The sequence below is a fragment of the Cornus florida genome, unplaced genomic scaffold (genome assembly GCF_030987335.1).
Source record: "Cornus florida cultivar Cherokee Brave unplaced genomic scaffold, ASM3098733v1 CherokeeBrave_3.0.0_Hap2_Chr02, whole genome shotgun sequence".
Lineage (NCBI taxonomy): Eukaryota > Viridiplantae > Streptophyta > Magnoliopsida > Cornales > Cornaceae > Cornus > Cornus florida.
Genome location: NW_026775572.1, coordinates 5,863,191 through 6,007,369, shown reverse-complemented (window position 1 = coordinate 6,007,369; position 144,179 = coordinate 5,863,191). Strand labels below are relative to the sequence as shown.

General features: G+C 35.0%; 6 protein-coding genes and 1 non-coding gene across 16 annotated transcripts; 2 read left to right on the top strand and 5 right to left on the bottom strand.

The window, feature by feature from the left end:
• Nucleotides 1-33,875: 33,875 nt before the first annotated feature.
• Nucleotides 33,876-72,263, bottom strand: LOC132293301 (uncharacterized). 5 transcript variants are annotated; one of them, XM_059790729.1, is made up of 16 exons: nt 71,897-72,250; nt 70,803-71,120; nt 69,491-69,617; nt 69,339-69,376; nt 68,348-68,441; nt 65,247-66,319; nt 58,147-58,278; nt 56,949-57,021; nt 56,663-56,702; nt 56,330-56,402; nt 48,150-48,215; nt 46,619-46,696; nt 46,336-46,508; nt 43,726-43,772; nt 34,396-34,651; nt 33,876-34,299 (listed from the first exon to the last, which is right to left on the bottom strand). In XM_059790729.1, exons 2-16 carry the CDS (start codon nt 71,114-71,116, stop codon nt 34,043-34,045), a joined length of 2,841 nt encoding a protein of 946 aa, XP_059646712.1. In that variant the 5' UTR covers nt 71,117-71,120; nt 71,897-72,250; the 3' UTR covers nt 33,876-34,042. The 5 variants fall into 5 exon arrangements, with proteins under 5 accessions (XP_059646712.1, XP_059646713.1, XP_059646714.1 ...); XM_059790730.1 differs by lacking the exon at nt 71,897-72,250 and adding an exon at nt 71,741-71,859; XM_059790731.1 differs by lacking the exon at nt 48,150-48,215.
• Nucleotides 72,264-73,145: 882 nt separating this feature from the next.
• Nucleotides 73,146-88,344, bottom strand: LOC132293302 (GDSL esterase/lipase At5g03610). Of its 3 annotated transcripts, none has more exons than XM_059790735.1 (5): nt 88,155-88,330; nt 77,729-77,959; nt 76,693-76,967; nt 73,705-74,011; nt 73,146-73,548 (listed from the first exon to the last, which is right to left on the bottom strand). In XM_059790735.1, the coding sequence occupies exons 1-5, from the start codon at nt 88,213-88,215 to the stop codon at nt 73,337-73,339; spliced, it is 1,086 nt and encodes a 361-aa protein (XP_059646718.1). In that variant the 5' UTR covers nt 88,216-88,330; the 3' UTR covers nt 73,146-73,336. The 3 variants fall into 3 exon arrangements, with proteins under 3 accessions (XP_059646718.1, XP_059646717.1, XP_059646719.1); XM_059790734.1 differs by lacking the exon at nt 88,155-88,330 and adding an exon at nt 78,073-78,318; XM_059790736.1 differs by lacking the exons at nt 73,146-73,548; nt 73,705-74,011; nt 76,693-76,967; nt 77,729-77,959 and adding exons at nt 83,511-83,909; nt 84,045-84,351; nt 86,396-86,667; nt 87,806-88,036 and having other exon boundaries at nt 88,155-88,344.
• A 5,106-nt stretch (nt 88,345-93,450) lies between these two features.
• Nucleotides 93,451-99,391, bottom strand: LOC132293300 (uridine nucleosidase 1). Its single transcript, XM_059790728.1, has 9 exons — nt 99,042-99,391; nt 98,177-98,292; nt 97,991-98,050; nt 95,575-95,757; nt 95,332-95,436; nt 94,394-94,490; nt 94,181-94,288; nt 93,937-94,072; nt 93,451-93,852 (listed from the first exon to the last, which is right to left on the bottom strand). The coding sequence occupies exons 1-9, from the start codon at nt 99,115-99,117 to the stop codon at nt 93,744-93,746; spliced, it is 990 nt and encodes a 329-aa protein (XP_059646711.1). The 5' UTR covers nt 99,118-99,391; the 3' UTR covers nt 93,451-93,743.
• Nucleotides 99,392-101,809: 2,418 nt separating this feature from the next.
• LOC132293298 (transcription initiation factor TFIID subunit 12) lies at nt 101,810-114,755 on the bottom strand. Of its 4 annotated transcripts, none has more exons than XM_059790724.1 (9): nt 114,109-114,749; nt 113,713-113,877; nt 108,694-109,200; nt 108,184-108,258; nt 103,822-103,900; nt 103,678-103,742; nt 103,483-103,518; nt 103,115-103,303; nt 101,810-102,459 (listed from the first exon to the last, which is right to left on the bottom strand). In XM_059790724.1, exons 1-8 carry the CDS (start codon nt 114,625-114,627, stop codon nt 103,160-103,162), a joined length of 1,590 nt encoding a protein of 529 aa, XP_059646707.1. In that variant the 5' UTR covers nt 114,628-114,749; the 3' UTR covers nt 101,810-102,459; nt 103,115-103,159. The 4 variants fall into 4 exon arrangements, with proteins under 4 accessions (XP_059646707.1, XP_059646710.1, XP_059646708.1 ...); XM_059790725.1 differs by lacking the exon at nt 101,810-102,459 and adding an exon at nt 102,491-102,977 and having other exon boundaries at nt 114,109-114,750; XM_059790727.1 differs by lacking the exon at nt 113,713-113,877 and having other exon boundaries at nt 114,109-114,751.
• Nucleotides 114,756-118,213: 3,458 nt separating this feature from the next.
• Nucleotides 118,214-122,341, bottom strand: LOC132295595 (subtilisin-like serine-protease S). The gene is made up of 10 exons (XM_059793903.1): nt 122,009-122,341; nt 121,800-121,897; nt 121,503-121,661; nt 121,256-121,367; nt 120,161-120,704; nt 119,985-120,079; nt 119,642-119,881; nt 119,442-119,556; nt 119,125-119,323; nt 118,214-118,752 (listed from the first exon to the last, which is right to left on the bottom strand). Exons 1-10 carry the CDS (start codon nt 122,125-122,127, stop codon nt 118,214-118,216), a joined length of 2,220 nt encoding a protein of 739 aa, XP_059649886.1. The 5' UTR covers nt 122,128-122,341.
• Nucleotides 122,342-132,765: 10,424 nt separating this feature from the next.
• Nucleotides 132,766-132,835, top strand: LOC132298095 (small nucleolar RNA R66). The gene has a single exon (XR_009479520.1). It is a non-coding gene; the product is annotated as a small nucleolar RNA R66 (small nucleolar RNA).
• A 3,288-nt stretch (nt 132,836-136,123) lies between these two features.
• On the top strand, nt 136,124-137,317 carry LOC132293297 (zinc finger A20 and AN1 domain-containing stress-associated protein 4). Its single transcript, XM_059790723.1, has one exon. It carries the CDS (start codon nt 136,396-136,398, stop codon nt 136,876-136,878), a length of 483 nt encoding a protein of 160 aa, XP_059646706.1. The 5' UTR covers nt 136,124-136,395; the 3' UTR covers nt 136,879-137,317.
• The last annotated feature ends 6,862 nt before the right edge of the window (nt 137,318-144,179 follow it).

Genomic DNA, 144,179 nt, shown 5'->3' with positions numbered 1-144,179 from the left:
TGCAATAATGGGTTTGCAACGGCAGGGTAGGTTGATTCTGATCGACGATGATGGGGTTCTGGGTTTGCGATTGGGTTTGGAATTCTTGTATGGGTCTTGCGCTTGGTTCTGTTGATGGTGTTATATGCATGGGCTGATGGTTTGCGATTGGGTTTGGATTTGCAATTGGTTTTCATGGTTTTGTTAGTCTGTGTCTCGTATCTGTCGAGAAGAGAGAGAGAGAGACAGAAGAATTGTAGATGAGAGAGACACATATATTAGTTTAATTAAGGGTATAATAGTCATTTAGGTTATATGATATTTTGAAATAAATGTGATTAAAAAATTAGAAGGCAAAGTTGTCTTTTTCAATATTTTTAACCGAAGCCGTAACGGAAAAGTGAAAATGGAATTAAGTAATAGTTATTTTCGAATTTGAAAGATGAGACTGATGTTTGGCTAAACCTGAGGGAGTGTCAGTAAAATTAACCCTTGATTATATTGTTATTAAAAAATAAAATATTTTTAGGACAAATCAGTTCAGCATCCCCAATTGCCTTCGTCTTTATTCTCATCCTCGACTCTAAACTTGCCCTCTTTCTCTTTCTCTCTCTCTCTCTACAACTGCAAATTACAAAATCTACAAGAATCAGAAGTTTAAAACCAATATATTTCAGTTTATCTAAGAATCAAAAGTTCAAAACCTATTACCTATATCAAAACCCATATCGGCATATCATTTCAGATTGTTCAAAAAATCAAAACCCATATCTTTCAGTTTCCATCGCCCGCTGTTCCAGTTCGGGTTCGCCGTTTGCAAGCTTCAGTCACTATCTCTCAACTCTCGAGCTTGCCCCTCTCTCTCTGCAGCTGCTAACTTGTACGTACGGGTTTTGTTTTAATTTTTGGAAGTGATGGCAGCGGTAGAGGCGAAGGGACGGCGGCGGCGGTTGATCAACTTTGTAACGACTCAAATCGGGGGTCCGGATCGCTAACCGAGTCCTTACCCAAACCCGAGGACACATTAGGGGTAAAATGGTCATTTTACAATATGAAAGGATGGTCAACCCTAAAACTAGTCAAATAAAGTTTAAAACAATCATTCTAGTCATCCCGTAACATTCGAAGGGGTTCTACGGTCATCGATCATGAATTTCCAAAAGTACCCTTGCTCGGTTCAAGGAAAATGCCGACAGTGTTCCACTAAAGCAACCATATCTCTCAATATGAATGTAATTTGAAGATGAAATTGGTCTCATTAGAAAGCTAACTCAAAATCCTTGAAAATGGACTCAAGAATGACCTAATTTGGGTTCGGAACGAAGAAGTTATGACCGTCCGAAATTAAGTGATCAAAGTTGATAAACTGACAAGGCAAATTGTGCACACTGGGGGACTTGAACTGGTTCAGTGGGGCTGAACTGGTTCAAGATGGGCAGTATGCCCACTTGAGAACCATTTGCACCCCCTTGAACCGGTTCAATGGGGCTGAACCGGTTCAAGATGTCTAGAACCCTGAAAATGCCCCAGGAAGCCTATAATTATGAACTTGTGTACATAGGCACTACTTTGGTTCCTTTGTGACCTTACTCAAAGCCCAAATCTGTCCCAAATCTTTCATTTGACAGTATATAAAACATAATTAAACTCTCGTGTATTCATATAATCTGAGTACGAGTCCATTATATCGTTTAAAGATCGAGTTATACAAATCTCATTTTATACAATTTTCAAAGAATTAAATACAAAAATGAGGTCTCAATGGCCAAAATTACATAGCTTTAGTATAAATAAAATGAAATCTTAACTACATTGATATCCATGGATGCATATCATTCACCCGCTCATCTCCGAATTTCTGAAAAATGTTAATAATAATAAGGTGAGCTTGACAGCTCAATAGAAAAAAGCCTAAAGTACATTCCTAAAAATTTCGTGAGCCGCAACCAAAGAAAGGGAATCAAAGAAAAGGGATCATGGGAATATAAGTCATATGATCATACATGAATTTCACAAATTCATAAACCATTCCATCACACATGAAAATGCAAATGCCCCCTTCTTCCTTTCCAACCCAATTTCACCAAAACCTTCATAACTTTCACCTTAACTTACAACACAAATCATCACCTCATTTCCTAACCTTCTCTCCCACATCAAACCTTCATCCTCTCAACTTACCCCATGCCAATAATATGCATGTTATGCTACCATTCATCAACATACAAGTCATGATTTACATCATAATTATATTAAAACATCTAAACATAAAAATTGATCACATAAATCATATTCTCATATTTTCTCATAGAAAAATAGCATGCTTGGCACATATACAAGAAACCATCATATTCTCAACCCACAATAATTAAATCAACACTATCTCATGCCTAATATCATAACCAAAATTTACAAACTAAGCATGTTTCACAACATCAAAATTTTCATGTAAGAAAACACATAAAAACTCACTAAAACTATAGGACTTGTAATTTAGACTTCCTTTACCTTAAGATAGCAACCCAAGCTCCAAACTTGAATCCTACCAAAAGCTTGCAATACTGATACCAAAATGTAGCCCTTGCAATGATCTATAATTTGCTAACAATGGCATGAACCCAACCTTCCTCTAGTTTGAGGAAAACAAGAAAGATGAGAGAAGAACATAGAGAGAGAAAGAAAATGGAGAGAGAAAGAGCATATGGGCGTGTGGTCCGAAAATGAAGGAAATGAAAGAATGGGCTAAAATGAAGCCACCCTCTTGGCTTCTAGAATTCTCTAAGTCAATGGTCCATGAAATCCAAATGACAAAAATGCCCCTTAAACTTCTTTATAACCTCAACAATGCCATAAAATATCACCCTCCATTTAATGCCACTAATACAATATACATACATATATACACACTGAGATACCCCTCGGATCCGAGACACGGGTTGATCAGGCCCAAGCCCAAACCCGAGGGAATATCTAACAATTAATATTTTATAATGAACACGGAATACAAAATGAATTAAAAAATGAAATTAAAGCTGAAAGGAACTAAAAAATAGAATCCGCAAGATATTATAATTATTAAAATCCATCAAACCCAAACTCCAAACTCTACCAGTTTACAACTCGGGAATCCATCTCTAGTGGACCACTATTAAACATCCAAATGGAAGATAAAACAATTGTAATAAACATCCAGAAATAAAACTATGGAGAGAGCCCTACATCGTCGGAAGAGGGAATAGAGACCTCTGCTCAGCACGAACACGTCCAAGCCTGGAACTGTCGTGTACCTGAAAAATAGAAGTCGGTCAGGCCCACGCGCAAGTTCTATCCTACTACAATCCAAGCAGAGACTCGATACGCATGTACATTCTAACCAACTCAACAATAGCTAATAGTCCATATGTATATATATATAATCACACTAAAGGACTCTCACTGGACTGCAGGCCGGTTGCAACCTGAATAGAGGCAACATGCAAAACGCACACAAAGTGGGCATGTGTACCTAAGCCTAACAGGGTACACCTCCAACCATCATAGCCAGCTATGCATCCCAAAGCATATACGCTCCCTAACCAACGACTCTGAGACTCAGGCTCATATCGTGGCATCATAAAAATATACTTAAATTCCCATTCCAAACCAAAGTGTCACTCAATTATTTATTGATCTGACACAGAAGACAGGTAGGACTTAACTTTTGTAGTTAATCCATCCCTTATTCCAGAGTAGGTAGGACTTAGCATTTTTAAGCTAATCCCCCTGGTATGTCACCGTCCCATACCGGTGTATACAAAAACATCTATTCAGAATTGATAATATATATATATGTAAAATATAACTATTCCAGAAAGTCCACAATTGATAATAATACATCAAGTATAAGCATCATTGATTCCATAATAAGCATGTTAAAATTCTATAACTTAACAGGCTTATAACTACTACTTTCTAAGATCCAATAATTGATAATTTATCACATACATGCAAACATCAATTATCCCCACAAAACATGCTAGAGCAGAGTATATATATAGAAACATACTGATTTAAGTCTACTCTAACAACCTCTCATAATTGACAACACATCTAATGTATGCAACTGTCAATCTATCTACAGCAAGCAAAATTAAATATTTGTAACCTTGCATGCTTATATAGAATTGCTGAACCTTAATATTTGTATTCAATTCTCAAGAATTGCCATATAAAGACTTAGCAATTTAACATCTTTTACATCCGAAAACTGTAATCTAGTTTAGTTAAACTTTACCCATTATTCAAGAATGAACCTCAACTTGTTTAATTTGTTTTAGTTTGTTCCCTGAAGTTTTTATAAGCTTTTAGAACATCACTAAACACTCCATTACAGCCTCCAACAGAATCTGAAATTACCAAAATCCAAGTCTCGTAGCCCAAACGGTTGCCCAAAACTCAGAAAAATGGAAAAACTGGAAACCCACAAAGGAGCCGGCTCCACCTAAAGTGGAGCCGCCTCCACTACCAAGTAGAGCCGGCTCTACTACAAAGTAGAGCCTGCTCTACTTTTTAATTGAGCCTGCTCTACTTGAAATAGAGCAGGCTCCTTCCCCTGTGCGTCGTTTTTCCAATTCCGGCGGTGTCCGGCTGTGTTGATCCTCCAAACCAAATTTCTGGTTGATTAAAATTAAGTCCTTGGGTGTTCAAAAGTTAATTAACTTCCTTGATTAATAATCACATTCAGTGGGAACAAGAATTAAACAAACTAGTTTTAAAACGATTAACCCGCACATAAAAGAAAACCTGGTGTTTTGCCTTCTTCTCCAACTCTGGCGGTTCTCCGATGGCCTATCCTCCACTCCTAGGGTGTCTAGGTATTTAAACCAAGTTCCAGCATGTTCAAGAGGCAACCTAATTCGTTATACAACTACCCACATCAAACTAATCAAGTATTGTATACCAAGAACTGCAACCGATTACTTTAGCGTTCAAATTTACTTACTGCTTCAGACAATCCAAGCTTACAAACAAATTAATTTTAATGTTATTACAAGGTGTTTCAGATTAATCTAACCCCTTATACATCGACAGACAAGAACTACATCAAGACATGTGGAAGAAACAGTATACAACAAATAATTCAAAACATACAAACACGTTCAGTTTTTTTTTTTTTGTTTTGAAGCATCCAAACATATATTAAATTTTGATTTTAAACTTGATTAAATCCTGGAATTGCATTAGGAATGTAAAGAACATGAGCCTAAGAGATAGAGATAGGATTAGAACTTGCCTTACACCGACGTCTTCTTAAAATCCTCTGGCGAACACTCTGTTTGCTCTCACTTTACCTCCACAGAATAACTTACATTTTGTTTTATTTTGTTTTAAACCCTAACCCACCATATTATGCATATTTATAAGCTTTGACATTAAACCCTAATCCATGCATCACTATAGGTCTAGCTACAATTATAGTCGGCCCAACCAATTAATTCAAGTAATTAAAATAACACAAATATACAATAAAATTAAAACTATTTAATTAACCCAATTATACTTAAACCATTAAGGCCAATTAAATAATTAAAACACCAACAAGTAATTCCATTTAAATAACTAAAAATAAATATCATTTAAATAAATTAAATCACCACAAAAGAAAACAATTAAGCACCTAATAAAAAAATAATGACACATAATCAAATAAAATGCGCTTAAATAATAAATTAAATACCAGGACTAATTACAAAGTCAATTAAAACATAAATAAAACAATTAATGAACAAAAAACAATTAAACAAAATACCGAGACTATCCTTTTAAAAATTAGGGGTATTACATTCTTCCTCCCCTAACAAAAGGAATTCCGTCCTCGGAATTCGCTCTACCGTCTTCCAAAATTTCAGGAAACTGCGAGCGAATGACATCCTCCCATTCCCAAGTAGACTCAGCCTCATTGTGATGACTCCACTGAACACGAACCAAAGGAATAACCTTATTACGAAGAATCTGATCTCGTCGGTCGACAATACGATACGGTGGCTCTAAATAAGTTGTATCCGGCTGCAACTCAATCTCCCCAACATCGATATGCTGATACTGATCCTCATCTAGCAGAAATTTCCGCAACATGGAAACATGAAACACGTTGTGGACGCGATCCAAAGTATCCGGAAGTGCCAACCGATAAGCAACAGCTCCAATGAGATCCGTAATCATGAATGGACCGACAAATCGCGGTGACAACTTCCCTTTCTTCCCAAAGCGCATAACACATTTCATAGGTGACACTTTGAGTAGAACCTGATCTCCAACTCGAAACTCCAAAGCACGAGTACGCCGATCAGCATAACTCTTCTGTCTACTCTGAGCAGTACGCATGCGATCCTTAATAAGAGCAATCTTTTCAGAGGTATCCTTGATGAACTCAGGACCCAAAAATCGATTCTCTCCAACCTCCATCCAACAAACAGGTGATCGACACAGTTGACAGTACAATGTCTCAAATGGTGCCATACCAATAGTCTTCTGGAAACTATTATTATAAGCAAACTCCACAAGTGGCAAATATTCCTCCCAGTGGCCCTTGAAATCCAGAACACACGACCGAAGCATATCTTCCATAATCTGATTCACCCTCTCAGTCTGTCCGTCAGTCTGAGGATGATAAGCAGTACTAAGGTGTAACTCCGTACCTAAAGCCTGCTGAAAACTCTTCCAAAATCCAGATACAAAGCTCGAATCCCTGTCCGATATAATAGACAATGGAATGCCATGTAGCTTCACAATCTCTGAAATGTAAAGCCTCGCCAACTGCTCCGAAGTGTAGTCAGTGCAAATAGGCAAGAAATGAGCTGACTTGGTCAACCTATCCACAATGACCCATATGGAATTATGCCCCTTGAAAGAATTTGGCAATCCTTCCACAAAATCCATAGAAATGCTCTCCTATTTCCACTCCGGTATCGGAAGTGGCTGTAAAGCTCCCGGCGGCCTCTGATGATCAATCTTAACCATCTGACAAGTACTACACTGAGAAACAAAAAGAGCAATGTCCCTCTTCATACTTGCCCACCAAAACTGCCGCTTCATATCTTGATACATCTTATCGCCTCCTGGATGAACAGAGAACTCAGAATGGTGAGTCTCAGTCATCACATCCTTCCTCAAATTATCAGCAGAAGGTACCACTAACCGTTCTTTGTACCTTAAACCTCCATCAGCCCCAACATAGTAGAATGGAACCTCTCCGGAAGCTATCTCTGCGACCTTGTCGACACACTGCTGATCGGTGAGTTGTGCTTGTAAAACCTTGCGAATAATGGAAGGTGTAACCACCATGCAAGCCATAAAAGCATCCGATAACTCATCCATACTCTTCAAAGCATTCCACTCAGTAGTGAATAGAGCAGAAAGACTACCAACAGGTCGGCGACTGAGTGCATCCGCCACCACATTCGCTTTCCCTGAATGGTATTGTATAGAAAAATGATAGTCTTTTACAAACTCCAACCACCTGCGCTGTCTCATATTCAGCTCCCGTTGAGTGAACAAGTACTGCAGACTCTTGTGATCACTAAATAATCTAAAGGACTCACCCAACAGATAATGTCTCCAAATACGCAAGGCAAAGACCACTGCTGCCAACTCCAAATCATGTGTTGGATAATTAAGCTCATGAGGCTTAAGTTTCCGAGATCCATAAGAAATCGGTCGCTCCTCCTGCATCAATACACATCCAAGACCCTGCAACGAAGCATCCGTGTAAACAAGATACTCTATCCCGCTCTGCGGAGTAGCCAGAACCGGTGCAGAAGTCAGCTTCCTTTTCAGCTCATCAAAAGCTCGTTGACAATGTTCATCCTACACGAACTGTACACCCTTCTTGGTCAGATGAGTTAGTGGCCCTGCTATCTTGGAGAACCCCTGGATGAATCTCCTGTAATATCCTGCCAGACCGAGAAAACTCCGAATCTTAGTAGGTGATGTAGGCTGTCCCCACTCAACCACCGCTGAAACCTTGGCCGGATCCACTGCTATCCCCTTTTCTGACATTACGTGACCTAGAAATTTCACCTCCCGCTGCCAAAATTCACACTTCTCGAACTTGGCATATAACTGGTGCTCACGAAGCGTCTGCAAGACTATGCGAAGATGTCTAGCATGATCGTCCTCCGACCGAGAATAGATCAAGATGTCATTAATAAAGACAATAACAAACTGATCCAAATAAGCCCGGAAGACTCTATTCATTAAGTCCATGAACACTGCAGGTGCATTAGTCGTCCCAAACGGCATAACACGAAACTCATAAGAACCATATCTCGTGAGAAATGCTGTCTTAGGAATATCCTGCTCCCTAACCCTCAGCTGATGATACCCAGAACGCAGATCAATCTTGGAGAAGTATGTGACTCCCCTTAACTGATCAAATAAGTCATCAATCCTGGGCAAAGGATACTTGTTACGAATCGTAACCTTGTTCAACTCCCTGTAATCTATACACAGACGAAGCGAACCATCCTTTTTCTTCACAAATAGAACCGGTGCTCCCCAAGGTGATATACTCCTATGAATAAAATCCTGGCTGAGTAACTGCTGAATCTGATCCCTCAGCTCTCTCATCTCTACCGGTGCCATCCTATAGGGTGCCCTAACAATAGGCGCAGTGCCTGGAGTTAAGTCTATCACAAAATCGATCTCGCGACTAGGTGGTAACCCTGGAATCTCCTGAAATACATCCGGGAAATCCTGTACAATCGGTATGTTATCCAATGACACAGTAATCCCCTCCTTATTTTCCTCCTCCACATGGAACAAATAGGTGCTACCGCCCCCTTTAGAACGTGGCATAGCTACTACATACATATCCTGACCAGGTATGGTAAAAATAATAGATCTATCAAAACAATCAACTTGGGCATGGTAGTGAGATAACTAATCCATCCAAGTATGACATCATAAGTGTGCATGTCCAGGACCAATAGATTGGCTAGAAATCTGAGTCTGCCAATATCTAGTGTCACAGGCCCATCACTCTCATGTAAAATAGCTGTATCACCCAATGGTGTAGAAATACCCTGAGGTCTAGTGCATACCCTCGTCCTCATCCCAGATAAAGCAACAAAAGTCCTAACTACAAATGAGTGTGTAGCACCCGTATCAAATAAAACATGTCCATGTAAACCATGAATAGGAAACTTACCCTCAATAGTCTGAGGGGCCTGAACATCCTGTGGCTTGGGGTTATACACCCTGCCATAGTGCAACTGCTGTGGTGCCTATCCCTGAGTCTACGGCGGTGCCGGTAAAGCCAGATGTGTCTGTCCCTGAATCCGTGGAACTTGTGGAGCTGGTAGAGGCACTGACGCCTTCTGTCCCTGCCGCACATACTGTCCCTGTCCCTGTCCTGCTTTAGGACACTGCCTGGTGGTATGACCATACTCTCCACAAGTGTAACAACTACCCTGGAAAGTACCAAATGGCATCTTCTGTCGATTAGCCTGTGGCTGACCCTATCCTGCCTGTGGTCCCCCATTCTGTTGCCTCTGAATAGGTGCCCTATTCCGATGAGCATCTGAACCACCCTTGTGCTTCTTCCAAGGCTGTTGTCCCTGGAACTTGCCTTTGTCATTCTGCCGGTGACCATTGGCGTTCCCCTTTTCAGCTGACTGATTAGTAGAGTCTTTATCACCTCGCTTCTCACCACGAGCCTGTCTGATGTCCACAATCAACTGATACTATTGTAGAGCGGCGTCTACCACCTGAGCATAGGTAGTATAGGCTGGACTACCTGTAATAGCTCTCTTGATAGACCACATCAGTCCCTTGACGAAACTGTTACGCTTCTTCTCCTCTGTATCCACCTCCTCCGGTGCAAAGAGAGACAAGCGTGTGAACTGCTGCTCATACTCCGTCACTGTCATGTTTCCCTGCTGCAGACTTAGAAACTCGGTCTTCATAGCTGCCCTGACTGCATAGGGAAAATATTTCTCATCAAAGCGAGCACTGAACTCATCATAAGACAATGTCATCCTCTTCTCTGAGGTGGTAACTGACTTCTACCACTATAGTGCATCCCCCACTAACTTGAAAGTAGCAAGCATCTGCTTCTGAACCTCCGTGCACTGAACCAAACGAAGATGACGCTCAATGTCCTGTTTCCACTGGTGAGCTGCTCTCGCATTGGTTGAGCCTGAGAATACAGGTGGACTCCCCTTTGTGAAAGAGCTCCTAGCCTTTCCCTAAGAATCCGTTTGAACAACCGGTGCTGGTAGCGGTGCCGGCTGTACCTGAGGCTGATTCCGAAGTGTAGCTGTTACCCCAGCTTCTATAGCCCGAGCAACGAGGTCATTGAGGTGAGGAGGAATCTTTGGATCTCTGACCTGGTCCAGAGTCTGTTGAACATTCTCCTGTTCCTCCTGAAACTGATCCATGTCATCTTGAAACCCAAGCCTTTGCTGCTCTTCCTCCATTTGCTGACGCCGTAGGAGATATTGTCGCCTACGTGCCGCTCTCCTTTCCTTCCTAGTTCCTTGCATGTTCTGTCCATTTCTAGCGTTAACCATCTGTTAACACGAAAAGACAGACATCAGTACCATTTCTATACGAACCATAAGGAATACAATGAATCATAACTTAAGCTCTACTCAAGAGAAAACGCTACGCGGAAGTCTTATACCATAGAATCCTAGAGACACTTGAACCTGGAGTGCTCTGATACCAACTGAGATACCCCCCGGATCCGAGACATGGGTTGATCAGGCCTAGGCCTAAACCCGAGGGAATATCTAACAATTAATATTTTATAATGAACACGGAATACAAAATGAATTAAGAAATGAAATTAAAGCTGAAAGGAACTAAAAAATAGAATCCGCAAGATATTATAATTATTAAAATCCATCAAACCCAAACTCCAAAACTCTACCAGTTTACAACTCGGGAATCCATCTCTAGTGGACCCCTATTAAACATCCAAATGGAAGATAAAACAACTATAATAAACATCCAGAAATAAAACTATGGAGAGAGCCCTACATCGTCGGAAGAGGGAATAGAGACCTCTGCTCAGCACGAACACGTCCAAGCCTGGAACTGTCGTGTACCTGAAAAATAGAAGTGGGTCAGGCCCACGTGCAAGTTCTATCCTACTACAATCCAAGCAGAGACTCGATACGCATGTACATTCTAACCAACTCAACAACAGCTAATAGTCCGTATGTATATATATATAATCACACTAAAGGACTCTCACTGGACTACAGGCCGGTCTCAACCTGAATAGAGGCAATATGCAAAACGCACACAAAGTGGGCATGTGTACCTAAGCCTAACAGGGTACACCTCCAACCATCATAACCAGCTATGCATCCCAATACATATACGCTCCCTAACCAACGACTCTGAGACTCAGGCTCATATCGTGGCATCATAAAAATATACTTAAATTCCAATTCCAAACCAAAGTGTCACTCAATTATTTATTGATCTGACATAGAAGACAGGTAGGACTTAACTTTTGTAGTTAATCCATCCCTTATTCCAGAGTAGGTAGGACTTAGCATTTTTAAGCTAATCCCCCTGGTATATCACTGTCCCATACCGGTGCATACAAAAACATCCATCCAGAATTGATAATATATATATATGTAAAATATAACTATTCCAGAAAGTCCACAATTGATAATAATACATCAAGTATAAGCATCATTGATTCCATAATAAGCATGTTAAAATTCTATAGCTTAACTGGCTTATAACTACTACTTTCCAAGATCCAATAATTGATAATTTATCACATACATGCAAACATCAATTATCCCCACAAAACATGCTAGAGCAGAGTATATATATAGAAACATACTGATTTAAGTCTACTCTAACAACCTCTCATAATTGACAACACATCTAATGTATGCAACTGTCAATCTATCCACAGCAAGCAAAATTAAATATTTGTAACCTTGCATGCTTATATAGAATTGCTGAACCATAATATCTGTATTCAATTCTCAAGAATTGCCATATAAAGACTTAGCAATTTAACATCTTTTACATCCGAAAACTGTAATCTAGTTTAGTTAAACTTTACCCATTATTCAAGAATGAACCTCAACTTGTTTAATTTGTTTTAGTTTGTTCCCTGAAGTTTTTATAAGCTTTTAGAACATCACTAAACACTCCATTACAGCCTCCAACAGAATCTGAAATTACCAAAATCCAAGTCTCGTAGCCCAAACGGTTGCCCAAAACTCAGAAAAAATGGAAAAACTGGAAATCCACAAAGGAGCCGGCTCCACCTAAAGTGGAGCCGCCTCCACTACCAAGTAGAGCCGGCTCTACTTGAAATAGAGCAGGCTCCTTCCCCTGTGCGTCGTTTTTCCAATTCCGGCGGTGTCCGGCTGTGTTGATCCTCCAACCCAAATTTCTGGTTGATTAAAATTAAGTCCTTGGGTGTTCAAAAGTTAATTAACTTCCTTGATTAATAATCACATTCAGTGGGAACAAGAATTAAACAAACTAGTTTTAAAACGATTAACCCGCACATAAAAGAAAACCTGGTGTTTTGCCTTCTTCTCCAACTCTGGCGGTTCTCCGATGGCCTATCCTCCACTCCTAGGGTGTCTAGGTATTTAAACCAAGTTCCAGCATGTTCAAGAGGCAACCTAATTCGTTATACAACTACCCACATCAAACTAATCAAGTATTGTATACCAAGAACTGCAACCGATTACTTTAGCGTTCAAATTTACTTACTGCTTCAGACAATCCAAGCTTACAAACAAATTAATTTTAATGTTATTACAAGGTGTTTCAGATTAATCTAACCCCTTATACATCGACAGACAAGAACTATATCAAGACATGTGGAAGAAACAGTATACAACAAATAATTCAAAACATACAAACACGTTCAGTTTTTTTTTTTTTGTTTTGAAGCATCCAAACATGTATTAAATTTTGATTTTAAACTTGATTAAGTCTTGGAATTGCATTAGGAATGTAAAGAATACGAGCCTAAGAGATAGAGATAGGATTAGAACTTGCCTTACACCGACGTCTTCTTAAAATCCTCCGGCGAACACTCTGTTTGCTCTCACTTTGCCTCCACAGAATAACTTACATTTTGTTTTATTTTGTTTTAAACCCTAACCCACCATATTATGCATATTTATAAGCTTTGACATTAAACCCTAATCCATGCATCACTATAGGTCTAGCTACAATTATAGTCGGCCCAACCAATTAATTTAAGTAATTAAAATAACACAAATATACAATAAAATTAAAACTATTTAATTAACCCAATTATACTTAAATCATTAAGGCCAATTAAATAATTAAAACACTAACAAGTAATTCCATTTAAATAACTAAAAATAAATATCATTTAAATAAATTAAATCACCACAAAAGAAAACAATTAAGCACCTAATAAAAAAATAATGACACATAATCAAATAAAATGCACTTAAATAATAAATTAAATACCAAGACTAATTACAAAGTCAATTAAAACATAAATAAAACAATTAATGAACTGATAACAATTAAACAAAATACCGAGACTATCATTTTGAAAATTAGGGGTATTACACACACACACACACACGCATGTGAAATGCAGATGACGCCCCACACTTAAGATGAGAAAATCGGGAGAAGTTCCCAAGTCTGGAAATCGTCCCGACTTTCTCAAAATTCTAAAAATGATACTATCACTACTAATTGACTTAAAATGATTAAAATAAATTTCCAAAACCCTCGGCTCAAGAAATTAACTAAAACGGCCCTCGAGACCTGCCCTCGAGACCTGCGTGGCTCGTAAAACGAGGTGAGGATTAAAATAATCTAGGAAAATCAAATAAATTTCGTAAAATAGGAAAAATCGGTAACATTACAAACTTTCTGGCTTAATTCTGTTTGAGATTGGAAACTTAAAACTCTTGTGAATGCTAGATCTGTCAACTTGGCCGACGGCGGTAGTAGAGGGGACGGCGGCAGAGAGAGAGAAAGAAGAGAGAGGAGAGAGAAAGGAGGAAAAAAAATAAATAAATAGTTTTTTTTTTTTTTTTTGGGTTGGGTTTGGGTTGAGCCCGAGCCCAACCCGAACATGTATGGGTTTTGACAAAATTCAACCCGAACATGAGCTCGATTTGTGAATTTAAAGCCCAAATTTCAAAATCTCTGGGTTAGGTTAGCCTGTCCAAGTTGCAGCCCTACTCTATACTTTTTCTTTCGCTCCACTCAAGAATCTTAAAATAAAGACCCATTTTAGATAAGAATTTGCCCATTCTATTTGTCATATCTCCTTTTTGCTCTATATGTTTGCCATTTGGGTCTCTTCTTCTATTGATCTATTTCTCATTTCAAACATGACTCATTTTAGATAAGACCCATTTGATGAAGCTTGATGCTTACTTGATGATATTATCATGCTTTGTTTGTTTTTTTGTTTTTTTTTTTGGCTGATAGCTCTTGTTGTATATATGACCTGATAAATAATGTATTCTATCATAAATATGTTGAATCTGTTTTTACTAGAAGCACATTCGTGCAATACTTAAGTGCATTGAAGTTTTACTTTGTTTAAGTGAAAGTTTTACATTATTTAGTAAAGATTTTACGTTATTCCAATTACCGTTTTACTTTGTTTAAGTGCAAGTTTTACATTATTCAATAAAGATTTTACATTATTCAATAAAAAACTTACATTAGTACACTGAACGTTTTACACAAGCGTAGTGAATCTTTTTTTACAACTCAGTTTTCTTCTTCTTGTTGTGCTCCTTCGCAAGAGTAGGTAATGCCAACAAAGGTCTGAGATATGAGGGTTCGAAGTTGATCTTGCATAGACTTAGTGAATCATTTTTCTTCTTCTTGTTATGCTCTTTCGAAAAGTGAAGGTTAGAAATGGGCCTTGTCTGAAATGGGTCTCTCAGCATAGAAGTGTGCCTTAGCTATGCAAATGGTGAGAAAGATGAGTAAATTTCATATTGGTAATGGTTAGAGAGATGAGATGAAAAATGAAACAAGGGTAATTTAGTAAATTTCATAAAGTACTTAAGAGTAATTTGGTCTGTATGAAAGTAAAAATTGACAGATTTGTAATTACTTTTTCATAAAGTATTTTTTGATGGAATTAAATTTTAAGTGTTTACATTATAGTAAATAAGAATTTTTTTTTAGGGTAAATTGCAGTGACACCTCCTTAGGTTTGCTTAAAAGATGGTAGATACAACTTAGGTCATTTTTAGACAGTGACACTCCATAAGTTTGCTAAACTAAATAAAGACACCCCAAACATAATGAAAGTACATGTTTGCCCTTTGTTGACTAAATTAACTTTATAATTTTCTATGAATTGACCAAAATGACCATTAACTCTTTGTTTAGATCACTTCACAACTCACACACCCAAACAATACCACTACGACCACTACCACCATCAGCACCAGGAGCTCAACCACTCCCAAATTAAGCCTTATCCCCTTTCTTACACACACTATAAATTTTGATGGAATTAAATTTTTAGTGTTTACATTATAGTGAATAAGAATTTTTTTTTAGGGTAAATTGCAGTGACACCTCCTTGGGTTTGCTTAAAAGACATGTAAATACAACTTAGGTCATTTTTGGACAAGAGACCCTCTAGATTTGCTAAACTGAACAAAGACACCCTAAACGTGATAAAAGTATATGTTTACCCTTTGTTGACTAAATTAACTTTATAATTTTCAATGAATTCACCAAAAATGACCAGCAACTCTGTGTTTAGATCACTCCACAGCTCACGCACCCATCACGCCTGTAACCAATTTCCCCCACCACCACCACCGTCCATAACCACTCCCAAATGAACCCATTTTGTTTGAAAAAAAGAAAAAAGAAAAAGGAAAATTACATATAAATGGAGTTAAAATTCCATATTTACTTAGAGGCTGAGTCAAAATTCCATATTTCTCTAAAATGGATTGCTGAGGTGGCACATGGTTTTTTACTGTTTAGAAATTGTGATGCCTAAAATACCCTTCCGCGAAGGTACTACTTTTTCTTCGAAAGTACTACTTTTTTGAACTGAAGGTACTACTTTTTGGCGTCCAGGTACCATGTTTTTTAAACACTCGCGAAGGTACTACTTTTTCTCCGAAGGTACTACTTTTTTGAACTGAAGGTACTACTTTTTTATTAGGGAAGGGCATTTTAGGCACCACAATTTTTTAAACAGTAAAAAACTATGTGCCACCTCAGCAATCCATTTTAGAGAAATATGGAACTTTGACTCAGTCTCTAAGTAAATATGAAACTTTGACTCCATTTATATGTAATTTTCCCAAAAGAAAAAGCTATGTTCTGTTCCACACGTCCGCTCATTGTTCTTTGATATATATATATATATATATATATATATATATATATATATATTTGAAAAGCTTTTCTTCAAACCCATTAGAACAAAACAGTGAGAGTGTCAAAAAAAAAAATCAAAAATCAAAAATCGAAAAACAAACCCAGTTCCATGCTTGCACAGTTCTCGCCACCAAAGTGAGCAACCCATCTTCTTCAATCAACCACAAGCCAGCAGACCCATTTGCAGTCCTCCATCGCCGCTGATAAAGTCAAGTTCATGGTCAGCAGTTCCGAGTGTTGGGATTTATATGCCCTGGCATAGCAAATTCCTGTTTGAATTAATTGACATATGTTCCTGACGTTTCTGAAATATTTATGATTTATATAATTGGTGAATTCAATGTATTATGTTTCGATTCACTATAAAATTGATAGTGTCCCTGTGATTACGAGAAATATTTATATATATGTATGTGATGGCAATCAATGCATGATATATAAATAGTAATTATAAATTGTTCATAGTCGGTAATTATGGATGGACTCATAATTAATTAAGACTTGAACTGGATCCGCGTTAGGTTGAGATAAATTGCGAGAGCCGTCGTATGCAATTACTCCCTATCACCGTCATGGCATTTGACTCTTAAGCATGAGAAAAGTATAGACTCTTTTATTAATTAATAATTACTTTGATTTGTTCGGCAGATTCTTCGGGATCCTTAGACCGACACTTTGGGTAGTTATGTAATTAATAGTTAGAGGGTTATATTTTCAATATTTGCATCATTACTACTTGTATTTATTTTGTATTGATTATGGTTGATCACAAAGTAAATTCGAAGGCCTTCGTATGTTTTTAGACAAAATGATTTATTATATATTTATTAAATTATTATTTTTTTGTCAAACAAATGTTTTATTGTGATCAAGTCAGAAATAATCAAAGGTACCAAAATAAATATATTAATTAAGTAGTCGGATTGATGGCATTATTTATCCGATAACTAATTATGCATAGAGGGGTCAAAGTGCAACATTGACTTAGAGGTTATTTATTATTTAATTGGAGTTCAATTAATTTCTTTTAGTGGAGTAGAAATTAATTTATGAATTAATTTAATTGGGTCCATGGACCGGGCCAATCATTAATTCGTTGTAGCCAATAAAATAATAGGCCCAATGGATTCTCACTCATAGCCCAACTTGATATTGGAATCATATTAGATTTGAGACATATGAATTAGAGATGGAGAATGATTTGTTGTTTCCTTTTCTTTATTTTTATGTTGCCTATAAATATATATGGTCTATGTATATTTTAGGGGGTGATTTTTATGAGAAGAAAAAGGAATAAATTTTCTCTCTCTATAAAATTAGGGTTTATGTTCTCATCTAATGGAGGCTCCCACAAGCCTAGTTTTCCAAGGTAATTCATGGAGGCTTATGAGTGATTCCTAAAGGCAAAATAATTACCAAGAAGATGGAGATCCAAGGAGAAGGCATCTTGCTAAAGGATCTACAATAAGTGAGAACATTCACTTTAGAGGAAAGTTTTAAAGGTTTACTCAGACCTTTGATGTAAGTATTCAATCCATTAAATATGAATGATATATCATATTTTTATTTTTTTCATAAAATTGGTTTCTATGTGATGAATCAAGATCTATGAATCAAAATCCCTCGAAAAGTTTTTAAAACTTGCACGTTTCCTAACAGTGGTATCAGAGCATGGTTTGATTCATTACTAGAGATCATGATTTTATGAAACTCATCATTCATGGATCCAAAATTATATTCATATATATTTTTATTGATGTATGTTGATGTATGATTTAATATGTTGATATATATTGATACATGATAATGTATGAATAATTGTGAATGAATGATGATGTATGGTTGGGCCATGGATGAAGCTTATAGGAATATTGAATGTAATTTTATCTTTGGATGAATGTAATTAAGGCTTTGATTTAGCCGTTTGAAAGTTCAATGATGTAATTTATTTTTCCCATTGTATTTCAAGTTGTAAATATTTTTAAAGCCATGTAATATTCATCAAAGGATGCTATGAAGCTTCAAGAAGGTCCAAAAGGGTTAAATTAGGCTTCAGGAATTTTCTGGGATTTTTTATAAATTTTTTGTAATTTTTCTGAAATTTTTAGGGCCTAAATTTAATTTCTGGAAATTTTTATTAATTTTTCTGGAATTAACGGCGGTTTTCCGGTGACCAGAGGCTCGCCGGCGGCAAGAGGCAAGACCGGAGGAAGAGATAGGATCCGGTGCAACACAGGACCATGCAACCGGATCCACAACCGTTGATCAAGGGCTGCAATCAAGTGCAACACCAACATAATACACCTGGCGCGTGAGGAGCACGCGCCAGGGTCATCAGTTTACTGGCGCGTGAGAAGCACGCGCCAGCACAAGTCAACCTCTTCCACGCGCGCGTGCAGGCGCGTGGAGGTGCTCCCACGCGCCCCAGGCGCGTGCAAGCGCGTGGGGGCGCGTGTCTTGACCTGGCAGCTCCCCTAGGCGCGTGGGAGCCCGTGTGGGGTCCTTCAGGCTTGTTCCAGGCACTGTCATGCTTCTTCAAGCGCGTTCTTGTCTCCTACGGGTGTTTGCAAGTAGATGGAGGACCCTCGGGCAATACTTAGAGCAATTAAATGTTAAAAGCTAAATCCATTGGCCATTTAAATTGTTTCTGTCTGTGGTTTAATTATTTATTGATGTATGTGATGCATGGAATAGATAATTGATTATTAATTATTATTCATGCATTGGATTCATGATATTTATTTAAATGGCTTGATTTATATTAATTAAGTTATGAAAATTAATTGGATCTGATTACTAATTAATTTGAGGGCACTTATTGGGAAACGCAAAATTATTTTTTGTAAATTATTTTTAAAGTGTGCTTCAAATTAAATATTAGTGAATCGTTTAAAATCCAAATATTTTCTAAATTTAATTGGATTAAAATTAAGACGTTTTGCATGCATTATATCATGTAAATGAATAAAATGAAAACCCTAATTATGGATGATTAAAAATTGAGTGGGAGCGGGGATTTTTATACATTGCCCCATGGCCTTCGTTATTAACACCATTGTAATTAGGTCTTCAAAAATAAGGCCCCACGAATGATTTGAAGAGTCTTAATATTACAAGAATGGTTATCTCATAAAAATAATAATATTAAATGTTCATTGTAATTAGATCTTTAAAAATAAGGCCCTACGCATGATTTAAAGAGTCTAGATTATAATGACAAGATATTTAATGTTTTATTTTTCATTAGAGCTTTAATAACATTATACACTCAATCTAAAATCAATAGTGTTAGCTCCCCAACGGAGTGGTCTACACTAGGTGATTTTAGAAAGGCTAAACATAATCGGGAATTATTTCATATAGATAGACAAGACATTGTCTTAAGAAATATGGAGATGATGGGATTTGCCCGCCAATAACAATAATGAACTTCGCCAACCGAATAAGTTATTGGTGTATTGGTTATCCGATTTTTCATGCAGTGGTTAAGGGACCCACATATTATTTTAATGGAAGTTCTCACCTAATAGCAAATGAATCTCTACAATAGTAATAATGAACTCCTCCAACAGGATAAGTTATTGACATATTGATTGGTTGATTTATTATGCTACAGAGTTGAGGGACCTACGTTAATTAAAAGGGATTGTTCACCAATAATGATAATAGTCTCTTGTTCGATTGAGATTTATTATATTATGTGGTAAACAAATTCATTTTAATTTTAAATATGCATGACAGTATTAATAATTCACCTTGCATATTGTATGAATACATTTATATTCAGACTGATTATGTCTAATCCATTTTATCTGCTTGCTAATTTCAATGTATGTGGATTTCATTTATAATGACTAGAAAAGGAATTTAGATATTTTATTCACAACGTGGTGGTACAAATGTATTTACTACTCCTAAAACCTAATCCTTTTACTTTAAGATACCCAAGAGAACATTAATGCTTTGAATAAGTGAAATAAGGCAAATGAGATGAATTGGTGCAATATTCTAGAGTTTACCTCGAATACGCTCCAAAGCTAACATTTACATTATTTTATTTTCTTCAAGCATCATGTTAAATGTCAATAAGATGTTTTGGTGAGATTAGATAGAGAGTATGCCAAAGTACTATGTCAGACTTGAATAGCATCAAGATAGCCTAAGAAACTCCAGTATGAAATCGAATTTTGAAAAATGATTGTTTATTATTTAAAAATTAGCTGGAGATCAATAAGGCTGACTTGGGCGGTAATTTTCAAGTTGACATGATTATTGCCTTGTTACCAAACTCATTCGACTCTGTTAGAGTGAACTAAATAAGGAATCAGTTTGAATTCACACTCGCTGATATTCTTATAGAATTGGTAACAGATGAAGGGATAATAAAGAGTATGGGCGTTCCTATCAATCTAACCTAGTCTATACCATCTTCTTCTAGGCCCAAGTGGACGGGCAAAGCAAAGAAGAAGGATGATAATAGGACTAGGCTAGCACAAAACATGGGTATTCAAAAAGGTTAAAGGGAATAAGGCAGTGTATGTTGAGGGCGAAGAAAACTGTTTCTTTTGTCGCTAACTAAAACACTAAAGGACGAACTATTTAAGCAATGACGTGGCATAGGAAAATATATATTTAATCATTGAGCCATGTTATGTGGTTGCGTCTATTAATTCCTGATGGATAGATTCTGGAGCCACTAGACATGTTTGCAATTTATTGTAAGGATTTCAGGAATCCAGAAGCCTTGATGATATGGATATATATTTATCTTTTGACCTGATGCCAAGGTTGTAGTTAAGTCAGTGGGAGTATTACATCTGAAATTAGAGAGTATGAGGATATTAGTATTAGAGAACTATCTTTATGCACAGAAGTGAAACGCAATCTCATTTTTATTTCACTTTTGGTTTATAAAAACTGTGTTGTTATTTTGTAAAACTGGTTTTATAAAATTGAATAGATATGCGATTGCTTCTGGTGCATTGAAAGATGGTTAATATACTATAATCACAAACTCTTAAGATTTGCAGGATGTAGAAACTAATGTTGCATCTTCTAGATTGAATGTTAAGAGAAAATTTGTTATTCCTGACTCATTGTATTTTTAATGTCTATTTTTGGGTTGTTATCAATCAAAATGAGATTCAAAGATTGGTCAAAGAAGGTTTATTACCTAGTGAGGCAGAGGAGCCTAAACCAAACTTGTGAACCCTGTTTTGAAGGATAGATAACTCTAAGGGCTTAATCAGCCAGATGAAATAGACATAAAGGACAATGGGAGTCGGTACACACGGATACGTGTGGTCTTGTGAACATCCAAGCAAGATTACTCACGTTTTGGATAAATTTACCTGTTGCGACACAAGTCTTATACTTTTGGTATATTCCGAGAGGGTCAAGACTGATGTGGAGCACAGATTAGGTAAACTTATCAAGACACTTCGATCTGATCGAGGATATGAGTATTTCTTGGGATACTGCAAAGACTATATGGTCAATGAGGGTGTTGTGTACCAGTTTTCCGCAATTGACGCTAAATGCATTTAGGTGTCAAATAGGAATAACAGAATTCCACTTAACATGGTTAGATCTATGATTAGTTATGCTATATTATCTCTTTCATTTAAGAGTTTAGCGTTAATGACATCGATGCGCATTATGAATTGCATTCCATCTTAGTCTGTCTCAAGGATACCATTGAGCTGTGTTTTTAACTAAATCTTAGTTTGAATCACATGCACATATGGGGTAGTCTTGCACATGTGCGCTTAATATGGACAAGTAAGTTGGAAGCAGATCATAGGCATGCTAGATTTGATAGCTACTCTAAATGTCACTAGGATGGATTATTTTATGATCTCAAAGATAAAAGTTGATTGTTTTCACTCACTGTTTATCTATAGGAGAATCATATTATGAATCACATACCTAGTAGCATAATGTTAGAGAATTTGGTATGAGTACCAGATGTACCACATGTGAACACACTTATTATAGAGATTGAGAATAATATATGAATTCCCTATTGATGCGTTAGCATCATCTACTACACAGATTCTTGCATCGGTACATTGATGTAGTGGGAGGATTATCATCCAATTCGACAGAATCATGTTTTTAGGTGAGACCATTATGGACATCCCTGTTAAACATGAGTTGGACCCAGTAAGTTACACGGAAGCGTGAACCGATGTGGATACAGATCGTTTTGGTGAGTTACTATGAAATCAGATTTGGAATCTATGTATTCTAATAAATTCTGGGATCTTGTAGAACTTTCTAGTAGGGTGATACCTATGGAAGGCAAGTTAATCTACAAAAAGATACCAGAAGATTTCTTAGTGAATAAATCATGAGTGTACAAGGGAATGTCACTATTTTTCTTAATTCTATATATTGATGACATCCTACTCATTTATAATGACGTGGAAGTTTTGTCATCAATAAAAAGGTAGTTGTTCAATTACTTTTAAATGAAGGATTTTCAAGATGTAAGCTATATTCCTAGGATCAAGTTTTTGCAAGATCAGGTTAAAAGGAAAATAGGCTTATCTTAATAATCCTACATTGATAAAGTTTTGACCAGGTTTGGTATGCATAACTCAAAGAATGAGTTCTTGCTTTATTGATATGGATTGCTCTATCTAGTAATTAGTTTTCCAAGACTAGCAGAGGAGATTGAGCAAATGAGACTGGAACTATATGCTTTGGCATATAAGAGTCTCATATATGCCATGGTCTATACCAAACAGGACATCCGCTACATTGTAGGGATAGTCAGATGATATCAGTCCAATCCTGGACTTGATAACTGGTCTGCTGTGAAAAAATATCATTAAGTACCTAAGGAGAACCAATGATATCATACTCATTTATGGATGTGATGATATGGTCCTAGTCAGGTATGCTAGTTCTGATTCTCAATCAGAAGTAGATACTATGAGGTTCATGACTTAGTGTATGTTCATTTAATGGAAGGGAAATCAGTTGGTAGATTGTTAAGCAGATTTCAACTGCTGACTCAAATCTGTAGGTGGAATACATTGCAGCCTTAAAGGCGGCAAGATAAGCCTATTGGTTTGATCTCACTGATTTAGAGGTTGTGGAGAATACTAGTCTGCCTATCGAGCTATATTGCGACAATAGTGCATAAGTAGTCCAAACCAATGACCCAAGGTTCCATAGATGAACAAAATATACTGATAGGAAGTATCATGTTCTACATGATATTGTCCGGCAAGAAAATGTACTTGTAGCTAGAACATTGCATTGGAACACAACTTTGTTGATCCATTATCAAAGGTGTCATTGATCAATAATTTTGATCGTCATCTGGATAACATTGGAGTTAGGTGCAATTTGAATTGGCTATGAGGCCAAGTGGGAGCTGTTGGGATTTATATGCCCTGGCATAGCAAATCCCTGTTTGAATTAATTGACATATGTTCCTGACGTTTCTGAAATATTTATGATTTATATAATTGGTGAATTCAATGTATTATGTTTCGATTCACTATAAAATTGATAGTGTCCCTGTGATTACGAGAAATATTTATATATATGTATGTGATGGCAATCAATGCATGATATATAAATAGTAATTATAAATTGTTCATAGTCGGTAATTATGGATGGACTCATAATTAATTAAGACTTGAACTGGATCCGCGTTAGGTTGAGATAAATTGCGAGAGCCGTCGTATGCAATTACTCCCTATCACCGTCATGGCATTTGACTCTTAAGCATGAGAAAAGTATAGACTCTTTTATTAATTAATAATTACTTTGATTTGTTCGGCGGATTCTTCGGGATCCTTAGACCGACACTTTGGGTAGTTATGTAATTAATAGTTAGAGGGTTATATTTTCAATATTTGCATCATTGCTACTTGTATTTATTTTGTATTGATTATGGTTGATCACAAAGTAAATTCGAAGGCCTTCGTATGTTTTTAGACAAAATGATTTATTATATATTTATTAAATTATTATTTTTTTGTCAAACAAATGTTTTATTGTGATCAAGCCAGAAATAATCAAAGGTACCAAAATAAATATATTAATTAAGTAGTCGGATTGATGGCATTATTTATCCGATAACTAATTATGCATAGAGGGGTCAAAGTGCAACATTGACTTAGAGGTTATTTATTATTTAATTGGAGTTCAATTAATTTCTTTTAGTGGAGTAGAAATTAATTTATGAATTAATTTAATTGGGTCCATGGACCGGGCCAATCATTAATTCGTTGTAGCCAATAAAATAATAGGCCCAATGGATTCTCACTCATAGCCCAACTTGATATTGGAATCATATTAGATTTGAGACATATGAATTAGAGATGGAGAATGATTTGTTGTTTCCTTTTCTTTATTTTTATGTTGCCTATAAATATACATGGTCTATGTATATTTTAGGGGGTGATTTTTATGAGAAGAAAAAGGAATAAATTTTCTCTCTCTATAAAATTAGGGTTTATGTGCTCATCTAATGGAGGCTCCCACAAGCCTAGTTTTCCAAGGTAATTCATGGAGGCTTATGAGTGATTCCTAAAGGCAAAATAATTACCAAGAAGATGGAGATCCAAGGAGAAGGCATTTTGCTAAAGGATTTACAATAAGTGAGAACATTCACTTTAGAGGAAAGTTTTAAAGGTTTACTCAGACCTTTGATGTAAGTATTCAATCCATTAAATATGAATGATACATCATATTTTTATTTTTTTCATAAAATTGGTTTCTATGTGATGAATCAAGATCTATGAATCAAAATCCCTCGAAAAGTTTTTAAAACTTGCACGTTTCCTAACACCGAGCTCATCAATCATCCTCAGCGCCGCATCTATGCTCACCAATACATCCTGATCGCCGGTAATTTCCATTGCCGTCGGCTGTACAGACCCACTTGGGTCATCACCAGCAAAGCACAATCCATTACTGCAGTTCAGTCCGCTTTCTTCGCCGGTTCGTCTAGCCAGATCCATCCCCGCTGTTCAGTCCTCGCCGAGCTCGTCTTCACTGCCCACCCATTGCCGGAATAACGACTTTTCTAGTCACCGTCTCTCTGGCTGTCTGTGCTCGCTGAACTTCTCCTTGCACCGCCGGGCCAGTCTCTGGTCATTGGCCTTGCTGCCGATCAGTCCTCATCGTCTGTAGTCCTTCGTTTTCGCCGGCATGCAAAGTGGCCGCCACCACCGAGATGAGAGGGTTGAAAGAGAGAGAGGTGTGTTTGGCCAAAATAGGATTGAAAAGAGAAAAGATAAGGAGAAGGTAGTTTGGTCATTTTAGGAGAGAATTAAAATATTATCTTAAGACATATTTGACATTTTATATCAATTAAGGCTATGTTTGGCTTTTTTTTTAGGGTCAAGTGAAAAAAAACACCTCTCAAGTATGCTTATAGTACATATCACACTCCTCCCGTGCAAAAAACACCCATTAAGTTTCAATTTGGTGCAATCAAGTCCCTGGACACATTTAAAACAAAATTTGACTAAAATACCCTTAGTTAATAATTTTATAAAATATATAAAATACAAAATTTTGTCCAAAGACAAAAAAGGACAATAAATAGTGATGCACACCATTCTGCAATTCGGTCCAATGAATCCACGAGCACCACCGGCCGTCGTGGCTCCACTACGGCAGCTCTAATTTCTGGAATCGGTGATACAGGCGGCCGGATCATAAGCAAGCCAAATCGCAAAATTCTCAACATATATGTATTGATTTGCAAAATTCTCACCAAATCTCAACAAAATTCTCAACCCCAGATCACAAGCAACCCAATCACAAGAATTGATTTGCAAAATCCAATCGAGGATTTAGCAGAGCTCAACAACAAAATCAAGATTGCAAAATCCACCCACCGTTTCCACCTCCGACAGTCCCAATCGCCTGCTTCGGTGAGAGCCAGAAACCCCATCATCGGAAACACTGGTGAGCAAAGACGGTGCAGCGGGCGGTGACGGAATGGACCGGCTGTGAGCTTCTCGGCTGTGAGCGACGGCGAGCTCGGCATTGATGATAGAGGCGGCGGCGAGCTCGGCTTTGATGGAGCAACTGCAGAGAGGACGGACGGTGGTGAGAATGGTGAGAAAACGGGCTTCATCTTGGTGGTTGTGGGGTCGTGGTGGTTGCAGTGGGTTTGTGGGGGTGGTGGCAGTGCATTTTTGCAAACCCAGTTTCTTGAACCCATTTTCTTCTCTCTTGTCATTCATCAGCAGAGAGTTCATTGTTTATATATATCAATAGATCAATCCCAAATTCATTGTTACAAAGCTTCAATCCCCGCTCTGTGCAAACCACATCACCACCGAGAAGATCACTCAACAGCAAGCTTCAATTACCATCACAATCATAGCAGCTGCCTTCAATCCTTCCTGTCACCGCCGGTTTTTGCCAAGTCAGCTACCTCAGTTCGCCGTCGAGAGTCTCTCCAAGCTTGCGGGTTCCGCCGTCGCCGTCGATAAGAATTGCGGCAAGGATCCACCTTTTCCAGCGAGGAAGCGGCGGTGAGGATCGGCCGTGGAGAGCTCGGCCCGCAATCAGTTCCGTGCGAGCTTCTCCTTGCTCGCCGGCCGTCTTCATCCTCTATGGAGAGCAGTGGGCAATGGCTGTGGAGAGCTTGGATTGAGTTTTACATAGGTTGTAGGATTGATCGGTGTAAATTTTGCTGCCGCCTCGAATAATTCAAGAAAAGGACCGGCCACGATGATACTTTGTTTCCGTAGTTGCAGTGTCGGGTGACCCCTTTTGGAGGGTGCATCTTGCCCTAAGGATGAGTTCCATTTAGTCGTTGTGAAGGAACGGGATCGACGTTGGATCAGTTTGACTGTTGTGCTAGAAGATGCCCCTACTCTGAGGTAAACATAAGACAGCCATCTAGATGAGAGAGAATGATGGGTATTTTCGAAAGATTAAAAGGACAAAATGGGTGTTAGAGTAATAATTTATGCAAGATTTTTGACAAAGGGTTAATTTTGCACAATTTTAAAAGATTAGGGGTGTTTAGTGCACACTTTTACAAATAGGGGGTAAAAGTGCTACTAAAAGTATACTTGAGGGGTGTTTTCTGCACTTCTCCCTTTTTTTTATAAGATGGGGTGTCATTGTTCAAAAATGGCCTAATTTACAAACCCTTGGAGTGTCATTATTCAAAAATGATCTAAGTTATATTTATATGTCTTTTAAACAAACTTGGAAGGTGTCACTACAATTTACCCCCTTTTTATTTATTTATAATTAAATTAACCTTTTTTTGTTACCAACGTATTTTTAGTATTTGCCACCATTTGCAAAGTATCGAATAGAAATTTTTTTTTTTTCTTACTTAAATGCAAGTACTTCTATATCTAGAGCCAATATATAAACATATATATATAAATAGAGAGAGAGTTTGAGTTAAAGATACATATCTATACTATTATTAAATGTGCAAAGTGTTTCACTATTTCAGTATTTCAATATTTATTTATTTATTTAAAAAAATATTTATTAATTGATATAAAAATAGTTTTCGTAGAAATAGTTTCTATAAAACTTTAAAAATTACCTAACAAAATCAATCACATTCTATATAAAACTCTTATTTTTAGTTATTTTATATAGATAATTATAGTTCTATAAAACTCTAAAAATTACCTAATAAAATCAATCACATTCTATATAAACCTCTTATTTTTAGTTATTTTTTATAAATAATTATCACAATATAATCGGGCTCAATTATGATTTTGTCATTATCAGAAAAGGATACATGTCATCATCCTACTCATCCAAGAAGCTTATAAATAGAGGCATGGAGAAAGAGGAAGGGGAACAGAAATTAAGAATTCTAGAAATCCAGAATTCCAGAATAAAATACAGAAGCTCTGCTAAAGAGTTTCAGTATTTATTTATTTATATAAAAAATATTTATTAATTGAGTTGAATTTTAGAGTAAAATACAAAAGCTCTGTCAAGACTTTTCAGTATTTATTTATTTATACAAAAAAATATTTATTAATTGATATAAAAAGAGTTTTTATCTATATTATTATTAGATGTGTTTAAAGAGTTTGTATAAAATTATTACACAAATTACCAGTTTATCAATTTATCATGAGTTTTTTAATAAAAGGAAACCTAATTAGACAAGTATTATTAATATAAAAAATCATTTATTAATTGATATAAAAGTAAAAATTTATTTTTATGGATAATTACACTAAAAATTATTATTTATTTTGAGTTTTTTTTACTAAAAGTAAATATAATTAGACAAGAATTATTAAAATAAAAAATATTTATTAATTGATATAAAAAGAGTTTATATTAAACTCCAACACAAATTACCTATTTATTTATTTATTACAAGTTTTTTAAAAAAAGAAAATCTAATTTATCTAATAAAACCAATCATATTCTATATAAAACTCTTATTTTTAGTTATTTTTTTTTTTTATGGATAATTATAATTTTTATAAAAATCTAAAAATTACCTAATAAAATCAATCATATTCTATATAAAACTCTTATTTTTAGTTATTTTTTATGAATAATTATCACAATATAACCGGCCCGGTCCAATTATAATTATGTCATTATCAGAAAAGGACACATGTCATTATCCTATTCATCCAAGAAACCTATAAATAGAGGCATGGAGGAAGGATGAAGAAGTACAGAAATTGAGAATTCTAGAAATATAAATTTTCAGAGTAAAATACAGAAGTTCTGCCAAAGAGTTTCAGTATCTATTTATATAAAAAAATATTTATTAATTGATATAAAAAGAGTTGAATTTCAGAATAAAATGCAGAAGCTTTGTCAAAGAATTTGAGTATTTCAATATTTATTTATTTATATAAAAAAATATTTATTAATTGATATAAAAAGAGTTTTTATCTATACTATTATTAGATGTGTAAAGAGTTTCAGTATTTATTTATTTATGTAAAAAAATATTTCTTAAATAATATGATAAAACACTAAAATCTACATAATAAAATTTAAATTAACCTATTTATCTATTTATTATTATCAATTTTTTAATAAAATAAATCTAATTAGACAAGAATTATTAATATATAAAAAATATTTATTAATTGATATATAAAAGAAAATAATTTTTATATAACTCTACTATGAGTTTCTTAATAAAATTAAATCTAATTAGATAAGTATATATTTAAAGAAAATAAAATAATTTCTATAAAACTCTATTACAAATTACCTATTTTATTTTCCATAAAACTCTATCAACAAAGTTTCTATAAAACTCTAACACAAATTACTTGTTTATCTATTTATTATGAGTTTTTTAATAAAAAGAAACCTATTAAACAAGTATTATTAATATAAAAAATTATTTATCAATTGATACAAAAAGAGGTTTTAAAAGAGTTTTTAAAAAACTCTAACATGAATTACCTATTTATCTATTTATTATTAGTTTTTTAATGAAACTAAATGTAATTAGACAATAATTATTAAAATAAAAAATATTTATTAATTGATATAAAAAGAGTTTTTAAAAGAGTTTATATTAAACTCTAACACAAATTACCTATTTATTTATTATAAGTTTTTTTAATAAAAGAATACCTAAGTAGACAAGAATTATTAATATAAAAAATATTTTTAATTGATATAAAAAATAAAATAATTTTTCTAAAATTTTTCCACAAATTACCTTTTATTATGAGTTTTTTTTTTAATAAAAGCTAATCTAATTAAATAGACATTATTAAAATATAAAAATATCTATTAATTCATGTAAAAAGAGTTTTAAAATATTTTCTATCATACTTTAACACGTATTACAAATTACAATTTTTTAATAAAAGAAAATATAATTTTCAGAGTAAAATATAGAAGTTCTACCAAACTATTTCAGTATTTATTTAATTATATAAAAAAATATTTATTAATTAATATAAAAAAAGATTTTATCCATACTACTATTAAATGTGCAAAGAATTTCAGTATTTAAGTATCTATTTATAAAAAAATATAGTCATTAATTGATATGAAAAGTATTTTTTTTTTTTTTAAAAAAAACTTTATCAAACTCCAAAATCTATCTAATAACATTTAAATCAACATATTTATCTATTTATTATTATGAATTTTTTTATAAAAAGAAAATTGAATTAGACAAGAATTATTAATATAAAAAATACTTATTAATTGATATATAAAATAAAATATTTTTTCTAAAACTCTACCACAAATTAACTTTTATTATGAGTTTCTTAATAAAATTAAATTTAATTAGACAAGGATATATTTAAAGAAAATAAAATATTAAATGTGCAAAGAGTTTCAGCATTTTAATATTTATTTATTTATATAAAAAATATTTATTAATTGATATGAAAAAAGTTTTTATAAAAATAAATAAAAAAAAGAAAAAAAAACTCTATAAAACTCAAAAATCTACCTAATAAAATTCAAATTAACCTATTTATCTATTTATTATTATGAAATTTTTTAATAAAAGTAAATCTAAAGTTTCAGTATTTATTTATTTATTTAAAAAATATTTATTAAACGTGGAAAGAGTTTCAGTATTTCAGTATTTATTTATTTATGTAAAAAAATATTTATTAATTGATATGAAAAGAGTTTTTATAGAAAAAAAACTTCTATAAAACTCTAAAATCTACATAATAAATTTCAAATTAACCTATTTATTATTATGAATTTTTTAATAAAAGAAAACCTAATTTTCTGAGTAAAGTACAAAAGTTGTGGCAAGGTGTTTAAGTATTTATTTATTTATAAAAAAAAAATTTATTAATTAATATAAAAAAAGTTTTTATCTATATTATATTATATGTGCAAAGAGTTTCAGTATTTAACTGTCTATTTTTATAAAAAAAATATTTATTAATTGATATGCAAAGAGTTTTTATATAAAAAAAAATGTCAATCAAACTCTAAAATCTATTTAATAAAATTTAAGTTAATCTATTTATTATTATGAATTTTTTAATAAAAGAAATTCTAATTAGACTAGAATTATTAATATAAAAAATATTTATTAATTGATATATAAAATGAAATAATTTTTCTAAAACTCTACCACAAATTAACTTTTATTATGAGTTTCTTAATAAAATTAAATCTAATTAAACAAGGATATATTTAAAGAAATAAAATAATTTTTATAGAACTCTATCATAAATCATAAATTTTATTATCAATAAAACTCTATCACAGTACACAAATATATAATATTTAAAGAGTTTTTATAAAATTTTAACTCAAATTTTCTATTTATATATTTATTAAGTGTTTTTCTTAATAAAAGGAGATCTAATTAGATAAGTATTATTAATATAAATAATTATTTATTAGTTGATCTAAAAAGAGTTTTTAAAAGAGTTTCTATAAAACTGTATCACAAATTACCAATTTAACTATTTATTATGAGTTTTTTTAATAAAAGAAAATCTAATTAGACAAGCATTATTAAGATAAAAAATATTTATTAATTAATATAAAAAGAGGTTTGAAAAGAGTTTCTATAAAACTCTAACATAAATTACCTATTTATCTATTTATTGTGAATTTTTTAATAAAAGGAAATCTAATTAGACAAAAATTATTAATATAAAAAAATATTTATTAATTGATATAAAAAGTGTTTTTCAAAGAATTTCTATTAAACTGTAACACAAATTACCTATTTATTTATTATAAATGGATTTCCAGAAAATATAATAATTTCTATAAAACTCTATCACAAATTATCTATTTTATTTTCTTTAAAACTCTATCACACATAACTTGTTTTTATCTATTTATTGTGAGTTTTTTGATGAAGGAAATCTAATTAGACAACGATATATTTAAAGAAAATAAAATATTTTTTTAAAAGAGTTTATATAAAATTCTAATAAAAATTACCTATTTATGTATTTATTATGAATTTTTTAATAAAATATAATATAACTAGACAAGAATTATTAATATAAAAAATATTTAATAATTGGTATAAAAAATAAAATAATTTTTCTAAAACTCTACCACAAATTATCTTTTATTATGATTTTTTTAATTAAAAAAAATCTAATTAAACAAGAATATATATATTTAAAGAAAATAAATAATTTATATAAAATTCTATCACAAATTCCCTATTTTATTTGCAATGAAACTCTATCACATCAGATAAGGATATATTTAAATAGTTTTTATAAAACTCTAACACAAATTACCAAAACTTTACCCCAAATTAAGTATTTTATTTTTTTTAAAACTCTATCACGCATAACCTGTATTTATCTATTTATTATGAGTTTTCTAATAAAATAAAATCTAATTAAACAAGGATATATTTAAAGAAAATAAAACAATTTCTATAACTCTATCACATTAGATAAGGATATATTTAAAGGAAATATATAATAATATAATAATAGATATAAATAAAATATAAATGTTAAAGAATTTGAACATTTCAGTATTTATTTTTTAATATAAAAATTTTTTATTAATTAATACAAAAAGAAAACTCTATCACATATAATTATATAACTCTTGTATTTATATATTTTTTATGAGTTTTTTAATAAAAGAAAATCTAATTTTACAAAGATATATCTAAATAAAATAAAATAATTTCTATAAAATTCTACCACAAATTACATATTTAAAGAAAATAAAATATAACCTAGGGTCTTCCAAAAACCACAAACTCCATATAATAAATTTTTATATCAATTTCAATCTAATGTATAATTAGTATAATTGAATTTCTGTTTCTTAATTTTTTTAAAAAAATTAAGATAATTGAATTTCTATTGTAAATTAAAAATTATTCTGAATTTCAAATTATCTAATAAAATTCAAATTACAAATTACCTAATAATATTCAAATTACCTAAAAAAAATTTGTTACTTTGCAAAACTCAAATATTTCACTATTAAAATAAAAAATAAAATATATATTTCAGTATTAATATAAAAACATAAAAGAATTTATTAATTTATGAAACTTAAACTCTATCACCAATTTCAAAATATTTCAGTATTTATTTATTAATATAAAATAAATTTTTATTAATCAATATAAAGACAAAAATTTTATAAGTTACAAAAATTCACCACGTGCATTGCATGTGCCTTTTCCTAATATATATATATATATATATGATATATACTTTTTTTTCTGGGTAATTTTAAACTTCGTTAAAATGGGGTGTTTTACATCGAAATATTTTTATTAAACTTCACAAAAACGTTATTTTTCTTTATTAATGACATTTGATTAGGTTTAGGTATCTTTTTAGGGTTTGATTTGTCTTTTTTTTGCCTTTATTTTTTTGGGAAAAAGGGGGTAAGGTAATATAATTTTTATAAGTTGCGAAAAAAAAAATAATAATTTCTTTTGATTTGACAATTTTTTTATTTATTAAATTATTATTAAAATAAATAAGGATATGAATGACATTTTACACTTTAAGGAATGTCCTTTACTTACCCAAACCGGCCGTCAGTACTCAACCTACTTAAAAAGAAAAATGTTTGTGATAATTGGTACTCCCAACTAAAAAGCACACTTGAGTTGATATCAGAAATAAGCTTAAAACATGAAATCTAATGAACAGAATACATAAAAAAATATAAAGCATGATAAGGGAACCTTTAAGCGTACAACACTACAATGCTTGGATCTTTATATCTCCTGACACCGTACAATACCAGCGGCTCCTCCATAGCACAACCACCTCTCACTACCCCGGTTCATATTCCATCTTACTCGATGCATTGCAATGATCTTCGGAGGAAAAACTTCGAATTCATTCCCAACCTCCCCCTTCACATAATCGTCCCTTTGCACATTGTCTGGTTCCACATCTCTGCATACCAACGCTAGATCAGCTTCAGGTTTTTTCTTGGATTTTGGTGTTTGTTTGCTCTTCTTTGATGGAACTGAAACAAGATGGAGAACTAGAATGAGATGGTGAATGAGATAGTGAAAATTACGAGGCAAAATGCATACATCATAAAGAAACCGTCAAAAATTACCTTGTGATTGATCATCCGATGTTTGATCTTTGGCCATTTGTTCCATTGCTCTTTTTGCTTGGTTTGATTTAGCTAAGAACCCACGCATAGTTCTTGGGGTATTACTCCACTCATTCAGTGACTTCTTCATTGGAAAAGGGGTGTCAGGCAATGGATTGATAACTGTAAGACCAGATTCCTCCTCAATCAGTGATCCACAAAGAAAATGTGGGGCCCGGTTTCTCAAAGGATCTTTCTCTACTGCTCTGGTTGTAAGCTGATCAGAAAGGTAATACGATAAGGTATCTAGAGCCTTGAAGCAGTGTATAAGTTGGGGTATACCAAAATGATGATGCTAGATTGACAAGCAACTGTGAGTTTTCTTTGGGAACATAAAGATTTTTTTCCCACATAAAATAAAATATGACCTTCAAACAACTTTGGATGCATAAAAAAATTGTTCTTTTTCCTTTTTTCCATAAAATAAAACAGGATCTTCAGTCAACTTCAAAACACTCAAAACTCGCTAGTCAAACTCTAGTTGTTAAAAAAAAAACTCTTTTATGACTATTGACTACTTAATAAGTGAAGATTTAAAGTGGGAAAGGGAGTTGCTTGCATCTGAATTTAATGTTGAAGCACACAGCCAGAATAGTTACACACACACACACATGTAATTCTAAGTGTGATTTTCTTTTTGAATGTCCTTGTTTGATATAGTATAAGAAAGTTTTTGATGATAATATTTAAAAATTTTACCATATGCGTAGGTGCCAAAGACTGTAAATGGTACAAGATGGTTGAGCATGGCAAATATCTTTGATCTCTGAGAGCAAATGTAAAGGCAGTTCAAAAAGTGAAATTTAAGAGAGCAAAACTCATGAAGCACAGCAACCAACTGCAAGCTCATGTGGAAAAGAAATTCATAAATATTCACAAGAAGATGAGAACCAACCTACCTTTCTGTAGGAATGGGAATTAATTGTTTTCAAGAGAGTTAAAATTCAGAAATCCTTAAGTTAAAGGCGAAGGAGCAGCTAGCTGGGTTGACTTAAAACAGAATGTGAGCATTTCAAGAAAAAGAAAAAACAAATTATGAGGGAGTTTGGAACTCATAACTAAAATTTATGCAAAATTCAATAAGCATGAGAAGTTCAAGCTATTGACTCGCTTTCAAAGTGTTCAAAACTAAGAAAATATTGACTTGAAGGTGAAGGAGCAGCTGGTTAAGTTAAAACAGAATGTTGGCATTTCAAGAAAAAGAAAATACAAATTAAGAGGCAGCGTTGAAAATCATAAATAAAATTTTCTAACACATGAAGATTATAGTGCAATCTGCATGTAAGTCTAATGCCATAGCTGTTTAGAGTTCTCTAGGTGACTGCCATAAATGACAGACTACGAGGGCAGTACCTTGGTCAATATATGACAGCCCAACAGAGGCCATCAATAAACAACCAAAAGACCAAGAACCTCCCCTAAAGGATCCAGCAGAGATCCATCCACAAACATATTGTACTCGAGCTGGGATCCTTTGCGGTACAGCACGCATGCTGTATAGTGCTGCAAATGAACCGAGCTGTTCGTGAACAGCTTGGGCTCTGCTCGTTAAAAGCTCGGCTCAGGCTCGTTCGTTGCTCGAGCTCATTTTCCAGGCTCATTTAATAAACGAGCCAAGCTTGAGCAATGATGAGCTCGGCTCGCCAAGCTCGTGAACAGGCTCGTTTAGTTAATAGGGCCTACATTTCAAATTTTGCTACTAAAATTTAGCCCAAACACTTAAAAAGTTTTTAGAGGTCCATGTAGTAGTTTGGTTTTATAAAATTAAACTATATCCATTCTTGAAGCTAATAAGCCCAATAACCTATACAATTTATCACAGCCGTTGGATTACACATGTTATAACCAATTAACTATAACAAAAGAAAAGAAAACCGAAGTTCCTAACTCTTGTTGAAGACGGCAGCCATAGGAGGCCTCTCAATCCGTCCATCTCAGATTTATGTTCTTTATCTTGACAACCATTTTTTTTTCTTCTTCTTTTCATGGAGTTATAAGAGGATGAAAAATACTTTGGGGCTAGAGTGCTTAGAAAGAATTAGATAAGAAAAAAGGGTTTAACCCGATGATTGAGAAACTGATTCCATCCTCTGTAATGCGATCAAAGAGCTGAGGGATTTGCAGAGATCTAGAAGATTAAGAGGCTGATTTCTGCAATGGAGCTTGAGCCGAACCGAGCCCGAGCTTGTCCAAATATTGGCGGGCTGAGCCCGAGCTTGGCTAAGTTGAGCTTGCCCGAGCAGCCTTATGAACCTGGCGAGTCAAGCCCGAGCAAGCCAAAGCTCGGCTCATTTGCAGCCCTAATGCTGTACTGTATCAGACAGATCCCACACTCTCATGTGTGAGCGCTCACATGTGTATGAGCTGGGGTCCGTCTGATGCCGGTACAGCGCATGCTTTACCACAGAGGATCCCAACTCATTGAAGTTATGGCTGAGGATCAGAGCCTGTTGCTGCAGATCCATATTCTTCTAATTCGTCCGTATCAAAAATATTTTCTCCGCTGTGATGTTTCTGGAAATCAATTAGGCTGACTTCACAATTTTACAAGTTGTTTTTCCATTGTAAATAAAAAATAATGTCAAACGAAAAATTGAATTCAACATGATCTAAAAGTAATAGAACCAATGAGAAATAGTTCCGAGAAAAAAATGTCATCTAATCAAGGTTTTTTTCTTCTCATTAAATAAAAATATTTCACTGACAAGTACAGTCGAGCAAAACCCAAAAATTGGGAAGAATGCTTAGTGCTTCACAAAAAAATTTATATGCAGGCTTGATCATGTCACCTGAAAGCAAAGTGGAAAAGAGGGTGGAAGAGCCCCAGGAAGCATTAATCAAGACAAGTCCCAAGTCCTACATATGCAGCACTAGTATTGTTTATGTAGTTAACAATTCAAGATCACATTTAGAGTCTTCATTTCACAAGGCGCTACACATGGGTCCTCAGCCACACTATTTCACATCCTTAATATTTATATTGAGAAAACAGCAAAACATACTCAAATCACAAAATTTAGATGAATTTATATTTTTATATTCTTAAGTTGTTTACTGTGAAGTATAAAAAACACAAAGGCAGCTGGGGACACCCAAAAGGTTACTGGAGTCATTCATCGGCTGCTATGGATTTTTGTAATCTCTATCTAAGCTCAAAACAAAAGAACTAAGCTTTTCAATTAGTTTCAAAATTTAAGATAGTCTCATCAAATCAACAGGTGCATAGGTGGCTATATCCACTTATCAAGTAAATCAAGCGTGTTCCAGAGTAATCACAAGCTCTTAAGCACCAAAGATTGACATCTAGAATGTAAATAATGGTCTAGGACTCCTCCCACCTGAATACCTGGTGGGCTCTGCTTAAGAGATTATCATAAACTATTACTATGATAATCATAAACTATTAGTATGATAATCGAAAATTGAACCGTATCATGAAGAAGTTTCTCCAAGCCCAAACCTTTTCCAACCAACATTAGCGTATGAGATGAACTTAGGCCAAGAAAGAGAAGTGGCCAGCCAAGCATGGGCCAAAGGTAATGAAGGAAGTGCAGTCCATATTTCCTTACCAGGCCTATAAGAAGATGGATTAAAAATAAAGCCCAACTCTCATAACTCCCATAACCATTCTTTTGTCTTTTTCTTCGGGTCTTCTGGGGATTACAGGAGATGATGGGGTTACTAGTGGGTGCTCACAGAGGGAGTGGAAGGCACCACCGGTGAGTGAAAGGGATAGGGATAGGGAGGCAATACTGTAGGGTGATAGGGAGGCACGACTGCAACAGCCTAAAAAATGGAGTTGAGACTTCACAGGGAGTTTGGAAGGCTGTGTCAAGTCGCCACAGGAGGGTGGGGAAGGGACATATTCAATAAATACCCTGCAGAGATGATGAGGAGGGGCTTCCAGTGATCCCTTTGAATTCAATCTTGTTGTAGTGGTGAGGGAGGAGGCTGCAGGTGATCGGTTGGGTCGTTGGGCCTAGTTAGTTGCTGGCAGTCATGGGTCCTGAAAGGGAGGGGGATAACATGATTGTTCGGTTCGCAGATGATAGGGAGGAGAACTAGATGATGGATAACATAGGGGAGGTGAGCAAGAAATTGGGGTTGACTAGTTGTTGCGGAAGTGGGGTGCCTAGGTGGTTTGCTTGCAATAGCCCCAATAGGCCTCTCCCTCTGATGAGATTGTGAGGAGACTATGGGGATGGTGGTTCGTTGAGTGGGAAGCTCTTGATGCCATTGGCTCAACAGGGGGTATCTTGGTCATGTGGGATAAAGTTGAGTTTCTAAGGTTAACGAGTAGAAAGGGAGGTGTTCATTATTGAATCTCTGTATTTCTACCTGAATTCAACAGATCCACTTGACGAGGAGAAGCTTGTCGATCAGGTTTCTCAAACTCCTGCTTGTTCTCTCTGGAGGAGGATGATTCTTATTGGGTGTTCTCCGGAGTTTACAGTCTCGTCGAGGATGCGGACATAGGCTTATTGTGGGACATAATTTACACTCGGATGAGATGGGATTTTCCTTGGTGTGTGGGAGGGGGGGACTTTAATGTGGTTAGATTTCTCTTTGTAAGAACCACTGGAGGGAGATAATCTCGAGCTATGGAGCAGTTCTTTGAGCACATCAATTGGTTAATTTGTCGATGCAAGATGCTTCTTTGACTTGGTCTAGTGGCAGACATGTTCCTACTTTATCCCACTTGGATGATTCTTTATCTCAGGGATTGAGAAGAGAAGTTCCCAGATGTTATTCAAGTGGTGTTGGTTACACCAATTTAAGATCACAACCCATGTGGAGAAGGGCAAGAGAGTATAATGCAGAGATCGGTGAGATTGTTATTCTAGAGGAGATGACGTGGTGCCAAAAGTTGAGGGCCTCGTGGCTCAAGAAGGGGATAAGAACACAAATGATTTCATAGGTTAGCCAGTGCTAACCAGAGGAGTAAACCACATTCGGAAAATCCGTGTGGATGGTGTTTTTTGAGCAAGGAGAAGGATTTTAGTAGAGGAATTGCCACAATTTATTAATTGAATACGTAGGGTTCTAATTGAAGACCCCTGCTGAATGGCTTAGAGTTTGAGATTATTGCAGAGGAAGATAAAGGCCCGTTGGAGAGCCCTTTTGCCAAAGGGAAGGTGTTTTTGGCTTTGAAGCTGTAATGGGAATAAGGATCCGGGGCCGGATGGTTTCACTTTGGAGGTGATGGATGCTGTCAGTTTCTTCCATGTGCATGGTCGGTTTGAGAAGTATAAACATTTCTTTTATTGCTGTCATTTCCAAAAAGGATGGGACTATTGAAGTTAAGGACTTTAGACCTATTAATCTGATGGTACAAACTAACAACTAAAGTCCTAGACCCGTGATTGAAGGAAGTTGTTAATGGTGTGACCTTGGAATCCCAGAATGCACTAGTTGATAGGAGTCAGATTTTGGATTCAATTCTGATTGCTAGTTAGTGCGTGAATACCAGGATTAGTTGTGGGGCGTCGAGGATTGTTGGTAAGCTAGATGTTGAGAAGGCTTATTATCATGTGAGTTGGAGTTTTTTGTTGTATGTTCTGGAGAGGATGGGTTTTGGAGAGGTGTCTGATTCAGTATTTCCAAAGTGAAATTTTTAGTTTTCGTAAATAGGTCACCATTTGGATTCTTTGGCAGCTCACGCTTGAGATAGGGGATGCCTTGTCCCCTCTTATGTTATTGTGATGGATGCGTTCAACAGGTTGATGAGGAGGGCTGTGGAGTTGGGTTATATTTGAGGTGTACTTCGGTACAATAAAGTCAGTAAGAATAGCGTCTCAGGAGGGCAGGGATTCCTCGAATCAGTTGGAAATATCTCATTTTCTCTGTGCTAACAATACCATTGTTTTCTATGATGCAGAGCTGAGGTACCAGAGGTATGCTCTAATATTAGCCAAAGAAGCTGTTTCTGGATTAAAAATCAATTTTGGGAAGAGTGAGATTGTGTTGGTGAGATAGCCTCTTTCGCTAATTTTTTGCGGTGTGGTGTGGGATCTTCCAGTTAGGGGTGCAAGTTGGGTGGGTTAGCCCAGCCCAACCCGAATTTTTTTGGGTTGGGATCGGGTTGAAAATTCTCAACCTGGGCCCAATTTGGGTTGGCATCAGGTTAGAACTATTCTAACCCGTCCAACCCGAATTTGATTTTTAACCTTTTTATTTTTTATAACAATAACTAGATTTGCAAAAAAAAAAAAAAAAAAAATCCTTATGTTGAAAGAAGAAGCTGTCACCATCTACCGCCACCCACCAATTACCACCTCCATCGCCGCCATTTTCCTCCTCCTCTGCCGACACCATTTTCCTCCACCTTTGCCGCCGCTGCTGTCTTTCTCCTCCAACTCTGCCTCCGTTGCCGTTGTTTCATCCTTTGCCTCCAGTGCCATCTTCATTCTGCATCGCTGCCGCAGCTGATCATGACATTGGTACCTCCTAAAAGAAGGTGAGGGGGTTGTTTGGATGTGATGATGTGTTTGGGAGTGGGTGTTGGAAAAAAAAAAAATTGATGCAGAGAAAGGGTGTTGTTTGGTTGTGATTTTTTTTTTTTTTTTTAAACAGATCTTTAAATTGATTGATGCAGAGAAGTGGTTGGGTTGTTTGGGGGTGGGTGGTGATTTTTTTTTTTTTTTATTTGGTCAATTGTTTTTGAAACCCAAATTGAAGATTTCAAGTCATTTTTATTTATTTTTTGTTTGGGAGAGAAGAAAGAGGGGCTTAATGTTTCTAGGGAGATCCTTTAGATGTTAGACTGGACGGTTAGGTAATAGCTATAATTTTATTTGAAGGATCAATTGTGGTGGATAGGTGTAAATACGCAGGTAAGAGAGAGAGAGAGATTTTAAAATAATAACAATATATCAATCCAATTAATCTGCCAAATAAAAAAAATATATATACACGAATTTGGGTTCATGGGCAGAGCCCATTTTGAACCTTTTCTTTAATTTTTATTTTTATTTTTTTTTATTATACTTATGTCATCCATATTATTTTTTTATAAGAGTTCAATGGTAAGTAATATTTAAAAAAATATAATAATATATACTGTCTTTTCAATATTTAAAAAATATAATAATATATACATATTCTACCTTTGCAATGACATTTTTAAAATCTTTTTGAAATTAACTTCAAATAGTAAAAAAGGGAAGAAAAAAATTTAGGCCAGATTTGTGTGTGTGTTGGGGGGGGTTGACCCGGACAACCCGTGAATATTCGGGTTGAGTCCCATTCAAGCCCAGATTTGTGTTACCTCGGGCCAGCCCAACCCACCCCGAAATGGGGTTGAGGTCAGGTTCGGACTGGGCAGGCCCAAGTTGTACCCTTACTTCCAGTGTTGTATTTCGGTTTGCCTTTGGGGGCGGCAGGGCACCATCAAGGAAGATATCTTCTTGGGATCTAGCCGTTGAGCGATTTGAAAGGAGACTTGCAGGTTGAAAGAAGCAATATCTTTTGAAGGGGGCATTTAACTCTTCCAACTTAATTTCTCTCTCTATTCCCTATTTCCGATTACCTCTTTTGTTGCGAAGAGGATTGAGAAGCTTCAAAGAAATTTCTTGTGGGGTGGCATGGGTGATGAAATTAAGTCCCATCTTGTGAGTTGGGAGCAGGTTTGCAAAACTAGGGAGTATGGGTGTCAAGAGATTGGATCTGTTTACCAAAACTTTGTTGGGCAAGTGGCTATGGAGGTTTGGGGTGGAGAGGCATGAGTAAAGGAGGAGTATTAACAAGAGCAAGTTTGGAGAAGCTAGGGGTGAATCAAGCTCCTTGGAGTTAGAGGTGGGGTAAGTTATTTGGAAGTTAATCTGGAACAGTTGAAATGTATTTTCAAAACATATCCTGTTCAAGGTAAGGAGTCGGAGGCATATCTGTTTTGGGGTGACGCTTGGTGTGGAGATAAACTGCTAGCATGTGCTTTCCGAAGACATTTTCATTTGTTTTGGAGAAGCATACCTCAATTGTTGAATATTATCGGCTTGATAGCTGGAGGATGATTCGGAATGTGCAATTCTAAATGAATTTTCTAGATTCAGAGTTGGATGATATCATTGAGTTTCAAGCTTACCTGTATTGCTGTAATATGTTTAGGGAAGGGCTTGATGAGTGATGTTGGGTGACTTCAAGTGGGGGTTTTGAGGTGCATTCCTTTTATTAGAGGCTGTTGGATGCCCAGGGCACCTCTTTTCCTTGGAAGGTAGATTGGCGCACCAAATCCCTTTTATAGGCATTTTCAAGATTCAGAGTTCGACGATATCGTTGAGTTTCTAGCTTTTTTGTATCGCTAGAATATGGTTGGGAGGGGCTTGATGAGTGGTGTTGGGTGGCTTCTAGTTATGGGAGTTTTGAGGTGAGTTCCTTCTATCAGAAGTCGTTGGATGCTGGGGACCTCTTTTCCTCGAAAGCCAGATTGGTGTGTCAAAAGTAATGAGGAGTTGGTAAACCATCTCCTTTTACATTCTCTAGTGGCTAGGGATGTGTGGGCCACATTTTTCGCAATTTTTGGTGGTCATAGGGCTTTGCCGGGTTCCACATTGAGTATGCTTGGGGCTAGGAGAGGTTGTATACAGTGACGGACCAGAGAAGTATGTGAGTGGGCGCGGCTTTTAACAAAAAAATGGCACAATTTAAAATTTATAGGTACATAAATACAAAAAAATAAAAAAATGAAAATTCAGTGGGGGCAATTGTCTCCATTGGTCCTTCATTGGATCCTTGGCTGGTTGTATAGTAGGTAGTCAAGTCTGAGATGCTTGGAAGGTAGTTCCCCTTTGCTTGTGGTTGGCACGGTGGTGCGAGTGGAATAGCCTCCTTTGATGGAGAGGAAACTCCTATCTGGGTGTTAAAACATTCTATTTTTAGGCGCTCTAGTTTTTGGGGAGGTTAGGGAATGGCGCATTGTAAATCTTTGGAGGACTTCAAATATTTTGTGGATAGTTTGAGAGTTCAGTGGGCCTGCTGCAACTTGTAGGCCTCCTGTGCAGTCGTTCTTCAAGGCGCGCCCTCCTTTTGAGTGGTTTTTAATGAAATTTTACTTATGAAATTTTTTTTTCCTTCGATTATTTTATTTGTTAAAATGAAATTATCTTTGGAAAGGACCATTGGTTGGGATGCAATCGTCCATGTACAAGCAATGAAATTCTCTATAAAAAAGTAAAAATTCATTGACACTCGAACGCTCATGTTCAAAATATACCTAAGAATAGTAAACATGAAAATCAATGATAATAGATCAAATAAATTTGACAGCAAAAGGATATAACCTGAAGTTGAACCCACCTGGAAACGAAGAACGGTACCATCTGCACTACAGTATGCAACCATGCCTAAAAAGTAATATGAAATTTGTCAATGGTAGTTGCAAGTCAATAGAAAGTTTCAATAAAATATAACAAATCAAATTACAAAATCCAACTGTAACTTCTTAAGAGAGACTAATGAGAAAATGGTCACGAGATACAAAAGTAACTTGTTTGATGAAAAGAGTGCAATTTGACAAATAATTTTGAGCAGCAACCTAGAGTTCCTGTCAGAGTTGGTTATTTAATTATTATACTATGCAGTATGGATGCCATCCTAATTGGTGTAAGCCGCCAAGGCGTTTTGAACTCCTAAACTAAGCCTATATCCCCACCTTCAAAGCATGAACACACGAGAAACATGCAAATAACAAAACAAAAAGAACCATTTTGATAAATTTAGAAAGTTATGTTGGCACTTAAATATTAACGTCAACACAAATTATAAATATCCACAAAAATTCCAACTTAAGAGTAAGGTATACACAGTCTTCTAAGCCCAACAAAAAAACATAATTCTAGAATCCACTGGGCTATTGGTTACTCAACAAATGACGGGAGGAGAAGATTATGATGGACTGATGGAGAAGGGGAGGTGATCCACATGGCCATCAGTTTCTCAACAGTCTCGTGAACCTTCCAAATGAGGAGAGGAGAAGACAGAGAGAGAAGAGAAGGTGAAGGATAGTGGGTAGCAATTCTTCCTCTTCTAATTTTTCATGCTGATAAAAATCAGCACAACACTAATATGTTTTCATTCTCTCTCCAAAATAAGTAATGCACTTTCTCTATCTACTGACCTTGCTCATTTACAAGAGCTTAAGGCCACTAGACACTCGTTCACCTTATTCCTCATTTCGGAAGTGAGATTATTACATCAATAGAGTTTAAGGTGGAAAATTCCGTAGAGAAAAGAGTCTGTAATGCAAATCTTTAGTTTTAGTTTTTATGTTTTTAGTTAAGGTAGTTGAATTACCTCTATCAAAGGGCACATGCATAAGGGAGATTTTAAGTTTCAAGAAACATTAAAAAGGTAGATTTAACTCTCGATTGTTCACTCACAAATTTAGGTTCATAAGCATGCATCCATATGATTTAAAATGCTAGGGTTTTCAATTTGCATGTTTTGATCTTAAAAATTGTGTTTTATAATGCATTGTGATTTTGAAATAGAAATCCTAAGGAAACTAGGACGGGGGAGTTCAATCAATCAAAGGATTGCTCAAAACTCAGTAGACTAGGTTTGACTGATTGAAGCTACAAAAAGGCAGTTTCCAAAACAGTTTCAAACTCTAAAAAGCCTAATCTTTTTCAGCTTCCGAGGTCTATCAAAATATCATATGCTTTCAGAAAACTACATGAAGCATTCTGTAGAATCAAAATGAAAAAATCAATGCACCCTACCAGTCTAACTGCTAGCATTTTGTTTATCTCATTCATCATCATTGCATACAGATGGTGAGTGGTTTTGAATGTTAAGCATACAAATTCTAGATCTTCAAGGACTTCAATACCATAGTAAATTTTGCACAACAAAGGAATGGGACAACAAGAAATGGAGCTCAAAGCATACATTGAAGAGCGGATAGCGTGAAGAGCGAATTTGTTGACCGGTAGCAACAGAGTTCAAAGAGAATGCCTGGTATGAATTTGAAACCTTTCAATTAGGTGATTCCAGGGTTAGAATTAAATCCTAGGTTTTTAAACCTTTCATTTGATAGAGAATTTCATCTGCCATATACCAGGTCCTGTGATTATTCCCTATTGGGTTTTGCACGTAAAAACCTAAAAGTTAGTGCTCGTGTGAAAGTTTTTATGCTTTATAATTATGCATAATGCTAGTTTTTATGTGCTTATTATTGATAATTAAAGTTCAGTTAATGTTAGTTATTTAGTTTCCAACACTTGCTCACCCTCCTTCTAGGTCTAGTTCGGCCTCTTAGCATTTTCTGAGAGAAGGTTTGGAGATAAAAAAATCAATTCAACTCAACAAAACAAAGCCTTACCCCAGCTATTTGGAGTTGGTTACATGGATTTTGTTTTGTCATTCCGCTATAGAGAGAATATTTGCAATGATTATCTCTTTTCCAAAGTCAAGAGAAAAAATTCTATTGACAAAATTAGAGAGAGAAGAACTATTACCATACATGGAACTCTATTAATAAGCACCTAGATTATGGGTTGAGACTTATGAGACTGAGAGCAATGTAGTCTCATGAGGGAGTTGATGGATAGAGGTAGTTTATGGGTTAGTAGAGTAGGAAAACACTGGTGACATTGATAGCGAGAGAATAGGCTCGTGGAGTGGTACATGGTGAAAAGGCATGTACATGGTATTGGTACTCTATTGTTGTAATATCTCTGCGAATCATAGTATAATCTCTTCTCATCGGTGAATGTAGGCAGGTTTTGGCCGAACCACGTTATATCTTGTGTTTGTGTGTGAGTCCTTTTTTGACTTTCATTGGATCTCGATGTTCGTGCATTTCCATTGTTCCAACAAAATATATACCACAATATCTACACTATTGCAAGTTGTAAATTTACTGCAAACAATTAAAAATAAAATATTCAAGTATATAGGAAAAACCTGTTAGTCGCGACACTTGAACGCTCCAAATTGTAAATGATGAGCAATAATAACTGTGGAATCCTTGTTGTTGTTTCCCAACAAAAGGTTTCCCAGTAACCGGGACATCACATGCAGACTTCACCAAGCTGAGGATCCGTAGTGTTCCATCATCATAGGATACAATAACACATCTAGAAGCATAAACAATTAGTTGAGGAGAAAGGAAGACATACATCAAAGATAGAAGTGAAATTTCTAACAGGAGTGAAAACCTTTTTGACTAAAGTAGTTCAATTAGTACCTTGGATCTGGCAGCCAATCCAAACTATATATGACCCTTTGTACTGGATTAAGGTCCCGCAAGGGCTGAAATGGGTCACTGCAAGCAACAGAAAAACATCATAGAAAATTAAGCATGATAAAATGATTGCATTAATTTCACAACAAAAAAACATCGTCAAAGTTGAACAACATGAAATGCACTCAAGCTCCAATATGCCTACATATATATTGAAAGTGCCAGCTTTTGACACTTCTAGTTGACAATAACACAAAAAAAACATTCACCATCATTTAATAATCAAAGAATCACATACAAAAACAAAAGACATCAGCACACTTCACAAGGACAACCATATGCAATGTTTTTATAATTAGGAAACTCAAAAGGATTAGGTACACTAATGCAAGGCTGCAACTGGATTGGAAAATTGGGCCAGAGTTTCCGTCAGATTCTAAAACTGTGGTACTTGGGAGGCTCACAGAAAAGACATCAAATTTCCATAAACTAATTTCACGTAATTGCGAGTAGGCTATATCACTTGTCCGTCCTAATTCTTGAGGGATGGAACAAAGTTAAAACTCTAAGTTGCAAGGAATCTAAATATTGAAGCCACCATCCACGAGAAATAAATCATTTGCTTCTTTCATCTGTTTCATATGTCTCATTGGTTTTCAAAAATCCCTCTCTCTAGGCTTCTCGCTGTACTTTTCAAATTTTTGGCAGATGACACTAAACAGAATTACATCCATATACTGATGTCTGAAAATATGATAGAAATTCAATCTCAGTGGGAGTTTGATATTTTCCTAGAATAATTTTTCTCAGTTAAGATGGCTGAATAAGCAAAAAAGATTTGGGAATTAGTTTTATACTCAATCCATAATTGCACCTTGAGGCAAACATTGAAGACCCAAAACAAATTTTAATCCAATTGGCATTCACCATATACAGATAAATAATCAAATATGTTATACTAAAAAAGAATGACCGAGTCTAATAAGAATATAAATTCAAGTGCTTTGAATCCTTGAATTATCAGTCCAATAAAGATTGAGATAACAGAAGATGTAGCAATCTTTTATTGAAAGAGTCCAACACTTGGTTAAACCAGTAGCAAAATGAATTCATCATAATTAACTCTTGAGAATACAGCCAGAAAGTTCTAAATATCTTAAATATCTATTCTGTTATGACACCTTTCCTACACGTCCATAAAATTTTAAAGAAAGATGGAGAATGAAAGATGAAATTATCCATAGCCAAGTGATTAATTAACTGAAATACATAGATTTGTTTTGGTAAGTATTAATTAACTGGAATACATAGATGAGGAATATAAGCATAAGAACCCCTAATAATCTTGAACGATTCTATTTAAGTTACCAATATCAACTAAATTATATTCAGTATCACTATTCACCATAGTATTTATACATCACCACATGAAGATTCTTTGACCTTTCAATATCACCAAAGTTGAAATCAAAATGAAGGGAAAATAACAACTGTATAGTAGATGGGGAAAAAAAAACCAAACAATCATACTTACCGAATGTCCCAGAACTTTAGGCCTTTATGTCCAGCAGTGACTATTATATTTGCACTCTCAGGATCGCTGTGAATTTTAACAAAAGAAGGGGGGGGGGGGGGGGGGGGGGGGGGGGGGGGGGGGGGGGTGGGAAGGGACTAAATTAAAAGGCAAAAGATAAATTAAGAATAATGTAAATAGACACAGAAAGATCTTCAATAACTTATGTGCACTTTCTTTTACACAAAAGGTCGCCAAGATAGCAGATGGATGCATTTGGTTGGCACATGAAATAAACATTTAGACAAACCTTTATGAACTAGAAAGATCCCAACATCCATGTTAACCACAAAGTTGGTTAAATAAAGTCCAACCTTGACAAGAAAACCTTCAAATGAAATCTGCGTAAATATTTACTTGAAGGCCACAGTATAAAAGCTAGTTGCTGGCACACCAAATGACATGTCTCTTTTTCTTGCTATTTTAGCGTAGAAAGGTAGTGGCCGACAGGAGGTTTGCGTATATCTGGAATGTTAAAAGAAAAGCCCTCCAACTCAGACAATTTATTTAAAACATTTTTTATAGAAGCAAGATTACAAATTTATTTTAGGATAAATTGCATTGACACCCCTTGAGTTCGGTCAATGTCACTCAGATGCGGGTCAACGGCTTTTTTAATAATGACACCCCCTGCGGTTTCAAATGTCATATTTGCCCTTAATTATTTAATTCAATTAATTTACAAAATATCAGTCCTGTTAATTGACAAAACTACCCTCATCATTAAACATCTTTCTCTACCCTAATCTTTCTCTTCTTTTTTTTGGTTCATTTTACTACCTAGCCGCCGACATTCCCTCTCTCTCTTCCCAATCTCGGACATGGCTGCTTTTTTCTTTTTCTTTTTTTCTTGTTGTGGTGGGTCTAGGCTGACTATGGCTATTTAAAATTTTTTTTTACTCTGGTGGTTTGGTTTAGGTGTGGTTGTGGTGGTGTCTAGGTTATTAGGGTGTTTCAAATTTTTCATTTTTATTTTTTCTATTGTGGTGATGGTGGTGGTGATTCTGGTAGAGTCAGGGTGTGTTGGTGGTGTTGTCTTGGTGTGGTGGTGGTTCTGGTGGCATTTGGCACATATAAGTATGGGTTGGCCATGGATGTTTTCAAATTTTTTTTCTACTGTGGTGTTTGAGTGTGGTGGTGGTGGTTATGGTGGTGTACAATTATCTGGCTATTTCAAAAAAAAAAACTTTTTTCTTTTTTATTTTTATGTTGCGGTAGTGGTTATGATGGTGTACAGTTTATCTGGCTATTTTAAAAAAAATCCTCTTTTATTTTTTGTTTTTTATTTTTATGTTGTGGTGGTGGTTATGGTGGTATAAGTATTATTATATATAAACCATATTTATATGTATAGAAGAGATGAAGAGGTTAGTTGGTCCATTAAATTTAGTTAGGAGGTTAAATTTGTAATTTCATGATTTAAATGGAGTTGTTGACAAGTCAAAGGGTTAAAAGGTAATTTCATATGGTTTCAGAGGTCTGGAGGGGATGTCAATGCATATTTTTGAAACCTCAGGGGTTTCAATGTAAAAAAAGCCATTGACCGTCCACTGAGTGGTGTTGACCAAAACCTCAGGAGTGTCAGTGCAATTTACCCTTTATTTTAATTTCCTTCCCTCTTGGATACAGTTTCTTCACGACCTAGAAGAGCACCACCCATTCATCATCTAATCTCTTCATTTCTCTCTCAATGGTGATGGTTTTACTTATTATGGTTAACAATGAACTAATTCTGATATTATTCAAATATTTTCTTTTGTCAATACACATATATATAACTGCATTTTTTTACAAGAAAAACAAACCTCATCAAGGAAAGAAGAGAAAATACAAGAAACCAAAGAAGGGTTCTCCTCACCCAGTACCAAAGAAGAAGAGAAGGGGGTAAAAAGCAGCAAAAAAAGACAAACAAGAAATTATAGAGGGAAATAAAAGTAAAAGAGGAAGAACCAAAGGTGGCAAAGTGATGCAATATGTAAGAAACTTACCAAAAAGAAAATTCAAAAGAGAGAAATCATACCAATTAGTTTGATTTCGAGGCAGGACCCGAGACCTTGCATAAAAAAGATTCTATATTATGATTACGAGTCATATTCTTCTTATAAGTTTGAGTCTTGTTAATGTCATTCTTTTTTATAACAGAGTTTGAGTCATGTTGAGTTGCATTTTATTTTTTCTTTTAGTTTATATGCAGCTGATTCAGCTCATACATGTTCCTTTACATTTTGGGCTCGGGGAAGATTATGGACATGGGATTTTCATGTTTCCAACTTGGGGTTTAGTTCTTCATATATGCACTTTGGCTGTTTTAGATTGGTTTTACAAGTGAAAGTAAAGTTCTAATTTTGAAGTTATATACTACTACACGCCTATGTTACATGAATCTGCCTCTTTGTCCTATGGACTCCTGTCCATACGACACTATACAAATGTGGGTGGACAATGGTAGGACAAGGCTGTCATACCCTTGTGTCTTAATTGGTGAGAAGAAGAAGAGAGATAGAAAAGGAAGAAGGGAAAAAATGTTCATCTCTACTAGGTAAAGGAAATGTAGCCAAAATAGTTTGATGGCAGTCCTTTTCAAGTGATTCATCTCTGCCAGATTCAAAAAACATAACGGAATGGTATGTCGTTCATTTTCCTTGTTGACATAGCAAGGGTTTCATCTCATTGTTAAAAGCAGTCAAGTCATAAATGAAGTGCCGGCTTTGAACCCTAATACCTTATATTTTTGTATTTTCAAATAATTAGAGCTGCATGTTTACCACTCACTTTCTTACAATTTGAAAATATACACCAAGAAAAAGTCTTATCCATTTGTAGATGGAGCTTCAATAGCAGCTAGGTCTAGGGGGACCTTTTGAGGCCATTATAGATCCTGGGAGATAATTCTGATTGGTCAATAAAAATATATTTGATTGCTATTTTTTTTTTTTTTTCTTAGTTTAGGCAATTTATCATGAAAGGTAAAAGTTGGTAAAGTAATCTTGTGTTGATTGTCCTCTAAATGTAAGATCCTTTCAGTGACCTATGTTGTATTGGTGTTTTGAGCATTACCTTATACCAACTGACAAGTCATACATCACTCAACATAAGCCACATCTTTTTTCACTCATAGACAAAAGTAGCACCACTCCAATCAGGTGAAGGATTAATGACTGAGGTAGTTTAAAAAATGGAATTAACATGGGAACTCTATTGGAGTTAAAACCATCATATAATGCTATAAATGAGCTGAGTCAATTACTGAACCGAGTTAAGTAACAAAGTGGTCAAGCTTGCCTCAAACTCCCTCGAGCTTTACATTCGACTAGACTGAGTTAAGTAACGGAGTGGTCAAGCTTGCCTCAAACTCCCTTGAGCTTTACATTCAACTTTTTGTTCTCAAATTCCAAGTCCGCTAAGTTGATTTTTTGGCCTCTTTGAAGGCTTAGTGGTTTTTGCTTCTCGTTGTTCCTTTGGGATGCGCTCCCCTTTTGAGTGCTTTTTTATACAATTCTTACTTATCAAAAAAAAAAAAAAAATCCCAAGTCCGCTAAGCTTACCTCAGCCATGGATGAAAAATGATTGAGAATGCTTGCTCTTTTGTGTGCTACGTGCTGGATTTTTGAAAGGCCATTATCAAATACAGGCCTGGTCCATGCAAGATAGACTTAACCATGGCATTACTTTATACAAAATGATTATTCTTAGACTAGAACCAGCATCCAAATGCTTGTCAGCTCGAGTTTTTACCAGCAATGACACTTAAAATACATGTTTGAATTTTGTAGTTAAAGTTTAAAGAAATATTGAAACTAGAAAGCAGGAATAAAAGGATACAGAAAAATTACTGACAGATAGAATGATGTCGGGAGTCGGGACAACTAACGAAACTTTGCCTTGCTTTAGAGAAGCATCTTACAAATTTTTTCATTTTAATTTAATGCATTCCATCATGGAAGACTGCAGATAACAGTTTTTCAAAGCCATAAATAAACATGAAAGGCAATATCATAAATGCGTGCAGTGTCCTTGCTCTGATATCTTGAGCTCAACTAAAGTACTAAACAAATGAGCTTGAACAAACCTTTCATCAAAATGAGCCCAAGTTGTTCATGAACAGTTCAGATCATTCACAAGCATGATGGAATGTGGAAGGAAAGCACCAATGCTTTGTCAGAACAATTACAGGTGTCTTTTTCACAACCGTGACGGAATATGGAAGAAAAGCACCAACGCTTTGTAAAAAAAAAACCACAGGTGTCTTCTGTACCCATTTATTGTGAATAATATTTATAGAAAGCAACACTCATCTTCATATAGTTGCAGAACTGTTTCTTATTAAATGTTAATGAGAACAATAAGGTTGTTTAGAAACACTACACCCAAAAAAATTGCAAAGAATCATATGATATATCAATCCTATTTTTAAAACGAATTGTTTCATCTAACATGCCAATGTCTTTTTTTATTAAAGTGCAGAGCAATCACCAATGTTCATCCATACGAATGCAACTTAACTAATGTATGATAAATCAATTCCATACTTATTTCTGAGTAAAATATTGAATAACTGCGTTTGATAACGTAATATGGATACCACTTAAAAAAAATAAGTGACAATGCTGAAAATTTTAAAAAGTATATGTCGTGACAAACGCAACGAACCCAAAATAGAACCAAAAATCACGACAGAAAAGTAAACACATCACACAAAGAACACAAAGATTTATACGTGGTTCGGCAACAGCCTACGTCCACTGTTAGGATCCAACAAAAGTCTTCAATATGTGTAAAATCGAAAATTACAAGTTTCAGCCCCCCACTGTGTACGAATTTCAGAGTCTCTCTTCCCCATTCCAATCCCTAAGCGCCCTTATATATCGAGCTACAAGATACTAATTAGGATCCACGACCCATGGACAAAACGGGTCAAAAGTTTCCGTTTGTAACACGAAGGGTCGTCGGGTCGTAAAAGGGGTGTAACGTGACTACGCACCAAATTCGGGCCACAACATCACAGTATCAAAATTGTCTCAATTTATAATTGACATATAAAATTTTTAGCCCTAAAAATTCAGTCTTTAAAATTTTTAGTACTTTTTTACAGTTTTATCAAACACTGCCTTTTTTTTTTTGGCAACATGTGGGACATGCCATCAGCAAATTGGTGTTATAGCAGTACAAGTCCTGGGTACAAACAAAAAAAGAGCAGGTTATCACGGGCTTAGAGTTTCAGCACCACTCTAGCCAAACCGGGCGGCACCAAGACGTTGCTTCTACTCGCGCAAGTACTTGGTCAGCCTAACTCTTGTGCACACCTTAGCCAACACATTACCCTCGTGCTCTTCCTAGTGTTGTAGTGGCCCTCACCCCTCACTCTTGGCTTGCATACTCACGTAGGCAAAATTTGGTTGGCAAGGAAAGAACACTTTTATTAACTTCAAGAATGCTTTGTACAAGGCTAGCTAGTCACTCTCTACAAGGCTCTCAAGACTCACTCTAAGAATTGATGGCTACAAAATGAAGTCCTACTCCTACTTACAAGCACCCCCATCCCTAATGAACGGCTAAGATGCCATCTAACTGACGGTGGGGATCGATTCTCTAGAATCTTCTCCCACCTACAACTTTAGAAGACTTTAGAAACTCCTCTTCCCATGCAGTCGCCATGTAGCATCCCACTCAACGCTTGCATGTCGCCTGCGTGGCGTAACCTCCATCAGCGGGGCGTGACAAGGTGCTCTCAAAGTGACTGCCCCAAACTTCTAACTCTAAAGTAGGGACATAAAGAATAACAAATTCCAGAAAAGACTCCCCGTTCCTCTTCCTATGCAGTCGCCATGTAGCATCCTACTCAACGCTTGCATGTCGCCTGCATGGCGTAACCTCCATCAGCGGGGCCTGACAAGGTGCTCTCAAAGTGACTGCCCCAAACTTCTAACTCTAAAGTAGGGACATAAAGAATAACAAATTCCAGAAAAGACACCTCATTCCTACACCCATCATTTATATTAGAAAACTAATAAATCAACCGGATTCTTTTTTGAGGTACCCTAACGTATACCACAAGAATCAGCCATCAAATTAGACATCATATCAAAGGTGGTCTCCAGCACACTTAAAAATCTTTAGGGTTAAATTCACAAAAAACTCCTGTACTTTCATTTTTATGACGCTTAACCCCCTGTAATACTAGAGTCATCACAAAGCCCCCTTTTCGTTAGTTTCCGGTTAAAGTTAATGGTAAATCTTTTTAATGACTTTTATACCCCTGAAGCAACCCTTGCTAACAAAAATGACTAAAATACCATTTAACACCAATAATAAAAGGTTATATTTATAAATAAAATATAATATAACACTATATATTCTATTATACTAAAAAGTTGAAAATAACTAAAACTATCTAAATACATTCTATTCTATAATAAATTAGTAATTATATAAGAAATACATTTTAGAATAAATAATAATTTTATAAAATAATATGCCTCTATAAAACACATAATATGATATTTGAGATTTTAATTAAATATTTGAAGAATATTCATAATATATTATATAATAAAAATATAACATAGACTATTTAATATATAAGAGTATAACATTTGTGTATAGAATGTATTACATATAGTATTTTAAATTATTACATAATATGATGTATATTTACGACCCAATTCATCAAAAGATAAAGGCAACGATAATGACAATTACAATATAATGTAAAATTAACTTTGTTACTATTAGCAAATATGTATAATATATTAACATTGCAAACTATACAATTTATTATATTGAAAATAAAATATTAAAAATAAACAATAATTTATGATATCTTGATAATGAATAAAGTATGTAAAATGTGAAATCATTTTTATGTATAATATGTGCAGGGTTTGTTTGATAGTACAAGGGGTAAAGTGTCAAAAAAAAAAAAAAAAACAAAGTGCAGGGGGGTTTTGTGAATTTAACCCTTAAATTTATTTAAATAACGGAATGTCATTTTGGCTATTTTATCTGTCAACAATTCCGTGAAACTGAAATAATCCTGAAGAAAATTTTGAAATAAATAGCATAGGAAACATGTAAAGATGATGGATAAAAGTCACTCACTACACTTCAAACAGATCTATTGATGATATATATGAGACATGTAACATGCATATTGTTGGAGAATAATTATATGAGTGATTTAATCCCTTAAATCACTCCTTGACAGAATGTTAAGGTTGTTATACTTGCCAACAAGTTGTTGCCATATTTGTATTTGACTTTCTGTCTAATTCCTTTATTATAATACTTGTAGAGTAAGAATTTTCTATTCTCTAGCTACAAGTCTTCCCCAATTCACCTACAAATAGAGGTGGTTATTGTAAACAAAATCAAGAGAGTATGATAAAGATATGTAGTCCTTTGGGCTTTGTGTGCCACGGATGTAAGCCCTAGTGGTTGAACCACGTATATCCTTGTGTTCTTCGTTTTCTATTTTTTTCAATTTCAACATGGTATCAGTGCAGGTTTATCATACCATACTCTATAGTCCACTCATCTTGGATCTCTAGATCAACCTATTTCGGATCTTCGGATCAACTCGTCTCGTCTCAGATCTTTAGATCAACTCGTCATAGATATCCGGATCAACTCATCTCAGATTTACTCGTCTCATACTCTTAACAACTTCATTTTTAGTTTCAAGTTGGACACTTGAGTTAAATCTCCGTGTACCAACCTGGGGGGGGTGGTTAGGAGTGATTGAAGCCCAAGGTTGCTATACTTGGCCAACAAGTTGTTGCCATATTTGTATTTGACTTTCTGTAAAATTCCTTTATTATAATATACTTGTAGAGCAAGAATTTTCTATTCTCTAGTTACAAGTCTTCCCCAATTCACCTATAAATAGAGGTGGTTATTGTAAACAAAATCAAGAGAGCATAAAAAAGATATGTAACCCTTTGGACTTTGTGTGCCGTGGATGTAAGCCCTAGGGGTTGAACCACGTGTATCCTTTTGTTCTTCATTTTATATTTATCTTCAATTTTGACACATATAATGCAACCAGATTGCAGAGAGAATTCCATAAAGATGAGGAAAAAGTATACATTGAGTAAAAGTCCAGCAAATAGAGAAATATAAACCATTCATCTAGCATCACCAACCTTTCATCTGGGGCCCAAGCAAGTGCTCTTATAGGAACTGTATCAGCACTGAAGCAAAGCAAAGGTCTCGTATCTGCAGTCAAATAGTGCAATTTGGTGTTCAACTATTTGATCTAATACCAGCAGAAAACTATTGAGTGCAAGGACTTCCCTTCATCTTCCATACATACGCCATCACAGAGAATATGTTTTATAAGTAGAGGTGGAATATTTCTTTTCTAGGATTATGGTAGCACAATAATATACAAAAACAATACCCCAGCTTTATTTATGAACCCATGTACAAAGAAAAAAGAAAACACGGAATAAATATGATGCTGATAATGTTAATACCTTTAGATGGATCACTTGCAGAGAACTTCCACAAGGCAACCTGAATGTAGAGCAAATTTATTAATATCATCTGCTGCGAACATATTCATGGCAATTGTTTCGGAAATATATCAATTTTGACTGCATAAATCAATATTTCTCCCAAATCCCTTTTCTGCTGTGCACCTTCCCCCCTCCACACACACACACAGAGAGCATGATAATTACCCTTACTATCAAGTATGACAAAAACTAAAGGGGCACACCAGAAAACAATAATAAATACAAAGTGTAATGAAAATATTACCACTCCATCATGACATCCGGCCAGAATGAAATCGTGGGGAGATGATGCTGACCACTCCACTGTGAGAGGAATGCTGTGTAACAAAACAGTGCCAGTAAATAAGAAAGACATCAACTGAAGGAACAACAAAGTAAGGTTTTTTTTTTTTTTGGTAAATAACAACAAAGTAAGGTTGTCAAATAAAATTAAATGTAAAGTGAAGATTTCCTATAAGAAGTGATAGATTTCAACAAGCTATTGAAGATAGATGTATCTGGCCTGCAGAAACTAGCAAAAGGAATTTAATAGATTCATCTATATGGTTAAGTCAAATTTTAAGATCTGGGATCCTGAAAATGGTTGAAGTGTAATATTACCCTAGTAAGGCTTCCTTCAGAGAAAAGAGCCATGCAAAGGTAAAAAATCTAATCACTAGAGAACAAGACACCGTTAGATGTGAAAACTCTACGCTAGATAATCAACAGTTGGAAGCAAGACTACATAAAATAGCATAGGTCTGTTTCCAACACACATGTAAAGTGAACATGTATTGTGTATCACCACCCATACCAATGTCATGCCAAAAAGGAGAAACTTTCCATGTAATATATGCAAATTTACGGAATAACACATTTTGTATTTGATCACCTGCCGTGACTCATGAGAGCGAATGTGATCAATCTTACAGAATGTCATCGCCTTCCTCTCCCCCTCCATCAATCACTCTCTATATGACCCCTCCAGGATCCAGCATGACATCCAACAACTCTTCAACACGTCTTCCTATCACAAGGAGGAAATTCGCGGACCACATTTTCATATGATATACATTCTAAGGTTTCTATTACATTACATGAATGTCATATGCAATTTTGTACATAATTTCCCCACGTCATACATATATCATGAGAACTGTCACCTACCATAATGGACCAAGAAACGTATTTTGGAATATTGTTCTCCATTTTCTTTGCCTAAGCTTTGGGGAAAGAAGTTCACCAATCCTACAAGTAAAATTCTAGCTTGCAGCAGAGGCCAAAGAAGAAAGTACAGTTTGTCATCAAAGTTCTTTTTAGGATTTCAGTTCCTAAAATTAATAGAAGTCTCTAGTATCAAACTAGCATTTGAATATTTATAACAAGATAATTCATTTACTATTACATCGATAGAAGCTCAATTTATCTGTAGAAAACATCAGAATGTCAAACTTCCAAATTACCTCTGTCTGTCACCACACTTCAACCTTGAACATCTGAATACCGGTTCCAGTTTTAAAAAGCGAGGATCCGCACCCTCCTTTTGATGAGCAGAATAAATAGCTTTAATTGTTCTAGGAAAGGGAACTTCCCACCTGCATATTTTAAGTGGAATCATAAGATATCATGTAAAAACAATGCTTCCTACATTACAAAGTAAAGAGCAATCCATGAATATCAGTTTTATGCAAACACCACAATACGTGATGCATTAAAAACACTCATAGCCAAGACAACGTGTTGTTGGTGGTTTTTTTTTTTTTTTTTTTTTTTTTTTTCTTTGTGTTTGTGTGTGTGGGTTAGGAGAGGAAGAATAGTTAACCAAAATTAGGGTGATGGTTTACTATGTTGAAGAAGTTTCATGGTTTCTTAGTTTCCTTTCTTTTTAGAGGCCTTGTTATGCTCTCTATCCACTTGTATGTCCTTTCTTTTAGTTTGAGTTTTTTAGTTTGGAAGGTTTTGTTGTTGTTGTTCCCAGGGAGTATGCCTCCTTAACATTGTAACCCTTGTGTTCGGTTAATTCAAAGCTTGATTAAAAAAACTAAAAGTAAAGTTAAAAAATTAGGGAGACCTAAAAAGAAGGTATTGACCAACTGACAAGTATGGGATTGATTCAGTTGAAACTAGCAACTCGTCCATGGCATCAAAGGTAGGAAATGGAATACACAAACCAAAAAATGCACATGCATACGACACAGAAGTCATTTTTACAGTGGTGGCTTACATTGTTACAAAAGCATGATAATTATAAAGAAGAACAGATACCCAAACAAAACTGCAGACTTAACACACTTTAATCTATTTCAAGAAAAACCATTTTTAACAACAATTACGCCAGAATATAAAAGAGGTATTTCCAGTGATGGTTTAGACAATCTGGTATAATAGGAGGATGAAGCTCAATATAGAGTCTATAGACCTGAAATCAGGCTCTATACGCACCAAATTCCTACCTCTAATTCTCATGCTTAGTATTGGGAAACTTAATTGAATAACAAATTTGATAGGAAGCGAGTGATGGGTAGTGTGGAGCCTGATAAATACTATACACCATGGCCCAACTTTGCAGTAAATTGGCAGGGGGTCGTAGGGACAGAGCCCCCTGCCCGAAGGTGGGGGTTCGGGGGCTTGCCCCCACCCGAAATTTTTGGGGGGTATTTGGTATTTTCCGCACTTACGTTGCCATAGTGCTAGGGTATTTATTCATTCTGAACTATCTGTATCATGTGCAGTTTTTTAACATCATAGTGAAATCCCTACAACCATTGGACGCAGCCCTAGTTTTTGGGTGAACCAAGCAAAAATCTGTGTTGTTGTGTGAGTTTCATTGATGATTCCTTATTTTTTCTGCTTGATTTCGCAACAATGAGTAATGACAATGGTTTAGTTTGGTTGATTTAATGTTACCTCAAACACAGATCATTTTCAGACAAGGAACAAAATGAAACCATATTAAGCCACATACCATAAGATGTGACACAGTAGGGATAGTCTTCTTTACGTCACGTAGTCACAACCGGTTTTCGTTAATAAATTTGCAAAAGAGGACACATACAAGGAGGGTATTCCTTTATCTCGTGGTATTTTTTATTCCACACATTCAGCTATTGCTCATTATCTCTTTTAGTTATCTTTACAAATAGGAAAGCACATATCGAACCACACTAAACATACAAAAGGAATATTCCCCTAATATAAAAAAATACAAAACTACTGATACATTATTTCCGACAATAAATATAAACTAAATTTCAAATGCAAAGATACAACTCATTTTCAAAACACATTAAGGATAAGAATGAGCTCATTATTTTTTTGTAATAGTTATGGATAAACTTAATATGTAAATTGAAAAGAAAAAAAAGTCCCTGCTGTACTTACCAGGCTTGTTCAAAAAAATAAAACATGTGCTACGAATAGGCTAGAAGGCGAGAAGGAATCATGAAGCCAAAACCAAGCAGTTTAGATATAGTTAAGTTGGTTATAGGAGAGGTCAGATAGATTCCTTATATATCTGCCAAACCCAAGTTTAATGGTTCTTTCTTCCTGCCTCACAGATATCAGAGAGATTCCTATCTCAATTATTTGGAAAGAAAAAAGATTGTTAGAGCTATTTCGAAGGTTGAAGGGGAAAAATCTTCTAGTCTAGAAGGATTTGACATGGTATTCTTAGTTAAGTGTTTAAAAAAAATAATGAGGAAAAAGAAATCATAGCACTTGATGGAGTTTGGAGGAATGCTAGGCCAGAGGAGTCAAGTGTATGTTTATCTAATTATTTTCCAGATAAATAAGACTAACATGGAGGAATTCTCATGTGACTGGCATTCTTTAAATTTGCTGGAGTGTATAAATGAAATACGTACATGTAATCTTGATAATTGATATAGTGCTCTTGTTAATAAACATGTGCACTCCAAAGTGCAAAACTAGATTGGTTGGTTGTTATTTTTTTTTTGATAAGTAAGAATTGTATAAAAAGCCCAAAGGAACAACAAAAAACAAAAACCACTAAGCCTTCAAGGAGGACAAAAAATCTACAATGTCCTCTATAGATCTATAATCTCAACCCGAAACCCAACAAAAAAGAGTGGAAACAATAGAGAATTTCATAACAGAAATAGGAGACTCTTTTCCTTCAAAGTATCTCCTGTTTCTCTCAAGCCAAATGGACCACCAAATACAAAGAGGCGCAGCCCTCCTTGCCTCTCGAATGTGAGCCCCCACAGAACAGCCTTTCCAAGCCTCAATCAAACCTCTAGAAGAGCCAGGCATGACCCAAAGAAAGCCAAACAGGCCAAGCATCAAATCCCAACATTCATTGGCCAAAGGACAGAGCAAAAGAAGATGGTCCACTGACTCTTCATCCCGAAGGCACATGTAACACCGATTAACCACCACCTGATTCCTTCTTCTCAAATTATCCTGATTCAAAATCTTTCCCAAAACAGAGGTCCAAGCAAAAACGGCCACCTTAAGAGGAGCCTTAGAATGCCAAACTACCTTCCACAGGAAAGGACCTTCAAGCTCTTGAGTGAGACACCTGAAGAAAGGCCGCACATCAAAGCGACCCTGAGCATTGGGAGCCCAAATCCAAACATCAGAATCTCCGACCATAACACCCTGCCGATACAACACCTCCAGAAAACGAATGGCATCGTCAACTTCCCAATCCTGAAACAGACGCCTAAATCGAACATCCCAAACCAATCTCCCATTATCAAAATGATAATAGTTGATCACCCTAGCCTGCCTATCCGAAGCAATCCTGAACAGTCGAGGGAAAGCAAGAGCAAAAGGGAGGTCCCCACACCAGACATCCTCTCAAAAACTAATCTGCCAGCCATCCCTGAGATGAAACCGAACATGATTGGAGAAATCAACCCAGCCTTGTCGAATAAACTTCCAAACCCCCACACCCCTAGGACCATGCACCTCAAGAGAGCACCACCCTCCTCTACTCTCCCCAAATCTGCTCACCACGACCCTCCTCCCTAGCCAATGCCTCTCCACCCCAAACCTCCATAACCATTTCCCAAGGAGAGCTTTATTGAAAGGTACTAATCTTCTAAGCCCCAACTCTCTATTCCGAATCGGCCTACAAACTTGCTCCCAACGAACCAGGTGAAAATCCCCCCCCCCCCCAAAAAAAAAAAAAAAATTGCGCTGCAAACGCTCAATCCTCTCCGCCACCGAGTAGGGAATCTGGAACAGAGAAATAAAATAAATGGGAAGACAAGAAATGGTACTCTTGATCAGAGTCACCCGCCCCCCTTTGGAAAGATACTGCTTCTTCCTCCCCGCCAGCCGCCTCTCAAACCTATTCACAACTGGATCCCAAACCCTCACACACCTCGAAGGAGCACTCAGGGGCAAACCTAAATAAGAAATGAGAAAAGAGCCTGTACAGCATCCAAGAATGCTCGCAAGCATCCCGATGTCAGGGACCTCACCCGTTGGAACCAAAACACTCCTTCCAACATTCACCTTAAGGCCGGACACAACTTGGAACCAGATCAAAACACATTCTAGGTATCTGAGCTGGGACACGTCTGCATCACACAGAACCAAAGTATCATCTGCAAACATCAGGTGCGAAATCTCCAACTGGCTAGCAACATCCCTGCCCACCGGGAAACCCCTTAGAAAACCCAGCTCCACAACCTTCCTCATCAACCTGCTGAGGGCTTCCATCACAAAGAGGAACAAAAAAGGGAAAAGCGGATCTCCCTGCCTCAACCCCCTCGAGCTAAAGAAAAAACCCGACAGAGCTCCATTCACAAGCATAGAGGAATGAGCACTGGAAATACAAAAATGAATCCATTTCCTCCATCGCACTCCAAACCCCATCCTCTCCATCAGATAAAAAAGGAAGCTCCAACTCACATGGTCGTATACCTTCTCGATGTCCAACTTACACAGAACGCCTGGAACCCCACTGTGCAATCTGGAATCAACGCACTCACTAGCAATAAGAACCGAGTCCAGAATCTGACGACCTCCCACAAAGGCATTCTGAGAGTCAGAAATGACTCCAACACCTTCCTCAATCTATTAGCAAGAACTTTGGTAATCAACTTATAAATGCACCCCACCAAACAAATAGGGCGAAAATCCCTAACATCCAATGCCGCCCCCTCCCTTTTTTGGGAATGAGGACGATGAAGGTGGCATTCAAGCTCTTTTCAAAAGAGCCCTAAGTGTGGAAAGCATGAAAAGTGCCCATCACTTCTCCTTTAGCCACCTCCCAGCACTCCAAAAGAAATATCATAGTAAACCCATCAGGACCTAGGGCTTTATCCCCGTTACAGCTCTTCAAAGCAACCAACACTTCCTCTTCAGAAAAAAGCGCCTCCAAACCAGAGCCCTCCTCACTAGAGATAGAATCAAACTGGAGCCCCTCAAGCAAAGGTCTCCACCTAACAGACTATGTGAAAAGCTTCGCATAAAACTCAACAATACCCTTGCAAATCTCATCTTCCTTGCACAATAACTCTCCTTCCACCCGAATTCTACCAATATGATTGCCCCTACAATGGGCGTTGGCCAAACGATGGAAAAACTTCATGTTCCTGTCACCTTCCTTAAGCCATAAAGCACGAGACTTTTGTCTCCACGAAATCTCCTCCGTTATAGCAATCTCAGCAAACTCCGCCTGACATTCCACCCTCCTAGCCTTCAGGGAGTCCGCCAGGACCCCCTGACCTTCCATCTGGTCAATATCAACAATCTCATAAAAGACCCGATTCTTCCTCCAGAAAAGATTCCCGAAGACCTCCTTGTTCCAAATCTTAATGTCTTCCTTAAGAAGACGAAAGTGAACCGCGAGCAAATGGTTTAGGGTACCGTCCTCCTTCCCCCCCCCCCCCCCCCCCCCACAAAACCCATCCCACCAAACTCGAACTCTATCCAGAAACTCTCAGCACGAAGCCAGATATTCTCGAATCTGAATGGAGATCGTCTTCTACGCAACCCACCACAATCCAACATCAACAGAACATGGTCAGAAATAGGGCAAGCGAAAGTAACCTGAACAACATTAGAAAACTTCTCCCAGTCTCCCGACACAAGGAATCTATCGAGCCGAGAGAGTGTAAGAGGAGAACGTCCACTAGACCAAGTAAAAGGCCCTCCCTCCAAAGGCAAGTCAACCAGCCCAGAATCATCAATGAAAGCCGAAAAGGACTCCATGTCAGACGTCCACCTTCCCCCCGTCGATCTCTCAAAAGGGGAACGAACAACATTAAAGTCTCCTCTAATACACCACGGCAGCAACCAATGCCCACCACAATCCCCCAACTCCTCCTATAACATCGGCCTTATCAAATCATCCGTAGGCCCATACACACCCGAAAAGACCCAATGGAAACCATCCTCCACCATAGAGAACACACATGAAACAAAGAAATTCCCAATCCGAGAATCCACCAAAGACACCCATCTGTTATCCCACAAAACAAGAACACCACCCGCAGAGCCATTGGCATCCAAGGCACACCACTTCACAAATCTCCCACCCCAAATGTTTCGCACAATCAAATCTGTCATCGAAGCAATCTTGGTTTCTTGCAAACACACCACATGACCTCCCCCTTTACGAATAACCGACTTCACCACTTTCCTCCTCACCGGGTCATTTAGACCCCGCACATTCCGTGACAAAATTTGCAGCTTCATAGGGAAACAGTAGCAAAATCCGTCCCTCTCCTCCTCCCATTGTCCCTATCCCTGGACCTCCTATTCCGCCTTTCATAAGTAACAAGATCCGCGGATCTCCGCACTTCCCTCTCAGCTGCCCCTTCCTGAACACCACCCATACCTCCCATTCTTTCCAAAAGCTGTGAATTTAGGATACCATGGAACATACTCAACGCCTCCTCCATTCTCCCTTCAAAAGACACTCCCAACAGAGAGACCACCTCCCCCCCTTTTTCTCTAAACCACTCCTCCTCCAAATCCCCCCTTCCAATAACAACAGCAACACCTTCCGAACACTCCTCTTCCGGTCGAATGACAGCCAAAGGAACACACGTCTCCACAGCCTGCTCAGCTCCTTCCCACTGAATCAACCTCCGCTCTCCATCAAGAGAAGAACACAAAACTCCCTCCCAATCCTCAGGAACAGAGGTGGAAGGAGCGCAACCATCCATCGGAGTCCCAAATTCCTCATCAGAAAGAAGGCCCCCTGGCTCAGCCTGAAAGTCCTTCAAGAATGACATGATGTTTCTGTTGCTTGGTTATTGGGCAAGAATGACATGGAAAGGCATGTTAACAGGATGAATGATATAATGTGAAGGAAATAAATGAGTCTTAGCAACTTGATAACCCATTTTTCAGCCATTCTAAATGATTTTAGGCCATTTCTTTAATGAAATCATCTAAATGCATATAGCAAGTGGATTCTCTCCTTCCATTTCCTTTTATGCTCATAAGCAATTATTGAAGACTAGATCACGAAACAACTAGAAAATAAGATGGTCGAGGTCTGCAAATAAGTAAAAATGATTAGAAAAACATATTGAAACAAAGTAACGTTAAATCTAGAAAAAACTGAAAAGGATCTTACACTTCCAGAGCTCCATTACCAAGCAAGACAGCAAGATAACCCATTCTATGTTTAGATTCAGCATCATAAACATTAGAAGGCCTCCATTTTACATCCCATGCAACTTTTCCATTGTGATACAGACATAACACCATTCTAGGCAAAGCAACATCCTTCAAAACAGGACCACTAACTAGAGAAGTTTCAAAGGAACAACATTTTGCAGCATTATCACTTGACCCAACAGGATCCTGTCCGCAGCTTGAGCTTGTTTGGGGATACGCAAGGGAAGATTCATTGTTCTCGTATTGAGTTACTGAAGTCAAGCCATTACCATGAACATCACTCCCTTTCCTTGCCTTCTCTTTCAATCTAACTCCCTCCCGTGAGGGAGTAGTTTCCATGAGGGAAGATTCATTGTTCTCATTTTGTACCAAAGAAGGCAAATCATTACCCTGATCATGACTCCCTTTCCTTGCCTTAGCTTTCGATCTCGTCCTATCCACTGAAATTGTCAATGCTGAATCATCTGCAGACACTCTTCCCCCAGCACCCTTTCGTTTTCTACCAGTATCCTTTTTAGCAACATGTTCACGGGTATCCATGGGATCCTCATCTCCTGGAGGCAATTCGGATGAATCCTTGGGGAACTGAATAGCAAGAGCTTGCACGTATTGATTATTGCAATCTAAATTATCTACAGATTCATTTATTGGCTTTTTTCTAGGCCTCCCTCTTGGCTTCTTTGGTTGAATTGGTTTGACCTTTACCGTCTCGCTATTGCTAGGATTCTGTTTTGGCTTTATCATCACTTGAGTAGGCATCTCTTCGGGGAATTGAAGAGCAGTAGCTTGCAAATATTGATTGTTGCAATCCAAATTATCTACCGGTTCATTTATTGGCTTTTTTCTAGGTCTCCCTCTTGGCTTCTTTGGTTGGTTTGACTGTTTTGGCCTTTCATTCACCTGAGGAGGCACCTCTTCTGCTTTCAAGACATTTAAAAGACACCATACCTGAATAACACCTATTCCAGTAAGTGGGGCGCCAATCTTGTGATAACAAGATTCAGGAGGATGAGTGGCGATGGCGATATACTGAAAGGTCAATCACAGAAAACAGATTGTCACTTACACAATAACCAGGAGGAAAATAAAAGGCATCTCAGCATAAAATCACTACTTTCAAATAGAACTAAATGTATGCTGCACAAGGATTTAAAATTCACCAAATTTATGGGCACGTTAGTGAAATTCGAATACAGATGGTGTGTTTGAATACAAATAGACTGAAATTCAGCCATAAAATCATAATATTAGGCCACATAAGGAAAAATGCGGGACAAAAACGTTTCAAATACTTTTACTAACTCAACTGGAAATTCACCAAAAATTTCTAAATTCAACCAAATATTTAAAATTTGCAAATTTTCAAATTTTCAAATTCGGCAATAAAGTAAGAAACTTGGCAATTCTTTGGATTTTGGTTGACTTTCTAAATTGACAGGGAAAAAAAAAAGGCTTTTTAAAAACCTTAATACTGCACAATATCAATAAAATTACTTCGCTGAAGCATAACTTCAGCTGATACTTTATAGGTAGAGGTTTAAATTGAGATGATGTTTTCATCTTAAGTTAAGAATGAATACTAGGAAACTTTAGTATATGGGGAAAAAAAAAACATGTAGCCAAGTAAATAAAACCATAATCGTTTTCTAACCAACAAATGATATAAAAGAATAAAAACTTTGCTTTTAATATTTGATTTAATATTTTTTTTCAAGGTCTAGAATCAAAATGACAATATCATATAAAACTTTAATTTCTATAGATTGTATCTTTTTTGATGTCTTAATTTCTGAAGAACTTTAAAAGGACTGAAGGAAAGGTAACACATATGTATATGTGTATTTGCATAAACCAAAGTGTCAGCAAATATAGTGAGGTTATTAGTCCAGGAAGTAACCTAGAAGCAAACATTACAAGCGAATAACATTGGTCGTCATGTTACAAGTGACAACATCGTATTAAATAATCATCTGTGTGTGCATTAGAAACCTAGAAGCAAACACTACAAGCCAATGATACCGGGCGTCATGTAACAAGTGACAACATTGTATTAAATAATCATCTGCGTGTGAGTTAGCAAATAGCCAAATACAAAAGCATGTCAGCCCGTTCCAACACTGAAACTAGCCTATTTACCGGTTCTTGTAAAATATACAAAGAATCAAACAGCTGCGGTGCTTATCAGCCATAATGGCGAATTCACTCAATGAATTTTAATTTCAAATTTGAAAAGAAATTCTGGAGACCAATTTTCATGTTAATTGTGGTTCACTCCTAAGCCTCTCATAGAACACATTTCTAAGCTACACTAGCAAGCTTCTATATCAAAAAGTGAAGAACATGCCTTAATTTTCAATCAAAAGCTATAGAATTTGAAAAGAAGATTTTTTTTTTGCAGTGTATGAGCCATTTTCTTTTGCACACAATTAAGAATAAGGAGTTGTTATATTGATTTTTTTTCTCCACCTTGCTGCCCCATTACCTTCCTCACTCCCACCCTCTATTTATCACTCTTTCTTCTTCCTTCCAGAAAGATTAGAAAATTATCTTATAAGGATTACAAATTTGATATACTCAACCCTCTGAAATTACATAAAATACCATTGGAGAGAGCATGAACATTTTAAAAAGGTTTTTTCAATTCATGGCTTTGGTTGTATTTAAGAAATTTTCTACACATTTGGTCTTCTTTTTCTTTTCTGGCGGGGCAGTTGATTTACTATTTTAATTAACAAACCAAGTAATATCACCATATGAGAAAGAAATCAAACAGAGGGTACAGTCAGGAATCCGTTCCATGTTTTTTCATAAAATGGCAAAACACAAACTATGTTGCGATCACAACATTCTGTCCTGTAAGTAAGTAAAAAAGACACACATTTTGCCCCACTTGGAGCTTGAACCCTGAACCTCCCCTTTAGGAAGGTGGTTGTCGTACCACCTACCACCTAGGCCAAGGGCGGGTGCAATCATAACATTACTTGCAAACATAAAATAAAAATAATTCAGAATAAACCAATATAAAATAAAAATAATGATAAAGTAAAAGATAACTACCTCGCATTTAATATTAGAATCAGACCTTTCATGGACTCTTGGGCGCCAATCCAATGCCCAAACAGGACCTCCAACATGCATAACAAAGTCTTTGCTGCAAAAAGATCTAATGAGAGACGGTCTAAGAAATATATGTAGAAGCATAATATAGGCAGAAAAAGTATAGCGAAACTTGTAATTGGATTTAGTTATACAAGAAGTCACAAGCAGACTAGCCAGACTTTAAAAAAAGCAAGTGGAATATCAGCAAGACAAAAGAGATGCAAAAAAAACCATCAATGTACTTCAGTTATGTGTCATGCTATGAACAATAGAATATAAGGTTTAGTGATTCACCTGATACCAAGATGATTCTCTGATTTCCAAACCAATAACAATACCTGATACCATAACTAACCAATTCTATCATTTAACAATCGGCAATTCTTGACACCAAGAAGAGTCTTTATCAACTACAGTGGCTAGTGGCACACAAAGGTGGTGGTAGTGGATGACGGGGATGGATGTGGAAATTATATACCAATCATATCATAGTAAGAAACTAATGATGAATCTGAATAAATGATTTGAGTTAAAAATGGATCGCACCACCAAATTAACACAATTCATTTAATTACATCCCCGCGATTTAAGGTTATATTGAGAATTTCCGTGCATACTTAAGAGCATAATTGACCTTGAATTATATCAGAGTGTGTTCCCATATGGGTATAATTGGTATTTAAGAACTTTAAGACATGACTTCACTCAAAACCATTGAGGCCTTAACAGCACATCAAGGAGAAGGAATCTGTTTGACTAGATCTCCGTACAAGGGAGGTAACTACAATTTATCAGAAACATCAGCCTTAGGGAGGTTAGAGTAATTCACCTTTTTAAATAATACATACAACACCACAATATATTCAACCAAAAAATTGGACATCGACACAGAGAAAAGGCAATGAAGCCCAGAGATGAAGACCACTTGATCAAAACCCAACCCACATACCTAAGCTCTGGAGGTGTAGCATTCCCAGTTTGTCTCTCCTGTATCAGTTTTGTAATCCAAATTATCAAAATGGTATGATAGAAACCAAGACAAGAAAGGGTAAAAGTGCAACAAATATTTTCAACTTCAACAAATTATCTCTTGTCATGAACCTTAGGAACGGCTGCAGCTGAAAACTGAGGTAAATGCATCTCACCAATCACATCTTTTCCAAGAGGACTGTCACTTTGGCAAGCAACCCTGACTATTCTTGGTTGGTAATTAAAAAAACTCCATTCTCTGCAAACATGTGCATTAATCATGTTTATATCTGGATATAACAGGACTAAACAAAGCTGTAACTTTAAAGAAAAGCATGAAGAGCACTTTATGCCATGGGAATGAGTAGAAGGTGTGCAGTAAACAAATTTTCACACATTTGTTAGAACGTTGTCCACTTATCCAAAAGCTATAAGCGGCAAGATGCTTCCCACAAGCATAAGCACAGAAGCTGGTTCTATATATAAGCATAAAACAATGAACTATAAACTCTTCTCATAAAGTCCACTAAACAAATGGAGCCACTTGAGAAGGTCAACAGTAAGCAATTTTTTATTGGTGAGAAAAATCAATTATGCCAAAGACATTAAAAGAATTTAACCAAAAACAGTTCTTCACATTTTTTCAAATACAAATGCCTTGTATATAAAAATTACCTATTAAACCAATTTTCACTTGTAGCTATAAGCTGTACTTCTGACGAGCATAAGCACAGAAGCTGCTTCTACATTACCACAAGCATAAAGCATTGAACAATAAATTCTTCTTAATAGTTCGATAAAACAAAAGAAGTTGTTGCCTGTGTCAAGCTCAATTGCTTGAACATGCCAAGCTTGCGCATGCATTTGGGCTATTGAACCTGTTAGTAGCTGTTTCAGCAAATATATGAAAATCCACCAAGCAAAATACTTTGTGCACATTTGATATATACATATGAATATGATGAAGTATTAAATAAGTTTGTGCATCATGTTAGAATCATCAATTTCCATTGCTAACATCAGGAATTCGGTCCTGACAAGAAACTGATATAGGATTAGCTTGTCAAACAAAATTAGTCAAACTTATTCAGAAACTCAATATGAACCAAGCCGACTACAAAAACTTACAACGTAAAGAGCATTAGCTAAGCTTGATTATTAAGAAACTCAATATGTACAGTAATTTAAAGCTTGAACAGATCAACTAAGCTCAGATAAAATTCGATCAGAGCTCAATTGCAACCTAAGCTCAAGAAAGCTAGTTTGAACAAGCTAATACTCAGCGGATACATTACTGATATCCAATTTATATTCACTTAAAGCCAAAATTTCTAGCAACAACAGCAATGGTAATAACAAAAACAAACCAACATAGCATAACATCACATAATCCCAATAACAAGATGACAACAATATCATTTCAACAGTTCCACATATGATTCACCTTACGAAAGTGACTGAGGAGGACAATCGCTCAATCTCATATTTGTAAAAATCATTGCATTCAGCATCTCCACAGAGCTTACAAATTGTATCCACTGCTCTGAAGTGACTTTCAACTGAATAATCAAACTCCAAAACTGTAATCCTGGGAGGACCATTGTTCAAATCCTCTTCAGAACCTGGCAAATTCTCTCCATCCACTGAAACTGCATGTGCTTTCTTCTGTCGCCCTCGCATTGTTTTTTTGTTCCCCTTTTCACGGCACGATTCTGCAGCAATTGTAGTTTCCACATCCACCTCAATTGCTTCTTCCATTTCCCTGCCAAATCTCATTACGTTAATCCTCTCATTCTTGCAAATTATTCTTGCCTTTCATAATGGAACACTATAGTAGCAAAGCAAAATGTATGCATACATAATATATATCAAGCAAAGAAGAAGAAACCAAGAAGGAAACTAGTTGCTATTTCAAATTTCCGAAATTCCCTTGTTTAAACATTCCGAAAATCTAGTTCCAACAGAGAATGATCCTGGAAAACTAATATTTATCAATACAGAGAGCATCAGCAAAATTGAATGGCCACAGACACACTTAGACCAAGGGTTTTTCCCACTGTCCACTCAACAGTGAACTAAACAACCTTCCCAAATGTCTTTTTCCTGAAAACACAGTTTTGATGTAAAATATATTTTTTCGTAAAAATTTTCTCTCTGTAAAATATTTTTCTAAAAACTTTTTCGGTGTCTGTCTTAAATCCTAAAAACCCTTTACTAAAAAAAAATAAAAAATTAAGTGTTTGTCAAGGAAACCTATTTTATATAAAAAGGTCCAGTAATATGACTATTAAAAATAATGTGACAAAACTTCTATATTGAGATTTTCCAATGCGACATTTAATCAAACAGTTGGTAGATTATAAAAGAACAGTGAATGCTTACAGTCATAAACAGAATGGACAGGAAGTCTTGAAACAATGGCAAAGATCATTAAAATAACCCAAAACTCCAGTTGACATTCCTCAACGAAACTTCCAGAATCAAAACTAACCAAAAGAAACAGGCCCTAAAATCACATTTCAAACTGAAATTTCTCACCTGAATCAATTTAACTGAGCCAAAGAACTCCAAGAAAATCTTCCAGAATTGAAAAGAAGGAAAATATCACCGTTGTTTAGAAAACGTCGTCGGAGTAGAGGAAAACGTCGCCGACACGAGCGTATAAATAAAAAGAGTTGAAACGCCGAGCGGGCTCACTCACTCTCTGATGGTGAGTTAGGTCGAGAATCGTCGACCCAAGAAAAGATTTTAAATGATCGAAAGTCGGTTTTCAGGTTCTGATGAAAATTATTCTACAAAATAGTGTAATATATGCCTTGGGCACGTAAGAAGGAATCGGTTCATTACGATGAGTACGAGGTAACCCAATAAAACATCAATATTAAGTTTTAAATATATATATATATGATTCAGGTAATAGAAACTCATCATTTTCTCTTTCTCTGTCAAGCAGCCATATATAGCAGCCATATATATTACTTTTTCTGTTCTAAATTTAAAATCAAACAAAATTTTTTATTTTAGTGAATCAAACCATGTGAATTGTGAGTTGAATTGATCAATAGCAACGCCTTCATTTGAGGATAAATAGTTAATCATTCTATCGTTGATAGACTTCGAACCCATACTTCTCCATATCGACGTCGTTCTTTATAGACAGTGGTGGTGGTGGGCTAATGTATCACTAGTGTTCATCTTTGGTGATGTTGTTTTATGGCCCCGGCAATGTGTTCAACTCCAGATCCATGACGCCGAGTTAGAATTTAGAACAATTCTATAGAGCTCATACATCGATGGCTTTCTCATCTTAGGAAGACCCGATTGAATGGTTTATGGATATTTCTTGAAATTTTTACCGCTTGTAGTCATTATTTTTTTTATTCTAAAACTTGTTGATGTTTTATTGAGCGCCTAACACTTCAAAATTCACGGGAGACACTAACCCAGACTATCGACATCTACTCCCTCTATTTTATCCTCAATTGATCAACTTTCTTCTTTTTTATTAAGGTAAACTGTTTTTGATATTTTTTGGAAATCTTTTGATATATACAACGCTTATCTCTGCCATTTCAAAACCAAAGCTTAAATTCTTTTTATGAAGTTGAAGAGAGGGAGAGGTAAAATTCTGAACGCAAAGCGAGTTTGCATGGCATTAGATTGTTAACTATGAAATAATGTTGATCAAATTGCATGGTAATTAATGTCTGTTTTATAGGATCAACTTTAAATTATTTATCTCAACAATCCAAACGATTAATCCAGTAAGTATCCTTCAACTTGGAGATAACAAAAAAGTTACGCTACTTGATCTAATCCAGTGAACCATAAATTTGACAGAACCAACGCTTCCACACAAACTTGAACAGAATAAAAAAAAAAAAAAAAAAAAAAAAAAAAAAAAAAAAAAAAATTGGATACAAATTAAAGAAGATAACACCACATTTTGGCAATTAACAGATGGAGGCTAGCTAGTAATTAAATTTGTTGAAGAGTAGCTTTCAAAGACGGAAACACTGCACGCCATCCTGCTTGTGTGGGGTGCACTGTGTCCCAGAAGAATGCAGAATCAGGGTTGTCACATACTGCATACATCTTCACTCCTTTATCATCTACACTCCCACATGAATATTCATTGCTCATACCCATACAACATGGCTTTAATATTGGAGTCTCAAACTTCAAACTTTCTGGGAAAAAACAAAGTTCTATCTTTATTAGCAATTGATAATTCAAATTTAAGGAGCCAAATCAGTACTATATATTAAACGGACTAATCCATTAATCTATACATTAAAGAAAAGGATCGATTGACACTGCAAAATTAATAAAAGTTAATTAATCACCTGGATAGACAGTCTGGTTCTTGATTGCCGAAGTGAAAGAAGTATAAAGATCGAGAATAATAAAAGAAGAATCCTTGGTCTCGTTGTTCAACTTAGCCACAGCTTGCTGCAGCAGGAGGTTGTGGAAGCTCACTGCTGTGTTCAGAGTTGCATTGCATTGCTGAAACGAAGTCGTGACGGTGTTACGAGGGAGGCATCCAAGGGGCTGTAGAGCTGTCACAGTTATTTTTCTCACTCCCATGCTGTGGATGCGCTTTAGGTCAATGACAATTTGACTAACGACTTGCATAATGAAGGTTTGCAAACCCTACAAGACAAACAGAGTTTTCAGTTTTTATGATACACATAAAAATGCCAAGAGCCATAGTTTTTAACATATAGACCTGATAATATATTAATAATATTACATTGCAGTGGAGAGCAGACAAGATTTAAGTAACAAAGTAAAAAATTAAAGCATTATAAAAAATAAAAATAAAAACTATATGGTAGTAGTACTACTATTATCATATATATATAATGAAATATTTTGAATTTAATATCTTCATACACATTTCTGATTAAGAGATTCAGTCCGGGACCACAGCTCATATAATCATAGGACAGTGTTACATAATTTCTGATTGATAGAAACCACACATATATTTTGAATTTTGAATTTAACATCGTAATACACATTTTTAATTAGGAGATTCAATCCGGGACCACATGGTCATATGATCATGGAACTATGCTAGATGATTTCTAGTGAACAGAAATCATACATATATTTTGAATTTAATATCATGATACACGTTTCTAATTAAGAGATTCAGTTTGGAATCACGTGGTCTTAATTTTTGATTGATAGAGACCAAACATAACCCCAAATCACATAATAAATTATTTTTACAGAGATTTAATAATAACAGTGTCAAACATGTTTTTTCTTACTAATCAAGTGAAACCTAACTGTTTCTCTATTTTCATATTAATGTTATTGTGAAATTTTTTATTTTATTTTAATTAACATATTAATTGGAAGCTAAAGGCAACATAAGCAAAGCGTATCTCTCATTCAATCTCAACCACAAGCTAACTGTTGTCCTACACTTTCCTATGGAGTGAATATATCATTCCAACTAAATTACAAAGAGGTCATATTAGTGTCCTACATTTTTCATGTTTGAAATGAGGAATTTAATTTTAAAAAAACAAAACAAAAAACAAGTGCAAATGGATTAGTGCATTTATCATTTCTCAAAGTTGTTGTCAAATAAAATAATAATAAAAAATCTCAAAACTTTTTATAGTTAATGTAAAACTCATACAAGCCCAACCCTGCACAAAAGTCCAAATACTCTACTAAAGAGCATTTAGCCCAATGAATCCAGTAATATAATTTCTTCATATTTAAAATAAATGGAAGGAGTTTGAGTCACACAGTATGTAAAATTATATTATTAGATTTTTTATAATAATAAATAAAATAAAATAAAATTATTTACTACACAATATTATTTGAAAGACACTGGAGTTGTCTATGGAATTAATATTATTAATACAAAGAACCTCTGTCAGTCCGCGCTCACAAAGTCCCTTGTGATAATCTTTTTCTTTATTAGAGAGGCAAATCAAAGGCCAATTTCTCTTAATTTTGTAATGATAAACATGTTTAGATTAGGAAGGGCCTCTTCAAATCCAGTATATATTATATCATATTAATTTAGTATAATAATGACATTTATTGACTTATTTACGTACTAATAATTATAAATAAAGAATTATATATATATATATATATATAATGGTCTTGAAACGGCCTCTTCAAATTTAGTAATCTATATTAGTTTCGTGGATTTTCCAGAATCTACCTAAACCGTGTGTGGGATTCCATTTCCAGAACTGCCAAACAACACAAACGTGTGGGTCGTGAGCAAAAGGAATGGAAATATTACCGTTTCTTAATCGGACAAAAAAGAAAAATTTGTAATGATGCATTAATTGCTCGGGTTTTCCAACGGGCGTGTTCACATAAGACAAGTGACATGACGCATGTTAGCATCTAAGTATGCAAAAGTATTAACGTGCACTTAGAGGTACACATAGAACCGAAGTAGGGCATGGAAAATAATTTTACAAGACTGCACACGTGATCATCCTAGGGGTACAAGTACAACTTTGTGTTCCGCATATTGCCATTCCACTTAACAATAACAGTGTCAAACATGCTTTGCCTTATTTACCAAGTGAAAATTAATTGTTTAGTTTTTTCATATTACTTTTATTTGGAATTTTTTAATCTTTTTATTTTTTATTTTTTATTTTTATTTTCCATACATATTGGATACTAAAGACGAACTTATAACGTGAGGACATATTTTAAAACTCACTCCAAAATGTGTAAAATGTAAGTTGAAGTTGAAGAATTTGGATTGAAAAGGGCCGGGGTTGATTAAGCTAGGATTGAAGGTTTGTTAATCCCTTAATCCTTCCAGCACACTCCATTCAATTACAACCACAACCTAACTATTGTACTACACTTTTCACATGGCGTGAATATATCATTCAAGCTAAATTACAAATAAGTCGTGTTACTGTCCTACCCTACAGAGCAATTAAAACACAAGAAGCTAGAAGGAAGGAAGGACATTACTGTTGTCCTGTCCCTTAGTTTTTATCCTTGTGGTGCTAATATATATACAGCCTACTCCCTATTAAATATATATATATATAGCACTGTCCTACATTCTAGTGTGAAATGGCAATGATGACAGGTTGAAGGTGACATGACATTATTTAATTTCATGATAATTTAAATATACGGGATATTTATGTCATTTAATTTAAAAAGGGGGAGGTTTTTGAAAATAAAAAATAAAAAAAATTGCACGAAGTCTGAACTAATTTTTTCAGTTTCAATTTTCAAGACACGAATTGTGTATACTGCAAACATAGCTTATTTAGATTTATAAAAACGTAGATATATACATATAGAAAATGGATTACCTGACCAGTGTTGCCACCTTTGGCTAAGTAAGCACTGTAATCGTTGCCGGCGACAGAGACATGAGTGAGCGAAGATTGCAAGTCCTCTTTGGTATAGACGGAGTCGTTGACCAGCTTCTGGAGAAAACCGATCTGGGTGGTCATGTTTGGATACGAAACCAACGTATCAAACACTCCTGTCCCTCCATAAGCAAAATTCATCCCATTACGTAGACGTTTTCCTCCCATATTTCTCCATCTATACGCTATCGGAGACTTGAATCCAAAAAACTTCGCTGCATGTATATATACAGTAGATAGAAGTCAGAGATATATATAGCCACATTAAAAACAGTGGACATGTGGTGAAGTTTTATATAAAATTATATTTTGTTTATAAAGATAAGTTTTAATTAATTAACTAGAGATGGATAGTATGATGAAAATGGAGGATAAAGTGCTAATCTGTCGAACATTGATAATAACACATCTTCTACGTGGGTTGTTATTATAAAGCTAAAATACGAATAAATACATAAAGTGCAAAACAAAGTAAATGATTAAAGCTGAATGACAATAAAAGGAGCCCAGCAGAAGCATGGGTGGTGGACAGGCTATCTAAATGATTAAAGCTGGGAAAGTCTACAGTACACGGGTATTGTATACGTGGTACTCCCACTAATGAACAGACATGTAAGAGAATCTAAGAAAAGCACGCACAAGTATATATATATACACAGATATTTATGTACACACACATATATATATATATATGGATACACACAATATTAAGTACAACTTCAAGTGAGAAAGTTATTATGGAAGAAAAAGATGTGATATTGATCTGACATAAGGAAAGAAGCGCGAAAGAGAACAACTAGAGTTATCAGCAAGACAGAGACCCACTACCAACCAGCACCCACTTACCACTATAGTGTAATCCAGAAAAGAAAACAAATTAAAGATGATTGAAGTGCCAACTATGTGTATATATCTATGTGTGTGTGTGTTGATGATGATATAGAAAGAGAACGAGAAGAGTACTGGGGTACTATACCAATGAAATCGGTGAGGACACGGCCGTCGGAGAAACGGCCGGCAGGTTTGCCGGGAAAGGTAATACCATAAGGAACCTTCCAAGAGTTGCCGTCAGATTTCTTGTTGTTCCCAGTGTCAGCATACGAGTCCCCGAATACAAAAAGCTTCGCCGGACGAAAACCGTAAAGATTATGATGGCGGTGGTGGTGGTGGTGGTGGTGGTGAGATGAACCATACACCCCTTGATAACCTATGTTAATATATATATATAGAGAGAGAGAGAGGTGTTAGCAGGAAAACAATTGATTTTAGAATTAAAGACAACTGTGAAAAAAGAAAAGAAACATAGCTAGCTATTGGTACCTGTGAGGATGGAGAAGAGGAAGAAACAGAGGGAGGAGAAGAAAACCTTCTTTGTGTCCATAATGACGAGAGAGAATGGTGTTTAAGGAGACAGTTGGGGATGAGAGGGATGGGGATAGTGCATGTGTGTTTATATATAGCCAAAACATTGGAGCTTATTACAAAATCACCTCTATACCATCTTATGGGTCACTTGGATTCTCTCCTGTGCCAACAGTCGCGTCCTGTGTATTCAGATTGATTTTTGAAGTTGGTGACAAAAAAAAAAATGGAATAAATAATTAATCTGGGTCAACTCGTTACAGCTCAACAATTATGGGTCATCCTCGTTGGCTCGGCAAGGCACGTTGATTTGACTTCTCAATTCAACTGCTGATTTGACTGCGTCTGATCCACCTCATTTTATATACAAATTACTCGTAGTATGTAAAACGTTTGAGGCTTAATTGTTTATAATTATGCCTTTACACTTGCAAATACGAGTAATCAACTACCACACTACTTATTCTAATTCATCTAAAAATAAAATATAAATAAATAAAAGGTAAAGTCTGAAAAACACTGTTACAGTTTTAAATTTGTACCCGTATCATTTACTTTGCTTATATAAATTCATACGTGATATGAAAATATTGCAACTAATCCCCTCCGATTGAAATTTCGATAGAAAATGGCTGTAAGTTGGTAATGTGCATGGCACATGACCATTTTAAAACCATAAATCCAAAATTGCCTCTCTTATATTTCTAAACTATCCCGCACCCTATTATATATATATTTGTATATTTATTTGGACCCTCTCCCTCATCTCATTCTTTGATTTCCACCATTGCTCTCATAGATCAATCAAGTCTTTGCCTGCCGCCTGACTGTTGTGTTGAGAGCGCCAGACTCTCGGAAGAATCGATTCACATTGGCTCAAGCTTCCTAGGTCGCTTTTCTTCCACTTTCGCTATTGGATCTTGCACCTGTGGATACACGATTGACCCCTTGTCTTCTATTTTTTCTCCCTAGATAAGGGGTTTCACCATTGCCTCTTGCCTATAGAGACTTGTGCAAGGGAATTTAGAAAGAGGATAAGTTTTCTTTACATGAGGATCTACGAAGAGACATTTTTTAAAAATCATAAATAGAGGGCTATTTTAGTCCTTTTCTAATTCCGGTACCGGTTAATAGAGGTCAATGGCTAAAAGGCACAAATTCACACCATTTTTAATGTATAAGAGAGGTAAACAAATAATGAAAGATCATACACGCTATATTAATATCATAAAAGTATAAAATGGACACGAACCATAAATAATTAAAATAGTCAACTACTATTCTTTTTCTTTTTACTAAAAAAAAAAAAATAAGTAAAGGCGAATAACAAATCTCGTGAGGCGTTCTATATAAGTTCGCCTTCTCTTAATGCACATATTCTAAGGTAACAGGAAAGTTACTTAAAACTCATACAGTCATCATACATTTTCCATTTTTACTTTTCTTTGTTAAAATATTATAAATTTTCTTAAAAATTCTTAAAATATTCCTTATTTTTTTATACCGGCTATGCAACTAATGAATTAAGGGTAAAATACACTAAATTCCCCTGAAGTATGACCCTATTGCAAGAAATTCCTTTAAAATAAGTAAAATTTCCCTAAATTATCAATTTGTTGCACTCGTGAACCAGCCGTGGAGCAGTCACTGACAGAAAATTGAAGTTACCTTTTAGCCCTTAATGGAACGACATCGTCTTAGTGATTTTTTGTTTAACAGATGATGATGTGGCATTGTAATTTCTAGAACTAATAAAGAAGCAACACGTACCCACCGAACCTTATCAATAACATCGATTGTATCTAATCGGCGCCAAACGTGTCCTTCTCTCGAGAAAGTCCCAAACTAGTGCTTAACAATATGGCAAACAAGTCTCTTATGGTACACGCTGTTGACTCTCAGTCTGAAAATTCCAGTAATTTTTCTTTCCTCTTGCTTCCAATTTCTCTCTCTCAACCCTGTTTGTTGGGTGTGTACTAGGTCGTGAAGAGATCCGGCCATTGACTTTGCTACCGTGGTGCTAGAGTGTGTACTAGTTCGTGAAGAGATCACCGTGCGTCGACGAACTCGGCTTGCGGTTGAAATTGTGTTGTGGACGTTTTTCTTGATCGACGACCATTTCTGGACTGTCGGCGAGGAGTTGTTGTCATCACTGTGCCTTCGTCACGAACCAGTGTGCAGGGATAGACTGTGCTGTGTAGCCCATCGACGACCTCTCCTTTTGCTGACGCCGGTGGCTGTCGTGTGTAGTCGCCGTTGTGACTGATTTTGTTATCGGTGGCTTCATTTGAAACTGAGTGTGGTTCTTTGCTGTAGCTGAGAGATTTGCAGAGGCTTCACCGTCGTCCCTTGGCTGTTAATTAACTTGTGGTGGTCTCGATTCTCCATTCTGGACCTCGGATCCTTGTTTTTTTTTTTTTTGTCGGCCGCAAATTGTGGTCCTCGCCGGCGTTGACAGTGAAGAAGAAGAGCAGTGTTTGGCTACGGATGTGGAGCTATCCGAACCTTGGTTTAATAAAACCAGGTTTGCAGAGATCTAGTTCTGGTTCAAACCTGGTTTTGCAGACCGAAGAACGGTGTTTGGCTACGGATGTGAAGCTATCCCATCGTTGGTTTACAAAAATTGGTTTTTAGAGATCCGGTTTTGAATCGACCCGTATTATTGTATTATTGGATCTGATCAAAACTTCACTTCCTGATGGCTATATCCAAGTTAAAAAGTTCTGTATCTTTCACTCAATAGCATAAATAGCTACCTCATTCCCAGATTTACACACCAACACTCCAATTATCAATGATAAGAAAATGGGTTTATGAAATTGCTTCCCAAAATCCTCTATTTTTATGATTTTCAGCCTCTTTCCTGCGTCGAATGAATATATAAGGAATGTATATATATAACGGTGAATATAATGGACTTCAACGGTTATAAGGGTATATGAGGTATTTTGTATTTTTTCTAAGACACATGGGTCACGTGCCATTACTCACGTTAACCTGTTTTTGCAATAGGATAGTTTAGGGGGTTAAATGTATTCCTTAAAGTTTAGGGGGGGTTTTTTGAGAAAGAGAAGAAAGTACAGGGGGGTTTAGTGCACTTTACCCATAAATTAATGATTAAATAAGTTTTAAAAAAAGAGATTTTGTTATTTTTAAAAGCTGATAATAGTCATTGTTGAACTCTATTTATTGGAGTAATCCGTACTTAACTTTTCATTCAACTAACCAAAACAAAATACAAAGATATGGAAGAGAATTTTTTAAAAAAATTTAAAAAGAAAAGAAAATGAAAGAATTTTGAAAGGAAAGAAAAATGAGAGTTTGATTCAAAAAGGTAAATTTGACTTTTTTAAAGGAAATTAAACAAATTTAAAGAGTAAAAAAGAGAAAAAAATACAAAATTTAAGAGATAATTTTAGAAAATAAAAATTTTAGGTAAAAGGAGCATTATATGAATTTTTTTCATATATACATATAAAAATATATAAATTTAATATATATATTATAGTAAGCGGCCCAAACCAGAGGAGCACGTGCCCCACGGGCATACACTCACTCTGACAACCACCATTTTGAATGTGTACCCTTGAATCATACATGTAATTTGCAATGAGATACTAAGTTCATCTCTTAGTTGTTTTTATTTTTAATTTTTAGAAGCATAGAAAGGCATATAAATTTATGTGATTTTTGTTTGGATATGCTACTTTTTAAATATCTATGCAATCAATTCTCACAACTATGATTATATGTGACAATTAAATTATGAACGATACTTACTCTTAAATTTTGTAATTTAAAAATTTGTGTGCCTTTGATATAAGCAATCAGTAAGTAGGGAGTAGGCAAGTATTCTATTTAAATTATTTACCTAATGAATAAATAACAAGCAAAGGTTAGAATTAAATTTTATGTCCTTAAAATAATATTTATAAAATAGATTTTTATTTAAATAAAACTGAAAAAATTATTTATAAATTACTGTATAAATTAGTCGTTGGACATGTGTCCATACTTTCTAACTCAGTAATTGAAAAGATTGGAGTAACATCGCAAATAAGTAGATGAAAAAGAAAGTTTAGTATTGTACACGAAAATAAAAAAAAATTCACAGCATGCAAGAAATCACTGAAGAGAAAAGAAGCTTGAACACTCAACTTTGACATCTGTCAAAACTTATTTGTCAAATAACCTTGATCAAATTGCATAGTATTGTTAACCATATCACAAGATCTCAGAAATTTTTTAGCAAAATGTTCAAGCAAAGCATCTAATAATATATATTATGCCTCCATCAAAACTCGAGCACTTAACCTTTTTATTTGAGTATCTTTGAAGTTAGTGCCTACGTTCTTAATGGGGATGAGAGATCGTTCCACGTAAGTCAAGAAAACAAAAATCAGTATCTAAGTGGAGATCCAAGCAATACAAGTGATTCTTTGAGTCGAAGATTAAGAAAGGGAAGATCGATCTCAGTATCCGAAGGACTCAAGCTCGGCTATATGAAGTTATTAAATGCTGTGGTTATCTGCCTTAAAGGCGGATTAATGTTCCTATTTATAATACTTATTTCCTCGGTCAATGTCTCTTAGTCTTTTGAATGAACCTAACTTTACCCAAGAGTTTGAGGGTCTCTTCTCCAAACATATAGAACGTTGATGGATGGAACGCGGCACTTTACCTCCCAGTCCAAGGAAGTAAAGGCGCTCCTTAATTAATACAGATCTTGTCAAACGTCCTTCATAATTAATGCGCTATTTATTACTCTTGGCTCGAGCTCAGATACCAACTGTCCTTTCCCTCTTGTATTAGCCTCGACTGAGGCGATACCTTGAATCTTAGCCACCTGTCCACATGTCCTCAGATTCCCGAACCCACCGCAAGAATGGGTCCCCCTCCGAGGTTCTGCCTTCTCGACCTCTTAGGACCGCATTCCGACCTTACATAGCGAGATCCTTCTATCAAAAGAGGGGAACTCGCGAGGCAAAGCGCTCAAGGTCATTTCAGCAACAAGCGACCTCGGACGATCAGAAGGTTCGAGGTCGCTTCAGCAGGAAGCGACCTCGGACAAGTAGAAAGGATGAGCCCATCCGACTGGAGCGGGGCGCATCCTCAGGAGAGGAAGGGTAGCGACCCCTCCTCGTTCAGCAAGTCCAGTCGCGGGACAAGTAGCTCGAGGATACTTAGTCCCCTCGGAGGTAGAGGCGTGCCAAATAAGTGTTGGCCAGGTGTGCCCACTTTCAGTGGTGGCGCCACTTGGATAGCTGTCATGGCGCGGTTGTCAACAAAATGTTATAAATACATCGTGAGCAGAATTTAGCAACCGCCAATGGGATGAATTTTCTATAAGCATTCTCATTTATCAATCCTATCTATAATATCACGTTCTCGACCTGTTTGTTGCCAATGCAGTTCCATTCAACTTCAATATACTTGGAGATACCAAACTAGTAACATATACTAAATGATCTAATCCGGTGAACCATAAATTGACAAAACCAATTTCTACAAAAACTTAAAACAGAAATAAAATTTTAAAAAAAATTGTAAAAATTAAAGAAGATAACATCACTTTTTAGGCTGTAATTAAATTTGTTGAAGAGTAGCTTGCAAAGATGTATAAACTGCATGCCATCCTGCTTGTGTGGGGTGCGCTGTGTCCCAGAAGAATGCAGAATCAGGGTTGTCACATATTGTGTACATCTTCGCTCCTTTATCATCTACACTCCCACATGAATATTCATTGCTTATACCCATACAACATGGCTTTAATGGAGTCTCAAACTTCGAACTTCCTGGGAAAAAATAAAATTAAAAAAAGTCAATCTCTATTAGTAATATTTGATAATTAAAATTTACGCCAAATCAGTAGTATATAGCAAAAATTAATCAAATAAAAATATAATTAATAATGGACTATATATAATCACCTTGATATTCCCCTTTGTTCTTGAGCACTGAAATGAATGAAGTATAAAGGTCAAGAATAACAAAAGGAGAATCCTTGGTCTCGTTGTTCAACTTTGCCACAGCTTGCTGCAACAGGAGGTTGTGGAAGCTCACTGCTGTGTTCTGAGTAGCGTTGCATTGTTGAAACGAAGACGCGACAGTGCTAGGAGGGAGACATCCAAGGGGCTGTAGAGCTGTCACAGTTATTTTCCTCACTCCCATGCTGTGGATGCGCTTTAGGTCAATGAAAATTTGATTAACCACTTGCATAATGAAGGTTTGCAAACCCTACAAGACAAACAGTTTTCAGTAGAAGCATATTTTCAAAATATGATGGTCAAGAGGAAAAAGGATGCAAGTAAAAGAAAATTAACAGCCATAATTCTAAGAGTAATAATAGAATGACCAATAATTTAATAAATTTGAGTAGTTTTATTTAAGAAGACACATGTTGACATTATGAATAGTAATGATATCATCATAATATCAGTCTCCACTTTAAATATTAATCATATCATCATAATGTCAGTCACCACTCACATAAATTTATCATTATCTCTCACTTTTCTAATATCACTTTCCTCTTTTTAAAGATATAATGGGACACACAATTTAAGTAACAATATAAAATTAAGAGGTAATCCCGGAAATCTATATATGAGAGTAACAACTAACAATATAAAATATATTCGATATATATATATATACACCGAATATAAAAATATATGGTTGTATGATATATAATGCAATATAGGATTGAAAACATAAGGTCACTCTGTTACACAAAAGTCAAAACTATAGTGTGAAATTTTTTGACTGGTAGGTCATTTAGTGGAGCCAATGCTAGTTCATTATTATATAATACAGTAATACACTGAGAGATTTTTATGGACAAGCCAGAGGTATACCTAAACCGGGATTCCATTTCTAGAACTGCCAAACAAACACAAACGCATGTATAAGGTGAGATCATATGTATAAGGTGAGATCATATGGATTTCTTATTTCTTATTATAATTCATAAAGTATACGAATTATTAACTTTATCTAATCGACAAACAAATGTATAAGGTGAGATTATATGGATTTCTTATTTCTTATTATAATTCATAAAGTAGACGAATTATTAACATTATCTAATCGACAAACAAATGTATAAGGCGAGATTATATGGATTTCTTATTTCTTATTATAATTCATAAAGTATAAGGTGATTCTAACTTAGATTTTCAGTCTGACTTTTTTAAACTCATCAAAAGTGAGTTAAAAATGTGTAAAAATGTGTTATTTCAAGTTTGAAGATTTTGCATTGAAAAGCGGGGTTGATTAACCTAGAATTAATGGTTTGTTAATTCCTTAATCAGTTCAACACGCTCCAAAAACATCTCTTTCCTTTATGCTATATTCGGTAGAAAAAAAAAAAAAATTGAATGGAAGAGGGAAGAAGGGATTGATAAGACATTCATAGAATATTTACTTTTGTTGGGTTGGATAGAAGAGAAGCAACTAATAATTTACCATATTAGTTAAAAGAGAATGAAAGAGAAAGTTTTAATTATTTTTACCATTATATCCAACAATATTTATAATATTGTAATCTATATAGGATAGAATTGTAATTTCAAATTTGTATAATTTAGGATAGAATTGTAATTTCAAATTTGTATAATTTAGGATAGTATTTAATTTTAAACTTCTATAATAGTCCACTTATCTTCCTAACTCTCTGGGCAGATGGAGATTTGAAAATTTGTAAACGAGCATCCTTCATATATATATATATATTTTTTTCTTATATCCACTTTACCGAATAAAGAAAATTCGTTCTTTTCTTTCTATTTTCTCTCAACACCCGGTCCTTCCTCCCTTCCTACCGAAGGTAGCATATCAACCACAATCTGATTTTTATCTACTTTTCAAAAAAACAAAAAAAAAAAGCTGACTTTTATCTTACACTTTCAAGTAAATGTATATTATTCGAGCCAAGTTACAAAGAATGTAAGTAAATATATCATTCGAGCTAAATTACAAAGAAGTCTTAGAATAAATTATATTTCAATGTTTATTACTTTCTTCTCTTTAAAATCCGTTCATGTAATTGAAAAGTATATTTGAGTGAAAAAATCAATAATACTTTATTATTATTATAATAAAATATGCGTTCAGGGGAGTCAAAGTAGTTGAACAGTATTAGTCCGTCGAAATAATTTATCCTATATTTTAATTTGATTAAAACAAAAAAAAAACAAAATATAATTTCTTAAAAATAAATAAATAAATAAATAATTGTACATATAGACTTGTAAATACACAGATATAGAATGTTGATTACCTGATAGGTGCCACCTTTGTATAAGTAAGCAGCGTAATCGTTGCCGGCGACAGAGACGTGAGCGAGGGAAGATTGCAAGTCGTGTTTGGTGTAGACGGAGTCGTTGATGAGCTTCTCGAAAAAACCGATCTGGGTGGTCATGTTTGGATCCAAAATCAACGTATCAAACACTCCTGTCCCTCCATACGCAAAATTCATCCCGTTACGCAACCGTTTGATCCCAAAATTTCTCCATCTATACGGTATTGGAGACTTGATTCCCAAAAACTTCGCTGCATGTATATATACACACACAGTACGATAGAAGTTAATATCAGAGACAATGTTTATTGTAAATTTATGTTGTTGTCAATTGTTTATCATATTTTTTTTCGTAGTGTAAAGAAAATTTTTTTTTTTTTTCCTAGTGGTGTAAATGATATTTTCTATTGAAATATTCAATATCTAAAATGTTTTTAAGACAAAATAAAAATAAGTAAGTAACACTAGACATATAGAGAGATTATTAAAAGTATTGTGGAGTCTATTAAAAAAAAAAAAATTGGTCAAAATTGACCACGAACAATTTGCATCAAAAATTAATATGCACATATTAAAATGTATAAGTGTTTTTTTGTTTTTATTTTTTGTATATTTTTATATAGGAACTTTTTTTTTTCCTTTTCTTTTTGGCGAATTACATGTATTTTTGTGCATATATATATATATATATATATATACACACACATAAATATAAAGTAGTGAAGTTTTAATTAATTAATTAAGAAGGAAAGTTTGATGAAAATGGAGGATATATATAGTGTTTATTTGTTTATTATATTAAGAACTAGTACGTGGGGTTATTTTTAAAAGCTAAGATGCGAATAATTACATAAAGTGCATAACAAAGTAAAGAGTACTCTGAATGAAGAAAGAGAAAAAAAGGAGGCTAATAGAGGTTTGGTGGTGCCGTGGTGGTCAAAAGATATTCATTGAGACAGCGTGGGACAGGCTAGCTAAATGATTAAAGGAAGCCTGTGTATAAATCTGAGAGATTAAGAGACGCACTTACTTATATACAGTATATATTATATGTATGTATATATACACACGTATTGTTATATATAGACACTTTCTCACAGTAAGAATAGATGAAAAAGATGGCATATTGATCTGACGTAAGAAAAAATTAAAAAAAAAATACAGACACACTGCTAAATGTAGAGACACGAAAGAGAACAAGAATTATCATAAAGAGAGAGACCCACCACTAACCAGCCACGTACCAAAGCAACCCACTTACTACTATACTACAATCCGGAAAAAGAAAAGAAATCAAAGATAATTAAAGTGCCAAGTGCCAACTATGCATATATATATATATAATGACTATATAGATCGAGAGAGAAGGAAAAAGAGTAGTGGGGTTACCAATGTAATCGGTGAAAACACGGCCGTCGGAGAAACGGCCAGCTGGTTTGCCGGGAAAGGTGATACCATAAGGGACTTTCCAAGAGTTGGCTTCAGATTTCCTGTTGTTCCCAGTGTCAGCATACGAGTCTCCGAATACGAAAAGCTTTGTCGGACGAAACCCGTAAATGCCATGATGACGGTGGTGGTGGTGGTGGTGGTGGTGAGATGAACCATACACCCCTTGATAACCTGTGTTATATATATAAATATATCGAGAGAGAGGTGTTAGATAGGAGGAAAACAATTGATTAAACACAACTGTGAAAAAAGGGATATATATATATATATATATATTAGCAATTGGTACCTATGAGGAGAGAGAATAGGAAGAAACAGAAGTGGGAGAAGAAGAGCTTGTGTGTCTCCATGATGATGAAAGTGATAAAGAGAGAGGCAAGTGGTCTTTTAGGAAGAGAGGATTTTGGAGAGAGTGAGTGATTGAGGTAAGGAATGAGATCGAATGGTCAGTGTGTATATTATATATATAAGCATAAATCATTGGAAGAGGTTTGATGACTTAAACCGCGCAGGAGCTTATTAAAAAGCACCAATCGCACCTTATTGGTCCATTAAGTGAGCCCCACTCGGTCCATTTTTTATAATTATTCTTCCTATTTGTCAATTTTGTGGGGGGTTTAGATTGCCAATTATATCACACAAATAAATGTCATAAAAATCTCGTCACTTTCAATTTTTTTAACGCCTCACATACCGTAATCCATGTTGTAAGAACAATAAATATTCTTATATCTCAACATGTTTTTTACATATTCAGTGTTAGGGGCAGTCGTGCTATAAGTTTTTTATTTTTATATTTTGCTCCCCTCACTTATTAATCTATGTACATATATGTATAATATACATATAAACAATTACTTTCGTGTCCTTGTCTATATATATATATCACTTGCCATTATCCTTTGATAATTGCTCATCAAACCATTTTCTCAACTCAACTGAATCCATATATAGCGCACAAGAGAGTTAAAATATAATTTTAAAAAAGGAAAGAAAATAATATATTTTCATAATATTATATTTTTTTGACAATCCAAAAATAGACTTGGATTATCTTAGTTATTCTTAGTTGAATTTCTTATAAATTGACACGTAATATTTAAAATCTATCTTTATTAAAATTTAAAAACTGCACCATTTTAAATTACGAAAAATTTATCATAGCTGCATGTTGGATTGGTATCAAATATGATTGGACGTTCGTGCGCGCCAAAGCTGCAACCTGTAAACTATAGGCAAAGCTGGTGGTATTGCCAAAGTTCCAAATGGTATGAACTATGAATGTTCAGTGAAATTATGAGAGCATGTTGTACCTTCTACAATGAACACTGCTACTGGACTCGAAAACGTAGGGTGGAGTGCCCTACAGTAACTCCCACTCAGGGCCTTGGATCCTCCTTTAAAGGCTTCTTTCTCACCTCCATTTTTTAAATTGGAGCTCACCCCAAGTTAATGCTAGATTCGGAGTAAGCCTCAATATAATTGAAATCAAAAGGCAAAATTTTTATATAGTTCTGAAATCAAACCGACCCTTATTGGTGTTGAGATTCGTGATTGATTGATCATGCCATACTTTTTTTTTTTTGATTTGACCATTTGATTGCATTGTTTTATTTTGATGGGTAAAGTGAAAAAAAAAAAAAAAATCTTAAATAGAGTAAATATGTATATTTTGTAATTTAAAGTCTGAAAGACTCAAAATATGCTCTTAGGATAAAATTAAAAATAAAAAACACTGATTTCAAGATGAAAGAGGGGAGAGAGATTTTACCATTTTTATAAAAAAAAATTTGGTCAAAATTAATTATAAACTGATATTAAAAAAGATTTGCACATATTTTCAAACGTGAAGAATTTATATATACACACTAAATGGCAAGGGTATTTTTTTATTTTTTTTTTCTCGCTATACCACCATTTTGAGTGACTTGTACGGTGCATACCATGTCCAGTAAATTTCCAATAATTAAGCTACTTTTCAGTTTTCAGGATGGGTAGGCCTTCGTTTTGAATGAACATTGATTACAAACTTCTATTTCGTCCCCTGATGACAAGGAAATCCACTAACGCTTTTGACAATTTTTTTAATTAGTAAAAAATTCAACTTAGGATAACTTAGAAAATATTTAACTTAAAGAATTTAAGGCCTCCAAACATATATATATATATATGTATGTATATTTTGACAATCTAGAATGTTTTCTGTATATATGTGTGCGTGTGTGTGTGTGAGTGTTTATATATGTATATGGGATAAAAGTTAAAACTGAGGAGAGAAGAAATGGGAAAAAAATAAATAAAAAAAAAGGTTAAAGGACAATTTTGTTTTATAATTTTATATTTTTAATTTTTATAAAGATAGGAGACATCTCAAAAATGATATTATAAACAATAAGGAGAGCGATTGTGGAAAAACATTCGTGATATGGTCCTTGAATTTTTCCACTAAATTACTGTACTAAGTAAATTAATACTATTAATTATAAATTACAATTGGAATATGACAGATTTAACAGTCAAACGTGGACCTATATCCCAATCCAAAAGTGAAAATTTCATCCTATGAGCAACTTTATTGCCTTGGGGAGGTATCAAACCAGTTTGCTTTGTGGAAGTCGTCATAACAAAATCAATGTGGTCAGTCTTTTACAACTCAACAATTATGGAGTCGTCAACAGTGGGCAACTACATTTACTAGACTTCTTAGTTCGACGACTCCAAGGTCCACTGACTTCACCGCGTCGAGCTCATTTAAGATTTTAATTAGTATTCAAAACGGTTAAGGTTTTAATTGTTTCTTCTTTCACCCTAGCAAGATACACCAACAATTCCTCTGCCTTTGGCTAAAAATTGAAGTAATAGCAAGACTATGAGAAGCACGGTTCTTTTATTTAGGGGTGTCTTGGTGATGTCAAACGCGTAGACATATTTAGAAGTATTTTAAAATTTAAATATTTTATATTTTGATTGGACACATGTGACAAAAAGAGATTTGTCTCACATCGAATTCGGATGAAAAAGTGATTGGGTATAAATAGGTAAGTATGCAGCACTACCCATTTTTTAATAAATGGATAAGCGTCCACCCGTTACAATTGGTATCAGAACCAGATACAATCCTTGATCCGATAATACGCCAAGTGTCGAGCCTAGAAGGTGTTCGGGTGACTCACCTGAATAGGCAGTGTGGAGAGAATGTTAAAAAGGAGATTTGTTTTACATCTAATCCAAATAGAAAAGTGATTGGGTATAAATGGGTGGGTATAAAGCACTACTCCCGCCCGTTACAGATGACCAGAACACATTTCAAGACACTGCGGATTAATTTTGTAATTATTTTTATTAAAAGAATGAAATTCAATACAATTTAAAATATATTATGGACTAATACAAAAAATAATATAAAATTTAAAATAACAAATATTTAATTCTAAACTCCAAATTAATGTTTTTATTGATAATTATGTAGAAAAATAAATAATTATTTATATATATATAAATATTATATTTTTTTTTGACTTATTCATAATCGTATCCATATCCATATTTCCCGGACAACAACAAATCTCGTGAGTCATTCTAGGAAAGTTTAAATCATTTAAACAAACTGATTTGATTTGATATGATATTTATTTAATTACTTTCATCTTGATAAGAAATTTATGCAGTTTTTTAAGATAATATATCCTTGTTTTCACATTGAAAGACCAAAAAGTACCAATGAACTACTGGGTAAACAAATTAAGTCAGAATACAAAATTGTAATTTTGAATTTGATTAGTGTCCAGCCTCTTTTAAGCCAATAATTAAGGCTTCATAAAAAGAAGACTATAGAGGTTCCTTTCCCGGCAAAGACCCATTGTTAACATTATGCCCTACTACCTGTAAATATCACTTTTGCCCTCACTAAAATTACAACCAAAAAAAAAAAAAATTCATAAGTTTCTCGGCCTGTCTGTCTCTCTGTTCCTTTTCATTATAGTTTTTCTTTGTTTTATACAATTTTAATTCTAAAAATGTTTCAACAGTTTATTTTTATTTTTATTTTTATTTTTTTTCCTTTAACTTGACACCATGGGCTTTGTAACCTTTGTTTCTTAGTGTACCCTTAACTCATGATGATTTCCAGACCTCGAGAATTTGCAATGAGATATTAAGTTCATGTTTTATTTGTTCTTATTTTGCAAATTTTCTTGCAAGCTTATTATATTCTAAATGTTTATAATGTTTCAAGCTATCATCCTTCAAGAAAAAAATAAAAAAATAAAAAATTAAAATTATTTGATGCTCACGGCATGAGTTCTATGTAATTTGATGTTGGACCAATTGATATAGTCAATTTTATAGTATAAAGGAAGTTATAAAAATGGCAAGGCACGTAAATTAATTCATGTAGCAAATAAATCTGCATATATATATATATATATATATATATATATATATACAAAATTATTTTAGAGGAGTATTTTGAAAACTTTAATAACTCATAGATCAATTTATAATTAAAATTACTGGGCCAGCATAGACCAAGGGGGCATGTGCCCCACCTTAATGGGGTGTAATGATTAATGGGGACTCACTCTAGGAACATTCCTAAATAAACCTTGGTCTCACATCTTTCATATCAATATGGTACCTAATGAAACATAATCCCAACACAAAGATAGAAAACTATATCCCTGAGGAATTGATTGCTAACATCTGCTAAGGAATGTATAAATTACAATCGTATCCATAAAAAGTCATAATCTGGGGCCTATGTGGCTCTTCCTGAGCATGTTTAATAATATCTTTTTGTTGCAAAAATTTTTAAAATAAAAACATGTAAGTATAGTTGGTAATAGTGTTGTAAGTTTAAAAAAATCATTTTTAAGTTTTTTTTTTCTTTTCAAATGGGTACTTTTCATTGATACAATATCCGTTGCTACCATAAGTAAACATCAAAACACCAAATTCACAAAACATTTCAACATCAAATGCATTTTTTTCACTATTCATTGCTGCAATACCGACAAAAAAATAATAATAATAAAATAAAAAACAAAAGCTTACCAAATAGCCCTTAATAAACACAAAACTACAATTAAAAAAAAAAAAAAAGAAGAAGAAGAAGAAGAAAAGTAATAAGTTTAAAAGAATAATTGAGGTTTTTCTTTTCCACTATATAAAATCATTTTTCAAAAAGAAGGAAAAGAAACGTAACGTGTTGCTTCCAACAAAAATAAAAATAAGTAAATAACAAGTCATTGGCACATGCAAGACATAGCTAGTCGGGACTGAACTGCTTCCTTACAATCGCACCAAATATAGATTATAGACTTGAGGTTTGATATACCTACTATGATATCAACGTGTTTTATTTATGATAATATTTGAATAATTAAGTGCACAACCAAAAAAGGTCAAAAGACAACTAACCATGGCCAAGTTTAACACGGCTTTTATAGAGAAAAAAAATGACAAGAAGAAATTGGTGGATTACTTCCACCAACAGAAAAGCCCCATTTACATTTCAGGATTGCCAAATCTTCACTCAGAAGAATGTGATGTGGATGGTAGTGTAAGATTGGTTAAACAAAATGACATTACAAGAATATGAAATATATAGGGAAAATCAGTATGTCATAGACAGATTTCTAACAAGGAGAATGACATTAAAATGAGGGTTTAATGCACTTTAACAAATTGCAGGAAATTTTCAGCAAATCAAGACGGGTAAATTAGCCCTTCACACCCAAAACTAGGGTTATCAGTTGTAACCATCAAAAAGCTAAAGAACATAGTTTCATCGTCTCCGGCACAAATCAGAGACAACTCTACCTTCATCTTCAGTTGTTGATTTCTCATGGGTGCGGAGCACAAGTTCACGAAGAAGATTTCATGGTCTCATCAATAGTAGCTTAACATAAGTAAGGACTTTGTCCACATCAACTGTCCATGCAACTGAAACAGGGGAATAGCCTGACCAAGGATTATTTGCATTCCATCTGTATCATATTATTATGACCAAGTTAGAAACAAAATGCAAAAAGCTAAGATGCACATCAAAGAGTGTGATTTTTTAGACGTACTTCTTTAGTCCTTGGTCCATCAGTGTATGCCCTACACAGATACCCTGTGTCTCAACCCTCACGACCCCACTCTTGTATGTAAAGAGATCAGGCCGAATTAGTGCCAAAAAACTGACTGGGTCATGAAGGAAAATCCCTGAATTCAGCAACTTCAAAGTGTTATTTCAATTAAGTGTAATTGAAATTGATAAAAGTATCAAAACAGTGTAATTTTAAGATGTCCAACTAGTGAACAGGAGATTACCATGGAATCCATCAGACGCAACATGCCAATCTCTATAAAATTTGCACATGTTGCTTAATAATTTAGCATATCTTCCTTCAGATTGTTTCAGTTCACTAAGGTCAGCATCTGAAACCGAAAGGTAAATGTTTATTTTGTGGCAGAATACTTTTGAGACAAACATTGCCATAACTGCAAAAATGCGAACCAAAGAGAAATAAAAGGTCTTAACACCTGTCAGTTTGACTTGGGTTGTTATGTTTATGCCAACAACAACAATATTTGCCCCAGAGGTGAACACAACATCTGCCGCTTCTGGGTCCCCATAGATCTGCAAGAAAGAAAAGGCAATTGTCTTTTTTTCCAGAATAACTTGAAATAGAATTTAAATAACTGAAAACTTGAACTGGGTCCCTTACTTCGCAACTTCAACAAACATTGAATACTGCAGCAGAACACCTCTACATAACTAAAGCTTCATTTAGTGCAATGGAAGAATTTCCATGGAAATGAGAGATTATAGGACAGTCTCTAGTATGAAAAACCAAAGTTACATGTGCTTCTATTGATAGACAACAGGTGAAGTGGTGGAAACAACCCACTCAAAATTTCAACTAACTCTGTCCAGCAAGTGTTTCTCCCTTGAATTTCACAAAATTAATACAAATTACTCCGTATATTTGAAGATATTTTAAAATTACACAATTTGGAGAACTTGATATTTGGAACATCTCTAAGGAGAACGTGTACTTATTCTGGGACATTTTATAAAAGAAAGCAGCGACACTTATTATGGGATGGAGGGAGTAAGAAAAAATATTCAAGGTTAAATATTAGCATTACATAAATTATCTTATAGAATGTGGACAAAAGAATATGTCAAACTAGAGTTAGCTACCAAGCCTGAATCAGTAAAGATTAAATGACCTTAGCTAAAGGGGGTTAGTCACACAGTGGAATATGTCCCCCACCCCCAATAGATGACTTCCATGAGATATAAGGCACACGAATTCCAAAACTTTACGCACTTCAAACTATCAGTAGGTGTCAAAAGAAAAAATAAAAAATAAAATCTATCAGTAGTTCTGATGTATCTACAACGCTGCATAATTCAGTGAGGCATTTTTTGTTTCTCATTAAGGAACAGGAAAATGTAAGAATTTTCTCATTACATTAGCTTCAGCAGCAGGATTGACATTTCCCAATGCAAAAAATGCTCCACCAAGTACGACCACCCTTTTCACCTTGCTTGCAAAGGATGAGTCCCTCTTGACAGCCTGAACAAGATAAATACAATCATGCGATTGCATTGCATAGCAAAAGAGAAACTTGAAAATATGCAATTTGGGACCTTAATTCAGAAGTTGGAAAAGAAAAAAGAAGCGAAAAATGGAAGGGAATTTGCTAAAACTTACCAAAGCCAAGTTAGTTAATGGTCCCAGTGCAAGTATAGATACTTCGCCAGGATATTCAGAAACCTTCTCCACTAAAAATTCAGATGCAGTCTTCTCAATTTTCTTGGAATTTGGAGGAGGTAAAAATATGTTCCCCAATCCATCCGAACCGTGAACAAAGTCTGCAACACGTGGTATTCCTCCCTGTTCCAAGGGTATAAAGTAAGTAAAACATAAAACTAAAGCTTAAACTGAACAATTCAAAACTGATATTAGTTGGCAAGGTAGCAAATTGTTACAAAAGACAAAATGAATTTTACATATGCTTGTGCCTGTAAGGAGTTTCACGATAGTCAACAATAGAATGCCCCCCTGGGCATGGGTGAAATATTATAACATGTCATATCGCTCACCACAAATAGTTGATTGAGTTGAATAGAGTTAAAAAAAATAAAAAAAAATAAATAAAATAGCACTTGTTAGCTCAACTATGTAATGAAATAACCTACGTCAACTTCCTGAAAGTGGTTATATTAATTTTACACCAAAAATCAAAATGAATCTTATTGTTTGATATACAAACATTTGTGAACTACCAAATCAGGACATGGGTTACATTTGGAATGGTCAGGACCACTCCTTGAAAATTAGTTTCGAAATCAAAAAAGAAAAGAGAGAGAGAGAGAGAGAGAGAGAGAGAGAGAAGAGAGAGAGAGAGAGAGAAATAAACCTAAGAGAAACAATCAATTGATCAAGAAACATCCCATTGAAGAATATGTTGGGGTTCCAGTGTCTATTACCATTATTGCTTTCTCAAGTAGTTGCAAGCTGAAACTAAAACTCCACGTCATAGTGTCTAGAGTCTCATAACGATCCCAAGTAGTTAAAATAAGCTTCATCAAGTTTAACTTGAGTTGCGTGAAAAAAAGAAACTATTTAATAGCATAACTACACACCGAAAGCCAAAAGGCACCTGATCCATTTGTTGCATTTTAAAATTCTCAAACTCAAACCATTTTTCAAACTGTAAAACGAGCAGCTCATGGATAAAGCAGGGCATTCTATGAAAAAATAGTCAAATGGATTTCAAATATGGTTAGAAGCAATTTCAAAGTATTAATCAAAAGAAATAAAACAAAACAAGTTTTTTGAATAAAGTACATTTATGCAAGACATAAATTTGCTAATACTGTATATGCAAATAATGGTTGTCAGTAACCTGAAATAGAATCAGTAGATTATTTTAGTGATTCAACTATCTACTTGGTTCATATACAATATTATAGAGTAGTTACTTCCGGAGTAAATTTCTTCACCTCTCTCCTCAACTCTACTCAACAAAATACTACTACTTAGTTTGACATAAATCCGTCTTCACCAATCAGCACTCTGTAAAGCATCATAATTTCTTAAATTCATGGAAACCTTGTCCTTTGCCCTCAACCGACAACAACAACCAAGCCTTTTTCTCAACTACTTGGGGTCGGCTACATGAATCTTATGTTTCCCTTCCACTCTATTTAAGGCCATGTCCTTAGTCAAACCACATGCTATCATATCCTTTCTTACTAACTCTACTCATACAACTTTGGTCTTCCTCTTCCCATAGTATTATTCTCAATGTGGACTCCTTTTCCCTCAACCTACTTACAGAAAAATCTTTATAAGAAGACAACTCAAAAGGAAAAAATAAAAATAAGGGTGTAAATGAGCACAACATCTGACAGACAAAAAGTTTGAATCAGGGTAGAATTGTGATTGATGGTAAATAGAAATTACTCTCAGTATAGAATTGAGGCTTAGCTCAAGTACAAGTAACGTAGTATAAAGGGAGTGACGTTTGGAATTGGAGTTTCAGGAAGACAAAAGGGATTTTCGGGAAGACATATAGGTATTTTGACATTTTAAAAAGAGAAATTACTGATAAATTAAAAGCAGAGTTGAGTCCACTTGTAGGGCTCTGCAGCTTTTCTTTCACAAGGTACTAGGTAGAAGAACAGTTAACAATACAATAAAAGGGCTGAAGAACGAAATAAATGGAAGAAAATGCACGTACAACAACTAAGGTTAAATAACCTGGCCACCTGATAATGCCATTCCAGTCTAATTGCACAATCTGCACCTCAAATAGCCAAATGATTTAAAACTAACACAACAAATCAGGAATTCAAGTAAAGCCATTGATTAAGAATGTAAACCAATCAATTATCTCTTCAATAATAGATGCATGGACATCTGAATGGTCTGTAGTGGTATATCCACAAACTTGACAGCAACAGATGAATCTTTTCATTACGGAAGCCCCACAAGACCTATACCCCGGTGCACTAAATCTGAGATTATGGATAAAACTACTAAAGGAAATGCTAGTTTATTCCAACTTCAATGAAGGATCAAAAAGTTGATTAAGCATAAAATTATACATAAAAGCAGGTACCTTCAGAGGCTCAGGACTACCCTCTGCCACAGGAAGACCTGGACGTCCTGCGATCTCACACTATCCTTTTGAACATTAAGAAAAAGGTAAATGATCATGAATATGTTCCAAAAACATGAAAGACCAGAAAATATTAGGTAAATATTATCGTATAAGAAAATGTAATCAACTAAAAGAAATACACACCAGAAGCAAAGCGTTGCGAGTTGCATCTTCTGTAGAAACATTGCCAAATACTGTTGTCAAGCCTAAGATCTCCAATTGTTGACTTTGGAATGCCATTAAGATTGCCATACTATCATCTATAAATAAGCAAAAAAAACCCCATTTACATCAAACTGACACATGAGAACATTTTTGGCTTGTATGTGAATGAACATAAATTTATAATATAGACAGTGAAATATCAAACTTGCACACCTAAACTAATACTAAAAATATATATAAAAATAAAAATGAGAAAAATAAGTTATTGTGCATAAAGAATATTCACCAGAAAAAAAAAAGATCCTTTAAAAGAAATTTTCTTAATACTTTCTCTCCAGGGAAATGAAGAGAAGAGAAAAGAAAATCTAACTTTTATTTATTTGTCATTTTGCTTATGCATAAAAAATAGTAGATGAGTGAATTGGCGGCAAGGGAAACATATTATCCACGTATTTTAATGTTAGCAAGCATCTTGTAACTACTTTTCAAAAACGTTCTTTGATTTTAGCGCAGGAAAGAAAAAAAAAAAAAAATGGAAAAGAAAATGTTGACAAGACAACAGCTTAATTTCTTTTAAAACAAAGTGGGCCAAAATTAAGTAAAACAAATGCCAGATTTCTTACTTTACTCTTTATTTCTTATGGGTTCAGAAGATTCCAAATATTCTACATTCCCGGGAAAAAAGATCAGATTCAAGTTTTTCTAACTTCCCTCGAATTTCCGGACAATGTATACATTAATTTTTTGTATATAAAAAAAATTAGAATCGACTAAAATAAACCAATGACATAGGCTAAAAAAAAAAGTCTACATTAAACAGAGATATATATAAATGGAGACTTACCAATACCAGGATCGGTATCGATGATGATCTTTTCATGTATAGAAGAACAACACGATCCTTGAACATTCGACGCCATAATATTGGTCCCCCAAATCAGATTGGAAAAGTTAAAAATCGATCTAGGGTTCGGATTTCAGAGACAGCGAAATAGCAATCTAAGTGAGCTTTGCACAAACACACACACAGACACAGGTATATGTATGTGTGTGTATGTTTTGGTAGGGACGGTGAGGCTGACGATTTATTGTGCTGAAAAGTAAAATCTGGGGGGTGCTTTTTTCTACTTAATCGCAGCCCACCACCACTCACAATCTCACATTCACCCACCGTGACCGTATGTGTGTATGGATATGGATATGTATATGTGTAGATGTGTCAGCTTACTCGGTTGGTACGCAAAGACGACGAAGAATATACGAATAAATAGTGGGACAGCTGTCTTAGTCTAAGTGGATCCGGGGATCTCCGTTTCTTATTCCCTTCGTTATACTCGTCTGTCGTACTGTCGTAGTAGTAGTTGATAGCAAGATAACGTTTTATTATTATTTATTTTAGAATATGCTAGCGTGAACCTTCCCAACTCGTAGAGACGAAGCCAATGAAGGTCCAGGGAAACACGTGCCCACTTGAGATGGTTAACAACCTATAATATATGTGATAATTTTTTTAAAAAATATCATATATATGAAAAAATTTATACAGTGCCCCCTTCAAATTTTTAGTTTCTAAAATTATATTTTTATTTTTTTTTTATTTTTTCTTTTATTCTTCGCATTCCTTAAATTTCCTTAGTAGAAAAAGTCAAATTTTTCTTCCTCAATTGAAACTTTTCAACTATTTCCTTTTAAAATTCTCTCATTTTTCTTTCCTTTTATATTTTAATAATTTTTTTCTTAATTGTCTTTTGTATTATATATATATATATATATATATATATATATTCCATATTATTTTATTTTTTTTATAGCGTGCCCCCTCACTTGAAATCTTGGCTCCGTCACTCCTATGTCATCCATTGAAATTTTAGATGAGTATGTGCCTAACTTTTATCTATTTTATACTAGTATTTTATTAAAATTTATCTATTCGGCTCAGATTTTAGTAGTATAGAGACAATTGGAGCCAGATTCTTGTAGAGTTTTTCCATATAATTAAATTGGTTTTAAATACTTTTAGCAATTTTTAATGTTTGAAAAATTACTGTATTTAAAAACAAAATTAATGTATACAGAGAATACAGGCCTAGACAAACTAATAAATGCCGATGGCAGAGATGAAATGTTTCACGTTATGGCACATGGGTACGTAGTCTGAGCCAACCAACACAGCCCATGTTACTCCACATCTCTGATACCATAACTTGCCAAATAATACTACTTTTCTTTGTTACGTAAGAGTACAACACACCACACATTTCACATGCAATTATATAGTTTACTTGCTATACGCCAACTTTTGGAAATGAAAATTTGACCCGCAGCATTGAATTGAATCAGCGTCTCGACTCAAAATTGAAAAAGCTTGATTCAAATTTGAAATTGCAAAATGTCAATTCCGTCCTAAACTATTCAATATTTAGTGAACTTATTTAATTTAGAAAGTCGTTCAAATTTTTTTGTAATATAATATATAATATACTCTTGTTTTAATTTTTTTTTTTCTTGTTTTGTTTAGATGCAAAACTAAAGCGTAGTACAGAGGGCAGCAGCAGTGAGGAACTTAGTAAACTGGGCATACATAATTGTAATTAGACCTCTTAATGGAGCGGATTCTGATCCACATCCGATCAGTTGGATATGAATTGAACAAAAAATTCGATTAGTCGGATATGAATCCTGAAAGATTTTTATATTTGTATAATTACCCCTTCTAAAATTTGACACTGCACGTATATATACTATAAATATATATATATATAACCAAAAGCCCATTCACTATTTTACAAAATATTGCTTTCCCACAAAATATGATATTTTTTTTCACTTTTCCAAAATATGATATTTTTTTTCACTTTTCCAAAATATTATGTTTTTTCCCACTTTTCAAAAAAAATATATATATTTCATCAAGTTATTCTCTCACACTTTTGACTTTACCACAAACAAATGTACATTTACATTAGACAGAGACTCAGTCACTCGTACTACAGTGCGGCAAACATGTATTTTTTATCATCTAAATTTACGATTATTATTTGATACTATAATTTTAATTAAAAAAATTATTAGTTATTACTATCAAAATTATTTTTGAAATTGTTTCTCTTTCAAAATTTAGTTTGTGTAATTGTGTTATTAATTACTATTCTCTAAATTTTTTTTTACTGCCTAAATCAATGAAATCGCATATTCACTTAGTCTATCAAATTTTTCGATTGATTGGATTTTCTGATTATAACTTATAAGGAGCTATCTTCATGTCTTACTTTTTATTTTACTTTATTTTTAAAATGAATTAATTTTTATTATGAAGACATTGATAGTCTAACACAATAAAAAGAACAGTTGTGAATGTACTCAATAAAAATGTACCCAGTAAAAATATTATGAATCAATATTTTAATTTTTACTTATATTATTTTAATTCAAATTATATATATATTATTACTATTAACGATTGCCCCCACAGAAAGAAATTCCCGCTACGCCAAATGGATGATTTGCAACAAATTAAAAAAATCAGCCCACAATTGGACTTTTAAATTCTTCATTTCTTATCCAAAACATTACATTCAAACACAACAATTAACTAAACAAATTCCCAGGTAATAAGCGAATTGGACTTGTCCATATAAACCAACACCTTTTGCAGATCAAATCATTCAATTGCGGAGATAAATACACGAGATTCGAATATTCAAATACAGATTGAGCAATATTTTCTCTCTACATATATATATATTATGTAACCGTCTTTTTGGTGTCAAATATTTTTAGAGTAGCAGCCACCAAAAACAAAAAAACAAAAATAAGCATTGGGATCTACTAGGAACCTCATTTGCATAGGCATGCAATGACCCTTGTATCCAGAGACGGACCTAGGATATTATGTTGGGGAGGTATATCGTATATCCCTGATTGTATCACAACAGCTCAAAAGGTTGTTGTAGCCGGAGATATACTTTCAAGAACCCAATGCTGCCACCACTCAAAAGGAATTGTAAACGCCCCAAGTTAAGAAGCTCAGAGTCAAGCAACGTTTGGGTTCTAGCATTTCCGATATCATTTCCCATTGGTAGCATCAAAATCTAAGGATAGCATACAGAAGTTGCTAATCAACTTTGTTTCCTTGTTAACCTCCCCAAATATATATAATAAAAAAAGGAAAAATGTTCAGGTCGACCATGGGAGCCATGAAAAATGGAACTTGCAGTTCTAGTTCCATTCTACCATGATAGCTGCTTCTTTGAAAATTTAACCTACAAAAATCGCCAGAACCAAGAAGAGCCATAAGATAAAGCAAGCATTACTACTTACCAGCCCCAGTTTCTATGATATTTGGTTGTGTAATATACATACAATGCATGCACGTAACAAGGAACAACCACTGGTGCTGGATTCCTGGCAACAGCAACTACAATATGCCACAATGGCACAATCCCCACCGACATATAAAACAATAAAAGTATCTCACAGTCCAAAATCACAGGATCAAGCGGGAGCTAAAATTTTGCTTGGGACTCTTTCAGAACTGTACTACATGCATGTGAAGCAACACCAACAGTAAACAAATTTCTACACATTTCAGCAAATTATAGAACCATAATGCCAGGCACAATTGAAAACTAAGATGCTAACATCTACAAGGTTCCAATGCCTTAATTCTTTCATTTTTGGCTAATCCAAATACCACCCCTCTTCTATCCACATAACAAAACAGAAAATCCGCCAGGGATGAAAGCACCATTTGCATGCCACGGTCCAAAAAGTTACTTTCCTACAAGCAATTTAAGACTCAAACCACTGTTTGCATATATAAGCAATACACATGAGTACGTGCAAAGTCACACACACACACACATGTATATAATATGTATACTTCCATTCTGCGTGTATGAAGATATCCAAACATACCTTTGATGAATAAGCGTCATACCTCCAGCACTTGAAATAAACAGCTCATGCAGCTTCACCTATCTTGGGGTTTGGGGAACTGATAACATTCATGGGTGCCTTTCCCAGATGACCCTTGGCATTTCCAGCAGCTTGCCCACTGGAGCTCTTAGTACTTGCTGTCTCAGCACCCACCATTGACTTTTTTACCTGCCAAAAAGGTTTCAAGTAAAAACGGACGGACATTCTGGAGAAATTCATGGACTAACCTTTTTGAAATTAAAATACCATGACCTATTGATGCAATGATATTATTATTCATTATGTACTTCACCGTGAACCAACGCTTTTTGTGTGTGTAATATAGTGGACATATAGCCAAAACGTACCACTGCAAGTCGCTCTTTGTGAATGTCGCTTGCAAACTGCCAAACCATCATTAAAAAAATCACAGAAAGGTAATCAATTCAGATAAGTAGTTTCTGATAAATGAAAGTGACCTGCAATTGCCATCACTAAATTATGTTACTATGCTATATACCTACACGTCATAAAAATAATGCGAGTCAGTGAAAATTCATTACCGGTTTTCTGTAGCTCTTAATTTCATCTCCCCTAAACCCAGGAAGAGTCATGTTCCAGTTTCTTTCTGAAATAAAGGATACACTGAAAAATTAAGCACTGAATATCCACATAAGGCATATTGGCAAACAGCCAAAACAACTAACCAAGATGTAGAAGTATGTCCTTTGCTTCCAATGTAGTTGATTTTCGATGCTTGGCTAACGAGCAACCAAATGTTGTAATCTACTCAAGAACAAGAAAGAAAGGGAGAACTAAATTAATCACTAAAGAATAAAAGAGAAAAGTAAACCATGAGTAGTATAGCTAGAATAATACAGACATGAGAATGCTGATGAGAAAAATCTCCACAAGCACACAATATATCCTCATTACAATTACTTGGGGTATAACAAGCACACAATATATCCTCATTACGATTACTTGGGGTCGATTATACAAGTCTATTTCGCCAAGGGAGATCAAACTGCTTAAGCTAGACAACATGGGGCATGAGGGCATCAATGTCATTTTCAATAATATTAAATAAAAAAATTTAAACAGCATAAAGACTAGAAATTTGTAATTTTCCGATTTAGAATGCCTCTTGTGGTTTCAGGCAAGATCTTTTTTGAATGTCCATCTGCTTAGTAAGTCGACCCATTTATTCAACAAAGAGAAAATGTTTTTAACTCCTTTTATTCCTTTGTTTCATTTTCACTGGGAAAACGACAAGGAGTTGCTTCTAATGTGAACAGATGCCCTTAGCCTCCCTTTTCTAACATATTTGGGAAAGAAATCCATTAGTATATATCAAATTCAAGGATGTGCGAAAAAAGAAAAAAAATTGATCCCAAATAGAAGTGAAATAAACAGGGCAACAACCCCAGGTCAAAAAGGAAGGGGGGTGGGGTGGGGGGGAGGTGAAGAAGAAAGAAAAAGAAGATGAAGAATAACAAGACTTCAATTAGGTGGATCTGTCAAGTTAGTAGCTTTGCCAAAGAAGGTCAATAAAGAAGCAATAACATAGTGGAAAGTTCATCATCTTATTTTGTGGTGTATGAGGGAAAGCAGGCACACAAGGTCATGAAATCCAATTAACATACAGTTAAAAGGGAGAAAAAAAAAATCTCTAGAAACAACATCTTTCTATATATATAAAGCTACATGGAAGCAGATATATCATTTTGCTTCAGTAAACTGGCAAAAACAAAATATTGGTTTTATAATTGTAATCCCCTAATGAACATAAACAAATTAGATGGAAAGAAGTATACAGTATGGAAGAATAAAAAGATGCCACTAAAATATCATGCATTGTACCAGAAGTTGAATCAAAGGGAACTTCACTATCTTTCTTGTCAATTGAGAAAACACATATCGTAACAAACAAATTGATGCAAAATAGTAAAGAATCAAGTATAGTCAGTCAATGGTTGGCAAACTAAGAAGCATGTATGCAATGCAGGGTACGAGCAGGGAATCACCAAAACAACACCACTTGAGAAATAGGAAATGCGCATGATGAGGACACATTAGCAAAATATATATTCTTAATATATATAAGAGGCATGTAAGCAATGGTTGGTAATCTAAGAAGCATGTACGCAATGCGAACAAGTAGGGAATCACCAAAACAACAACACTTGAGAAATAGGAAATGAGCATGACGAGGACACATTAGCAAAATATATATTCTTAATATATAAAAGAGGGTAAAATGCAAAAAAGAAAAGAAGAAAATAAAACTTGTTCTATCCTGCATTTGCAAATAACACCCTGAGCTTCAAAAATAACCCCAAAACTATAATAGATTTGCAAATAAGACCTTTCCATTATTAAACCATTAACTGAGTGATACTTATACAAATAAATAAATAAATATATAAAAACATTAACTGCGTGACAATTTTACATAACTGCCCTTCCAAAATGAAATGAATACAATAAGTTAGAAAATTTCAAATAAACTTTTTTTTTATAAGTTGAGTTAAATCCCTAACATGTACTGTTGATATAACCAAACTCATTTCCCCTTCCTCAAGAACCAAAAATTGATCCATCCATATATTTTTTCTAGCGCTGTAAATGAACCAAGCGTTCCACAAACAGCTCGAGCTTGGCCGGATAATAGCTCGGTTCATGTTTGTTTACTTAGTAAACAAACCACGCTCAAACAAATTTTGCAAGCTCGTTTCATAAACAAACCAATCTCAAACAGACCCCTGCTCGGTTAGTTTGTTCGTGAACAGATCGTGAACAAGGTTCGTTTATGTGTTCGTGAACATATGTGCTATATGTATAAATTCACAGATTAATTAATAAGTAAAAATCTATTTAGTTTATACATGATATTCATTTATATATAAAGCCCAAAAAAATACAATGAACTAATTAAGTTTACATGAGATCCACTTAATATAAGGCCCAAAAATATAATGAACTCAAACAAATTAAGAATTTTAGACAACCCAAATTCAAGCCCAAGCTGTGAAGCCCATCTATACAAACACATTAACCTGTCATTTCATATCAATTCTCAACCCTAAAAGCATCTTTAGAGGCTGCGTCTTTCTATCAAGAAAAAAAACACTGCCCGCTCTTCTCTCCATCTCACAACCGTAGCTGGACAAACCACCCCTTCTCAAGCACACGACCACAGCAACGTCAAGAGCCCCAATCAATTGACGATCATAGCAGAGGCAAAAGCCCCAATCAATTGACGATCACAGCAGCCCATATTCTCTCTCATTTCTTGTTATCTACCTCATCTGATTTTATTTATTTACTTTTTTAAATCTCACTCATCTGGTCTGTTCTCTTGATATTGGCTTGAATGAAGTCTAAGAACGATGGGTATGATACACTTGGATTCATATAATATATATGCAATTTTTTTTTTTTTTAATTGAATGAATTTTTTTTTTGCCATAACGAGTTGTCAAGCCGACGAGCCAAGCTCGAGCTCGTTCGAGTATGGCTGAGCCGAGCTCGGTCAGAGTCAGCCAAGGCTCAATCAAGCTCAAGCAATCCTTTGGCTGTGACGAGCCAAGCCCGAACACTCTGAAGCTCGGCTCGGCTCGGCTCGGCTCGTTTATAGCCCTAATTTTTTCTAAGGAGTAATTTGGTTCACAAAAAAAGAACGTGTTGGTCATTATATAACAAAAATATGTGAAGTGAGGTGAGCATGATTCTTTTCTATCTGTTTTCTAACAGAAAAAGAAAAATAAAAAGAGAAATTTATAGGGATATATAAGATATAGGAGGTTATTTGCAAAATTAATAATTCAAAAGGGTTATTTGCAAACTTGAGAAAATTAAAGAGGGTTTTTTACATTTTCCCCTAGTATACTATCTACAACAAACATAATTTTAACTATATTTAAAATTCTTAAGATTCTATCTTATAAATCATATAATCATAGACACCCTAAAATACCCACACAAAAAAAAATCATGACAATGATGCAACATGTGTGTGAGAGCGCTTTACTTATCAAAAAGAAAAAAAAAAAAAAAAACATGCGCGCGTGTGCGCGTGTACTAGATGTGTATAAGATACACACAATTCAAAGATGCTTTTGCCATCTCCTATCCTCCGGCACATTCCTTTAATGAATTCTTGATGTATCCTTTGTTTTTTCAATATGGCCAGACTTTTTATAAATTTTATATAAATCTTTATTTTGATTTTTCTAACAATCGTTCTCTTTTTCTATATTAAATAAAACCTTATATAACATAGAAGATTCTTTAATCAAGTGTTGTGAAGTATGCGGAAAGTGTTCTTCATATGTCCGAAATTAAAATTTTAGTTTTAAATTAGGTTTAATTGCATAAAACTCCCCCCTGAAGTATAAAAATTTGCATATCCCCAGTGTACTAAATTTCTATCAGATGACAACCAGAATAACAAAATTTTGCAAGAAACCCGATTCCCTCAAGTTACTGTTAAAGAGTAAATGGTCAAAACATTGGAGCTTTCCAAAAATCACAAATTACACTTTAGAATTAATTACATAAAACCCTCCTTGACATAAAAAAAATGGCATGTTAACCCAGGGACTGAGTGATAATATAATAAAATTTCTAATTTAGGGGGGTTTTATGCAATTAACCTTGAGAACAATTTACTGGACACATTTAACGGCCACCTAATAGGTTGTTGGTTACCCTTTAAATTATAAATACAAAGAAAGAAAGAAAGAAAAAAAGATGACAAGGGTTGGACATAATCATCATTGTTATTTAGATATGATTTTCAAATTGAAAATATGTTCAACAAATGATATTATAGATTCTTATAATGTTAAACATTAAACAAATTGTTAAAAAGCTAATGCGAAGGTTCGGTTGGTCCCAGGCCCAAGCTGAAATATATGCTAAAACAAGCTATATTCTAAAGGTACTTTGTACACAAGAGACATAAAAATTACCAATCAACATAACAACCAGGAAAAAACTTCTATGCTAAAAATAGATGGTTAGGTACGAGGATAAGAAAAAAAAATGTAAATTAATGGACTTACAGACTCAACGAATTCATCAGCAATATCCACAAGAATGTCTTCTACTTCAGGATCCAGTCTCTCTGATGGATCAATCTGTCCATCATAGAAGTTAGAATGAAAAAAAGAGGGAAAATATTCATGCCGAAGAAAGATGTACAAGTCAAAGGATGTAGGCAATTGCAAGGTAATGGCCCTTCTAAGCAAGGTGTCAAGTGTGAACCATGATAAACATATATGTCCTACAGTATGCTTTAAAATTAAAGTCCATAAAAGTTTGAACTCAAGTAAAATTGACAGGATAATTAAACACATATCTGTCGCTTGTTTCTTATAGATGCCTCCTCCAATATTTAATTTTTGGGTAAATTACACTCACACCACCCTGAGGTTTGCCCAATTACACTCAAGACTCCAAAAATGCAACAGAAAATGATCTAAACAATCATTACAGACCAGTAAATTTTCAAATAAGTCCTAAAAGAACAGATAATAGGGAAAAGATTATAAAAAGAGGAGCAATATGTTCACCTGGGATACTAGTTCTTGAATGCTTCTCTTGCTTAGAATCCTATTATAAGATTCACTAGTCTCTGCACTGGCAGTTTTATCAGGGGGGGCTGATTGGACTGTGCTGAGTTGTACCATTGCATGAGAGGAAGGTTTCTGGTTTCCCCTTGTAATCTGTTGTTGATGTGGTATAGATTGTGGAACCCTTGATGTTGAAAATTGTTGCCCGTAATGCTCTTGTGGCGGTTGTGAGGGTAAAGTGTGTTGCGATTGTTGTGCAGATGACATTTGCTGCTGTGACGCAGTTGACAATGGATGATGATGTTGTTGAGGGATGTGGGATCTTTGCTGCAAAGATTGTTGGTTCATTTGTGGTCTAAATGATGGTGATGGCAATGGAGGCTTCCCTTGTGATCCAGATGACAACCACGGCTGATTATGAGGCTGCACACTCTGTGGCATGCTTGGTGATGGTGAACCAGGAGATCCCACTGACGGAACTCTTAACAAGCCATGCCCTTGGAAATTCTGCATATAAGGAAGAAAAAGAACAAGAAAAGAAAGATTAAAAACTTACTTATCCACCTGAAAAAAAAAAAAAAAAGGAAAAATTATTATGGCAAAACTGCAGGATGACTGCTGTAGAATATAAAACTGCAGGATGAGTGCTTCCAAGTAAAAGGAAAGCATGACTCCCACCATTTTCTTTTAAAAAGCGAATAATCCACTAATGCCCCCCAAAAACTGGGGTCAATCCCATCTCGAGCCGCCATAGAGAAAACAAATATAAACCTCAGATCAAGCAAATCATAGAAGCTCCAAAAAGTACTCTGTAAACAAAGGATATGACATAACACTCAAAATATAAAACTTCAGAAGACCGTACTTCAATCTCAGCACCTTCAAAAGTTCTCTTGTAGCTTTCCTTCTAGAAAAAACCACATAAGACACAAACTTATCAAAAAAAAAAAAAAAAAAACCACGTAAGACACAAGGGAGTCATGTCCCAAACCTTCCTCACCTACCTCTGAATGCATCTAGCTCCCCAACTACTCAACATATCCAATACTAAAACCTAACATCACCACCTTACACCAAAAGGATAAAAAAAATTAATTTGCTAGCCACACTAAAATGTGTAGAATGATGATTGATAGTCACCCGATCCCTCTTATAACTGCAGCACCAATTGGGCATATAGTATCCTCTGCCTTCAAATTATCAATTATGATCACCACCTCCAGAATAGCTGCCCGAGAGAGAGACAGAGAGAGAGACGATCAAGAGTGCCTTTGTTCTCCAAATCCTTTCCCAGGGAAACTCCAATCTATACCACCTTAAAACTTGAAAGGACTTAACAGAAGGATTTGACGCCGAAAATTTTGTTACCGGTTGCCTTCCATCTAATTGAATTCTCTGCTCCTTCATGAAAAGGTATCTCTTGGAGTAACTCACCAGCTGAGCCTAACACTAGTATTGGAAATGCTATTCTAAAACACTGCATCACCTGAGGAGGAGGCAAACATCGCTTCCACAGCCCCTTCATAGTGGTCGCAAACAGTGTTGTTAAAGGCGCGCCTAGGCTTAAGGCACTGGTCTAGAGCCTGTTGTCATCCTTGGCTCATTGCTATTTACTAGGCGCGCACCTCAGTTGCGCCTTGTCCCTGTTTGTCAGGCGCGCCTCACTGATTATTTTCTAAGAAGGCGCACCTGACAAACAGGGACAAGGCGCAATTTTCAACTTTTAGAATATTGATATGACTTATGAGATATGAATGTTTTTATGGTAGTTTAAATTTTCAATTGTGCGCCTCACTTGACTTAGGCGCGCACCTCGCGCCTAGGCTCCAGAGGACCTCCAGCGCCTTGGGCCTTTAATAACATTGGTCGCAAACAATTTTGAGACATCTCCCAACACCAATAATACCAAAACCTAATTTTAGATCCATTACTCACCACGAGGCCCAGATACCTAGAGAACTCTCCTCCTACCCTTTCATGGTACTCTACCATAAACTTACATAGTGAACCATCCCCACCTCTAGAGATGTCTACCCCTTACAAGCACAATGCTTCTTCTCCACCCTCAACACCAAGCTTTCTTTATCCAATGCAAACCTCCATGTCCATTTGCCTAAATGACTGGGAAAAAAATTCTGAGCTTTTCATTGTCCCCCTTCCTTCACTAGGGAGCACACCTTGCAGCCCTTGTTCCCACTATATAGTACCTGAACTCCTCCAGCTGTCCCTATAAGAAGACCTATGGAAGCTTTTAATTTACTCTCTTCTACACCAGTGTTGGGATGTAAAGAGAAACACAAAATAGGTTAAAAGCATCAGCAATGTGCTTTTGATGAGAGTTAGCCTCGCAGCCTCGCCCCTTTACACAAGTACTGCCTTATGGACCAGCTAACCTCTTCTGAAATACAACATCCCAAACTGCCATGGCCTTAAAAATTGAATCCAACCTATGGAAGCTTTTAATTTACTCTCTTCTACACCAGTGTTGGGATGTAAAGAGAAACACAAAATAGGTTAGAAGCATCAGCAATGTGCTTTTGATGAGAGTTAGCCTCGCGGCCTTGCCCCTTTACACAAGTACTGCCTTATGGACCAGCTAACCTCTTCTTAAATACAACATCCCAAACTGCCATGGCCTTAAAAATTGAATCCAATGGGAGCCCCAAACGAAGAAAACCCATCTTACACCCTAAATTGTTTTGCTAAAGCCCCAACCTCATCCATACCTATAATGAAAATAACCTCTCTTTCTCAAGTTCACATTCAACCAAAAAACATGAGAAACACGCATTTCCAAAAAGGTGTAATATACATGCCAAACACTGACACTTCTCAGATGCTCCTACACGTCCGTAATTCGAAAATAAAATCTTAAATCTAGATACTTGCCTTAAACTTCTTAGTAATGTGCTAACTACACTAATGAATCTTAAACCTCGAATAAGACTTTGCCAAAGACAGCTTCACATGCATCATTTTCTCCCCCTCAGAAAATGAAAGTGTCATTTATGTTACATTGACTCTTCAAAAGTAGTGAAGTACTCGAGTCGGACTCATATTGCTTAGACATGGGATGGAATATGTGTCCGACATTTTTGATGAACATGTACTTAAAAAGCATATACTCGCTATCTTAAATCTAGATACTTGCCTGAAACTTCTTAGCAATGTGCTAACTACACTACTGAATCTTAAACCTTGAATAAGACTTTGCCAAAGACAGCTTCACATGCATCATTTTCTCCCCCTCAGAAAATGAAAGTGTCATCTATGTTACATTGACTCTTCAAAAGTAGTGAAGTACTCGAGTCGGACACATATTGCTCAGACATGGGATTGGATATGTGTCCGACATTTTTGATAAACGTGTACTTAAAAAGCATATCCAATCATTCAATTTTATTATATTACTAATTTAAAATGAGTTAAATGTCTATATTGAAAACTATGCTACATAAAAACATTATTTTACGCTAGAAAATAAATAAATGAATATTTAGCAGTATCCTTCTAAGTGGAGATTTGACACGCTCAATACATGGATACATACCTGTACCTAGGGATGGCAAATTCCCCATCCCCGCCGGGTCCCAAGCCCACCCCGACCCGTTTATAGCCGGGATGGAAACCCTTTTATGTAAACGGGGATGGGGGTAAATTTTGAAAACCCGCTGAGGGCGAGGGCGGGGATGGGGTAAACCCGCCCCGCCCCGATTAAGTGTGAAATTAGTAATATACCCTTATATATAATAATTTATTACTAAATTAGATTTAGTATATATATGAAAATAAGAAAAATTATGTTTTTTTTTTAAATATATATATATATATATATATATATATATATATATTAATCGGGGACAGGGTGGGACAGGGTGGGACCGGGGATAAGGGGGCGGGGGCGGGGGCGGGGGTGATGGTGAAATTTTAAGTGGGGATGGGGGCAGGGATGGGGATTGAAAAATTCAGCGGGATGAGGATGGGGAATGAGATCCCCGCCCTGCCCCATTGCCATTCTTACCCATACCCGACACACGTACCTGAGTCCATGTAACATAGGTGTCATTTACAAAGAACTAATTAGAAACAACTATTGTATCCTCCCCTGATCACCAATAAAGTAGCCTTGAGCCCCTCCACTGCCAACTCAGAAACTTTCTCAATGCCACATAAAAGGTAGAAACTAAACTAACATATAAGCCAAATATATCCTGCTCACCCACATATCAAATATATATATATATATATATATATATATATATATATACTGATCAAGACAGTTCCAATGAACAGTCACCCAATTTTGAAAATGTGAAGTCTGATAGGCTGGGATGATACTGGGTAAACCTGACCTCATCAACGATATCGAGGGTAGCCAGCCAGAGGGAGATAGGATTGAACCTAGGGCAACCATTTTGCGGCAGAAAGAGATTCATACTCTTTGTGCACTTACTTAGATTTTGGCAGTTTGACACTTTCCTCAACTTTGGCCCCCTTTTTGGACAGGCAAAGGTATATTAAACCCAATTACATGTTGATCGACGTTCAACAAGCTACATGATTGCTAAACAATTAACGCTCACTCCAATCGAAGCAGCTCACTCCAATCGAAGCAACTTCGTCCAAAAAAAAAAGTTATGCAAAGCTCAGCAGTATTTAAATTCTAGTATAGCATCATTTTCTGATTGCTAGAACTTATGCACAAGCTAAAACTTATCAGAACCAAAAATGCAGCTGATTACAAACAGCCAAAATATTATTTAATTTTTTTAAATATTGTGCCCATATTTTCAATAACCACTATAATTGCCTTCAAAAATCTAGAAAATAAGTATTAACTTGGCAGGGTTTTCCCCATGCCAATTTACTTTTTCTTGTTCAGAAGTTTTTGACCTACTCTAAATACTTAGTCATCAAATTAATAAACCCATCACCACCATTACAATAATAAAGTAATAAAGAGATCTAGCGTATAATGCAAAGACATGAAAAAGTTAAATCTCGTAACTGATTACTGACTTGGGTAGCAGGAGATTGATTGTTTGGGGTAGTTTGTGGTCTAAGGGATGACTGAACAGGTCTCTGTTGATGATGTGCAGCAATCCCACCTGGCCGGATTTGAGAACCAGATCCAAATGACCCTACCGTTGCCATACCCTGTATGCCTTGCAAAGGTTGTCTTGCCTAAGCATTTCAAACAAAAATTAAACAACAACAAACAAAGAAACAAACACATATTTAATGAATCAAACTCAATCGACACATGCATAACAAATTTGTTACCAAAGAAACTTAACTTGGGCGCAGTTAATTACAGCATGTATTAAATACATTTAAACATCAATTCAAACTAATCAAGAAAACTCTACACACATACATAAATAAATTAGTCCAAAAAACAAAAAGAAAATCCACCTGTGATGAACTCGAACCCGTGAAAGATTCAGCCACATTGACTGCATTGCGACCCAAATTACCAAATTGCTGCCCAAAAGAAGGCGGGTTCAGAGAGGAAAATGACGTCGGTGGAGTCGGAGGGCTCGGGTGGTGCGCGGGAACCCCAATGGCCATTCCGCCCCTTTGCGACGGCGACGCCGATATAGAGGATGAAACGGGTGCCGAAAAGGGAGGCACAGGCGGAAGTGAAGGCGAAGACGAAGAGAAGTGAGAGAAGTGCGAGGGCTGTTGCCACGGTCTGTTGAAGGGGGTCGTTGCTTGAGGGTTTTGGACAGTGGATTGTTGTTGTGGGGTTTGGGGTTTTTGGTTGGAATTAGGGTTTGGAGAAGATGGGGTGGTTGATGAAGCTGAAGGGAGGGAAGAGGAGGGAGGCGGAAGAGATGGTGACGGTGTCGACGACGATGAGGGTGGTGGTTGCGACGGTGGTGGTTGCTCGGTTGGCTGTGGAGTGGATGGTGTAGGTGTTGTTTCTTCCATTTAATGTGTGTAGATAGAGAGTGTGGTTTGGGGGGAAAAGTTCAATGGGTGTTGAGCAATTGCTGTGTGATATATATACCGTATATCCAGGAAGATAGGAATACGCAATGGGTTTTATTCTTGACACCCTTTAAAGTTTCGGCCAACGCCGACGCTGATTAATAACTTTGTTTACATCAACAGCATGTGGTTTTAAAATCATACATCCACACCACTATTAATATAGAAAAATACTTAAATACTCTTTGATTAGTCAACAATTATTTTTAAATCATGAATTTACCTTAATGCCCTTTATAACTTATATACAAGTATATATTATATATGTGTCTAGATATATATATATATACATGTACTGGCATGGTGGTTGGCGGTGATGAATCTGGTTCGTGGTGGCTCTCTCTCTCCCCAAATTGAACAAGTTAGTTGGATTATGCATAATCAAATACATGTACAAATGGTGATGGTAGAAGTGGTGGCCAGTGGCAGTGTGTGTATGTATATATATATATATGTATGTATATGGGGTTTCAAAGTGGGGTATAGGAATTGGGTTCGATTTGGGGTTTCTCGTGGCGGGTGGTAGCAGCGGACTGAATCTTGGCCTCGCGAGGTGGCGGAGCAGTAGCTCAACGGCGGCGATGCTTATTGCTGGGGTTGTTTCCCCTTATGGTTGCGAGAAGGAGCCTTCACTCTTGACGAGAAGGAATTGGCTTGCCTATCATTCCTTTTTTCGTCTGTAATTTCATTGAGAAAAAATCTTTCTATTGAATTGTTGTGTGTCGTCATTTTCACAGCATCTCTCACAAATGCCTCTATGTCTGGATGATTTGGAACCGACAAGGCTCGTTGAGATCTCGAAAGACTATCAGTAAGGGAGTTCCCACCAAGAAAGCAAATTTAGTCGATCCAATTGGAGAGAATAGAAGCAGCAATTGGGAACTAGAGGGGATGGTGAAGGCATCTTAGACATGATTCCACAAAAGTAGCCAAACAAAAGGAGATCAGGGGTTATTTTTGTCATTTAACATGCTTGATTTTTTTATATATATGTATAAAATTGAATTAAAAATTTAAAGGTATTTATGACCTTTAAAATTTCAAAGTGTTACTGTAAACAAAATTATTAACTGCTGGGTGATATTGATCGAAATCTCAAGAAATATCAGTGCAATTACCCTAAAAAGTAAAAAAAGGCCAACAACCAAATAGAGCCTCTCAAAATGATTTAGGCTCCTGACAAAATTACACGTTCCTTTGGTTTGACGAATAAGGCAGCTTTGGCACTGGGGGTCAATGACTAATAGGTTTTGTCCATCCCTCTTCTTCTTTTTCAATGACACTTCATGAGGCGAGGGTAAACATTTATAAGTTTGTATATTTTTGGACACTGACGTCTTTTTAAGTTTGAAAAAGTTGACAAAGAGATCTTGAAAGAGACTTGATAATAATGAATTGATTTTATTATCTTTTGATACACACACATCACCTCCTCATATGCGCACATCACTACCCCCAGTTTCGACCCAATTTAGACCGGCAAATTCAACGATCGTCAACCGAAGAGACCATCAGTTCATGTGAGCCTCTATCATCGTCGGGCAAACAGGCGAAATTTGAAAGACCCAAATCGATGTACTGTTCCGGCAAATTATGAGCTTATACCGGAGGGACTCGGAGGGAACGACGAGGAGATCCTGTTTTTGTGATCGATGGGAAATGGCTCTAATTGAACGGCGGAGGCAATGACATCTTGAATAGAGAATCGGGTGAGATGGATCTCGTGGTTAGAGTACTCGGCGACAAAAGGGCTATTATTGAACTCAAATCGGACGGCAGAGGCGACGACCACTTCAGCCTCCTCAGCCTTGCAGGTGACGCTCACCGGACCGTGTTCATCTGAACCTTGTCTTCATCGGAGCTTGATCCTTGCTGAACCGTCTCTGCTCGTTGGTCCCTTGTTGCTCGGTTTCGAAATCTCGCCTCACTATTCAGTCCGTGCCCGCATCGTCATCGGAGCTTAGTCATCGCCAGCAATTTCAGTCTCAGAGTTTGTGGCTGCCGTTTTGTTTTGACCGTCCTTACTCGCTGGTTCACCGCCGTTCAAATCCTTACTCTCCACGCGGGGAGGCTTGATGGTGTCACAGGTAAAAAGATTCATGCCAATTTGGATTTTGTGATGATATTTTTATACACAACTCAATGATAAGTTTGTATTTACGGTTGGGTGACGGCGTTGGGTAGGTGGTCGTCGAAAATTGCAAGGGTATCCAATTGAGCACCTAATCAAAAGACCCCATTTTCATATTGTTTGGATTTTGAGTAGTTGGGTTTTGTTGTGCAAAAATTTATGGGTATATGTGGGTAATTTGAACACCTTTATTTTGTATGTGTGTGTGTATATGTGTGGCTTCGTGTGGTGGTGGTGGAGGGGAAGATGGGAGATGGCGGTGGCAGTGGCGGTGGTAGAGCTCAACGTCTTCTTCGGTGGGTGGTAGTTGTGGAGGTTGAGGTGGTTGTATATATATCACATAGAGAATGGGAAAGGGGAAAGGTAATTTGGTCATTTAATTATTTTAATATTTTATAATTATAATTAATAAAATAGTGAAGGTAGACTTTTTATTTGTTTTAAGATTACTTTTGAATTGCAAATTTCACAAGGTGTTATTGTCAAAAAAATAATAATAATAATAATAAATAAATAAGACAACTGTATATGTTTCTCATTATCCCAAACTAAGTGGTGTATTGTACTTCACCGTTTTTTTTATCTTTTTCTTTTTTCAATAATGATGGTGTGGGGACACATTTGCAGATACCCACCTCACATGCATTGGGCATTTACCAAAATTTTTCTTTAAACCGGGCATTCGAACTCCCAAATCTCAAGATATGTTGCTATGCGATCAATTTCTTGTACATTCAGGGCAGAGCCAGACATTTTCAGGGGCGCAGTAGTAATATAAAAACAATTGAACCGTCGAGCTTTTAGCTGGTTTATCAACAAGATATGTTAGGGTCTAACAGAGACTTTTGCTCATGATTTTATTTTGAACACATATAAATTGATCAGAGGTTTGACAATAAAATTAGATGACATGATTATCTCTTATAGTAATTTTAAAAAGTGCTAGTGTGTTTTGGAAGACAATTGAATCATCTTATTTTTAAGAATAAATAAAAAGAATACAAGAATAATTTCGCAAAGTGCAGATATCAATTCTCAACTTACTAATAACCTACACATAGTTTCTACAAGGTTGGCATAATTATATAGCCATCGGATTCAAAATTTGAATTTACTTCTTTTTCTTTTAACGGTAAAAATGGTGTTATAATCTAATTAGTAAGATACAAAAGCAATAGAAACATAGAAAATAAATATTCCTGAATAAGCTTCTATGAGAAACTGATAAAGTTAGTAAAATTCGAAGAAACAATGGAAATATTGAACATCTTCTAGTAAAAATTGAATCAAATTTTCTAAGTAGAAAGAAAAGAATAGAAACATTAAACAGTACTCCATGAAGTAGAAAGAATAGATCAAACATTAGTTAAAATGAAAAGTGAAAACAAATATTCCTCAGGATGCTCTAATAGCAATCGGACTGCTAACTCTATGAACGTCGTTAAACCATGTGAGGGTTCCGAAAACAAATTTCTTCAAAGGTTTATTGACCCAAACATTCACCTTGAAAATGGCTTTGGTTTGACCCCGCGAAAAGTCAAGCGTTTTTGGTTGTACTTCAAGGCTAATACCTTCAGGATGTTGAACTGAAACATTAAAAATCTTGGGATCACCCTTTTTCCCTCGGTAAGTCACTGTTCGGAGTACCGACGTCTCACCGGATAAATTATCAATCCCAATGGAAGGATAATTGAAATTGCTCACATTAACTGGTGAGTTGGGACATATAATTCTCTTGCCCACAAGATTCTGCAATTGCGTTGCATCTGAACCGTGGTTACATAAAAATAGAATAACATCGTCCACATTGAAGTCATACACAAGTCCAGGATTAAGTGCAGCATTCGGATCTAAATGTCCCGACCCAAGGTCAAAAGGTGTTGCAAAATTAGAGCCTGATCGTATGCGTTGTCCAGTGTTATCAAATTGTGAAGCTGTACCAAGGAGGTGAGAGATATTAATAAAATAACTAGTTCATTAAAAAAGTTTAAAAAAAAAAAAACATGAAACCCAATCATTGTGTTTTGCTTAATAAATTGTTCACAAAATATTGGAGCAATATTTATATACAAAAGTTTGTTTATGCTTTGGTTCCAATTTCCATACAGTGGATCTATGTTATGTATAAATTTTGGAGTTAAAAGTGAGGATTGACATAATTATAATGTCATTAATTAATCTTTTATAAAAATAAAATTAATCTTTTTTTTTTTAAATTCTTATAAAAAAGAACTGTGTTTTAAGAAAATTATAAAAGACAGTTATTTGAAAATAGTTTTATTAGTGACAATCCAAGCAGACCTAACCTGTTGTCATCAATGCAGATTGTATTTCTGCTGGGCTCCAATGAGGGTGCAAGGCCTTTAGTATCGCGGCGACGCCAGAGACATGAGGGCATGCCATTGAAGTGCCAGAATAAATTATGTACGTGGGAGCATCTATGTTAGCTCCAGATGGTGGAGGCCAAGCTGCTAAAATGTTTACCCCTGGAGCTGTTATGTCCGGCTGCAACCCATAATCGATCATTCAAAATCTCTCGATAAATTCTTTCTGTATGGATTTTAATTTGTAATAACTCTCTCTATAAAAGAACATGAAAATTCCAAGGGAAAAAAAACTCTACTTTGATGAGGTCAGGTGTGATATTGCTAGGTCCCTTAGAAGAAAATGTTGCCATTTCTGGTGCAGGATTCGAGTAAAGTAGCGCTATTGACTGTGATATGGTTGCAAATGGCTTCCTATAAAATGTTAGAGGACTAATCGAGAAATTCCAAAGTAGAAAATGAGAAATTAGAAAGAAATAGTAAAAAAAAAAAAACTTACGTAGTGCCTAGGTATGCTTGGAGTTCTTGTAAATCGTCTTGATCGACAATCACAGAGGTAGGAACAACATAGACATTTGAACTCCGGTCATTGCTCGGATCAATAAGTATCATCCCAACACCACCTGCTTCACTTACCACGTTTGATTTCTCAACTCTATCATCATTCCAGTTCTCTAAGGTGCAAACCACAATCTTTCCTCGAATAAATGCTTCATTTAGTGCATTTCTTTTGCAAGCACTGGGAAAATAATACTTCACACTTCAATTCAAAATTCAAAAGCATATATATGTGTGTATAATGTAGCATGTATATATATATATATGAAACACATCTGGATCACCTTGCTGTTTGTACTGAGACACCATAATTTGGAGCAGAACTTGCAGCAATAACCTCATAATAATCGTTGAGTTGAATATCGTTCTGCCCATAACCCTTAAAAATTCATATCATCAAGTTAGGCATGACTACGAAATAAAGGATTAGATGTTGATATTAACCATTACAATACCGTACTTTTAAAGACCTTGAATTGCCGAGATTTATAGCAGAAACGAAGTCTCGATCAGTTGAAGAAGCTGCAACAGTGAGCATCCATGGGGCATGATTGGAAACGGTAGAAACTCCACCAGAATTGCCAGCACTAGCCGAGACAAGAATTCCATTTCTGAAAGCATGGAAAGCTCCAATTGTGAAACAATTCTTTAAGTAGTTTTGTTCATCTGAACCCAAAGACATAGTAATAATGTCAACCCCATCAAAAATTGCATCATCATAAGCTTTGAGAACATCCGCACAGCTACAAGTATTGAACCAGCAAACTTTGTAGACTGCGAGTCGAGCAAGAGGGGCTCCACCACGAAAAGTCTGTGCTGCCATTCCTGAGATTGGGAGTGTTACGTCTTGGACCAGTGATCCAACGGCCGTGGAAGCAGTGTGGCTGCCATGTCCATAATCATCACGAGGCGACCGGAACAAGGTTCGCCCATTTGCATAATTTTCCAAAGGACCGTTTTCTGTCTCAAATCCTTGGTGATAGTAGCGAGCACCTATTATTTTCCTGGAAAAAAAAAAAAAAAAAAAAAAAAAGAGGGGAGGTTTTTGAGGGGTTAGAAATTTGAAATTTAAACTCATTTCAAAATTTTCAAGTGGACATCTGTTACAAGGAGTCATTTGTTTTATGAATTCAGATGGAAAAGTGGTCGGGTATAAATAGGTGGATATGCAACACTACCCAACAACTTGAGATTTTGAGTAAATGGACAAATGCCCACCCGTTACAGTTAGTTGGTATCAGAGCCAGACTCAATCCTTGATCCGGTATCACGTTGCGTTCGACCTAAAAAACGTCTAGGTGAGCCTCCCCAAATAGGCAGGGTAACCCGATCACAACAAGGGCGTTGCGAGTTCAGAGGAAGGAGAATGTTACAAGGGGTCATTTGTCCCACATCGGATTCAAATGAATAAGTGATTGAGTATAAATGTTGGGTCTAAAGCACAACCCAAGAATTTTTGGATAAATAAGTAAGCCCCCACCTATTACAACATTTAATATGAAATAGAACTAGTATTTTATTATTCTCATTGTAATTATAATTTAACTTTATTTACCTGTTACAATTTGTGGATGAAAATTCCTCTCCTGTTACACATTCCCCCTTGAATCTCTTTGGTACTGGACCCAGCCCATTTTGGCTGAAACTTGGTGACTCTGGCCAAACTCCTATTAATAAAAAAAATGCATAATTAATACTTTAATAGTCATATTTATATTGTGCTTATGTAAATAGTTTACTATAAAATCAACAATATTTTGGCCTTCAATATGTCATAAAAATTGCATATAATATATACATACCACTATCAAGGTGACCAACAATTACATCATACTCGTAGTTCCTGTCTACCGATATATGAGAGTATAGACTGTCAGCAGTAGCCCCCATGAAATCCCATGACCTTGAGGTATGAAGTTGATGTACCTTGCTCTCAAAAACTGAAATAACTGAATTGTTTTCTGAAACAAGTAAAAGGGAAAGAAATAAAAAAATAAAAAGAAAAAAGAAAAAAGAAAAATTATTAGATACATTGTTTCACAAAGAGATTTTTTCTAGAAAATTAAAATTAAATATTACACATGTGTTATGACTCTTACTTGCAATTTGTTCAGCTTGTTCTGATGTAAGCATGGCCGAAAAACCTCTAAAACTCTTGTGATAGTGGTGGATTATGGCTTGTTGAGCACCATCAATACTAAATTGACATTAAATATTTTAGGCTGATTGCAATGAAACTCAAAAAAAGGGCTAACTATATATTAATAAGATTTTGTTTATATAAATAAATATTATTTTCTGTATTTACCTGCCAACAAATGAGGCTAGCATTTCATGATTACAGGAGATCAAAGTTTCAGAGTTCCGAAACGAGTGGGTGCCCATGTAAACAATGTAATGCTGTAAAAATATATTATTACATGTCATATCAAATATAATCAATAATTTTAATGACCAAAATTAAAAAAAAAAAAATTCAATTTCAAATTCAGGACATCAATTATATGCTCAACATAAGAAAAAAAAAAAATTATCATTAGAGCCCACTCTGTGTATTCTCCTAATGAGCTTACCCTAATTTATCCAAGTTCATAATTCTTATAATGAATCATAGAAACAACAAAAATACTGGTGTAACAAACCTTGGGGGTGGACGTTTCTTCAGTTGAAAAAACATGAATGAAGAATAGAAAAACGAAAAAGCTCAATAAGCTTCTCATTTTTCTTTTGTAAACTTTAACACAATTAAAGAGTCTCTCTCTCTTTTTCGTGGTTTTCATTTACGTACATATCCCTTACCTATTTATATGATTATCTTTAATCTAAAATCAAATAATTTTTCGTTTCATTTAAGCCCATACTTATCTTAATTCTTATCTAGTATTTTATCGAACTATAAAAAAACAATAGACTAGTTTATAGAGATTTTTGTTTGTAAGATAGTTACTTCAACTTCAAACATTATCTAGTTATCGTATTCGAAAAAAAGAAAAAACATAAAATTATAGTCTTACGAAAATTGTCGCTTGCAAATTGGCAAATGATACGCAAATTATTTGGTTATAATTCTTTGGGAAATACTCTCAACCCAATAAAACGTTTTTATACATTTGGATACGTGTAAGTCACAGTTAATTCGTTATTTATTTATTTAATTTTTTAATATTTCAACCGTCTTTCTTTCCTTGCAATTCTAATTCTTCTCTCAATCTTTTTTGTTTGTTCTTTTCTTTATTTTATTTTATTTTTTTATTATTATTTTTTTGTCTATATTATTATTACTTCAATAGGGGACCTACTCCGGCACTTACCGAATTCAATTTATGTAAGAGGATGATGGGTCATACTAAATTCGGTCCTTAAATAATTATTCATATATATATATATATACAGAGAGAGAGATTTTTGTAAATATTTACAAATCTTTATTTATTTTTAGATCTTTTAAATTTTGTTTCTAACCATAAATATTTACTTATATTTATTTTACTTTGTATTTGTAAGTTTATAGATCTATTCTATAAATATATTTCCATAACTAACAAACCCTGCATTTGAAAAATAAAATGAGTTAAGATGGAAAAATTGAGCAAATATTTAGGTAAATTTAGATAAATATAGTTGATTATTAGAATTTGTTTATTAGTTTTGTGATGAACTGATGATGTCATGGTTATTGATTAATTATATTTACTTTAAAAATTTATTTTATTATTTGTAATATTTTCTTATCTATTTTATTATTCATTACATTTACTATTGATGTCTTTAAAAAATATATGATATATTAAAAATAAATAAGATGTGTATAGCCTAATTTTTGATAATTTTTATTCCATACAACGTATTATTTACTCACGTAATCTTATTTTTAAGTTTATTTTAGCCAAATTTTTGTGACATTTAAAAAAAAAAATCAAATCAAATTTTTGTGACATTTAAAAAAAAAAAAAATCAAATTATTTACCCATGTAATCTTATTTTTTTCTTTTTTGTTTTTTTTTTTTTCCCTTCGACTACGGCCTATGGTTCAGTTAGAGGAAAAGATCATCAAAAAAAGGTTTGAAGGCCAAGAATTCTTGATTGATCAAATGTGTGCTCCGGTTCTTAGGCTATCTGCACTAGTCTCTCTGGATTTTAGCTCTCTAAAAATGTCACTTCAGCTTTTTCAAGAGTCACGTCAACAATTCCAAGAGCCACATTATGCATTCCATTAGGCTTTTCGAATTTTCGCTCTCCAAAAAAATATATAAATAAAATTATTATTATTTTTTAAAATTTTCCTAACGGCTATATTTTTAACCGCAATATTCCCAATAGTTATATTTGTAACGACCATATTTTCTTAACGACAATATTTTTCAATCAAACAATATTTTTTTAAATTATTAAAAAAAATAGGATTGATATTATAACTTGCAACAATACATTATCCATTATGGACTAAAAAAAAAAAATTAAAAATAACTTAAACAATACAATATCTTAAATTGGAATAAGAAAATAAATAGACCAAGGATTACAAAATCCTATGGGAACTTTGGGATGGACCGTGATTGCAAAAATGTCAATATCTCATTTTGTCGTGCAATAATTCAAGCTTTCTCCGCTTCTGTTGGTGTCGAATTTGGATCTATTAACATGATCTCCTTCTCTTCAACTCTCTGTTTCTCTAGAATCTCTAGTTGCCTCGTCTTCTCTTTCTCTACCTTTCTTACCTCTCGTGCCAATTGGGCATCCTTCATTTTTTCCTGATGACTCTCATAACGGCATTTGATATCATTAAAATTCGAAACGAATTAATTTTGCAATTCAAATGCTGAATTAATTTTTGTTGGGCGCTGCTTCGCCACTTTTCTTCCTGCTGGTCATTGTAGTTGTTGATATTCTTCCATACCGGGTGAATCATTTTCCCCCATGTGTGGTGATTCTTCAGTTGAAACTTCATCTGTCGTGCCTGCATGACTTGACGGAGTAGATGGTAATGAGTGCCCAACAGACTCATTAATGTCAAAGTCAAATCCACTCCTCTTCTTCGACTGTTTTTTCTTTTTTCCTTTATCTACTTGTTCGGCACAATGTGAATGTCATTTATTGTTATGCTTCAAGATCTCCTAGTAATTTTCTAACTTAAATTCACTACCTGTTTGGCTACGAAACAGGTCTTTAGCTGCTATTATCTACACGAAAAAATTAAAAGCCGACTATTTAAAATATTTACGAGTTATATTTAAACAATAAATTTTGAGATATTATTTTGTATTTGGCAATTATCGTAAACAAAATTAGTCCAAGTCGAGTTATAATTCAAGTTACTTGTAATGCAAGTTATCAAGATCGACGGAGACGGAAGGTTGTTCAAAGATGCTATAACTGCGATCATCACAGAAAATGAAGAACAATATGTTAGGAAGAAATCCAAAAAGGTTAGGACACATTCCATATTTGGTTAGTTTCAGAATATATTAACAACAATGCCTAGAACCTTAGGAATCAAGTCTGGCAGACTTGAACCAGTCCATAATTCTTGGAACCGGTTCAAGCCATTTAAATTTGGCTTTAAAATCTTTCTGCTATCCTTGAACCGGTTCCCACTTTCTTGAACTGGTTCAAGACTTCATCATTGGCCTCGAAATTTATTCTGCCATACTTGAACCGGTTCCCAAATTCCTGAACCGGTTCAAGAGTCCTGATAGCCTATGGAAAGTTCAGTTTCATGTTTCAGATTTCTCTCCTAGTTGGTATAGAATTGTTCCAAGTCTTATGCACCAATTTTATTATATATTCAGAGGGACTAGGACATTCTAAAACTTTATATAAACCTTGTCATACACATAGGTTTGTTCAAGGTTTTGCATTATCAGTTTATTATTCTTAAAAGCCTTAAGAAGATTTTTGTATCAGAAATTCTTAAAGAATTTTCTGTTTATCTTTCTAGAACACATACACATAAACACATAGTGAGTTAAGAGTTATGGTGTTCGAATCCTGATCGTGATTATACAGTTGCATACATATCAATCAGACAAAAGCAGATCTACTTCTAAATTAAATCCAGAAGTTGAATAGAAGTAAAAGCGATCACACTTTGAAAGGGTTGGAGTATTCGAAGAGTGTTGTCTAATCTACCTGCTACTATTCTACAAAGATCAAGCATAAGCCTGAGGTCAAGTTGCTGTTGGACGGGGAGTCGCAAAGCCAGACGATTGTCAGCAGTTGGTGTTTGGTAGAACGATAGGGTGTGAGCCAGAGTCAAAGTTCAGTGTACTTTGTTTCAAGCAAAGTGGATTGGTAAACTTTGGACTGCACACTACACGAGGTTTTCCCATACAAACAATTGACGTATTTTATCAACTGGTGTTTCTTCGCTAAAATCCTGGTGTCATCTCTAACTTTACTTTACTTTATTTTATATTGCATGATATTAATTTTTTAATTGCTAAAATAAAGAAAGTTAGAAAATCACAAGATCTGTTTTTAAATTATCAAAACTTTCTAAATATTCTACTGCATATGACTCATATAAATAACTCACCATATCATCACTGCTAAAGCCATTAAGACGATTCATTTCGATAATAGTCATGCACCCAAAAAATTTGCTAATTTTTTGTTGGATCACCGACCAATGATTTATCAAACCTTCATTAAGGGTGGCAAAGTTCGACACGACCCATCAACACAACACGTACACGACATGAGTTAAATGGGTAATGGGTTTACCATAAACGGGTTCGTGTCGTAAACGGGTGTAATACCCCTAATTTTAAAAGGATAGTCTCGGTATTTATTTATTTATTTTTATTGTATTTTTTTAATTATTTAATTGATTATTTGACTAATTGTTTATGTGTTTAATTGAATTAAGTGTTACTTGATTAATTGGCTACTTATCTATGTGTTATTTGTATTTTATCCAGGTGTTATTTGTATTATTTGTTTAATTAGATTGTGCGCTTAAATGATGTATTTGATTAATTGTAATTAATTATAAATTAAATGATTAAATGTTTTATTTTATTTTATTTTATGGTTATGGTTAGTGGTAATGGGCTAACTAATTGGGTCCCATGGACTACTTGAATAGGAGATTTGATAGGTATGGATAATTACCCATGGATAGTTGTATATGTATATATATATATATATATGTATATACATATATATAAAAAAGAAAGTAATTTATTAATATTATAGTAACTTTAGTATTAATAAATAATCTGATGTATATATTTTATATATTTATATAATAAGGATATACATATATTTTATACTTAACATGTTTTAAGTTACCTTTTTAATATTATGGTAACTTTAGTATAAATAAATAATCTGATGTATATATTTTATTTATTTAGTGAAGATATAGATAGATTATATACGTAACATGTTTTAAGTTACCTTTTAAAATTATGGTAACTTTAGTATTAATAAATAATCTAATGTATATATTTTATTTAATTAATAAGGACATATATAGATTATATACGTAACATATTCTAAGTTACCTTTTTAATATTTTTATTTTTTTTATTTTTCTTTATTAAGTTGACTTGGATTGGGAAAAGGAATAAGATTATTATTTAGCCTATAAATATACAACTATAGGTTGAAAAATGAGTGAAAATATATCACGTAATATATTCTAAAGAAAGAGAGTTAGAGAGAGAAGGAGAAAGAGGAAGGAATGAGGAGAAAACCCTTTAGAGAGAAGATCAAGGAAGAAGAAGTTTAACTTTCAATCCGAAAGTTTAAGGCAAGTTCTTCTTCTATCTCTTTCCCTTTGATTCGTGTTTCTATACATGCCTAGGAAATTTCAGGATTTATTAAACACATAAAATTAAATAATTATGCATGTTTAATTGGATTAGAACATAAGTTTTATGAATTTGGTTCATATTTGTTCTTATGTTATGAATTGATAAATGCATGATTTTGATTTGATTTCCGGTTTGAATTTTTACATGTTTAAATTATGTATACTTCATATCTGTGGAATAATGGAACGTAGAAACATGCCTAGGATTCCTGAACATTAAATAGGAACTAGGTTTGGGTTTAAATAAATTTAAATAGACTCAATCATAATAATGTTTGCTATTTGAATGTTTTAAACAAACGAATGAATTTAATCTTTTAATATGTTTTAACAATTGAGAGTAAATGTGTAGGATGAATTGGATATGGAGAATGCTTATTTGATGGTATAATAAAATATCATCATATGTATAAGATTCAGTTTATGTAAGACATATGATATAGGAAACTTAAATAAATAATAAGTTATTCCTATTTTGTGATAACTTGATATCATATTATCATAGTTATTTCTGGATTGTTTAATGTATTTCCTTAATCGTTACATCAATTGTTGAATTGTGTGATTTAATGCACCGGTATGGGACGGTGGCATTCTATAATACCCCTAATTTTAAAAAGGATATTCCTGGTATTTAATGGTATTTAATTTATTAATTAAGTGCATTTCATTTGATTCTGTGTCATTATTTTTTTTTATTAGGTGCTTAATTGTTTTATTTTGTGGTGATTTAATTTATTTAAATGATATTTATTTTTAATTATTTGATTGGAATTACTTGTTATTGTTTTAATTATTTAATTGGCATTAATGGTTTAAGTGTAATTGGTTTAATTATTCTATGTGTGTCTTATTTTATGTGTGTCTTATTTGGTTTAATTGGGTTTACTAATTATTATTTTGTTCAATTAGATTATTTGTTAAGTATTTAATGGTGAATAGGGTAATTAGGTAAATACATCTAACTAGGATTTTAATTACAGTATAAATTAGGGTTTTATATTATAGTCGTCGTAGGTTTATACGTTGATTGGATGGGCCGGTTAGGATTGTGAGTTGGACTTAAATGAACCTAGGGTTTAGGAAAACTCTATAAGTATAAGGTAGACGTCTGTGCAGGGTTTTTTTAAACAAAGCACACGTTTTGTGAAAGTGGAGAAGGAAAAACGCAGTTTTTCACATTCTGCCAAGGTTTAATCAAAGCTCCGATCCCGCTTCGTCCGTAATCCGATCGAGCTGAATTTTGGAGGAAAGGTTCACGACTCAGTGACGCACAATCTGAACGGTGGAGATCAGAGTTTGACCTCGGGAACAATGATTTGTACTCGTGAACAATAACTGGGTCGCACAGGTTTTTTTCCATTCTGCCCAGATTTCATCAAACATCCGATCCCACTTCGTCCGTAGTCCGATCGAGCTGAAATTTGGAGGATAGGTCCACAACTCAGTGATGCACAATCTGAACGGTGAAGATCAGAGTTTGACCTCGAGAACAGTGATTCATACTCATGAACAGTAACTGTGTCGCACAGGTTTTTTTCCATTCTACCCAGATTTCATCAAACATCCAATCTTGCTTCATCCGTGGTCCGATCGAGCTGAAATTTGGAGGATAGGTTCATGACTCAGTGTCTCATAATCTAAACGGTGAAGATCAGATTTTGAGTTCAGAAATAGTGTTTTGTACCCGTGAACAGTAACCGGGTTTTGGAACTCGCCGGGATTTTTTAAGAAGACGACATTGAAACTTTGAACAAAAGTTTCTGAGGCAAGATTCTAACCTTACTCTTTCCCTTAGGCTTCATACTCTTTGCACTCTTAAATGATTCAAGGATTAATGAAGATTAAACCAAACTAAAATGATATCTGTTTTGCTATGAAACTGGTAGTTACAGTAGTGTTGTATGCTTGTTCAACCTAGACTAAGCATGTTTGTGGATGCATTGTGGTTCTGTGGTTCACGTTTTTCCTTACCACTGCTAGTATAAATTATTGGAAGGATGGGTCTAGATGATAGCTATCGTAACTTCTGTAATAGCAACTGTTGGAACTTAAATACTAGGAGGATTTGAGTTTAACACTAGATCGGTTTTGTGGAACACTATAATTTGAACATGTCTACATACATACTGTGAATATTGTTTTGATGCTTACATTATCACAGTTAGTATCAACTGTGGAGGTTAGGATTTTGTGATACATACCCTACATATCTGTATGTCATTTGTAAGGTGTTAAATGGAAGTTTTAATTAATTATGTCTTTATATCAGACTAAAGGGAACAACTTAAATTGGGCATGTATATGTTGTTGTTGTGACCCTGTTTATCAATGCTGATTTTATCACTGCTAACATTGAATGTTGGATGTTGGAATTTAGTTGATATATACTTGATTTATTGGTATTATTGACTACTGGAGGATTGGAAAGTAGGCACCGGTATGAGACGGTGGCATACTAAGGATGGGTTTGGTTTTTAAAACAATACCATTACCCACCTACTTGGAATAAGGATGGGATTAACTAAAGTTAAGTCCCGCGGATTTGTATTGTCATGGCAACTACTTGTTGAGCGGCAATACTAGGGATTTTGGATGGATTTTATATATGTACTGTTATGGTGCCTCGGTATGAGCTTGAGCCTCAGGACCGATGGCTAGGGAGCGTATATGCATCGGGATGTGTAGCTGGCTACGATGGTTGGAGGTGTACCCTGTTTAGGTATAGGTACATATGCCCACTTCGTGTGCGTTTTAGCATGTTACCTCTATTCAGGTTGAGACCGCCCTGTAGTCCAGTGAGAGTCCTTTAGTGTGACTATATATATATTTACGGACTATCAGCTATTGTTGAATTGTTTAGGATGTGCATGCGTATCGGGCCTCTGTTTGGATTGTAGTAGCATAGAACTTGCACGTGGGCCTGACCCACTTCTATTTTTTCAGGTACATGACAGTTCCAGGCTTAGACGTGTTCGTGCTGAGTAGAGGTCTCTATTCACTCTTCCGACGATGTAGGGCTCTCTCTATAGTTTTATTTCTGGACGTTTATTACAGTTGTTCTATCATTCCTTTTGGATGTTTAATAGGGGTCCACTAGAGATGGATTCCCAAGTTGTAAACTGATGGAGTTTTGGAGTTTGGGTTTGATGGATTTTAATAATTATAATATTTTGCGGATTCTATTTTTAGTTCCTTCCAGCTTTAATTTCATTTCTTAATTTATTTTGTATTCCGTGTTCATTATAAAATATTAATTGTTTGATATTCCCTCGGGTTTGGGCCCAGGGCCTGATCAACCCGTGTCTCGGATCCGAGGGGTATCACACATTCTAGGAATGGATTAACTTATCAGTTAAGTCCTACCTATTTTATATAAGGGAATAGATTAACTAAAATGTTAAGTCCTACTTATATTCAAGTCAGGTCAGCTGAACAAATTGAATGACTTATGGATTATTAATTTATTATATAAGGGAATGAATTAACTAAAATGTTAAGTCCTACTTATATTCAATTCAGGTCAGCTGAACAAGTTGAATGACTTATGGAGAATTAATTTATACCGGATAGGATGGTTACTAGATTTTATATATATAAGTATGGTGCCATGATATGAGCTTGAGTCTCAGGATCAGTGGTTAGGGTGCGCATATCGCCAGGGATGTGTAGCTAGATATAGTGTAGTTGTATACCCTGGTAGGTCTAGGTATTCATGCCCACTATATGTGCGTTTTGCATGTTGCCTACTATTCAGGTTGAGACAACCCTATAGTCTAGTGAGGTTCCTTTAGTGTGTGTATATATATATATACGGACTACTAGTTACGGTTGGATTGACTAGGATGTATACGTGTATCGGATCTCTGCTTGGACTGTAGTAGAGTAGAACTTGTTTGTGGGCCTGACCCACCATTATTTTTCAGGTGTTCGTCAGGAGTAGAGGTTGTTCGTGCTGAGTAGGGATCAGTCTATTTCATTCTTCCGATGCTACATAGGAGTTCCTTTATGATTCAGTTTCCTGATTTAGATAATTATTGCTGTCATTTGTTTAGTTTGGATTTTCTAGGGGTCCACACAGTATGGATTTCCGAGTTGTATTTTGGAGGATCAGTTGTATCAGAAGAGTTTATTAATTAATGGAAATATATTCTGAGGTTTATTATTAGATTATCATTTTAGTTTCTTGTCAGCATTTTATTTACTCTTCTTTATTCTTTTGTACTCTGTGTTCGTTTATTATCAATTTGTTTTGATATCCTCGGGTATTCGGGCGTGGGCCTGGCCAACCCGCATTCGAAAATCCGGGGGTATCACAACGGGTGACACGATTAACCAGTTTAGTTAAACGTGTCGTGTTCGGGTTTTGGGGCTCAACCCGTATAACCCGTTTAATTAAATGTGTCACCTGTGAACCCGTTACCTATTTCGACCTGATTAGTAGGGGACATTTTGGCCATTTCATATTTACATAAAAAAAACCCTAATATACAAACTATATACTTTAGCCTTTAGTCATTATGCACGCAGCGTCTCTTGTTCAGACTTCAGATATTCTCTCCTCTTCAGTCTCTCTCTCCTCTTTCCTTTCTCTCTCGCGTCCCTAACCAGTAAACAACTCCCTTTCTCTCTCAAATTAATCTCTCAAATCCCACACCATACTTCGAGCGACCAAGATCACTACTAACTACACTTCAAGTGACCAGAAGAAGATTCAAAGAACAAAAACTACGAACAATCGAAGTAAGTTTTCTCTAATTTTTTTGTCTTTCTTCTTTCAGATCTACTTTGAAACAACACATTCGATTTTTTTTTTTTTGTCTTTCCTCTTTCAAATCTACTTTTAAACAAGTTTTCTCTAATTTTTTTGTCTTTCCTCTTTCAGATCTACTTTGAAACAACACTCGTTCGAATTTTTTTGTCCTCACTCTTTCAGATCTACTTTGAAATAAGTTTTCTCTATTTTTTTTTTTTTTTTTTCTCTTTCATTTTCTGTAGGTCATAGATCGATCAGATTCAATCAAGCCTAACCGAGACAAAAAAGAAAAAAGAACTTGTGTTACATGAAGACGAAAATCACGCACTTCAGCACTTATTATATTTGCTTTCTATATTTGTTTATATAATGATAGAAGTGTAACACCTTCCCAAAAATAGGTTGTTCCATAGTGTCTATAAGTTAGCAACTCTGTTCCTTTCGAATTTTTTTTTGAAAAATTCTAGTAATTTTTTTTTGAGATTGGGGCTCATGTGATGACATGAATCTTTGAGACCTGATTGTCGATGACAATTGCAAGCATTTTTTTTCCTGAGGAACCCTTGAAGTAAAACAAAATGTTTATTCTTTTGGTGATTAACTTATTTGTGTTGTTTCATTAATTTAATTTAATAACGAACTAATAAATTGTTTGTCTATGTTTTAATATAGATACAATGAAGTTTCAAATGAGTGACTTAATTGATGATGTGATGAAACTAAATATTAACAATGATGACCCTGCTGAAGGCCAATGTTTCACCAGTGTTAATGTGAGCGAATATTAAAATCCAGGCCTTCAAGACTCAGTTTCTTTAAGACATTTCTATTAAACTTTTTTATTTGGGTTTGTAATAATAAATAACTTATGACTTATCTTTTGCTTTTAATCTCGTACAAAATTTATAGCAATGTGTGCTAGTATTTTATTTGTTGTATTTTAATCTTTGGCCACCTTAAACAGGTTAAGAGGGTAAACACCTTAAAAATGTTAAACATGTTAAGCGGGTAAACATGTTAAATAAGTTTTTAAACAGGTCATGTTTTGTGTGTCTAACACGACTCGTTTATTAAACGGGATACATGTGTCGTGTTGTGTCGTGTCGTGTTACCCGTTTAATAAACAAGTCGTGTTTGGGTTTAGGATATGTGACACGATTTATTAATCGTGTCGTGTTTGGGTTGACATGTTTAGTGTTATACTCCTAGGTCGACACGACACAATTATGACATGCGAACCCTAATTGCCACCCTTAACCTCCATCATTTCGCTCAATTGGAGGAACACCAATATGTTGTACATATTGTTCCAGGATTCGCTTTCATAACTTCTTCTTACTTTGGTCTGTTCCCGTAATCGCATTAGAGGTAATGGACATCCATGCCCAACATAAAGCTTCATTTTCAGCCTTGGTCCAATTATTATTTCGAATAGCCGGTTGTTTTGGCGGGGGTTTTAAGTTACTTGATTGTGGAACACTAGTACCACAATATTGATGAGAAGTTTGGGATGGTTGATGAGAGGGAAATTGAGAACATCTTTCATAATAATTGATATTGTTTTCAGGAAATGGCAAAAACTCATCGTTTGATGGGTTGAATTGGGTATTATAATAAAATGGATGTCGAGAATTCATGGAATCGAAATGAGTTTGAAAATAATAGTTAAGATTGAGAAAATAAAAGAAGAAATAAGTTAAATGGTAGATAACAGAGATGAGTTAGATATGATGAATGATGGTAGGAATTGGGGTATTTATAGAAGATAAGTGATTTAAAAATTTAATTTTTTTTGAATAAAGTTAAAAAAAAATTGAATTTTTAAACTTTTTTATTTTTATTATTTTTTATTTTAAAATTATAGCAAAATAGTACCTTAACGGCCAAATACACTATTTGTGGTACACATTTAAAATTTAAAGCAAATTTTTTTTTTAAAAAAAAAAACCAAATTTCAAGGGGAAAAAAAGGTTTTTAAATTTATTTTTAGCCCAAATAATTTTTTTTTTCGACAAATAGTGCCTGAACAATATATTTTTATTTAATGAATTTTATTTATTTATTTATTTTTAAAAAGAGCTCAAAATAACCTATTTTTAAGTTTTAAAAAAAAAACATTTTGCCGAACAATGCCTGTTCAGCACTATTCAGGACCGTTTGAGAAAAAAGCAAAACAAGGCTCAGGCAAAACAGGGCCGTTTTGCAAAAGAAAAAAACAAAAGAAAAAATATCATGATCGCGGGCCGGCTAGCGGTATTCTGTGGGCCGGCTCCCGAGGCAGAGGGGGTCCCCCATTTTTAAGCTAGCTCGCTGCACGGTCAAAAGACTACTCTTTCGCCAAAATTAGGCTTTAGCTAGCCTGCTGCACATGACCTTATGGAAACATTCTTTTCAGGTGAGGTGAATCATTATAAGAATTTGTCCCAAGAAAAAGATAAAAACAATAATATGGATTGAGATTATTTTATTCAATTATATAAGAGTATTTGCAACCATTTAGATTTTAGAAACAAGCTCGAGCTCTTGAATAGACCAGCTTAATTTCACCTCTTTTTATCACATGGATTACATGTTATAAATTAAATATATTATATTAAAGGATTTATTCAATTGAAAGATGTACTATAATTTTGGTTTGGAGATATAAATCCACTCATTTTTTTATATTTATTTAAATGATGAACACATTTTGAATACTCTAACAAGCACATATACACCAAAATAATAATAATAAATAATAATATTACATATATAAAAACAATTGAAACATGTACTATAATATAATAAGTATAATATATCCATGAATGAAATAACTAATTTAGAGGTTATAACTAAATGGTTATCTTATTTATAAATTATGAACAATAATGTGATAGAACATCTAATTAAAAAATAAAAGTGTGAATATTAACTACCATTTTTGTTTGATAGAAATCATATAATTGATTTGTTTCAATCCTTAAACATCAGATGAGAGTTAGTACAGTTGTATATGTTTGCTGTGCAAAAGAAAAAAAAATGGTAATAATGAATGATTGACATGTGTTTTTTTTTTTTTCATTCACGAGAATCACTAACTCCCACCTAATCTCGCACTAGACTATCAACCGTACACAACAATCCACGTGTCCACCAAAAAGCATCCCCAAGCATTCACGGTTCACACACTAAACAATTTCCTCACAGTTCACAGTTCACAGTTCACACACTAAACAATACTGTATTATTACGCTAATGGACCACATTTGATATTTTGGAAAGATGAAAATATAAAAAATATTATTTATTCGTATTATATTTAGGTATAAATATCACTTTTTATACTTGTAAGTACCATTTTGATACATATTTATTATTTGAAAAGTTATTATTTTTATTTTGGACTTTTGATACATATTTATTATTAGAAAAGTTATTATTTTTATTTTAAATATAAAAGAATCACTTTTATTCACAAAACAAAAATAATAACTTTCTAAATGATAAATATGTATTATTACCATTATTTATATGTAATAATAATTACCTTCAAATAATTTCTATATGTATTATTACCATCATTTATATATAATAATTTCTTTCTCTTATATAAACACAAAAACACATAATATCCAGTGATTCTTTCATACCCAAAACAAAAATAATAACCTTCCAAATGATAAATATGTATCATTTCTACCATTTATATGTAATAATTCATTTATCTCATGTGAATGAATTTTCGTGGCCTTTTTCTATTTGCAGGAAAAATAAAGACGGCTCAACTCCAACGTCCTTTTTGGCTCATCATACAGCCTGTCGCCTGCTATTTCTTTATTATTATATTATTATTTTTTTGGTTTTTGTCCCTTTTCGCTCTTCCTTTCCCCGTCCCCTTATTCTCTCTCTTAACTTTCTCTCTCATCATTCGTTTCATATATCCTCCCTCAGCCACCGCCTTCCCCTCCACACGCACACAAAAAAAAATAAAAAAAATCAGCTCATTCAATTCCTCCTCCTGTTCAATTCCTCGAATTCGAAATAGTTCATATCATTTCTTTGAAAAAACTTTATATTGATTTGAATCTATTTTTGATTTTATTTTCTTCATAAAGAATTGATCGAAGAGAAGAGGAAGAAGATGGCTGAAGAACACGGATTTCAGGCTCCGGAAGGCCACCATCTATGCGCCAACAACTGCGGATTCTTCGGCAGTCCGGCGACCCTAAATCTCTGTTCCAAATGCTACAGGGACTATTGTATGAAAGAAGAACAAGCAAAGTCGGCCAAATCGGCGGTCGAAAACTCTCTGTTCGCTTCCTCCTCCGTTCCGGCGGTTGTCCTGACGTCTTCTTCTGGCGTGAAGTCGCCGGAAACCGCCGGTGATGGACGGACGCCGGTGGTTGATGTGGCGGTGCAGCCGGTGTGTCAGCCGAACCGGTGTTCCGCGTGTCGAAAAAAGGTCGGATTGACCGGGTTCAAGTGCCGGTGCGGGACCACGTTCTGTGGGACCCACCGGTACCCGGAGCAACACGGGTGCACGTTCGATTTCAAGTCCGTTGGGAGAGAGGAAATCGCGAGGGCCAACCCCGTGGTGAAAGCGGAGAAGTTGGAGAAGATATGATCTGAGCCGTTTGATTAGCCGACCGTGTACGACCAATTATTTGTTTGATGGCCGTCGGATCCGAAGAGAAACGCAGATAATCACGTCACGCGCTTCTTCTTGTGGGCCAAAACCTCATATATATATATATATATATATATATATAAATCTCTCTTTTTTTCAACTTTTGATTTGATTTTCTTTTATTTTTATTTAATGGTGGCCTTTGCATGTAAAAAGCTTTGTTTGTGATTAAAAAAAAAAAAAAAAATGCCTCTTTGTGATTTTATAAGTTGGGTCCAGTTGAAGATTCCTACTTGTTTTCAACCTGTCAAGTTGTGTTGTGTGCATTAGAAAGGAAGTTTGGTGGAATGAAAAGGAGTGCTTGTATTAGTTTTAAATGCCAATTGTTGGCATGTCATTATTTGGCCAATTAAGGATTCATCACTGTTGTGGCTGTTGAGGTGGGGTTTGGCTTGTAGTCTAAAGTTAACATAATTGATTAGAAAGTGGTATGTGTGAAAATCAGTGATTATCTGTCATTGAGACTCGTCAACTTTTTGGAATTAGTTTTTTTTTAATGTATTAAAAGAAATTAACTCTATTTGCTTTTAGAACAATTTGTCAAATTTTACATCTCATGAACTTTGACCCATAAAAATGGGATTTCAAAACAATACAAATCCTATTTTTAAAATTCCAATGAGGCGACAAGATTGACTACTTCCAGTATGGCTAGTGTTTTTCAGTGAAGTGTAATACTTGAACGATTTCAATAAGTTTGTTTGGGAGTGCTGAATCAACAATTTTAATTTAGAATTTAAAAATGTGAATAAATATATGCTTTAGAATCATTTAAATAGACTATACTAAGATATCAGTAGGTAATTAGGTATCAAATCAGTAGGTAATTAGTTATGTTTTGCGAGGTTAGGAACACATTTCTCACTGTAAATGGAAAAATCAACTGAATTTATTGGGCCGTATCATGAAAGTTTATCAATATTAGGTATGATATTATATCAACAGCCTAATGGGTTTTGACATGGACTTTTAAGGTGTAGCCCACTTCCAAACCCAGTTGACCATCAAACTTCGATATGGGTTGGGTACCCGCTAAAGTGGATACCAAAGTCCAACGAAAATGAAGAGAGAGGGGGAAGGGGAGAGAGAGAGAGGGAAAGAGAGAGCGAGCGAGATTAGTAATAGGAAAATGTAGGCCGCCAATCATCGTATGCATCTCGCAGCTTAAGTGGTAAATCGTCTTCTTTGATCTTAGTCATTGTTAGAAATTAGAGGAGGTTTTATCGTCGGCGTTAGAATTTTCTCTCAATCAGAAGCAGTGTCGCCATCAATTTCTCTTAATAAAGCGGAGCCTATTACGCTTGTTTTTCTTTGATCTTAGTCATTGTTAGAATTTAGAGGAGGTTTTATCGTCGACGCTAGAATTTTCTCTCAATCAGAGGCAGTGTCGCCATCAACTTCTCTTAATAAAGTGGAGCCCATTACGCTTGTTTCGTCGATTTTCTCAAGGTAAAATTTCTTCCGTCTACTCTTCTCTCTTCCAATTGATGGCACTGTCCAATTTGATATAGTATGACATCATGAGTTATGAATTGTCATTTATTTATTTATTTTTCTTCTTGTTTTTTACAAATTCTGAAAAGTTTCCTTTATATATATATATAAATCCATTGTAAATTTATTTATTTTTGTTTGTATTTGACTCTCTTGCACATATTAGTATTATGAATTATATGAACCAGACCAGCATATGAATTTTTATTTTTTTCCTGGGTACCAGCATACGAATGATTTAGGACCAATTCTAATGTTACCTAATAAAAAATAAAAAATAAAATCTCTAATTTAAAGGTAGCCTTATGTTGTTCAGCTCTTTTTGTGACTTTAAAAAATGATGCCTCATAAGACATCAAGATTAGTGAATGACATATGACATCAAGGCCAGTGACTGAATCAGGAATTCAGTTGGGGATGTTGAGAATAATAAGATGAATTTTTGTTTCAACAAAATAATAAATATAAGAATTTATTATTAATTGATAATATTTTGTTTATTACATTATATTAAGCAAGATTTCATACGAGAGCGTTTATGTGTTGGAGTCTCTCATGTGGTGAATGGTTTAGAAGAGCGCGTAATACCATAAAGCCAATAAGGTTTCCTAGCTTAAATGGCCTAATGAAACACGTTGCAAAAGATGCAAGGAGACCTTAATTATCTTTTGTTTAGGGTTTTTCAGAATAATTGAAGCCAAGCATACGGTTCCGTTATCAACCGTGTCTTACTAATCATTAAGCAAGCTACCCTATGATGTTAGTATAGTGATTCTTGTAGTAGATTACGTTTCTAGAACTTCATTAAAATCTTGGTTCTTGCTTTCTATAACTTATCATAAGGTCTATTGGTAATTGCAACATCAATGAAGAACATAATTGAAAACTACGATTTTTATTGATCTTTTTGAGTTCAATTGGTCAATGGCTTCCTTGGGATCTAACATCTTCCTCGTTGCCCTCTTTCCATTACGTTTCAGGTGTTGCTACATTGTTCTAGTCTGTGTTGCAACTTCCATTACGTTTCAGGTGTTGCTACATTGTTCTAGTCTGTGTTGCAACTAGTTGTTCAATCATTATCTCCTCTAGTTGCATTTTGGCATCCATTAGTAACTCGCATTTCTGTCGATACAGTATCAGGAGGGGGAAAAGAAAAAAAATCAGATTTCATCAAATTTTACCCAGTCTAATGCAGATTAACCACTCAATAAATGATGAAGATCGAATCCGACTTCCAATGGGGAGAAAGCAGTTGATCTGATAAAACAGAACCAAATGCGAGTCTGTTGATCAGGCTGTCAGGTATATGTGTAAAAGATCTCTACTATTGAATGAAGATCAATAAAAATGAGAACTGGCTTCATTTTTATTTCAAATATAAATTTTATTTTATATATATATATATATATATATTTTCTTGGATAAGTGGAATTTTTATTGGATATGAACAATATAATACAATAAAAGAACAATGATTTCCCTTGCTGATAGAGGACATTCAAGTGCTGGATTAACTATATAATCCCCGCCATACAGTACATATGTAAAATCTATGGAAGAGATTCAAGTGCTTGATTAACCATGGCTAGTGAAATATGAATATGTATAGATATATCTGCCTTGAACGTGATTAGTACTGTCAAAATAGCTGCATACAGAATTGTTGCAGTTTGTGGCTGTCAATTACCGAGTGTTGACATGGCATGTTGAAAAGTCAACATAATCCCCTAATTAAGATTTCATGGCAAGTTGAAAAGTCAAGTACTGCATCCCAAACCTTGAGGGTTTAGCTTTCAAACACCCCAAGCCTCGACATCGCACCAGGCCATCAAGCCTCGAGGACTTAACCATTGAGTACCTCAAACCCTGGCAGCGCACCAGGTCAACAAGCCTCGAGAAACCAGCCCTCGAGTGAGTCAAACCCTAACATCGCAGCAAACCAATAAGCCTTGAGAACCCAGACCTTGAGCATTACAAACCCTAGCAACATGCCAAGTCGCTAGGACTCAAAGGCTCAGCCTACAGGCTCCTCCGAGCCTCACGGTACCTTGAGGCATTAGAGCTTTAGAGAGCTCGCCTATAAATTGTTATAGCTCCATAGGTCCAAAGCTGGCACGAAACGAAGGTAGGGCTTTCTCAGCTATGTGGGACTTCACCTTGGGAAACTTAGAAGGATCTTGGACTGGTGGATGAGAAGTAAAGAAGTGCCTCCACTCCCAGCGAGGCCCGATCGACGAGATGATGGAAATATATACATTATGACAGCAAACCTTAAAATCATATTTAATGCTATAACAGACTTGGTCAACCGACGACCAAATAAGAACAAAGAGTATTTAATGCCCCAAATGGGGGAGACGCAACATAATGCATGGCTCGATAAGAGGATTTGACCGCTTAGGCTCCTAGGTCTGTCATGACTACCCATGTGGTCATGGTTAGGAGCGAGACACACTAGGAACTGCTAGTTAATAACTAGCACGTTTCATGGTCTATAAATAACACTATCGCATGAAAGAAGAACAGGCCAGAAAAGGACTATCATCAGGAATGTATATCTGCCTTACCTCTATCTGAATCTTGGAAGATCGGTCTTCTTCTCCTCCTTCACCAAGCATTTTCTCTGTTTCCATCATATTTGTATTTTAGATATCACCTCTATATACTTGTTTATTGTGTTATTCAAAAAAAAAAAAAAAAATCCCTGCACAGTTTAATCCCTATAATGAAAGCTACGATAAGATGTTGTAATATGCATACTGTTATAGGAGTGAGGGTGGACCTTGACGCAACGGTTAGTTTGCTCACGAGTTCAAAATAAGAAACAACCCCTTCATGCGAAAAAAAAACTGTATATTTAGCCATCTCCAGACCCCATAATGACGCAAGAGCCTCGTTCATTGGGCTAGTCACTTTTATAGGAGTGAGAAGTGACGTGCTGTAGTGAGGATGTTGTGGTCTCCATATATATATATATATATATTTGTAATCTTTCTCATTTCCGTGCTTGTATTTTCTTGGTCTGCTGAACTTATTGAGAAGGAAAAATCTCAAGATTTTTCATTGTTTAACAGATAAGTCCAACTGCAATTTTCAAGGATGCCTAGCAACTGGATATGCTTGACAACATTAATGATGGCGGTGGAAGAAGAATTTTGTGTTGGCATCCCAGCTGACAGTGAAAGCTAACAAAATTTCAACCTCAGCTCATCTTATAAGAGCCCCGAGTGCTTCTGGGTTAGCTCTTGTTGCAAAATAGAGTTATGCTAGCTTGCCGTCAATGTGGCATTCATCAGTGGTTTGTAATGATTATCCCCACGGGTGTTTAATTTTCCACATTTCTATGCCTCCTAAAATTTGAGCACAAATACTTTTAATATCATAACGATGTTCTTGAAAGTCAAATGCGGTCATTTTCTCGTCCCTTAATCTTTAGCTGTGATGTGAACTTGAAAACTTATTTAAATAAAATGTGGTCCTTAATAGGATGAGTGAGGATAAAGTAAGTAACATGGGTAATGGGCCCTAATGGGTTGCGGATAAGAAAATATTTTGAACACATAGGCTGGTGAAGAAAGATAATGGACTATTATTTATTTATTTTTTAGCATAACAGTAAAGTTGATATTTTAACATGGGTTTAAAATGAGAAAATAGTCTCACCACATGCAGAGACCTCATCTTTTCTATTTAAGTACCGACTTTTCTTGTTACTGAAACCTATTTATCTTATGTATGGCAAATGTAGAATTTGAGGATGAGTTGGCTAAGTATTGAGGCTACTTAAGGGAAGAAAATGTTACATGGACCTGGTTATTTACTTTATTAATTCTAGTAGTAATTGCAAAGAGTTTACTGGGTTTTCTTTTTTGAAACTGAGAAAAAATTTCTGGAGAGCACAACTTGGGAATTTGGTGAAAACTGCACCATAACTAGTATGTTTCAAGCAACACATTTAGCAAAAAGGCCTATTTGTTCTCTTGGTTTAAACTTTGGTATTGGTACCATATTCCTTCAATCTACGTGTCTTCACAACAAAAATTTCTTTTATTCCACCTAAGAAATGAGAGGAACCATGTCCCCCATTTGCATAAATTTATCTTACACGTTGTCTCATTCTCGTCAATTATTAAAAAATGAGCTGCAAATTCTGACCCGAATAGAGTCATGGGGATGTTACTTTTGTGAATTCGAGGATCGCCAAACATGGGGTTGAGTTTATCTGGCATGTTTAAGTAGTTGAGTATTTGAATATGAGTTTTTCTTGTCAAATGGTCAAGTAAGACTAGGCTGCTTTCGGATTTGAACCGATTACAATAGAGATCCACCATTTGGAAGGTAATGTCCTACCCCTAGTACAATTATTAAAAGATAAGTTGTTTTTTTTTTTTTTTTTTTAATGTTTTGGTTGGTCCCCTATATATATAGTTTATTATTGGCGTGAAAGATATCTGGTATATGAAAATGTTTGCGAAAAGGCAGGCATATGACACACAAAAAGTTCATCTTGTCTCCAAGTAGCCTGATTTAATCAGGGTTTAGGAACTCCAAACTTTTAAGTCTTTCAAGCCAATGCAATGGGTCTGGAGATCCATCAATAAAGAACCATGATAATTTCACTAACTTATCCTCTCTCTGCTTACTTTTAATTTTTACTTATATTTACTTTATCTTGTTAATTTATTATTCTTTCTACTTCTTCACACAAATCTTGCCGAAACTCTCGCATAGTAAAACCCTAAACATCATAACAAGTTTCTAGTATGTATGTATTATCTATTTATTTTTTGAGCTAAGCAAGTCTTAATAGTATTTTTTATCCCAAAAAAAAAAAAAAAAGAAATCTTATAAGTTTATTAAATAAAAGATTCTAAATGAAGCTCCAGCTTTTAGGTCCATCTATATAGAAATGGATACCAAGATAGATAATATAATTGTCTTGGTTCATTATTTTGTTTCAAATTGGATAAACTATATGTTTTGTAAAAAAAAAATATACAAATTGAATCAACGATTGTGATTTCGCCTCCAAGTCTCTTATAATAATAATAATAAATACATATATATCTTACTATTACGATAACACTCTTATTTTGAGTTACACTTTCAATTATTCAAATAAAAATTCTAATGTATTACACTTTATCCAGTAACTAAAAACACGAGTTCATGGTGTTTGCCCTCATTAAAACCACACTCTTACAATTATTACCCTAAGTATCGATTTTCAACCCTAAGCTCACGTGTAGGGTTCAATGCACTTAACTATAATAATGTAATTCCATCATTAGCCTTGCAGGGATTGATATTATGTGAAATGATTAAAATTACCTCAGAAAGTAGAGACTTAAATGGGCTGCAATGTGAATGAGGTCATGCATGGATAAAGAAAAAGTAACTAGACCCTAGAAAGAAGAAAAAAACAAGGCCGAATAAAAAATGTAAAAAGAGAAGATAATTAAGTGTTCACATGTATTTGTACCCAAAAGAAAATAAGTTGTCCACATGTATCAATAATAACGAATGATAGTACACGGGTAAACTAGCTTGACCCTCATGGGCAATGAAATCATCTGTGTGTGTTTGTGTGTGTGTTTTTGTATTAATTGTTTGGGTAAATGAAGGGGCATTACCCAGTTGAAAGTGAAATAATTGTATTTATGGGGTGGTATGTAGAGATGATGATGAAGGAAGAAGGCACTCAATTGAGTTGAATGAATGCTTGATGTGTCCCCCATGCAAAT

Coding starts and splice junctions, on each gene's coding strand:
- LOC132293298 (XM_059790725.1), bottom strand. CDS start 114,627: ATGGAAGAAACAACACCTACACCATCCACTCCACAGCCAACCGAGCAA. Junction 103,743..103,821: donor GGACATACTTCTACATCTTG/GTTAGTTGTTTT, acceptor CCTTTATTTCAG/AAAGAAACTGGAACATGACT. Junction 103,519..103,677: donor TTAAGAGCTACAGAAAACCG/GTAATGAATTTT, acceptor ATGGTTTGGCAG/TTTGCAAGCGACATTCACAA.
- LOC132293297 (XM_059790723.1), top strand. CDS start 136,396: ATGGCTGAAGAACACGGATTTCAGGCTCCGGAAGGCCACCATCTATGC.
- LOC132293301 (XM_059790729.1), bottom strand. CDS start 71,116: ATGGAAGAAGCAATTGAGGTGGATGTGGAAACTACAATTGCTGCAGAA. Junction 69,377..69,490: donor CAGCTGCAGCCGTTCCTAAG/GTTCATGACAAG, acceptor AAACTGATACAG/GAGAGACAAACTGGGAATGC. Junction 34,652..43,725: donor GTACCGTTCTTCGTTTCCAG/GTGGGTTCAACT, acceptor CTTTCTGATCAG/CTTACAACCAGAGCAGTAGA.
- LOC132295595 (XM_059793903.1), bottom strand. CDS start 122,127: ATGACATGTAATAATATATTTTTACAGCATTACATTGTTTACATGGGC. Junction 121,898..122,008: donor CTAGCCTCATTTGTTGGCAG/GTAAATACAGAA, acceptor ATGTCAATTTAG/TATTGATGGTGCTCAACAAG. Junction 119,882..119,984: donor GTCTCAGTACAAACAGCAAG/GTGATCCAGATG, acceptor TTATTTTCCCAG/TGCTTGCAAAAGAAATGCAC.
- LOC132293302 (XM_059790735.1), bottom strand. CDS start 88,215: ATGGAGACACACAAGCTCTTCTTCTCCCACTTCTGTTTCTTCCTATTC. Junction 76,968..77,728: donor TGTCCTCACCGATTTCATTG/GTATAGTACCCC, acceptor ATATACATGCAG/CGAAGTTTTTTGGATTCAAG. Junction 73,549..73,704: donor GAACCAGACTGTCTATCCAG/GTGATTAATTAA, acceptor GTTTTTTCCCAG/AAAGTTTGAAGTTTGAGACT.
- LOC132293300 (XM_059790728.1), bottom strand. CDS start 99,117: ATGGCGTCGAATGTTCAAGGATCGTGTTGTTCTTCTATACATGAAAAG. Junction 98,293..99,041: donor CGATACCGATCCTGGTATTG/GTAAGTCTCCAT, acceptor GCTTATTTATAG/ATGATAGTATGGCAATCTTA. Junction 98,051..98,176: donor CTCGCAACGCTTTGCTTCTG/GTGTGTATTTCT, acceptor TCAAAAGGATAG/TGTGAGATCGCAGGACGTCC.